Below are 144,179 nucleotides of genomic sequence, written 5' to 3'. Positions count from 1 at the left end.
CATACGAAAAAAATCGCTTTCGACTTGATCGCGCGATAATCTGATCGTTAGTATACAGCTTTTGACAGCCGATCATTACAGTTTATCCAACAAAATCCAAAGGGACAAACACAAAAACTTATGTCGTACGATAGCCTAGCGAACAACAATTGTTAAATCAGTACAGTATGCGTTTGCTAAAAATCGATAGACAAAGACCACGCATAATTAGAAACACAAAAATAACCCGGAAAAAGCCTGGCTTTTTTATTCTTGTTTTGCACTATCTGATACGTAGCTATGCAACCAGGAAGCTTTTCCAGAATCGTATCAAAAAAATCATACGCTAAGTACGCATTGTTGAATTCGATATAAGTATCATGCAACAAAATTCGAACAATAAATCGTACGATTATTTGAACGTGTGTACGAGGCAAAAGTACGCATTATTGAATTCGATATTAGTATCATGCAACAAAATGCGAAGGATAAGTCGTACGATTATTTAAACGTGTGTACAGGCAAAAGTACACATTGTTGAATTCAATATTAGTATCATGCAACAAAATTCGAACGATAAGTCGTATGATTATTTGAACGTGTGTACTAGGCATAAGTACGCATTGTTGAATTCAATATTAGTGTCATGCAGCAAAATTCGAAGGATAAGTCGTACGATTATTTGAACGTGTGTACAGGCATAAGTACGCATTGTTGAATTCAATATTAGTATCATGCAACAAAATGCGAAGGATAAGTTGTACGATTATTTGAACGTATGTACTAGGCATAAGTACGCATTGTTGAATTCAATATTAGTATCATGCAACAAAATGCGAAGGATAAGTCGTACGATTATTTAAACGTGTGTACTAGGCATAAGTACGCATTATTGAATTCAATATTAGTATCATGCAACAAAATGCGAAGGATAAGTCGTATGATTATTTGAACGTGTTGTACGAGGCATAAGTACACATTGTTGAATTCGATATAAGTATCATGCAACAAAATGCAAACAATAAGTCGTACGATTATCTGAAAGTGTGTACGAGGCATAACTTTGTTAAAAAAAAAAAAAACTTGCAGTCAGCTGTAATGCCTTCTCCTGAGAAACATCAAAAAGTTAATAAATAAAAAAAATAAAAAAACTAGGCATGCTGTGTGAATGGGAAGACAAAAACATTTAGCTGGTTTTCTCAAATTTGATTGCAAAAGTTGGAATGCGCTTGCCTATACCTGGGCAAAATTTGTCAAGGAAGGCACCTGTGTCCAGCAGAATTTTCGTGCTTTTGCAACAATAAAAATCGTCGTAATGTAGAGAAAAGTATAAATAAAGGCATGCAACATAAAAAAGGAGTTCATAAAAGTACTATCATTAGTTATCAGAAGACAATAGTTTTAGCAGTAATGGTTTTCTAAGGGGTTTTTCTCTCCCCTGGTAATGACAGTAACGATAGCAGCATGGATGCAATTTAGATAACCAGAGGACAGAAATGTGTGTGAAAATGCTTGTTATCTCTTCACAGATGATATCACTGGCTGCTCACTGCGCACTGGAGATAAGAGACCAGGAGCTGACCACACAGGCATTTACACAGAAATACTTGTACCAGCTGACTGGCACAAAATTCAGATGAGCACAACCTCTTTTGTTGCTTGTCTTCATTTAATGGCAGAGTCTTACAAAACGGTAATTATGCGGCGCTGCATGGGAATCTCTGCAATACAACAATAGGCATTTGTCAATTTTTCCCTGAATTGAGGTCACCTCTGTTAGCCAGGCGTCAATTGGTATTTTCCAAATCTATGCCCATCTCCCAGAATGCACAGCACCAGGACACACGTCCACAAGAGCGGAGAATGCAATGTCACCCTGAAGCTGGGTCAGGGTAGGATTCAAGGTCTCTGGTTTCATTCCCTTGTCTCAGCAGCATTGTAAAGGTTAATACATTCCTGAGTTGGGGGCAGCAACAGACCCATTCATGGCCTGAATAAGGATACTTTAGACCCTACCGCTGTCTGAGCTTGTAGTGTTTTTGTTTTCCCACAGGCCATGAACATTCGGTGACAAGTTAGACAGCGCTTAGAAAGGACAATTCCAACTGATACAAAGTTTTCAAACATTTCAGGCACCACTTTGTAACATACGTGACTATTAAAGATGTAGGTGCGGCTGGAGACATGAGAAGATCATTGCCCATACAGGCCAAGTCAGGAAATGATTGGAGGTCTGTGGGTATATTCTGTGACCTCTGCAAACACTTTAACTTGTTGTCCAAAATGATTTTTTTTCTAAAACAATCTCCATTGTTGCCAAATCATGGTTGTCTGCTGAACCAATAAGCATGCATGTTCCACCAAAACAAGTAAGGGACCTTATTCTGATTTTTATATACTGCCTTTTGCAGATCTAAGGGTCCTCATAGAAATCGAAGGCAGTCAGACATGCAAGCATGGACTCAGAAACTGCTCTCAGCCAACCAGTGCACGATTAGGAAAACATAGATCAGCCATGCATCACTGAAGAGGGAAGAGTTTGAAACGCAGCCCTGGCAGATTTGTCATGCTCAGGGGTCTCCAAACGTTCTAAACAATGGACCAGTTTATTGTCCTTAAGACTATGCCCCATCTTTGGTGTCATTGTAAGGACTTGTAGCCTATCACCATTATTATTATTATTACTGTCCTTGGGAGGAATGTTGCCCCATTATTGGTGTCGGTGGGTGGGAACAGAGGTGTATTTTGGTTTTGTGCTGCCCTAGGCAAGAATAAAATTGTGCCCCCCCCCCCCCCCCCCATATACATTTTTTCCACTCATTTATTAACGGATGTAACCCCCTTCAAAATTGAAGGACTACAAGTCCCAGTATGAACCGCTGAGATCTCACAAGAGGGGGGTAAGAGGGGGTGTGAGAGAGAGGGGGGATGAGAGAGAGAGAGGGGGTGAGGGAGGGAGAGAGAGAGAAGGGGGGTGTGTGAGGGAGGGAGAGAGAGTGGGGGTGAGAGAGAGAGGGGGATGAGAGAGGGGGGGGAATCGAAGAAAGAGAGAGGGGGATGAGAGAGGGGATGAGAGAGAGAGATGGGGGTGAGCGAGAGAGAGGATGAGAGAGAGAGGGGATGAGAGAGAGGGGGGATGAGAGAGAGGGGGGATGAGAGAGAGGGGGGATGAGAGAGAGAGCGAGAGACAGGGGGGATGAGAGAGAGAGTGAGAGAGAGGGGGGGTGAGAGAGGGTAATGAGAGAGGGATGAGAGCAAGAGAGAGAGAGGGGGGATGAGAGAGAGAGGGGGGTGATAGAGAAAGAGAGAGGAGGCGTGAGAGAGAGGGAGGGAGAGAGCGAGGAGGGGAGGGGTGAGAGGGTGAGAGAAGGGGGTGAGAGAGGCGGTTCTAGCAACCAGTGGCCAATAGTGTCTCAGGTGGAGGGGGGTGGCTTTTTTGCTGCCCCCCCCCCCCCCCCTGCAAAGTGCCGCCCTAGGCCTGGGCCTTGTTGGCCTAGGCCAAAATACAGCACTGGGTGGGAATTATGTCCCATTGTTGGTTTCAGTGAATGAAGTAGTGCCCCTAGGACTGGATAAAAGCAAGCAAAGGGTCGCATCTGGCCCCTGGGCCCACTGGTCAAGCTTATCCTTGCTAATCACAGGGGGTTCTATAGCGATTGGGGCCTTTTCCTTTTTTTGCTGATTGATGGTTCTTTCAAAGCATGGCTGTGTTATATCTCAATATAAATTAGGTCATCACTTGATCCAGGTAAAAATGACTGGATGACATGACTAACTTACAGTATGTCAATATGTGCCTTTAGGTTGCATTGGGTGTTCCTGAGTTTACTGGCCTCCCACTGTTGGGGGGGAACAAATGATCACTCATAGCCATTGTTTCCACTTTCATAAGCCTGTGTCAGGTCCCACTCCCTGCACCCTCGGAAAAAGATACTTATAAGCTAACCAGACAAAAGATCTTCCCATGAATGTGTTTCAAAATAAACCCCTGATGCCAGCCTTATCTCAGAAAAACAATTTGATTGGCCCCCATATTTGGTTGGCAGGGTTATGTCTGCATTGTCCATAGACATTTGACTGCTTCCTGATTGTTTTGACTGGACCAAGTAGTATTTGAGAAGATGGACCGTCTGTAGTCATGTTATGGCTGGAACACATTTAGTGGCCCACTCTTGCTGTTTGCTTGTGTGAAACTGCAAAAGTAGATCATTAAAGAGGTTGTAAACTCGTTTACAATTTTTTTTTTTACAACCTGCAAGAGAAACACATAATGAGCTAGTATGCATCGCATACTAGCTCATTATGAAATACTTACCTTAGAACGAGCCCCCGCCATGCCGCTCACTCACCTGTATGACAAGCGACATGTTCAGTCGCCCGTCTTCGGGGATCGCGGCATCCGGCCATCTGATTGGCCGGAGCCGCGGTGACGTCACTCCCGCGCACGTGCGCGGGAGCCGATGGTCACGGCACGGGGCTCTGAAGGAACGGCACGATCAGCCGTTCCTTCAGAGCGCATGCGCCAGTGACGTCACTGGCTGCATTAAAGGTAAATATCTCCTAAACGGTACATGTTTAGGAGATATTTACAGTACCTATAGGTAAGCCTTATCATAGGCTTACCTATAGGTACAACTTCCCGAGGAGGGTTTACTTCCTCTTTAAATGTATACTTCACCAGCATACCTTCTTCATGGTACATAGTTACATAGTAGTTGAGGTTGAATAAAGACAATAGTCCATCCAGTTCAACCTGTGTAGGTGTGTGTGGCCGTAATCATTTCTCATACCCCTTAATGTTTTGATCCTTGAGATGTATGTCCAAGAGTCTTTTTAAAGTAGCCATACTTCCCGCAGAAACCACCTCTTGTGGTAGAAAATTCCACAATCTTGTAGCCCTGAAAGTAAAGAACCCCCTTCGTTGCCTGACGTTAAAACACTTCTCCTCTAATCGCATTGTATGTCCTCGCGCCCTAATGCAATTCTTGTGACTGAATCATTTTTTTTCTATGCTGAGATCACCATTGAGGTGTTTGTTAATTACTATCATGTCCCCTCTCAGGCGTCTCTTCTCCAGGGAGAATAAATCAAGCGATTGTAAACGCTCTTCATAATTAAGGTCCTCCAATTCCCTAGCTAGTTTAGTTGCTCCTTCTCTGGACTCTCTCCAGCTCCAACACATCCCTTCTGAGGACTGGCGACCAGAACTGGACAGAATACTCCAGATGCGGTCGGACCAGAGTTTTATAAAGTGGTAGGATTATAGTTTTATCTCTGGAATACATCCCCTTCTTTATGCATGCTAATATTCTACCGGCTTTGGCAGCTGCAGCTTGACATTGCATGCTATTGCCTAGTCTATCCTTTACTAAGACTCCCAGATCTTTCTCCATTTTTGATTCCCCCAAAGGTTCCCCCCCTAAAGTGTATTGTGCTTTTATGTTTTTAGTCCCTAAGTGCAAAACCTTACACTTCTCCACATTAAACCTCATTTGCCATGTAGTTGCCCACTCTGTTATTTTGTCCAGGTCATTCTGTAAGATATCTGCCTCATGTTGTGAAGGTATTGCCCTGCCCAATTTAGTGTCATCTGCAGGGCAAACAGGGCAGGGCAAACAGGTTCACTCAAAAGAGAAGTGCGGGAATGTAAAACAACAAACTTACATACTCACCTAGATGGCTGCAGCATTGATCTGAGCTGCAGCTGCCCCCCACTGTCTCTACACCCAGAAATAAGTGATCACGTGACTGCTGATTGCTCAGTTCTCGGGTCTGCTCTGAGCAGAGAGTCGTGACTGTCAACCACAGCTCTCTGCTCTGCCCCTCTAGCACTCACTGGAGTGTGGAAGTGGCAGGAGTGACTGGCTCAGCCTCTCAGTAGCAGCTGCATGTCAGGCATCTGTTCGGATCCCGACATTATTGTCAGAATCCCTGCAGAGCCTGAACTGGCTCTGTGACATCAGTCAACAGCGAGATTTAGCCAACTGTCACCTGAATCTAGGTCACAGAACTGCAGAACTAACAGGAGCTTTGGCCATACTATTTTTTATTTTTTTTTGCTTTGGATAGTCTTGGGTAGAGTAAATTTGCTTGTGAAGGTTTTATTGATGTGCAAGCTCCAGGTTGCACCTTGGAGATTACACAGGGCCAAGGATTCTGACTACTCCATGTGAGATGCTAGCTACCTGAACAGCCAATCAACAAGTACCAGTTGTGTCATGTGGGAGAAAAGGGTGTGAGAAACAAATTCCCAAACCTCTTATGAGAAGTATATCATTTCACTGTGACTTTCCCAAATTTCTTGTTTGCATCTAATCAAATATATTTTTTATTTAATCTTTTAAGGCATGAAAAAATAAATTAATGAAATACAATTAATTAGCAAACTGACTTTAAGGTGGTTCTATAGCCTAAATATTTTTTATCTTACTGCATTCCTTGCATTGAGGTAAAAATCGTTTAGGCATCAGTATCCCCCCTCACCTCCCTTTTACTTATTGTACCTGCAACAACAAAGTAACCGAGGCCAGCATTCGATTTGATGGAGCTTTGAACTCACATTTTCTTGCTTTTGACTTCCAACTGGCAGATTACCATATTCATTGATAATTTGTGGTATATTTGGAGTCAAATTAAATTTGTAATTCATCACACACAATAAAAAGGATCAACAGATTTATATATTTTTTTTTATAATATTCATATGAAACAGATCATCTAAATGTAAATAATCTTGTCAGTGTGCACTAAATTGACTTTGCTCCTGCAATGCGAGACTGGAAATACTCATCTCATCAGTAGAGTCTGAACTCTACTGTCTTCAATGCAGTATAGGATCTTAGAAAGGTATAGGATCTTAGAAAGTCTTCAGTATTCAACATTTCCGTTGCTTCTTCAACCAACACCTACTGTGTATTGTAGTGAAGTAGGAGATGGTAGAGAAAGCACAGCGTGCACCGAGGAAACAGGCATTCCAGCGCTCCCCAAACTGTGAAATGCTAAAGACTTTGCTGGATTCTGTACTGCTTGAGGACAGCAGAGTTCCAACTTATTGACCAACAGAGACATAAGTATTTACAGCAGTGCTGTATCTTGGCCTAGGCCAACAAGGCCCGGGCCTAGGACGGCACTTTGCAGGGGGGGGGGGGGGCAGCAAATAAGTGGGCACTGATAAGCTTCACTGATGGGGCTGCACTGATATGCTGCTCTGATGGCCACTGATGAGGCTGCAATGACTGCCACTGATGGAGCTGCTATGATGGCCACTGATGAGGCTGCACTGATGGGCACTGATATGATGCACTGATAGGCTGCACTGGTGGCCACTGATGAGGCTGCACTGGTGGGCAGTAATGAGGCTGCACTGATAAGGCTGCACTGATGAGGCTGAACTTATGGAAACCGATCAGGCTGCACTGATGGGCACTGATAAACTGGTTGTAGTCGGTGGTTTACAGATAACAGGGTGGGTCATAAACATGAAGGGGTGCTGCCTTTACAGGAAGGGGTGGGTCATATTTAAATTCGGGGGTGCCCAAGTTTAGTCAGGCCTAGGGCAGCAAAAAACCTAAATACACCACTGATTTACAGCAGTGGTCCCCAACCATTTTGGTACAGGGGACCGAGTTTGTGGAAAAAGCGGTGTAGTCGGAGATGATGGGGAATTCAATGGCAGATGATTTGTCAGGAGAATGGCTGGTGTTAACACTTTATTCATCCCGAATCCATGCTTTATATGGTGTCAGGGTGATTGAATCACATTATTTCTATTACTACATTGTAATATATAATGAAATTGTTACCATAATGCAGAATCAGTGGGACCCCTGTACTTGTCACCATCTTCTGCCACCAGATGCAGCTTTTCATTGCCATTGTCGCCTGCCACCAGATGCCAGTTGCCACCCGTAGCCTGCCATTAGATGCAGCATGACACTTGCCCTCCACAGCCTGCCACCAGATGCAGCGTGACGCTTGCCACCCATAGCCTGCCAAAAGATGTAGCGGGCCACCTGCTGCTATCTGTAGCCTGCCACCAGATGCAGTGTGCCACATTCCACCCATAGCCTGCTACCAGATGCAGCGTGCCACTTTCCACCCAAAGCCTGCCACCAGATACAACGTGCCACTTTTCACCTATAGTCTGCCACCAGATGCAGCGTGCCACTTTCCACCCAAAGCCTGCCACTAGATACAACGTGCCACTTTTCACCTATAGTCTGCCACCAGATGCAGGGTGTCACTTGCCACCTGTAGCCTGACACCAGATGCTCAAATAGAGACCTGGTTGTGTGCATGCGGCCAGGTGGCTGAGCCTCCTTCCGGCTTCCCCAACAATCCCCACTCAAGGAGACTTCTGTTGTGCCTTTGTTTACAGTAGCACCGGAGCAGGCCAGCCTCGCTCTCCCTTTCCTCAACATGGTCTGACACACCAGAGTCCCGGGAAGGTGAACGCCCATCTGGCTGCTGACTGCCGATGTGGTTACCCCCCAGTGGCAGTGCAGCCCAGCGTCTGACAGGTCACAGCTCGGTACCAGTCTGCAGCCTCGGGGTGGGTGCCTTTTGATTTACAGCCTTCTGTTGTTGGAGCTAAACTTTGCTTTTTTTTCTTGTTTTTTGAAAGGTGCCAATCAGCCAATCACATGGCAGCAACTTGATGCATTTTGGCATCTAGATGTGGTGAAGACGACTTGCTGAAGTTCAAACTGGGCATCAGAATGGGGAAGAAAGGGGATTTAAGTGACTTTGAACATGGCACGGTTTTTGGTACCGGGCGGGCTGGTCTGAGTATTTCAGAAACTGCTGATCTACTGGGATTTTCACACACAACCATCTCTTGGGTTTACAGTGAATGGTCCAAAAAAAAAGAAAATATCCAGTGAGGGGCAGTTGTGTGGACGAAAAATGCCTTGTTGATGTCAAAGCAGAATGGACAGACTGGTTTGAGATGATAGAAAGGCAACAGTAACTCAAATAACTACTCGTTACAACCAAGGTATGCAGAACACCATCTCTGAACGCACAACACATGGAACTTTGTAGCAGATGGGCTACAGCAAAAGAAGACCACACCGTGCGGCACTCCTGTCAGCTAAGAACAGGAAACCGAGGCTACAATTCGCACAGGTTTAGCAAAATTGGACAATAGAAGATTGGAATAATTTTGCCTGGTCTGATGAGTCTCGATTTCAGCTGCAACATTCAGATGGTGGGGTCAGAATGTGGCGTAAACAACATGAAAGCATGGATCCATCCTGCCTTGTATCAACGGTTCAGACTGGTGGTGGTGGTAGTGTAATGATGTGGGGGGGGGGGGGATATTTGCTTGGCACACTTCGGGCCCCTTAGTACCAATTGAGCATTGTTTAAACATCATGGCCTACCTGAGTATTGTTGCTGACCATGTCCATCCCTTTATGACTACAGTGTACCCATCCTCTGATGGCTCCTTCCAGCAGGATAATGCATCATGTCACAAAGCTCAAATCATCTCAAACTGGTTTCTTGAACATGACAGTGAGGTCACTGTACTCCAATGGCCTCCACAATCACTAGAACTTAATTCAATTGAGCACATTTTGGATGTGGTGGAACTGGAGATTTGCATCATGGATGTGCAGCCAACAAATCTGCAGCAACTGTGTGATGCTATCATGTCACTATGGACCACAATCTCTGAGGAATGTTTCCAACACCTTGATAAATCTGTGCCACAAGAAATTAAGGCAGTTCTGAAGGTAAAAGGGGGTCAAACCCGGTACCAATAATGTTTACCTAATAAAGTGGCTGGTGAGTGTATGAAGCTTGCCTCCTTCAGAAAATGCTAAGTTCTGGCTGCCTAGCTTTAGAAATTTGTGAGTCGAGATGAGCCTGGGCATCTCCCGAACTTACCTCTAGCCAAACTTCAGACTCATGATGGTTACCTTCCCCAGTCATTTTTAACAAGATATATGAGCACCAGCATGATAGTCAGGCAAATCAAGTTTTAAAGAATAGAGGTCAGCAGTGACAATCTACCTATTACATATGAGCTCATTCACACTAGCAGTTGGGGCCGGTAAAACCACACGGTTGAGCAGTCCTTTTACTGCCTGTCAACCGCTACCCCCTTTAGCTGCAGAGACAGCAGGCTGGTGGTGTACACATGTCTCAGCCACAATGATGTGCTTCATGGCTCCTGCAAGAATTATATCTCCATCATTTTCGGTGTGCTTAACAGAACTTGACCCATTCAAGTGAATGGAGCCACTCTACAAGCGCCCTGCAACCGCGTGTGATGCATGCAGTTGCGGTGCGCTACTGAGGGGATCAAGGAGCTAAAGTAGGCAGTGAGGAGGTGAGATGCCTCCTCATCACCTGTCAAATGCTCTCTGAAGAGCAATCCAAATACAGACTGCCCTTAGGCCCTCATTCACATTGAACGTTGCTTTAAAATTGTGCAACCTAATCTGAAATCACACTATTTCAAAGCCGCATGTCAGTGCGACTTCAGGTGCGACTTTAAAGACATCTGTGTGGCTTTGTGCACAGATGTCTATGCAAATCGCAACTGAAATTGACAATTCATTTTTCAAATCGATGCAGCACTGCAAAGTCGGCATTGCAACGATTTGAATATGACCATTGCTGACAATAGGGTGCAACTTGTCATGCGATTTAACCTGTCAGAAAAGAAGGTGTTCTCTTCGGATGAGACCAAAATTGAACTTTTTGGCCTAAAAGCAAAACGCTATATGTGGTGGAAAACTAACACTGAACATTACCGTTAACACACGATCCCCACCGTGAAACATGGTGGTGGCAGCATCATGTTGTGGAGATGCTTTTCTTCAGCAGGGACAGGGAAGCCGTTGATGGGAAAATGGATGGAGCCAAATACAGGGCAATCTAAGAAGAAATATTGTTAGCGTTTGCAAAAGACTTGAGACCTGGGCGAAGGTTTACCTTCCAGCAGGACAATGACCCTAAACATACAGCCAGAGCTACAATGGAATGGTTTAGAATTCAGGGGTCTGCAACCTTTAAGACATAAAGAGCCACTTGGACCCGTTTCCAAAGGAAAAAAAAAAAAACTGGGAGCCGCAAAAGCTACAAAAACCTACCGGGGGGTCGAAAACAGGGACGTAATTAGAAATCACAGGGCCCCATAGCAAAATTTGCTATGCCCAATGATCATACCCCAATGCAGAGACCAGCGTACATGCCCCTTTCAATGTAGTGACCAGCATACATGCCCCCTTACAATGTAGTGACCAGCATACATGCCCCCTTACAATGTAGTGACCAGCATACAGGCCCCCTTACAATGTAGTGACCAGCGTACAGGCCCCCTTTCAATGTAGTGACCAGCATACATGCCCTCTTACAATGTAGTGACCAGCATACATGCCCCTTTCAATGCAGTGACCAGCATACGTGCCCTCTTTCAATGCAGAGACCAACATGCGTGCGTGCCCCCTTCAAAGCAGTGTGTGCCCCCCCCCCCCCAAGGCATCACTTCACTTGCCTCACACTGGTGCCTGCCGTGCTGCTGCTGACGTCTTCTTCATCCTGCATGCGCGCCGCTGCTCTCCTCTCCGACAGCGGGCGGGAAGGTGACGTCGGGACGGTGCGTGACTAACGCATGCACCGCCCCCCACGCGACGTCACAGCCAGGACAGCGCCACAGTGGGGAGTGTCGGGGGAGTGTCGGGGCGCACAGTGCGCCTCCTCCCCTCGCTATCAAATACCCCGGAGCCGCGGCAAAGGTTCAAAAGAGCCGCATGCGGCTCCGGAGCCGTGGGTTGCAGACCTATGGTTTAGATCAAAGCATATTCATGTGTTAGAATGGCCTAGTCAAAGTCCAGACCTAAATCTAATCGAGTAATCTGTGGTAAGACTTGATAATTGCTGTTCACAGACACTCTCCATCCAATCTGACAGAGCTTGAGCTATTTTGCAAAGAAAAATAGCAAAAATTTCACTCTCTAGATGTGCAAAGCTGGTAGAGACATCCCCAAAAAGACTTACAGCTGTAATTGCAATGAAAGGTGGTTCTACAAAGTATTGACTCGGGGGGAGGGGCTGAATACAAATGCACGCCACACTTTTCACATATTTATTTGCAAAAAAAAAATTGAAAACCATTTATCATTTTCCTTCCACTTCACAATTATGTGCCACTTTGTGTCGGTCTATCACATAAAATCCCAATAAAATACATTTACTTCTTTTTGGTTGTAACATGAGAAAATGTGGAAAATCTCAAGGGATATGAATACTTTTTTAAGGCGCTGTAGATGGGATTGGATTGTTAGCTCCTTGAGGGTAAGGACTGATATGAATGTGCAGTATGTAAAGTGCTGTGTAAATACCTGTGATGAATAAATACATTTTTCATAAAGCCATTCTCACGACAGACATCACCATACAAAGCAACCCGCAGAACTGGAATATTTTGTCTATTTTCCCCTGTGCTGACTATTCACAGGTCTATTTTTTTCCTATCAAAAGGTAATGGAATAGCTGTACTTAATATGCATGCTTGTATAATAGTGACACTTGTGCCATTGTACGCACACTCACATACTGGACACACACATGGCAGCTGTGCCTTGTAATTGTAGTACAGCCCGTGTAACGAGCCACTTTCACGCATGCTTGGAATAGCTCATGCATGTGCCACCAGTCCTTCACTAATCCTTATTTGTCTCTACATAGAACAAGACCACAAGGCTGCTCTTCCCAGAATCCTCTGCTGCAGACCTGAGGACAAGTGTCAGTAAGTGTGACATATCAGGGGTGATGATAACCTAGTGACCTTTGAAGCCTTCCCTACTGCAGCTTGTCTGACCTGTGTGATTACCAATGACCCTGCTAATTAGATCCGCAGCTAAAGTAAAACCAGTGCAGACCACATAAAAGGCAGTGATTCTTCATATATGTCAGACATTAGGACACACAGGCAGTGTAGATCCTGATTCCGATATCAGCAAACTGGTACAGTTCCCTGTGTGATGTACAACAAGGTTGCTATCATTAGAAAAACATTAAAGCGGTGTTCTGCCCCCCCTCCAAAAATTCAAAGTCATTAGCTACACATACTGTAGCTGCTGACTTTTAATATTAGGACACTTACCTGTCCTGGAGTCCAGCGATGTCGGTACCGCAGCCGATGTTCCCATCGGCTGCCGGGTGCTGCCGCCGCCATTACTGTTAAATGAACCCGGCAGTGAAGCCTTGCGGCTTCACGGGCGGGTCCCTACTGCGCATTCGCGAAGTGCGCTACACATTCCTATTGACTCAGCAGCGGGGGAAGGAGGAGGGTGCCAAACTTCCGAGGGATGGCGCCGCGGCGCCGTATCCCGGAAGTGGGGAAAGGTACCTGTCAAAAACAGGTGCCACATTTGGCACCTTTCAGGGGGGCGGAACGGAAGCAAAAGAGCAGAAGTTCCACTTTTGGGTGGAACTCTGCTTTAAGATCTCCTAACAAAAAGACAAGCAGCCCTTGGTGACCACTTTATAAGGTACACCTACCTAATTCTTAGTAGGACACAATTTTGCTTTAAAACCCCTTTTTGCACATTCTAAGTGCTAGGAATTTTGTTCTATTGTGTTTTGTTCTATTTTTTGTATTTTGTTTTATTTATTTTTTTCATCGGGAACGTGGGGGAACGCAGTTCTGGCACCTCCAGCACTGAATTTATGTAATGGCAGGGAGTGATGGGGGGGGGGGGGTTGAGTCTTATGGGGATCTATTTTTGCATGGAGGTTTACTGTTGCTGGGTAGGTTTATTGTTGGTGGGGGGGGGGGGTCTAATGTTGCTGGGGGTCAGTTGTTGCTGGTCGGGATCTACTGTTGCGGGAGAGGTCTATTGTTGCTGGCTGTTGGAGGGTCTATTGATGTTGGCTGCTGTGAGATCTGTTTCTGCTGCTAGGGGTCTATTGGTGCTGGGGAGGTATTTTGTTCCACGGGGGCCATTGTTGCTGGGGGGAGTCTATTGTGGTATGAGGATCTATTGTTGCTGGGGTGGGGTCTATTTTTGCTCACTCCACTGCAGGGGTTCTATTTTACCATCTATCTTGTTATCATTAACAAATTCCATACAAATTACTTAGTAGCAGAAAATGACACTTGTTTCTGTATTCTCTAAAAGGGGCAGTACTGGGATGTGGGTAGGGGGTGGAACCAGTTGGGATTCTTCAGATCATGCAATGTTTCCAATTTCCAATGCTGCAATTTTCGTGATTCATTGCCCAATACGAGTTAACTATCTTTGCCTATTGCCTATTGTACCAGGATGTGCAATAAATATGAAAGTCAACTACAATTAGCTGGAATTACCACAATGGGCCAGTTGCCATATGTGTATTGACACACACTTTGTATGTTTTTTTTGTCTCTGTCTTTTTTTTTTACCATGTCTGTATATGGTCTTATAATGTATATCCCCCTTTGGGGACTTTTTAGAACATGTAATCTCAATAAAATATAATTTTTTACCAATATTTTTTTTTTTTTTTGCATTAGTAGTAGAACCAGTTGCCCTTCACAATCCCACCAAATAGAGGAATGTTTTTTTGTACTACCTTTGCCTATAGGTACAAGCCTACTATGCCCAATGGTAAACCTAGCCCTGAGTCTCAATTTTCTGTTCTTGGCTGACCAGAGTGGTCTGTTAAATATACCATGGAAAGCATTTTGTTATATCTGTTAAATAATAACTGTTCATCCTGACAAAATGTTTGTGAGCTGGTCAGTTCCTTACATAGTTACATACAGAGCCTGCCTTTGGGGTGTGAGAGCTGTGCGGCCGCACAGGGCGCCATGGGCAACAGGGGCACCGTGCGGCCATCACAGCTTGCAGATGATCAGGCCGCACAGCGGGAGGTAAGCGGCGACCGCGGCCTGGAGAGGGTTAACACAGGCCGTGGCCGCCGCTTACTTCCCGCTGTGCGGCTGTGCCTCAGTCTCCTATAGCTGTAGGGCTGAGCTGTGTATCTCACACAGCTCAGCCTCAGATCCGCTGCCGCTGACAGATCTCTCTGCAGGGACGCCAGAGAAGAGATCGTCAGCTCCTCCTTCACCCACCCCTTCTCCTCCTCCTCCCGCCCCTTCCCCTCTTGGGTCTGCCCCACCCACACTTCCCGGGGATGTGTGGGCGGGAAGTTTAAAGAAATAAAAGAAAAGCTGCAGACAGCGTGAGCCTCCATACTGGGGTAAGTAAGGTCTCTCTCCTGCAACAAATGTAAGGGAGTCTCTGTTTGGGGGGTCTCTAATGTAAGGGGGGCTCTGTGTGGGGGTAGTCTCTGATGTAAGGGGGGGCTCTGTGTGGGGGTCTCTGATGTAAGGGGGGCTCTGTGTGAGGGGTCTCTGATGTAAGGGGGGCTCTGTGTGGGGGTCTCTGATGTAAGGGCTGGCTCTGTGTGGGGGGTCTCTGATGTAAGGGGGACTCTGTGTGGGGGGGTCTCCGATGTAAGGGGGGCTCTGTGGGGGGTCTCTGATGTAAGGGGGGCTCTGTGGGGTGGGGTCTCTGATTTAAGGGGGGCTCTGTGGGGGGGGGGCTCTGATGTAAGTGGGGCTCTGTGGGGGTCTCTGATGTAAGGGGGGGCTCTGTGGGGGTCTCTAATGTAAGGGGGTCTCTGATGTAAGGGGGGCTCTGTGAGGGTCTCTGATGTAAGGGGGGCCTCTGTGAGGGTCTCTGATGTAAGGGGGCTCTTTGGGGGGGTCTCTAATGTAAGTTATTAGTGATCATAAAAAGGAAAAGTCAAATAAAGTGCAAAAAAGGTGCAAGAAAATGTGCGGATGGGGGGGGGGGGGTCACACGCGCGTGGTGGTGGGGGGGGCGGCCATAGGATTAGCTCGCACAGGGCGCCTGAACACCTAAAGCTGGCCCTGGACATAGTTAGACTAGTTGAAAAGAGACACAAGTCCATCCAGTTCAACCAATAAAAGGGAAAAAAAATGATAAAATCCTATATCCACAATTGATCCAGAGGAATGCAAAAAATCTCAATAAAGCATGATCCAATTTGCTCCAGCAGGGGAAAAAATTCCTTCCTGATCCCCCGAGAGGCAATCGGAAGTTCCCTGGATCAACTTTAGTCATAAATTTTAGTATCCAGTTATATTATGTGTATCTAGGAAAGAATGAATGCTTTCAATCTACTGAGCTTTGCTTCCTGTGCTGTTTGCCTCTGTTGCACATTTATCAGTTATAATTCTCCCAACTCTCACTTTTTTAACCGCAAAACACTTCACCCTGTGTTATAGAGCAAGGGTGTCCAGCCTGCAACCCGCATGCAGTCCCAGAGAGTTTAGCATGAGACCTGGGCCCATCTGGAGGGACGCCGGTGATGCCGTGCAAAGCAAAGCAGCTACAGCGGCCAACCCAGACAAGCCTGGCCTATGATCATGTGTAGGGATGCTGTGCAATAAAAGCAGCTGAGGAAGCCTACACTGACAATCCAGGTAAATTCACACCTGGAGGGGTACTATGTTTGCAATAGTACTGGCAGCAGGGAATGCAGGGGCGCCAGGGGCAAGGGGCGTCACGTCTCTCTACAGAGCCAGCAATTACCTGCGACATACCTCAGAATTTTTGAGATAGAAATGAGGAACACCAATCAGCAAAAGTATGTAAGCATAGGACACACCCCCTGAGGGACAAATGAGGAGGAAAGAGGGACAGGGGGACTTTGTTCCAAATCTGGAACAGTCCCTCGAAATCAGGGACAGTTAGGAGCTATGCCTGCGGTGATAACTACTGGATGCACTTTGTCTACGTCCAAAGTGAAACCTCCGCTTATCTGATTCCTCCCCCCTCTTCGGTCACTCATTTGGCACCTTTTCGGGGGGGGGGGGGGTGGAGGAGCCCGTTTTTGACAGGTACCCTGTCCCCACTTCAGTTGGACCTCGCCGCGGCAAGGTACGTCACCAGTTCAGCCCCCTCCTCCTCCTTCCCCTGCCAAGCCAGTAAAAGTATGCATCGCACTTTGCGCATGTGCAGTAGGGGACCGGCTGTGAAGCCGCAAGGCAATGGCGGCGGCACCACCCGACAGCCGATGGAAACATCAGCTGGGGTGCCAATATCGCTGGATTCCAGGACAGGTAAGTGTCCTAATATTAAAAGTCTGCAGCTACAGTATGTGTAGCTGCTGACCTTTAATCTTTCGGGGGGGGGGGGGGGGGGGACTCCGCTTTAAGGATAGAAAACGTGTGATTGGTAGAACCACCAGGTGAAAATAAAGAGAAAAATCTCAGGACTGATAGCCGCAGTCTATTACATATTTGTTCATGTGTTTATAGACCATAGACTATAACTAAACTATCCTGAATACAACCCCCCAAAAACACTTTCTAAAAAAAGTAAAAAAGTAGATCATTTTTAAAAGTAATGTTTCTTTAAGCAGTTCAATGAGTAAAACGAAGTGTCCATTCACACTAGTCTGACTTGTCGGGCGACTTGGTCAGCATGACAAGTCACGCACTGTCGCGGTCCATTGACTGGTACAGGAACGGTTCTAATAGGAGCGACACAAGTCGCTCCGACTTAGAAAAAGGGTCCTGTACTACTTCGGGGCGACCTGGAGCGACTTGCATAGACATTCATTTTATAAAGTCCGTGCAAGTCGTGCCGAAGTGGCGGTGCACGCGACTTCACAGGTCGCCCCCGAAGTCGTGCCGCCTCAGTGTGAACCGGCTCTAAAGGTTTCTGCTTCAACAAATTGTTACCAACTGTGACATTAGTAATTTCACTGCAAAATCATTTTGCCCATCCCTTGTTCAGAGTAAGGTTTACAGTTTGCTGTAAAGGGGGTTGTTTGAGCAGTTTTGGGCTTACTGTTGGCTTGGTCAGGTCTGGCCATTCTTCTCTGGCCTTTTTTTGCACCAATCTTTACAAGTTTTATTATTATTATTAATAATATTATTATTATTATACAGAATTTATATAGTGCCAACAGTTTGTGCAGTGCTTTACAACATGAGGGCAGGCAGTACAGTTACAATACAATTCAATAAAGAGGGCTCTGCTCGTTAGAGCTTACAATCTAGGAGAGATGGTCAAGTGATGCAAAAGGGAATAACAGTGGGGGTGATCTGATGAAGAAAATAAAAGTACAGTTGTGAAGAGGAGGGTTTTCAGGTATCATAGAGATTAAGAGCCGGTTCACACTGCCACGACCATAAGTTGCCCCATGTCGGAGCGACTTTTTACCGCGATTTTACTGCGACTTTACCGCGACTTCAGCGCGACTTGTGAATTATTTTACGCGACTTATATGACAGACGACTTTGTATTTGGCCAATCAGAATATGATGTGTTGTGATCTAATTCCCCTTTTCTGTTTTTTTTTTACTCATGTCCTCATTGCCCACCAGTGCCACGTATCAGTGTCCACCGGTGCCACTGCCCACCAGTGCCACGTATGTGTCCACCAGTGCCACTGCCCACCAGTTCCACGTATCAGTGTCCACCAGTGCCACATATGTGTCCACTAGTGCCACTGCCCACCAGTACCACGAATCAGTGTCCACCAGTGCCACATATCAGTGCCACGAATCAGTGTCCACCAGTACCAGGTATCAGTGCCACGTATCAGTGTCCACCGGTGCCACATATCAGTGCCACGTATCAGTGTCCACCAGTGCCACGTATCAGTGCCATGTATCAGTGCCACAAATCAGTGTCCACCAGTGCCACATATCAGTGCCACGAATCAGTGTCCACCAGTGCCACGTATCAGTGCCACGAATCGGTGTCCACCAGTGCCACGTATCAGTGCCACGTATCAGTGTCCACCAGTGCCACGTATCAGTGCCACAAATCAGTGTCCACCAGTGCCACATATCAGTGCCACGAATCAGTGTCCACCAGTGCCACGTATCAGTGCCACGTATCAGTGCCCACCAGTGCCACGTATCAGTGCCACGAATCAGTGTCCACCAGTGCCACATATCAGTGCCACGAATCAGTGTCCACCAGTGCCACGTATCAGTGCTTTGTAGCAGTGCCACTAATCAGTGTCCACCAGTGCCACGTATCAGTGCCACGTATCATTGTCACGTATCAGTGCCACGAATCAGTGTCCACCAGTGCCACGTATCAGTGCCACAAATCAGTGTCCACCAGTGCCACGTATCAGTGCCACGAATCAGTGTCCACCAGTGCCACTCACACAGACCAAGCAGAGATAATGGAATATATATACCATTACATATATATATATATATATATATATATACACCATATAGGCATGGCTGCAATGTGGGGAATGCCTGGCTAATCTCTGTCTTCTTCCTGGAAAGTCTGATAACAAGTCGCTTCAATTAAGATAAGGAGGCGACTCCCATTGAAGTATATGGGACAAGTCGGATCACAGATCGCCTCACAGTAGTACAGGACCCTTTTCTGAAGTCGGAGCGACTTCAGTAGTGCCAATTAAGACGGCACTCATTCATTAACATTGCTTTTGTTATGTCAAGCGACTTGGGGCGAATTGAGGGCACACAAGTCGCCTCACAAGTCATGCTAGTGTGAATGGGCTCTTAGAGAGATTGTGAAAAATCCAGAATGTCACCAATTTCTAGCATTTGGCAAACACATTATTAGGGTTCTTTCACACAGGCGGCCACTTGAATGCTTATATTAAAAGTGGTGTGGACTTGCAATGTAAAGTTTCCATTCGGTCTGTCGGCCGCTGCTCTTCTGCCCACTGGAAAGTGATCCCCCTTAGATCACGTTTAAGACAACAGTTAGCACTGCCATCTGTTTTTAGGAGACCTTAGGAAGTTAGGTTGTTTCAGCCTTCCAAAGATGCTTTTACATGTTGAATTACAGACTAAATTATACCTAGATAAAAAAAATATAGATTTCCAGTAGTTTTGTAACTGTGGTCTAAGTATATCTTACCCATAAAGTTACCAGGATATACTGTAGGGGTAATTGTTATGATGATATTACTCAATAATGGCGCTTTTCCACTGCATGGAACCGTACCGGTTCGGGAAGCTTTTGTGCTTTTCCACTGCGGTACCGCATGGTATAGGTTCGGAACGGTTCGGTACGGTACGGTATAGGTTTGCTTTTCCACTGCATGGAACCGAACGGTACAGTACGGTACGGCTCTGAAAAACAGTACCTACTCGATTGTGGTTCCAACAGGTACCAAACTGGTACCATATCCCACAATCCTTTGCATGCAATCACTACTAGCCACTGATTGGTCAGAGAATCACACCCACCCCGTTGTTATCCCACCCACTTAACTTTAGTACTACTTTAGTGGAAAAGCAAACCTATACCGAACCGTACTGAACCGTTCCGACACCGTACCATGCGGTACCGCAGTGGAAAAGCAAACCGGGCCAAGCAGGGCCGAGTAGAGCCGAGCCGGTACTAGCCGGTACTTGCAGTGGAAAAGTGCCATAAGTGAAGCACCTGGCTACCCAGTCCTAACAATCATGAATATTATAGCTGGATTGGGCAAAAACCTCATATCAGAGATGGCCATGAATCATCCAGCTGACTGCTGCTGGAGGAAAGTATTGGTCAGGCAAGAACCAATTTACAGTTATTTATATGACATTTGAAGGAAGTGCACCTGTGTGTATACAGTATAAGGAAAAAAACTGTGATTTATTCCTATTGAGAAGTTACGCTGGTATCCTGCTACCCTCGTACCCTCGGTGTTCCCCTCAATTTCAAAGTTATCCATTGCCTAGAAATGAAGACATGCAGCTTCAGTTTTTTTCTTTGGTTCCTTGGGGACACCTAAAACCCAGAGCAACCTATTATGCAAATCTTGCCAAACCTTGTACACAGTGGCGGACGGTGTACTGAGGGCACAGGGGCGCCGCCCCCCCCCCCATCCATGCGTCCGGCCCCCTAATCTGCATGCAGGGGCGCCGGACGCATGGAGTTCAATGGGGATTTTTTTTTTTTGCATCACCTGATTAGAGCCAGAGGCTCTAATAGGGCGATGCAAAGGGTGGACCCGGGGCGCAGAGCAGTGCGTCCCGAGCTCACCCATTGTGTGACAATAGCAAATGAAAATTCGCTATTGTCACACCGATCCTCCTCCTGGCCAATCAGGGAGCGCGTCCGATACGCGCTTCCTGATTGGCCGCAAGGCAAACCCCATGCCATTGGCCGAGGAGGAGGCGGGAGCGGAAGGACTGGAGGAGACGCGCCGCCGGTCACTGGGACTGAGGAGAAGCCGCCCGCCTCTGCTTGTACAATTGAATTCTTGTATTAGCTTCAATCTCTAAAAGCAAGTTTTACTGATCAATAACAAGGTGGAACAAGCAAGGACACTCCAGAACGCAACTCTACAAGATCTGGATTGGGCAATATAATGCAGTGACCAGGTTTCATGAAGCTATCTGGCCTATTTCACAAATTTTAGGAAACCAGAGTGCGATTTATTCCACCAGCGAGAGATCTGTCTTGTCAGACTAAAACATGACATTCTCAACGCTGGGTGACAGATACTGTAGAAAAAGAGAATTCCCAAAGAAAGATGAGATAAGTCAAGGACTGAGTCAGGCTGGGGTGTGTGACTTATGAATGTGGTTAAACTGGATTGCGTGCATCTAAATCCTGTCTGGAGGCACCATGTACTGATAGCACCTGTGGTGCGACAAGATACCCCACTCAGAAATGTCAACTTATGTATCCTGTGACATTTTCTAATATATCATGTGTACAACCTTAACAATATTCTGCTAATGATAAATGCAAATATCCACTTAGCATGAATTGTGCTTGCTAAATAGCCACTTAAAGGGAACACATATTCATTTTTGGTCAGTTTTAATTTAAATGTACACTGCTCAAAAATAATTAAAATAACACTTTTTAATCACAGTATAGCATGAAGTCATTTAAACTCCTGGAATATAGATCTGGTTAGTTAAGTAGCAGAGGGGGTTATTAATCAGTTTCAGTTGCTTTGGTGTTAATGAAATTAGATGGGCAACAATAAGACAACCTTTAAAAACAGGAATGGTTTTACAGGTGGAGGCCACTGACATTTTTTTCCCTACTCATCTATTTTAACTGTTTTTCACTAGTTTTGCATTTGGCTAGGGTCAGTGTCACTACTGGTAGCATGAGGCAATACTTGGACCCTCTAGAGGTTGCACAGGATGGCACATCAATAAGTGGCATTGCCAGAAGGTTTGCTGTATCTCCCACCACAGTCACAAGAGCATGGGGGAGATTCCAGGAGACAGGCAGTTATTCTAGGAGAGCTGGACAGGGAGCCTACTCAAAAAAAATTAAAGGTACACTTTGAAAACACATCAGATCTCAATGGGGAAAAATATAATGCCAGATATCTGTTCTGATATGGACTGGGTAATGTGTTAGGAAGGAAAGGATGATACATCATTTGATGGAAATGAAAATCATCAACCTACAGAGGGCTGAATTCAAAGACACCCCTAAAATCAAAGTGAAAAAATGATGGTGCAGGCTAGTCCATTTTTGCTGAAATTACATTGCAGCAACTCACCATTGTACTCAGTAGTTTGTATGGCCCCCACGTGCTTGTATGTATGCCTGACAACGTTGGGGCGTACTCCTAATGAGACGACAGATGGTGTCCTGGGGTATTTCCTCCCAGATCTGAACCAGGGCATCACTGAGCTCCTGAACAGACTGAGGTGCAACCTGGGGGTGTCAGATGCACCGAAACATAATGTCCCAGAGGTGTTCTATTGGATTTAGGTCAGGCAAGCTTGGGGGCCAATTAATAGTATCAATTCCTTCATCTTCCAGGAACTGGCTGCATATTTTCACCACATGAGGCCAGGAATTGTCATGCACCAGGAGGAACCTAAGACCCATTGCACAAGTGTAGAGTCTTACAATGGGTCCAATGATTTTGTCCCGATACCTAATGGCAGTCAGGGTGCCATTGTCTAGCCTGTAGAGGTCTGTGCGTCCCTCCATGGATATGCCTCCCCAGACCATCACTGACCCACCACCAAACCGGTCATGCTGAATGATGGTACAGGCAGCATAACATTCTCCACGGCTTCTCCAGACCCTTTCACATCTGTCACGTGCTCAGGGTGAACCTGCTCTCATCTGTGAAAAGCACAGGGCACCAGTGGTGGACCTGCCAATTCTGATGTTCAGTGGAAAATACCGGTTGAGCTCCACGGTGCCAGGCAGTGAGCACAGGAAACACTGGAGGACGTCAGCCCCTCAGGCTACCCTCACAAAGTCTGTTTCTGATTGTTTGGTCAGAGTCATTCACACCAGTTGCCGGTCATTTCGTAGGGCTCTGCAGTGCTCATCCTGTTACTCCTTGCACAAAGTAGCAGATACCGGTCCTGCTGATGGGTTAAGGACCTTCTACGGCCCTGTCCAACTCTCTTAGAGTAACTGCCTGTCTCCTGGAATCTCCTCCATGCTCTTGAGACTGTGCCGGGAAACACAGCAAACCTTTCGGCAATGGCACTTATTGATGTGCCATCCTGGAGGAGTTGGTCTGCCTGTATAACCTCTATAGGGTCCAGGTATCGCCTCATGCTACCAGTAGTGACACTGACCCTAGCCAAATGCAAAACTAGTGAAAAACAGTCAGAAAAGATGAGTAGGAAAAAAATTGCATGGTTATGCGACGCTGTACCCAAATAGAATTGATGCCCTGTTTTTCCCACAAATAGAGCTTTCTTTAGTGGTATTTGATCACCATTTGATTTGAGCAACAATTCTGAAAAAAAAAAAAAAAAAAAACAATATTTTTCACTTTCTGCTATATAACATTCCCAAAAAAAAAATTTAAAAATCGAATTTTTTCATCCTATTAGGCCAATTTGTATTCTGCTACATATTTTTGGTAAAAAAAATCGCAATAAGCATATTTTGATTGGTTTGCACAAAAGTTACCGTGTCTACAAACTAGGGGAAAGATTTATGTCATTTTTATTGTTTTTTTTGTTTTTTTACTAGTAATGGCAGCGATCTGCGATTTTTAGCGGGACTGCGACATTGCGACAGACAGATCGGACCCCTAACTGACATTTTTTACACTTTTGGGGGGGACCAGTAACATTACTACAGTAATCAGTGCTAGAAATATGCACTGTTACTGAAATAATGCCATTGGCAGGGAAGGGGTTAACACAGTGGGTGATCAAGGGGTTAAATGTAAGCCTAGGGAAGTGTTTCTAACTGTATGGGGCAGGGCTTTTGAAATGATCACAGAGACCTGTGATCCTATATAGAAGGATCACAGGGGCTCTGTGATCAATCCAGAGAGAAGAACGGTTAGCTGTGTTTACAACAGCTGACCGCTCTTCTCTCTCAGCAGGTAGCAATGGCGGGTGGCCGGGGGCAATCGGAGCCGCCTGCCCGCAGCATCCGAGTCCCCGCTGACGAGTGGCTTCAGGCGCGCGACCGACGTAGGTGTCGGTTCGCGCAGGAGGGGCAGCCTGACGCAGTAAAACTGCGGCAGGCGGTCGGGAAGTAGTTAACAACCTCCCCTGCTACTTACCTGACCAAATCAATATCTCAGGAGTTTAATTGACTTGATGCTATGCCCTGATTAAATAATATTCCTTTAATTTTTTGGAGCAGTGCATCTATATATAACCCGTCGATTCGAACCATTAATGGGCAGGCTGAATGTACCAAGTTGATCAATTGATAGTTTATATATTTATATACTGAACAAAATTATAAACGCAACACTTGTTTTTGCCCCCATTTTTCATGAGCTGAACTCAAAGATCTAAGAAAACCAGGATTCATCCATGAAGAGAACACCTCTCCAAAGTGCCAGGCGCCATCAAATGTGAGCATTTCCCACTCAAGTCCGTTACAACGACGAATTGCAGTCAGGTGGAGATCCCGATGAGGATGACGAGAATGGAGATGAGCTTCCCTGAGAAGGTTTCTGACAGTTTGTGCAGAAATTCTTTGGTTATACAAACAGATTGTTGGAGCAGTTGTCTGGGTGGCTGGTCTCAGACAATCTTGGAGGTGAAGATGCTGGATGTGGAGGTCCTGGGCTGGTGTGGTTACACGTGGTCTGTGGTTGTGAGGCCGGTTGGATGTACTGCCAAGTTCTCTGAAATGCCTTTGAAGATGGCTTATGATAGAGAAATGAACATTCAATTCACGGACAACAGCTCTGGTGGACATTCCTGCAGTCAGCGTGCCAATTACACGCTCCCTCAAAACTTGCGACATCTGTGGCATTGTGATGTGTGATAAAACTGCACATTTTAGAGTGGCTTTTTATTGTGGCCAGCCTAAGGCATACCTATGCAACAATCATGCTGTGTTATCAGCATCTTGATATGTCACACCTGTGAGGTGGATGGATTATCTCGGCAAAGGAGAAGTGCTCACTAACACAGATTGCTCTTGCTCATTAGCCGGGAACACAGGAAGCTGACGGTTTATGTCAAAACTGGATACATAGAAGGACTGCTACTTTCTTGGGTTTCAGCTGTCCCCACCAAGCCTATATATAGGCTGGTCAGCACACAATACTGAAATTTTGAAAGTTTTTGCACCTGAGACTATGCCTAAACTTCAGAACTCTTTCTACAATTTCCAAACGGCATCCCTGTTGTTCGGCTGAAGCACGCTGATTTCTTGTTTTTAACACTTGTGGGCAAGGTAATTGTTTGAAATCACTACAGTGGATTATACCACTTTCCAAGGGCACCCCTGAGGAAGGAGTAATCACTGACACTCCGAAACGCGTCGGGTTATTACCCTGGGGCCATGTGGTCATTATCCAGCTGTTAATGTGATGTATTACACAAGCTTGCCAATCTTTTAATTTTTTTGTAATAATTTTTTCTAATAAACATTATTTGTAAAATTCGATTTGTGTATATGTTATAATCGAGTGCCTATAAAGTCCCACCACTAGGGGAATTTTTCTTCTTACTAACACAGATTTGTGAACAATGTTTGAGAGAAATAAGTTTTTTGTGTACAAAGAAAAAGTCTTAGATCTTTGAGTTCAGCTCATGAAAAATGGGGGCAAAAACAAAAGTTTTGTGTTGATCATTTTCTTCAGTGTATATACTCTGTGTACAGAATTATTGTCCTACAATTATTTTTCTATTGAAATACCTTTGTGTGGAATAGTAAATGGTGATCATGCCCCCTCATGTCTTGCTCTACAATATACATTTGACCCGCGGAATATGCTTACAAGGAAAGTATATCTAGAAAAAGGCTGAAATCTCCTAAGGGAATGAAATGCTTTGCATACTTTGTGTCTTCTGCAGAACGCAGACTATGCCGATCCCACGTGTTGCAAACTATTTTGGACGAAGGGGTAGGTTACAACTTCACATTTTGCAATAAAGGTAGATGAATCATGACAGTAACATTCCTGGAAGAAAAAAGAGAAGTAAGAGTATTCTAGAACAGTCAGTCCTCTAGCCTCAGCAGTTAATAGAGTCTCGTGCATGGTATTCCAGGGGCTCAAGTCAAAAATGACGTACAAAGGTTGCTTAGGTTTCAGGGGCTCCCCAGACCGGGTTAGAAGGACCAGACACAGAGGACATTTGTTTGACAAATGAGGATTGAACCTGCTTAGTAGGACCCCTTACAGTATAATTGCATGGGTAAAGCACATCTACCATGCACTATATATATTCTTTAAACATAGATACAAAAATGTAAAGTATTGCAGTGAGTGTACTAATTCTTTAGGTCACTTTCACAATGATGAAGTTTGGCCACAGCGTGGGTGCAGCAGTGTTTCCCATAGACTTCTATTATGTCCTGCATTTTGGTGCATTTTCTGAAGCGCACCAAAAGTCCTGCATGCTGCATCTCAGTGTACTTTCTTTTTAAGGCGTTTTCCCCTTTATTTTCACCCATTGATCCTTCCAGAAAGTTTATTTTTTTTTCAACTTCCTTTAACCACTAAAATACTGGGCCCTTTCACCCCCTTCCTGCCCAGGTCAATTTTTAGCTTTCAGCGCTGTCACAATTTAACAGAGTTGTATAAAGTACTCGAAATCCATACTTGAGTAAAAGTACAAGTGCTCGATCAAAAAGTGACTTGAGTAGAAGTGGAAGTGCTCAATCAAAAAGGGACTTGAGTAGAAGTACTAAAGTATTCAACATTTTTTGTACTTAAGTATTGCAAGTAGTTTTTTAAAAAATGTTGCTAAAAGTACAAGTACTGTGTTATGTAGTTATTAAAGAAAGAAGTCAAAAGTTTGAACATCATGTTTTTTATTATTTCAAATGCAGCTTTTATTTATACATACAGTAGCATTTATTTTCGTATGTGCTGATAATACGCATGTTTTGAGCCTCATGAAACCTGCCATCTACTGTTCTGGCAGTGGTAATTTTTATAATAGTAACGAGTAACTATGCAGCACAAAAAAAAAAATATCAGAGTAGAAGTATTGAAATCATCGAAAAAATGTAGTGAAGTAAAAGTGGAAGTAGGAGAAAAAAATTCTACTCTAGGAAAGTACAGATACCGCCTTACATAAGTACAGTAGTGAAGTAGTGAAGTAGTTCTACTTAGTTATACATCTCTGCAATTTAAATGACAATTGTGCTGTCCTGCAACACTGTACCCATATGACATTTTTTTGGGACAGATAGAGCTTTCTTTTGGTGGTATTAACCACTTTTAGACTGGAAGATTTTGCTGCTCAATGACCAGGCCACTTTTTTCAACTTGGCGCTGCGTGACTTTAACTGACAATTGTGCGGTCATGCAATGCAGTACCCAAGCAAAATTTACGTCCTTTTTTTCCCACAAAAGAGCTTTCTTTTAGTGGTATTTGATCACCTCTGCACTTTTTATTTTTTGCAATATTAATAAAAAATAGCGAAAATTTTGCGAAAAATTGACATTTTCTATTTTGACTATTAAAAAATATCCAATATATTAAATTTTTGTCATATATTTAGGCCAAAATGTATTTAGCTACATGTCTTTGACAAAAAAATTCTCAATGCACGTATTTTTATCCACTTTAAGACCGGAAGATTTTACCCCTTTCCTGACCAGGCCATATTTTACGATTCAGCACTGCGTTATTTTAGCGGACAATTGCGCGGTCGTGCGACGCTGTACCCAAACAAAATTTATGTCCTTTTTTTTCCCCACAAATAGAGCTTTCTTTTGGTGGTATTTGATCACCTGTGTGATTTTTTATTTATGCGCTATAAACAAAAAAAGAGCGACAATTTTGAAAAAAAAAAAACAATATTTTTCACATTCTGATATATATCATTCCCAAAAAAAAAATGTAAAAATTTTTTTTTAACATTTTAGGCCAATTTGTTTTCTGCTACATATTTTTGATTAAAAAAAATTGCAATAAGTGTATTTTGATTGGTTTGCGCAAAAGTTATCACGTTTACTAACTACGGGAAAGATTTGTCATTTTTATTATTTATTTTTTTTACTAGTAATGGCGGCGATCTGCGATTTTTTGCGGGACTGTGACATTGCGGCGGAAAGATTGGACCCCTAACTGACATTTTTTACACTTTTGGGGGGACCAGTGACATTACTACAGTAATCAGTGCTAAAAATATGCAATGTTACTGTAATAATGACACTGGCAGGGAAGGGGTTAACACGGTTGGTGATCAAGGGGTTAAATGTATGCCTCATGCTTACTGACGTGTTTAGGAGGAGGGGGTTCTGTGACAGAGACAGAGATCGCATGTTCAGCTATGCTGAATCCTGTGGTCTTTCACTGTCTGTCACAGAGAAGATCCGCCTGCTTTGTTTACACAAGCGGGCGGGCCTTCTCAAACTTTCCCCGACGATCAGGGAAGGGAGGTGGCAATCGCTGCCTCTCCTCCTCCGGCCCGACTCCCACTGTGTCTAAACACAGCGGGAGCGAGCCTCCGACTCCTCGCGCGCCGCCAATATCACTAGGAGTCCAGCAATGTAGGTCTATGTTGCTGGACCCAGGGGAGCCGACTTGCTGCATTAATATTACTGTGAAGGTTCGGCAAGTGGTTAAATTATCACTTTTTTTTTTTTTTTTAGTTTTCGCTAAACAAGCTAAAAAAAAAAAAAATTCCCAGCTCCTCCCCCCTCTGTAGTATCCGGTGTGATGTCCATTGGTAATGATGGCCGGTTTGCGCTCTGTGTTTGCGGTGCCTAGCCGCTCTCTGCACTACTAACACCTGAACATGACGACACTGAGCAGAGAGGAGCTGGGGGTGATCACCATGGAGGTACGGTGAGGGCATTGTATGTGTAGCTATCCGCTGGTTGTTAGGGACGCTGGCAGGTGTCGGTTTCTTAGCAGCCATCTATTCCTGGGTTGTTAAGAACATGGGTGGGACAACCAGTGAACAGCCACATAGTAGCATGCAAAAAATTTAGCAAACCATGTATTTCATAGCGTTAAATTTTAACATCACACATTTGAAAACGCTATTGCACCAGTGTGAAAGCGGCCTAATTCTCACCAGTCCATCTTCATCTATCAATACCCTCTTCCAGAATGACAATTCTGCTGTTTAATGGTGTCTCTGTTGCTCTTCCACTAAGTGGTGATACCCTAAGGAGGTGTGTCACTGGCGGGATCACCAGCTGAAAATAAAGGCAAAAAAGCCTTAAAAAAGGAGAACTAACGCAGCCACCATATTTAACCACTTAAGCCCCGGAAGATTTTACCCCCATTCCGACCAGGGGGTATTTTGCGATTCGGCACTGCGTGAATTTAACGCACAATTGCGCGGTCGTGCGACGCTGTACCTAAACGAATTTGACGTCCTTTTTTTCCCACAAACAGAGCTTTCTTTTGGTGGTATTTGATCACCTGTGCGATTTTTTGATCACGCGATATAAACAAAAAAAGAGCGTCAATTTTGCAAAAATAGCAATATTTTTCACATTTTTTTATATGAAATTCCCCCAAAAAAAAATGTAAAAATCAAAATTTTTAAAAATTTTCGGCCAATTTGTTTTATGCTACCTATGTTTGGTAAAAAAAATCGCAAAAAGCGTATTTTGATTGGTTTGCGCAAAAGTTATCGCGTTTACTAACAAAGGGAAAGATTTTTGTCATTTTTGTTGTTTTTTTTTTTAACGCGTAATGGCGGCGATCTGCGATTTTTTTTGCGGTACTGCGACATTGCGGCGGACAGATCGGACCCTTGACTGACATTTTTGACACTTTTGGGGTTACCAGTGACATTTCTACAGTAATCAGTGCTATACATATGCACTGTTACTGTAAAAATACACTGGTAGTGAAGGGGTGGTTAACTTTATTTGGAAGGGAGGGGCTGTGTGTGTCCCTAGGGGCGTGGTTTCTACTGTGATTGGCTGTGGCTCTAGCTGTAAGGACACTGATCAACGGATCTACATACCAGATCCGTTTTATCAGTGTCTTTGCAGCGAGGAGAATGACAGGCAGTTTGTTTACACAAGCTGCCTGACATTCTCCCTCTCCCCCGCCGATCGCCGAGTGGCCGGCGGACATCGGGTCCGCTGGTCACACGTGCGGGGGGGTCCGTGACCACGCGGGAGCGCGCCTCCGGGGGCGCGCGCTCGCTCCCTAGACCCTCACAAGCAAGCAACGTAGCCCTACGTTAGTTTGCCTGTGAGGGGCTGACCGCCGACGTAGATAGTCGTGCGGCGGTCGGCAAGTGGTTAAGGACTGGTAAGCTGCAATATAATATATTTCGGTTTTGGTAAATTCTAAATGCATTACCAGTTAGAAGCTGAAAAATGAATTTAAACATATACATAAAAGCACATGAAAAATGTAAAACAAATGTACTACAATAACAACTTAGCATACCACTTAAAGACCATTCATACCAGTGAGCTGCACTGAACGAAAGGCCATTGGTGTGCACTGAGAGACCCAGTGCTGATGTGCAGACCCTGGCGAATTGCACTGTTTACTTTTATTTTTTCACAGAACTTTATTGAAATGGTACATTTAATGCAGAACATTTCACCATAGCGTGAAAACCAGTGCCGCCAGCCTACCACAACCTGTCTGAATAGGTATAAGGGAATAAGGGACAAGCTTATTGGCCAGAGATAACACACTAACACTGCCCATCCGAAAATCGAATAAATTAGAATATATCCAAAAGAAATATGAATACGAATGCATTCATGAATTATTTCTTTATATTCAGCGATAACGAAAAGTAAGGAAAGAGCGAAAATGCGAAAAACGAAATTATCCGAATGTAATCGATTTGTTAAACTCGTAGGTTGAATAGTTTTTCATTCTTTCAAGTTTTTGTATTTTCAGCTTTTCATTCTTTCGGGATTTCGCTCTTTTGGATTGTTGTTCTATTGGACAATACGTTTTCATACGCATCCGTCAAAAGAGTCTTTCCTTCATTCGGATGCCCTGAAATAAAACAAATATGCCGAATTTTGTTTGAAAACGAATTAGTAAAGAAACTAATTGCACAGGTCTAGTGCATAGGGGCTGCACTGAAAAGCTGACAGAGTATCCCCAATGCATCCATTGTAAACAGGCCCTAATGTATTCAAGCAAAAGCACAACTATAGCCCTAAATTGAAGTTTAGTAAAAAAAATAATACCTACACCTTTAGTTACATCACAAATCTGTAATTAATGTCCCATGTTGTACAAACAGCTGGCTCCTGGAGAAATCTTCACTGCAGGGATGCCCCATCCTCTTCCTGTTTCTGAAATTCTGGCACTGCAATATTTGACAGCTTCAGGTTTTCAGGCAGAACAGCACTTCAAATAATCTGAAGGAGACACGTCCCCTTTCTTCCTTCTCTTCCATTGAGGAAAGTTGTTTCCTTAATTGCACTGACTGTAACACAAACTGAGAATGGGGGAGAGAATCCTGTGACTCAGGGGCGTAACTACAGGGGTTGCAGGGGTTGCGATTGCAACCGGGCCCCATGCTCCAAGGGGGCCTGTGCGGCTCCCCAGTACAGCTGGATAGGAGGGGCGGTGCTGGTGGGGGCAGCATGTAGAGAAATCACTGTCCACCTTTTTACTCATGTAGCTGCGGGAGGAAAATGGAGGAGATTGATTCCTCTGTATGCTTTACCAGCTCCTTCCTTTTCTGAATGGACAGAGTCATAGCCAGTGACATTGTAAAAAATAAAATAAAATGATAAAAAATAATACAATTAAAATACCAAAAAATAAAAACTACTGACACCAGTGGGTGAACTTCCAGGATCGCCAAGGTCACACTTGCGACCGGGCCCTGGGCAATCCACCACCGTAGGAAGGCCCCAAGATGGCAGGAAGGGGGCCCACTGCAGAACTTGTGAAAGGGACCCGCTGCGGGACTGTAATAAAGGGCCCCGCAACTAGAGTAAAGGGCCCCAGGATCAGTGGGAAGAGCCCCAGGCTTGAAGGAAAGGGTCCTGGCCAGGGGTCTGGGGGGCCCTTCATGGTTTCTTGCACCGGGGCCCTGAAGGTTCTAGTTACGCCTCTGCTGTGACTTACCAGACTCTCTCCCATTCACACATTATTCTGCCTGAAAACCTAAAGCTGGTGGTGACCATTGTCGTTCAGAGACAGGAGGAGTACAGGACATCCCTGCAAAGAAGATACAGCTGCAGCCACTGATCAGTGTATTCTGACAGCAATGGGTCAGAATAGAATGATCCAGCAGGTAAGTTTACTTCGATCAACTCAATTGTGTGGATGGAGGAATCAATTTGTTTTTAGTTCAGCCCACTGGCAAATTTATGCCAGTGCAATAACATTGATAAATAATTCCACAAATACATTTGCACAAAATAAATGAATCCACTATTTATAAGCAACAAACTTTATCAAAGTGCAAATAAAACTGCAATTTTCTATAAATTATCAAATAACTCACCAATCCTTCTGAACAATACATTAAATACATAAACTGCCGATATCAATACAAAAAGTGCAAATTCATATAGGTAATTTCATCACATTATAAGTTCATATACTCCGTCAGTAACCATTACACATATCCCACTTTTTATGCAACAGTGTGCAACATCCATCCTTCGATGTAAGAAAGTTCCAGCGCTCAACACAACACAAGCTGCACCATGTGAATCATCCTATTTATCGACAGTCAAACAGCGCTGATGTATTACTCTCTAGTACACAGAGGCTTACTGGTATTTTAGGTACTTTCACATAGTAAACCCAGAAAAAAACACATAGAAAAAAACTCATATTTAAAAAACACATAGAAAAAAAACACACATATAAAACCCCAAAAAATAAAACAATATATGCACAAAGGCAGTGCTTTAGCCTGCACTAGGAGCAAATCAGCATTCACTTTTCTATAGGGCGCCACACCACTTTCTAAACCCTGTGTCATTGTGTGTTTCCACCCTTGTGTGCATTGTGATGTCACAGCAATTTATCCTTGCTAACGCGTTTCATCATAAAGGACGTCATCAGGAGTGGATGTATTGGTATACATAGGTGGCTTTGTGCTGCCCATGACCATGTAAATGATGTAGGGTTATTATGCTTCTGAGATTGTGAGATCTTGTTTGTTAAATCTTGATTTGTAACCCATGTGTTCCCATACACCATGTACCAAACATCGGGTAATGACAGGAGAACATTGAGTCTCGAACCTCTCTTCTTCTTAGTCCTATATAAGAATTACCCACTAGCTTTTACTTTGTGGAGATGAGTGTAGCTTTAGATTGATGGAACTATATAATGCCATAAACCAGTTGTAACCACTGTATTGAGATCAATGGAACTGTATAGATGTCATATAACCCTGTCACTGCTTGCTCTGATAAAGTGGAGCTATCTACGAAACGCGTTGACCACAACCTGCTATCTGTGAAATGGGATACATGTATATACGTGGTCTTTGTTGTTTGCCAAAAAAGAATACTGTATTGAGCATCATGTTTTTAATATTTTAAACTTTCATATGATATAACTGTTAAATCATTTTTATACCTATATGTTGAATTTATATGTTGGAATGCTATCCTAGTTTTTACCTTGCTGTAATATTCATTTGAAGCCTCGAACAGTCTTTCAGCAGAGGTACTGGGTCAGACAACAGTAAGTGAATTTGAACATACCATGCTTGGGACAAACATAATGTAGATCACTGGTCTTTAAACTTTCTAAACAAAGGGCCAGTTTACTGTCCTTCAGACTTTAGGGGGCCAAAATGTCCCAAAATCAGTAGGAGTAAACGATTTCCCTTCATTGGTGTCAGTGGGAGGAAATGTGCCCATCGCTGAAGTCATTGGAAGGATTTGTGCTCCATCATTGGTGTCATTGGGGGGAATTGTGCCCCATTGTTGATGTCATTGGGAGGAATTGTGCCCCATTATTGGTGTCATTGGAAGGAATTGTGCCCCATTGTTGGTGTCATTGGGAGGAATAGTGCCCCATTATTGGTGTCATTGGAAGGAATTGTGCCCCATTGTTGGTGTCATTGGGAGGAATTGTGCTTCATCATTGGTGTCATTGTGTCCCATTCTTGTTCCCATTGGTAGGAATTGGGCCTCATCGTAGGTGTCTTTAAGAGGAACTGTACCCTTCAGTGAATAAAATAGTGCCCCAAGGGCCAGATAAAAGCAAACAAAGGGCCGCATCTGGCCTCCCGGCCCATGATTTGGAGACCACCACTGTAGATCAATACTCAGACAAAAAGGTTGGAAAAAAAAAATCAAAAAGAGGTGGACTTGATGGACCACTTGATCTTTTTCTGCTATCACTCTTTTATTTTCCTATACTTTGTCATTCTGCATCTCCATATTACATCATCACTACTAAACTTTTACCAATGCAGTAAAAGTGCTGTAAATTAAAGTTGTAAAGTCAGAAGGTTTTTTTTTATCTTAATGCATACTATGCAGTAAGATAAAAAGCCTTCTGTGTGTAGCAGCTCCCTTAATACTTACCTTGAGCCCCCTCTCTATCCAGCTAAGTCCACGAGTCCCTCGACCGTCCAGTTGGCTGATACACATCAGTGACGCCATTGGCTCCTGCAGCTGTCAATCAAAGTCAGTTAGCCAATCAGGAGAAAGAGGGGGTGTGTCGAACTGCAGCTCCGTGTGTGAGCTGCAGCTTGGCTCTAGTGCCCCCATATCAAGCTGCTTGCTGTGGGGACACTTGACAGGAGGGAGGGGCCAGAAGCAGCGAAGAGGGACCCAAGAAGAGGAGGAACTGGGCTGCACTGTGCAAAACCAACTGCACAGAGAAGGTAAGTATAACATGTTTGTTAGTAAAAAAAAAAAAAAAAAAAGCACAACTTTAACCACTCCCGAAGATTTTACCCCTTCATGACCAGGGCATTTTTTGCTATTCAGCACTGTGCTCATTTAACTGGTAATTGCTCTGTCATGCAACACTGTACGCACATTAAATGTATGTATGTCATGTTTTCTTACAAATAGAGCTTTCTTTTGGTTTATTATATAAACATTAAAAAAAATGAAAATTTGAAACATTTTTTTTCTTCTACTTTCTGTTATAAAAGATATCCAATAAAAAAAAAATTAACATTTCTTCATTAGGTTAGACCAAAATGTATACAAGCAGTCCCCGAGTTACAAACATTCAAGTTTTAAACGTCTGGTACTTACGAACGGAGAGAGAAACAGGAAGTGAGGAGAAATCTACCCCTAGGAAGGGAAATTCACTCCTGTAAGAGTTATAATCGGAAAAAGGTGTCTCCACTGAAGCTTTATCACCAATCCTTGTTTCCACGACAAAACAAAATTTTCAAAATCCAATTGTCATAGAGACAGAAAGTGAGGTGAAATCTTCTGAACAGGGGCACAGACAGCAAAACAAACATTTCAGGGGTGTTAATCCTTCCCTATGCTATCAAAAAAAAACTTAAAAAATATTTTTTTGGCTGGAGTTACACTAAAAAAACTTACCTGTTACAACTTTACATACAAATTCAACTTAAGAACAAACCTACAGAACCTATCTTTGTAACCCGGGGACTGCCTGTACATGTCTTTGGTAAAAAAAAAAAATCCCAATAAGTGAATAATTGGATACTGTGAAAGTTATAGCATCTTCAAACTACGGTATATATACTGGAATGTGTGCAGCTATAGCCGCAGTAGGTGTCAGCGACTTATAGTGTGACCATGATAGTGTGGCGGGCAATCTGGTGCTATCCGACACTGGCTGGGAGGGTCACTAACTAAAGCTGATGTCGCTAGTGACACTAATACAATGATCAATGATAATACTGTACACTGTACTAATGACACTGTCTGGGAAGGGGTTAACATCAAGGGGCAATCAAGGGGTAAATTGTGTGTCTAACAAATGTAATGTTTGCGATGTGTGCTGCTTTTACTTAACTGATCTGGCTGTTTTTTCTCCCTGCTTTTTAAGAAGAAGAAACAGCCAGATCTCTGTTCACACACAGTGCGTTTGTAAACACACACAAAACTCTGTGTGTGATTGGGCACAGCCGATCAACAGGTTTCAGCCGAAATCCTCATTCAATCACAGCAAAGGTCCGCAGGGGGCGCTAGCATGCACGCCCCAAACCAGGAAGAGAGACGCCAATGTACATGAACGTTGCAGAGTCTGCACCTGCTTCCTGCTTGCCGTATCTTTTAATTTTGTTTAAAAGGGCAGTCATTGCTGGCAGTCCAATGTTTATTATCTATTTTCCAATCTGCTATCTGTACAAAAACAAGTTCTGAATTGGAAGCTCCTTTAGGCAGTGTAGGGGTTAACATACAGGCAAAACCAAAAACGCTCAATCATCGGAAGTGTTGGAAATCTCTGCAACTTATATTAGATATAAGAAACAGGGAACAATCCTTTCACCAAACACATTGCCTCAGTCACGACAGGTCTAATTGGCTCTGTGAAAGGCAGTGGAATCACTCACCATTGTATACTATTTCCAAGTGACCAGCCAATGTATCACACTTCATGTACTGGGCTGCATGGTCTAGATTAGCTTTTCTCAGCCCTTTTAACATGGAGGAAACCTAGAAATACCTTTCTGGGCTTAGGGGACCCCTGCTAATAATTACTATATCTACAGTTTACAGTACATTAGCATTATGGTCAGTGGGAAAAATATTCCTTACATTGTTGGTCAGTTCGAAGAATGTTTCTTACATCGGTGGTCAGTAGGAAGAATATTTCTTACATTGGTGGTCAGTAGGAAGAATACTTCTTACATTGGTGGTCAGTGGGAAGAATACTTCTTACATTGGTGGTCAGTGGAAAGAATATTCCTTACATTGGTGGTCAGTGGAAAGAATATTCCTTACATTGTTGGTCAGTTCGAAGAATGTTTCTTACATCGGTGGTCAGTAGGAAGAATATTTCTTACATTGTTGGTCAGTTCGAAGAATGTTTCTTACATCGGTGGTCAGTAGGAAGAATATTTCTTACATTGGTGGTCAGTAGGAAGAATACTTCTTACATTGGTGGTCAGTGGGAAGAATACTTCTTACATTGGTGGTCAGTGGAAAGAATATTCCTTACATTGTTGGTCAGTTCGAAGAATGTTTCTTACATCGGTGGTCAGTAGGAAGAATACTTCTTACATTGGAGGTCAGTAGGAAGAATACTTCTTACATCGGTGGTCAGTAGGAAGAATACTTCTTACATTGGAGGTCAGTAGGAAGAATACTTCTTACATTGGTGGTCAGTAGGAAGAATACTTCTTACATTGGTGGTCAGTAGGAAGAATACTTCTTACATTGGTGGTCAGTGGGAAGAATACTTCTTACATTGATGATCAGTGGGAAGAATGCTTCTTATATTGGTGGTCATTGGGAAGAATGCTCCTTACATTGGTGGTCAATAGGAAGAATATTTCTTACATTGGTGGTCAGTGGGAAGAAAGCTCCTTACTCTGGGGGTCAGTCCCTAACAGATAGCTAAAAAGATCATTGGTGCCAACGGTTACTTATGTGAGAGGCAGAATTTGCTTATTGCTCAAGGAACCACTACAATCTTCTGGAGGATCCCTAGGCTTACAATGAACCCTGGTTGAGAAAGGCTGCTTTAGATTATTGCATTGGTTAATATGAAATGGTAATTTACTGTAAAGGAAAAGAAGCATTGAAAAAGCCCCAGTTGGATTAAATGATCATTCTTGCGCTTTCATTTATCATGGTCTACATCACTCGTAGTGTGGCAGGGGTTGTGTCCTTTGCCTAGAGGGTTAGAGTTAACTTGCTTCCTGGGTCTTTCTTGACGGGCTTTCTTGGGTCCAACCCACTGGTCATGTGCTGTATAAAGAAAGGGACAGGAGTCTGATTCAGAGAGTGGAAGGTTACAGGAAGGGTAAGTGTTAGGAAAGGTTAGAGGGATGGGTAAGTGTTAGGAAAGGTTAGAGGGATGGGTAAGTGTTAGGGTTGGGGATACAGGGAAGTTTACACTTAGGGTTGGAGAAAGAGAAAGGGTTAATGCAAGGGTCTGGGAAATAAGGAGAGTTAGTTTTGGGGTTGGAGATAAAAGGAGAATTAGGGTTGGGGATACAGAATGGGTTAGTCTTGGGTTACAGGAAGGGCAAGTGTTACAGTTGGTGATACAGTGAAGGTTAGAATCAGGCTCCGTTCACATGTCAGCGTATGATCGCGGGCAGAACCGCCGCGGTTCCGCCCGCGATCCGGAGATTTATTGCAAATCGCGGGACGCCTAGCGTTGCCCGTTGATTTGCAATAGCCCCCCAAACGCCGAGCGATGTTGCCGCGATTTACTCCCGCCGAATCGCGGCAACATCGCACAAACAAAATCGCAGGACGCAATACGCTCCAAAAAAGTACAAGAGCTTCTTGTACTTTGAATGTGAATGCAGCCTTAGGGTTGTGGATACAGAAAAGGGTTAGTGTTAGGGTTTGGGGAACAGAGAGGGTTAGTTTCAGGATTGGAGATACAAGGAGGATTAGGGTAGGGGATACAGAAAAGGTTAGAGTTGGGTTGCAGGAAGGGTAAGTGTTAGGGTTGGGGATTGAGTGCCGGTTAATGTTGGGGTTTTAGGGAGAATAACTAATAGGATTAGCGCGCAAATGCAAAAGAAATTACTACCAAATCTGAAAAGAGTCCATAAATAAAAAATCTCTTTTTCATGGATAGTGTAGGACCCACTGATAATGGGGTACTTTGACGCAGTAGTGGGCTTGAGCACGATATGGCCATATGGTGGGACCAAACCCCCATTTTTATTTATGGACTCTTTTCAGATTTGGTAGTAATTTCTTTTGCATTTGCGCGCTATTCTTTTTTAATATACATGTCTTTTGGTTCATAGCTGCAGCAGCTTTGGAAATACATGGGTATGCTCCCCCAAATTTTTTGCCTGTTTATTATGTATTCGGTCTGACCAGACTATCGAGGTTGAGCAGCCCTCCCCACCCCCCACACACACCTGTACTCAATCAGTGTCCACCATCGAGTGGATATAGGAGGAGTCCCCTGTAGTGCATTTGCACATCTTCCCCAGCAAGGAGTATTATCTCCAAGGGTTAGAAAGGCTGGATTCATCTCTTTTTCATGGATAGTGTAGGACCCACTGATAATGGGGTACTTTGACGCAGTAGTGGGCTTGAGCACTATATGGCCATATGGTGGGACCAAACCCCCATTTTTATTTATGGACTCTTTTCAGATTTGGTAGTAATTTCTTTTGCATTTGCGCGCTATTCTTTTTTAATATACATGTCTTTTGGTTCATAGCTGCAGCAGCTTTGGAAATACATGGGTATGCTCCCCCAAATTTTTTGCCAACTAATAGGATTAGGAATACCGATAGGTAAGTGTGTGTGTAAAAAACTATCAGTTCCCATGGCTGAAAGCCAATGGATCAATGTATATAGATCACTTACAGTGATTCTAAAGCTTTGTTTCTTAGTTTTTTTTTTTTTAAATACCAAACATGTTAAAATTATCTGCTCTGTGAAATAGTTTTGCATAGAGCAGCTCCGGACCTCCTCTTTGGGTGGCTCCTCCTTCCTTCCAAGTGCCCTCATTGCAAGCCGCTTGCTATAGGTACAAGAGTGCGGGCCTGCTCCCTAGCGGGGCCATGTGTTTCTATTGACACACACAGCGTGGCTTGGCCCCACCTGCGATCCCTCTTCACATGATTTGATTGACAGCAACAAGAGCCAATGGCTCCAGCTACTGCCCCCATGTCCAGTGAGGAGAGAAAGAGAGAGCAGTGCTGCTCCTCTCGGGCACAGCGCTGGATCTGGCTAAGGTAAGTATTTAGGGGGGGGCGGGGAACTGGTCTCAGAAGATTTTATACCTTAATGCAGACAATGCATTAAGGTAAACAAGAAAAAAAAAATAAAACTTCTGCCATAGAATGCATTAAGGTAAAAAAAAAAAATTCTGCCTTTACAGCCACTCTAATACAAAGACCTTGTAATAACTGTCTGCCAGCCCTTGATCAGAAGGAGAACTTTCATCATTTTATACTACCACCTTGTGCAGAGATTTACAAAATGTTTGACACACACCAATAACATTTACAATAAATCTGTCACCCCTCCCCCCCTCCAGAATTCCAACTTGAAGATCATAGGAGCGTCCGGATGGAAGCCTCCTATTGGGTGTTCATGCTACACCCTATTTCAAAGGAAAATGGCCATTTTTGCTGATAATTTTCTTGTAACTAGCATGTTCATTTGTTCATCCCCTCGGGGAGCTGAAGCTTCAGCGAGATTATTCTCTTTAAATTCAAAACTGCCTTTTGTTAATGGGGCTTTATGATGTAAAGAGGTTCATTACTGAACTGGGCGTGGGTTTGTTTGAGGCTTAAGTACAGGAATTAAGCCACATTTAACCCATACTTGGCCACAGGGAATAGAGGTGAAGAGATGGAATACAAGAAGCTGGTGGCTGGAACCTAGTATTATTGAGGGACTAATTATAAAGACCCTAGTTATAAAACACTAAAACGTATCTGAGATGGGACGGACGGACAGACAGACGTGGCCCACTATTTAACCACTTTACCACCGGAGGATTTTCCTGCTAAAAGACCAGGGGGTTTCTTTGCGATTTTTTACTGCGTGACTTTAACGGACAATTGCGCAGTCGTGCGACGCTGTACCTAAACGAATTTCACGTCCTTTTTTTCCCACAAACAGAGCTTTCTTTTGGTGGTATTTGATCACCTGTGCGATTTTTTGATCACGCGCTATAAACAAAAAAAGAGCGTAATTTTTGCAAAAACAACAATATTTTTCACTTTTTTTTATATGAAATTCCCCCAAAAAAAAATGTAAAAATCAAAATTTTTTAACATTTTCGGCCAATTTGTTTTACGCTACCTATGTTTGGTAAAAAAAATCGCAAAAAGCGTATTTTGATTGGTTTGCGCAAAAGTTATCGCGTTTACTAACAAAGGGAAAGATTTTTGTCATTTTTGGTGTTTTTTTTTTAACGAGTAATGGCGGCGATCTGCGATTTTTTTGCGGTACTGCAACATTGCGGCGGACAGATCGGACCCTTGACTGACATTTTTGACACTTTTGGGGGTACCAGTGACATTACTACAGTAATCAGTGCTATATATATGCACTGTTACTGCAAAAATGACACTGGCAGGGAAGGGGTTAACAGTATTGGACAGGGAGGGGTTAAGTGTGTCCTAGGGGCGTGATTCTAACTGTGCAGGGACAGGTCTACTAGTGTAAAAACGAAGATCAACAGTTCTACATAGTAGAACTGTCTGATCTTCACTTTTACACAGGGAGAACTGACAGGCGGCTTGTTTACATAAGCCGCTCTGTCTTTCTCCCGCTGTACCGGCGATCGTAGTGTGACCGGCAGACATCGGGTCCGCTAGTCACACTCCCGCACTCCTCCGTGAATGAGCCGAGGCGGGCGCGCGCCTCAGCGGGCGCGCGCCCGCCCGCTATTGGCTCTAGAAGGAGTGACAGGCGAGCGACGTAGACCTACGTCACTCTGCCTGGCCGGGGCCGACTGCCGCAGTAAATATACTGTGCGCAGTCGGCAACCGGTTAAAATAGTTGACCTCAAGTGCTATATTAGGTGAATATAATGCTACAGAAAGGTGTCAGAAATTGTACACATTCATCAGTGGATGATCAGAGGCTGTGGACATTCTACAAGGGATGATCAGAGATTACAAACCTGCTACATGAGATGGTCAGAAACTTATGGTCAGAGACTTGTGACATGCTACAGGAGATGATCAGAGACTGCAGACATACTACAGGGGATGATCAGTGACTGCAGAAATACTACAGGAGGTGGTCAGAGACTGCAGATATACTACAGGAGATGGTCAGAGACTGCTGACATACTACAGGAGATGATCAGAGAGCACAGACACACTACAGGAGAAGGTCAGAGACTGCAGACATACTACAGGGGATGATCAGTGACTGCAGAAATACTACAGGAGGTGGTCAGAGACTTCAGATATACTACAGGAGATGGTCAGAGACTGCTGACATACTACAGGAGATGATCAGAGAGCACAGACACACTACAGGAGAAGGTCAGAGACTGCAGACATACTACAAGAGATGGTCAGAGACTGCAAATATACTACAGGAGATGGTCAGAGACTGCAGATATACTACAAGAGATGGTCAGAGACTGCAGATATACTAGAGCAGCTGGTCAGAGACTGCAGATATACTACAGGAGATGGTCAGAGACTGCATATATACTACAAGAGATGGTCAGAGACTGCAAATATACTACAGCAGATGGTCAGAGACTGCAGATATACTACAGGAGATGGTCAGAGACTGCAGATATACTACAAGAGATGGTGAGAGACTGCAAATATACTACAGGAGATGGTCAGAGACCACAGAAATACTTACAGGAGATGGTAAGAGACTGCAGATGTACTACAGGAGATGGTCAGAGACTGCAGACATACTACAGGAGATGGTCAGAGCCCGGGAACATGCTGCAGGAGATGGTCAGAGCCTGGGAACATGCTGCAAGAGATGGAAGGAAAGAAAGAAAGAAAGAAAGAAAGAAAGAAAGAAAGAAAGAAAGAAAGAAAGAAAGAAAGAAAGAAAGAAAGAAAGAAAGAAAGAAAGAAAGAAAAAAGAAGAAAGTGATTAAAAAAAAGAAAGAAAGTAATTTGCATTTAGTGTTGTATGACCGCTCAAAATACACAGCACTGAATAGCAAAAAATAATTTAGCACACTTCAAGGTAGGTGCTAGGTAAAAGCATAATGGGCCTTAGCTGCCTAACAGCAGGGCCATGATTTTCAGCTGGACTGTCATGCCTCCCAGGTGTGGCTGCTGAGAAGGGAGTCTACCCCACTGGCTCCGTGAGAGGATTCTCATTGGACAGTGGAGGAAACCCAATCAGTGGCTCACTCAGGCCTGTATCTACCCCAGAAGGCAGATTCTGCCGCAGAGGATTCTGGGAGTGGGTATAAGTTTGAAGGGAACACGTGACGCAGCGTCTTTGGCGGGAAGCAGAGTCCCAGGAGGGAGAGTACGGCTGTCGCTCCTCCTGTCAGAAGGATCGGGTGTCTTGGGTGGCTGCCTGAGTATCCAGAAGGGAGAGCTGAGCTGAGTTGCAGAGAGGTACGGTGTGCCGAGGACCAGTGGAGATAGAGGGGTTCAGTTCCAGGAAAGCCTTCCAAGGTCGTGAGTACTGTGATCTCCCCCTAGGGGTCTGCCTAGTGTAGAGGGGACCACTCCTGTGAAGGTCCCAGGGATCCTGGAGCCTGCAAGTGTCAAGGGGGTTGCCTGGTGAGAGGACCCTGAAGTGTCAAGGGGGTTGCCTAGTGAGAGGACCCTGGAAGTGTAGAGAGGGCGCCAGCGGTTGGGCCCTGAAGAGTCAAGTCTGCAGTGTTGGGAGTTGCAGCAGTACAAGCAGTTACAAGAAGCTACCTCAGTCAGTGAAGGGCTGGACGGAGTCATATGCAGGACTTTTGAGCTAGACAAAGTGTCAAGAGTCAAGGAGCGGTACAGTCCTGGATCTTCTGAGCTAACCAAGGAATTAAAGTCAAAGTTTCAGCAGTTTTCAGCAGAACAGTATCTCAAGCGCCAGGAAGCGTTGGTCGGCATTCAGCTGGCGTCAGGACAGTGCTAACCGGCATTTTTTCTACAAAGTGTCTCAGTTAAACCTAGTTGGGCCAGAGGCGTATCCCACTCATTCCCTTCTCCCATCCCCATTATAAAATAAACAAAACAAACCAAAGATGCCGGAATGGTCATTGTCTCCAATCTCACACTTGGGTTTTCAATCTAAATGTGTTGGAAGTGCTCCCGGTAACGATGGCAGACCCACATCAGGCCCAATGCCTGTAAATTCTGCTACAATAGTCTGGGCATGAAGGGGATAATACCTTTCAGAGGTCAAGTCCCTAAAGAGAATGAATCTCCATATCAGGGATTCTGACAGCAATAAAACCTTGCAGTGTTCCAAATCTTTAAAAAAAAAAATATTCTTTTTTTTTTTTTTTTTTTTTTAAGGGTGACATAAGCAAAACTTTCACTAAGGTACACCCATCCTCTTTAAACTGTGTGTCACCATTGTGATCTTGTCCCCAATTCGGACACAAGTCAGCAATGGAAGCATTTATATATTTTCCTTTTATGACAGTTCCCTTTAAATGGTATAATTAACCCCACCCATTAGATCTGTCATGATGAAGGGAGTTTGGTAAGCAGTTTTGAAAACAGAGGAGAAATTGTATCCTGGCCCTTATGAAATTGACGGTTACCACATAATGGTTGTGGTGTAATTCTACCTTTTCTTCACTTCTACAAACTCATATTTTCTGCAAAGTTCAGCGCAATGTAAATGCATTTACAGATTCTAATTTATAGTATCCGCTTATAGTGTCTACATTTCCTCTAAACCCTGGACAGAAAATGCTTGCTGGTAACGTCAGTTCTTCCCCAAATGGAGATTACAGTCTGATGTCACTGCCGCAGTCACTCACCAAATTTCAGGCAGAGGAACATTTAATAAGAACTCCAGCCTAACCCCATATCTACCAAGGTATGTTTATAAATGTCCTGGTAGTCAAGGGGTTAAAACAAACTCACGACTGCTGTTGAATACATGAGCTTGGTGTTGTTCTTTATAAGATCTGTTAGCTGCCCAATCACTTATACAGTACAAAGAAAGTTCTACTTCCCCCCCCCCCCCTCCGGTGCCGGCCACGATAATTCCTGGGCTTTCCCATTCTTCCAGGGAGCCCAGGACTGCAGTAAAATGCCCAAATTAAGGTGTGGTAGGAAATCACAGAACATCGGTTACCTAATCTCCTCTGCAATGAAATACTGTATTACATTACTTCCAGGTTCAGTGCTGTCCTCCAAAGAAGCAGCTAATCAGCCACAATCCATGCTTGATTAGCTGCATTGGAGGGCAGGGGAGACATTAGGGGTCTAATAGACCCATGATATCTCCATAAATATAACCTGTCACCTGCCCATGCTATCACAGATGTAGCTTGTGGGAGCAATAAAATTAAATGAAAAAAAAGAGGTAAAAAATAATATAAATTGTAATAAATAAAATTAAAAAAATAAATAAATAAATAAAAAATGTAAAACCAACCCTCGTCACCCTACACATACACGTGAATTCAAACACACACAGAGCACACACATTTGAGTACACCTATGTGTAATTTTATCTCAGTATAAATACAGCTGTTCTGTTAAAACCTCAAAGGTTTCTTAGAGAACCTTAGTGAACAAATAGCATCATGAAGGCCAAGGAACAGGTCAGGGATAACGTTGTGGAGAAGTTTAAAGGGTAAGTCTGCACTAAGATACAAGTCAGATTTCAGGGATGCAGACCCAGCAGCTTTCCTCATTGGAGCCCTGCATCTGCCACAGCTGATAGATAATTATGAAACCACTCCCATTTGGTCCACTCAGCACAGAGGCACAGAGAAACAAACAATGATTTCTTCTGAATAACAAAAGGTAAGAATCTGCAACAAAGTTTGTTAAAATTCTTGTAATGTACATAGATCACCCAGAGGGGAATGTTTGTTTTTCTCAAAAAAAGTGGAGTTACGGTTTAAAGCAGGATTAGGTTATAAAAAAAAATCTCCCAAGCTTTGAACATCTCATGGACCATTGTTCAATCCATCATCAGAAAATGGAAAGAGTATGGCAAACCTACCAAGACATGGCCGCCCAACTAAACTGACAGGCTGGGCAAGGAGAAGCAGCCAAGAGGCCCATGGTAACTCTGGAGGAGCTGCAGAGATCTACAGCTCAGGTGGGAGAATCTGTCCACAGGACAACTATTAGTCATACACTCCACAAATCTGGCCTTTATGGAAGAGTGGCAAGAAGAAAGCCATTGTTGAAAGAAAGCCATAAGAAGTACCCTTTGCAGTTTGCGAGAAGCCATGTGGGGGATACAGCAAACAGGTGCTGTGGTCAGATGAGACCAAAATTGTTTTTTTTGGCCTAAAAGTAAAACGCTGTGTAGTGGGAAACTAACACTGCACATCACCATGAACACATCATCCCCACCGTGAAACATGGTGGTGGCAGCATCATGTTATGGAGATGCTTTTCTTCAGCAGGGACAAGGAAGCTGGCCAGAGTTGATGGGAAGATGTATGGAGCCAAATACAGAGCAATCTTAGAAGAAAACCTGTTATGGGCCATACACACTATACAAATTTCTTTAGATTTCTTTCCTTCAGACTTACCGAAACCATATAATATGAGGTCAAACCTAAACACTTTCAATTTGTATGCAATCAGGCAGGCCCTTGCACTACATAGTTGAAGGTAAATCTAATGGAAATCTACCAACAAAAGTTGTATAGTATGTATCCAGCTTAGAGTCTGCAAAAGACTTGAGACTGGGGCGGAGGTTCACCTTCCAGCAGGACAACGACCCTAAACATACAGCCAGAGCTACAATGGAATGGTTTAGATCAAAGCATATTCATGTGTTAGAATGGCCCAGTCAAAGTCCAGACCTAAATCCAATTGAGAAATTGTGGCAAGACTTGAAAATTGCTGTTCACAGATGCTCTCCATCCAATCTGACAAAGCTTGAGCTATTCTGCAAAGAAGAATGGGCGAATTTTCTTACTCTCAAGATGTGCAAAGCTGGTAGAGACATCCCCAAAAAGAATTGCAGCTGTAATTGCAGTGAAAGGTGGTTCTACAAAGTATTGACTCGGGGTCTAAAAACAAATGCACGCCACACTTTTCCCATTTATTTGTAAAATATTTGGAAAACCATTTATCATTTTTCTTCCACTTCACAGTTATGTGCCACTTTGTGTTGGTCTATCACATAAAATCCCAATAAAATACATTTCGTTTTTTGGTTGTAACATGACAAAATGTGGAAAATTTCACGAGGTATGAATACTTTGTACAGGCACTGTACTTACCTTGGTCCAAGCTGTAAAAATTGCCATACCTAAACTTCAGTTTAAGATTGATATCACGTGTTTTAGTTAAAATTATATGTTTTGGTTAAAATAAAAAAGTTCTGAATAAAAATTGCCACTTGCTGGTGTCTTGTGTCTATTTAACTTGTTACATCTAATTGCAGGTTTGCAGTGATGGTATACAACATACAGGATCGCAGAGGAGGGGGGTTAGTTTAGGACAGGGAATGGAGGGCAAAAGGATAACTGTTCTGTTTTTTTTTTTATAAAAGTCTAAGCAGGCACATTTTTCAGCTCAGTGCCTTTCTAGAATACTGCTGGGGATGTGTTTTAGAAAACACCAAAAGTGGCCGAGGTTGTATTTTAGCAGTCACCAAGCAGTCAATTCTTGTGCCCCAGACATGGAAACCCCATGTTTTTATTAGTAAGTTTTCAGGGTTTAAAATGATGTCACAATTTCTAAATCTGCTATTGGGGTTTACTATGTTCCACTGTTAGGTGGCCCTTTCTTCTGGTTCTGTAATAATATCCAGAGATGTATAGTAACTAAGCAGAACTACTTCACTACTGTACTTAAGTACTGAAAGGCGGTATCTGTACTTTCCTAGAGTAGAATTTTTTTCTCCTACTTCCACTTTTACTTCACTACATTTTTTCAATGATTTCAATACTTTTACTCCAATATTTTTTTTTGTGCTGCATAGTTACTCGTTACAATTATAAAAATGACCACTGCCAGAACAGTAGATGGCAGGTTTTATGAAGTTCAAAACATGTGTATTATCAGCGCATTGGAAAATAAAAGCTACTGTATGTATAAATAAAAGCTGCATTTGAAATAATAAAAAACAATATGATGTTCAAACTTTTGACTTCTTTCTTTAATAACTACATAACACAGTACTTGTACTTTTACTTTCAGTACTTGAGTAGCAATTTTTTTTTTCAAAACTATTGGTACTTTTACTTTCAGTACTTGAGTAGCAAAATTAAAAAAAAAAACTACTTGCAATACTTAAGTACAAAAAATGTTGAATACTTTAGTACTTCTACTCAAGTCACTTTTTGATCGAGCACTTCCACTTCTACTCAAGTCACTTTTTGATCGAGCACTTCCACTTCTACTCAAGTCACTTTTTGATCGAGCTCTTGTGCTTTTACTCAAGTATGGGTTTCGAGTACTTTATACAACTCTGATAATATCTGGTGGGGTCGTTGATGACAACCAACCTCCAAATATTCCCTGTGTCTGTAGAAGTAGCTCCAGACTTTCTAGTTACAGGGCAGGTCTGGCCCTGGAAATCTATTAATTTTAATGAAACTGGGTTATGTTCTCCTGAAAAAGTCAAAAAAGCTTGAGGCTTTTGAGAGTCCATTAAAATCAATGCAATGCATCAAAACTGCAGGTCAACACACATTGCAATGTGTCAGCATTTGTTATGATGCGTGTCACAATGTGAAATGAAGTACATCGTGAAGTGAACAGCAACATGTGTCGAAATGCAAAGCAATGTCCTTAAATGGCTCTCACTCAATAGTGAAAAAATGACACACTTAAATATGTAACTTGAAATAAATATAACGATATTGGTGAAATCAATTCCAATATAAAATATAAAGTGCTCTAGTGCTGTTATCAAGAAAATGAACTTTGCTTTAAACTAATAAACTGAAGGTGAGTAAAGTGACAAGTGCTCATACAATGCAAATAAGTAAAAGCAGGTAAATATAAAGTGCTTATGAGTGAACAAAAGTGCTTATAGTGTCCAAATCATTTAACCTGCATCAGCGGTATTCCTTCTTTTTTTCTCTTCACTGTAAGGCTCCATGTACACGGGACGTTGTTAAAAGTCCCTTTGAATGCTGGAATTTTTAGGACGTTTGAAACGTCCGTTCGGTCGCGTTTGTACCTGCGTTTAGCAGGCGTTTGCGGGCGTTTGCATTTAGAACCGTTCCTAGAGGTCAAAAAAATTATTCCCCTTTAAAATGGAAAAACGTGAACGCTAAACGTGGGTCATCGCGTTCGGACGCGTTTGGACGCGTTCAGGCGCGTTCGGACGCGTTTGTGCGCTTGAAACACCGGGAAACACACGTTCGAATGCAAATAATTGCGTTCTAAAAAAAGTCCCTGAACGCAACTGCCTGCAAATGACTGTAAACGACCTGGTGTACATGGACAGATAAGATAAAATGTAGATGGGTTCAGGGGCTTCTGAAAAAAAACGCCCAACTGCTCCTAAACGGCCATTTCCAGCGTCCCGTGTACATGGACCCTTAAACCTCCACCTTTCACCAAATATTAATGGGGTTGCTTCTTAATCCTTAGGACCCCTAAGGGTGTGCTAGCCGCTCACCTCAATATATAAAGGTATAATACCATGTGAGCTAGAGAGGGAAACACGAATGCTGCAGAGCTCTGTGTATTAGGGATGCTGGAGATAGGGCAATGATCCGTGGGAAAATCCAGAGAGTATTCACCCCGATCCAAATAAGAGGCTATCGCCATCCCCTGTCTGTGGAGTGGGTAAGAAGAGGAGTGGAAAAGGAGATCCATATAACTATAAGGTGCATTCCTTTATATATTGAGGTGAGCGGCTAGCACACCCTTAGGGGTCCTAAGGATTAAGAAGCAACCCCATTAAAAAAAAGAAGGAATACCGCTGATGCAGGTAAAATGATTTGGACATTATTTGGACACTATAAGCACTTTTGTTCACTCATAAGCACTTTATATTTACCTGCTTTTACTTATTTGCATTAAATGGCAGCGTGACACTACACAGACCTACCTGATTACTACACAGACCTACCTGAACACTACACAGAGCTATCTGAACACTACACAGACCTACCTGATTACTACACAGACCTACCTGAACACTACACAGACCTACCTGAACACTACACAGACCTACCTGAACACTACACAGACCTACCTGATTACTACACAGACCTACCTGAACACTACACAGAACTATCTGAACACTACACAGACCTACCTGATTACTACACAGACCTACCTGAACACTACACAGACCTACCTGTTTACTACACAGACCTACCTGATTACTACACAGACCTACCTGGTTACTACACAGACCTACCTGAACACTACACAGACCTACCTGATTACTACACAGACCTACCTGAACACTACACAGACCTACCTGATTACTACATAGACCTACCTGAACACTACACAGACCTACCTGATTACTACACAGACCTACCTGAACACTACACAGACCTACCTGTTTACTACACAGACCTACCTGATTACTACACAGACCTACCTGGTTACTACACAGACCTACCTGAACACTACACAGACCTACCTGATTACTACACAGACCTACCTGAACACTACACAGACCTACCTGATTACTACACAGACCTACCTGAACACTACACAGACCTACCTGATTACTACACAGACCTACCTGAACACTACACAGACCTACCTGATTACTACATAGACCTACCTGAACACTACACAGACCTACCTGATTACTACACAGACCTACCTGATTACTACACAGACCTACCTGAACACTACACAGACCTACCTGATTACTACACAGACCTACCTGACCACTACAGAGACCTACCTGACCAATCTTATTCCTTCACTAACCAACCTGATCACTACACTGACCTACCTAATTTCTATACTGACAATTACACAAAATGAAATGAATGGGCTGCCTACATGCAGAACACAGGTAGCAATGTTATAAAGCTAGCCTCATATCCTTCCCCACCCCCCCCCCCCACTTCACATTACTGTCCTCAGCAGCCCACCTTCATATCTGTCAATGGTCATAATGTTATGGCTGATCGGTGAATATCTTTGATGCGTTTCCATTGATTTGAAGGAACAAAAATGCAAACATGCAAAGGGGCCCTAAAGCTATGTACAGTGGAAACAACCAATCAGAGGAAGGGATTTTCCCTCACTTCCTGTCTAGTAATAAGTTGTCAGCAAGTCAGGAAGTGGGGGTAACTTTCTAACAGAGGCCTGAAAAGCAGCAAAAAAAAAACCTGTCAGGGATTCTGATCCTTCCCCACTTCGAAACAAAACAAAATAAAGTTTTTGGCTCTACATACATTTTACAGGAGACCTATGTTCACAGCATATATCAGATATGTAACAATAGGTATTTTTGACAAACCAAAATGATCTTATTTGAAAAATCTTCTCAGCCTTTTGGCTAAGATCAAGTGTAGTATCTGTTCTTATCAGTTGGTATGGACCTTGAAGGTTAGTATCGGCAGGGACGTAACTGGGGATCAGGAAGGGTCCATTGCCTCCTGATTTGAATGTGATCCGCCCCTATCAGTTTGAAGGGAGCGAGAAAGCCGCTTTCGCCAATTTCCGGTTAGTACTGCTCCTGGATGTAATTGGTAAGGAATAGCGACGGCGGTGGGAGGGCCTTTCCTCCTGGGTTGAATCTGGCTTTGCAAAAGGCTTGTCCCCAGTTGAAGGCAGGCTCTCCCTAAGCTGTTTGAGTTCCGATGCCTCCTGGTAGGAATGGACTACGCTGGTCTGGCTGAAGACCGGAACTGAAAGGTGGTGTATGTGCCCCTGGGATGCCATAAGTCTCACTGTTGGGGGAGCTCACCTTGAGTTTTTGGCACCTTGGTCACTGAACCAAACACACTTTTTTCGCACCTGCCTCTTGGGATGGGCCCTTTGGCTGGGACCAGAGGAATTTTTTATTCCTGGCCGAAGGGCCTGTCAAGTTAATGCACCTTGACACTATGCACTTTCCCCACTGTGTGTTTATTTTCTTTGTAGTTTGTCACCTTTGCTTTCTCAATTTTCTTCACGAAACTTCACGATGAGTAGGGTGAGGGTCCTCAGGCCTACCTTGAAAGTCTTGGGAGGGGGTGGATATGGCCTTTTGGCTTAGCTCGCCCTCTCTCATGGGGTCCCCCTTCGAGGGAGCCCCACCTAGTACTTGAGGTGGGCTGTTTTGGCAGTTCCCCTGGAGAACGGGGTCTGGCTGGGCAGGCCATAGTGAGTACCCTAGTCCCTGTCAGGAGTCTTGCACCCCGGGGGATCAAGGTAATGGTCTGTCCTCTTCGGGAGGTGGACTTTCCGCACACCCTGTGCACTTTTTTATACACCTGTGTTAGTTTCAGTGTGTTCATACACCATGGCTTAAGAAAAATAAAAATGTGTACAGCTGGGAGTGCCTGCATGTTGCTGTTCAGTGGGCGGTCAGGGGGTGTTAAAACCATGGCTCAACCACCTGGTTTAGTCCCCCTGTGCCACAAATGTAAAAGAAGCCTAAGGCAATGTATTACATGTGATCACAACAACAAAATCATGAAAAAGGTATTTGCACCTGGTATCAGACAGGGAAAGGCATGAGCGGCATGAAGCATGACGTCCCTCATTGAAGGCATAAACAGAAGTCTAAAGAAACCCGGACACTGCAGAGAAAAAAGAGTTGAGCAGCTAAAAGATTTCTCTATACGTGAAGGCATTCTCAACTCTTCATCCTATAAACACTTGGCGGCTGGCATCGGCAGCTCCGATCGTTATGTTTTCTTAGACTTTCCAAACTTTCATTTTCTCGTACAAAAATGTTTTCTCCTCCCTCGCCGAAGTGAGAAGTGAGATTTTCCTTTTCACTCTAAAATGCCTTTTCCTTCCGTGGGGTAAATAAATTGAAGAACCAAAGATGCCTTATAAATTTACGGTAGAATAATTTGCATACAATAAATAATTTGAATGAAATCAGCCTTGTATAAAGATTTTGCATGGGACCATTTGTGTGAGAAACTTTGTTTCTGCTGAGCACTGCGAAATATATTGAGCCTACTTACTGCATACACAGCACATATACACTATATTGTTAAAAGTATTGGGACACCTTCCATTACACGCACATGAACTTTAATGACATCCCAGTCTTAGTCCATAGGGTTCAATATTGAGTTGGCCCACCCTTTGCAGCTATAACAGCTTCAACTCTTCTGGGAAGGCTGTCCACAAGGTTTAGGAGTGTGTCTATGGGAATGTTTGACCATTCTTCCAGAAGCGCATTTGTGTTGCAATGAGTTGTTTGATAGACTTCTGGCAGTGGTGGGTACTGCTGGCAAAGTACAATGTCCTGGTGAGGGATTTCTTCATCTACGTCTCTTGTATGGAGAAAATAATCCCTTTGGTTATTCTTCATCCAGCCCTCTGGCTGACCAAAAAATGGCCATCTTAGGGCAGCTTTATTACCCCAGTGGGAGCACAGATGGCAAAAGCTCTGACCCCTCACCACTCTATCCAAAACAAAATATGTTTTTAGCTTTAACCAGACAAAATAAATGATCATTTTATAACTAAATGATACTATTTTAGAGCATATAATGAGAACACAGGAGATTTCAACAAACACAAAGGGGACACTTTACCAATGACCACCAATGTAAGGGGGCAATTCACTGACCACCAATGTAAGGGAGCAATTCACTGACCACAAACGTAAGGGAGCAATTCACTGACCACCAATGTAAGGGGGCAATTCACTGACCACCAATGTAAGGGAGCAATTCACTGACCACCAACGTAAGGGAGCAATTCCCTGACCACCAACGTAAGGGAGCAATTCACTGACCACCAATGTAAGGGAGCAATTCACTGACCACCAACGTAAGGGAGCAATTCACTGACCACCAACGTAAGGGAGCAATTCACTGACCACCAACGTAAGGGAGCAATTTACTGACCACCAATGTAGGGGGGCAATTCACTGACCACCAACATAAGGGAGCAATTCACTGACCACCAACGTAAGGGAGCAATTTACTGACCACCAATGCAAGGGGGCAATTTACTGACCACCAATGTAGGGGGGCAATTCACTGACCACCAACGTAAAGGAGCAATTAATTGACCACCAATGTAGGGAAGCATTTCACTGACCACCAATGTAGAGAGCATTTCACTGGCCACTAATGAAAAGGAGCATTTCACTGACCACCAATGAAAGGGAGAATTTCACTGACCACCAATGTAGGGAAGCATTTCACTGACCACCAATGTAGAGAGCATTTCACTGGCCACTAATGAAAAGGAGCATTTCACTGACCACCAATGAAAGGGAGAATTTCACTGACCACCAATGTAGGGAAGCATTTCACTGACCACCAGCCTAAAGGAGAAATTAACTGACCAACAATGTAGAGGAGCATTTCACTGACCACCATTATAAGGGAGCGATTCACTGACCACCAATGTGGGGAAGCATTTCACTGACCACCAGTGTAGAGGAGCATTTCACTGACCACTAATGTCGGGAAGCACTAATGTAGGGAGCACCAACTTATAGGAGAATTTCACTGACAATTCGTTTAGGGAAGCATTTCACTGACCACCAATGTGGGGAACGGGAGTATTTAACTTACCACCAATGTAAAGGAACATTTAACTGACCACCAATGTAAAGAAGTATTTCACTGACCACCAAGAGGATCTTCCTCCCACAAATGTAAGAGAGCATTTTACCAATAAAAAAACAATGTAAGGGAGCATTTCACTGACCATCAATATAGGAAAGTGTTTCACAGACCACCAATGTAATGGAACATTTCATTGACTACCAATGTAAGCAGCATTTCACTGACCACAAGTGAATGGAAAATTTTCACTAATCACCAATGTAAGAAGCATTTCACTGACCACCAGTGAAAGGGAGAATTTCTCTGACCACCAATGTAAAGGAGCATTTCACTGACCACCAATGTAAAGAGCATTTCAATGACCACCAGTGTAGGGGAGAATTTCACTGACCACCAATGTGAAGAAATATTTCACTGACCATCAATGTAAAGAGCATTTCAATGACCCCCCCCCCCCCAAGTGTAAGGGAGAATTTCACCGACCACCAATGTAAAGAAGTATGTCACTGACCACCAATGTAAAGATGTATTTCCCTGACCACCAATGTAAAGATGTATTTCACTGACCACCAATGTAGTGAAGCATTTCACTGACCACCAATGTAAGGAGCATTTCACTGACCCCTGGTGTAAGGGAGAATTTCGCTGACCACTAATGTAAAAACGTATTTCAGTGAACACCAATGTAAAAGAACATTTCACTGACCACCAATGTAAGGAGCATTTCACTGACCACCAATGTAAGGGAGAATTTCACTGACCACCAATGTAAGGGAGAATTTCACTGACCACCAATGTAAGGGAGAATTTCACTGACCACCAATGTAAAGAAGTATTTCACTAAATACCAATGTAGTAGAGCATTTCACTGACCACCAACATAGAAGTACCTTTCCATGGATCATTAAAGTAAGTGCGCATTTCTCCACTGACCACCATGTGTGTATAGATTACAATTTTCACTGTCTGCATTTCTTTTCCGGCTATTATTTGTTTTATGTAGTATTATTAAATATTATTATTATTATTATTATTATTATTAATAAAAAGATGTTGTTGTTTATAGCAGCCCCTGGTGTCAAGTACGCCAAGTACCCTTATCTCTTTATTCTTTTATCTCTTCTTTAAAATGTGAACAACTTTCCGCACTATTCCCGTGTATAAACCACCTATTTCTCAACTCTATATACAATAGGAAGGAAGCAGCTAGCACCACTATACATCCAAACCTTTACAAAATGCAATAAATATATACAGTCATACGCCAAGTACCCTTCATTCTTTATTCTTTTATCTCTTCTTTTTTGCAGCTCACTGTCCACACAAATGTACCATGAGCTGTAGATATAGTAATTGTTAGCAGGGGTTCCCTGAGAGCCGCAAAGTATTTAAGGGGTTCCTCTGAGTTAGAAAGGTTGATGTAAAGTAAGAGAAGAGAAGGTTGTGTGTGAGTGAGCAGGGGGAGGACGCTAAGCAGATACAGACTTGTGTTAGACAAGGGTTGAGGAAAGATAGTTTGATATATGAGGACAGGCAAAGCTGGGCAGGCTTTTCATATGTAAGCAGCATAGAGGATGGGGAAGGGCAGAGCTGAGCTGGATCCCTACAGGAGGAGGTCTCAGTCTTATCTGCTGCCTGGAGCAGGCACAGGGCTGGGGTCACCCTCTCTCCTCATCTGAAGTTTGGATTTAGCAGACAAAACTTTGCTGTGCAAGGTAGGTCCCCACTGCTTTATTGCTTGCCTTTGTCCATCTCACCAACAAAACTTTTCATGGAGTTTTCCTCCTGTTCCCCTGACAGCCTGCAGCACATTGCGATGGAATGCAAGTAAAATGTTCACCATTCCCCTTAAACCAGCATCCATCCAGTGCTCCCAGTGTGATATTCAATCCAGATGTGGAATACCTTTCATATAGTTCTAGTATAGTAGAGTGTAAGCTTTGCCTTATTTCTCCTGGACCTGCTGAACCGTCTTTTCCCAGGGTTGTAGCCACTTGTCACCTCTTGTCGGGAAAGGACTAATTGATGGATGAACATTACCTCATCCCGGGATTGGCACAATAGATAGATTAGCGGGAGAAATAGTTGGGTTTTTTTTCTGCAGATCTGTAGGGGCTGATTAATGAAAACTGGAATAAAGGGGAAAAAATTAGGCAAGTTTGGTCTTTTGTCCATGGAAGTCCTTCAGATTCTTTTGAGGAACCGGTGTGATTTTTTGTCCACGGTAGTCCTTCTGATACCTTGGGGCAACCAGTTGGGTTTCCTCTTTCCAATCAATCAAGGAATCTGGTTGCTAGAAACAACTGCTTCCTCGGCTGCAGTTAGGTAGTTAAGCATCTTTGTTCCTGATGAAAGGATAAAGTTGGTTGCTATGGGCAACGGCATCGGTTATCGTCTATTTTCATAAACTCCTTTCTCTTTTATTGGAGCAGATGTTTTTTTTTTTTTTTTTTTTACCATAATAAAGAATTTATTATAAAAAGATATGCTTAGTTACAGTAAAAAAAAAAACAAAAAAAAAAAAAAAACATTTTTTTTTTGTTCCCTTAGCCCTCATTCACACCACAGTTTCAAATAGCATGACAAGTCGTACCTAATTGTTGGCAATGGAACCGTTAAAATTGCCGCAACTTTGAAAAAGGTTCCTGCACTACTTTTTTCATTTATCTCTTGCATAGACTCCTGATAAAAAAAAGTCGCAAGCCGTAATGAAATCGGAGGTGCAAATCTGCAGCTTTGAAATCTTGCTGAAGTAGCGCGATTTCAAAACCGCACCAGTGTGAACCAGGGATTAGGGCTCAATTAGATATGCAAAGACATTTTAGCTCCCATTGATGCAAATAAAGTGATATAATAAGGCTTACATGTAGGTGCTGTACAGTCCTAAACATCTCCTATATCTAATAAACTTTTACTGTTAAGGACATATTCAATGTATGCATGCAGCTGGTGACGTCACCAACACATGCGCTCTTTAGGGATGGCATACCTGTGACGTCCCTTTAGAGCTCTGTGCCATGGCCGTGACCCCTGCGTGCATGCACGGGAGTGACTTCATCATGGCTCGGCCAATTAAACGGCCGGGGCACGAAAATCTGGAAGGAAGACCAGGTGAAGGTGGAAGCTCTGTCAGCGATGACAGCGCGCCGCTGGAAGGCTTTGTTCTAAGGTTAGCATTTCATAATGTGCTAGTATGCAATGTAAATGAGCACATAATGCCATTGTCTTGCAGGTTTTTTTTTTTTTTCTTTAAAAAGCTGCAGTTTACTACCGATTTCATGCATGCTCACACATGCGTTGAAAATAGGCGGTTGGGTCGCATTTTTAACATTTCCCGAACGCCTATCGATGCCACTCAGAATTGTTACAATAGGGAGCGGATGGAAGTGGTCACATTGCAGCGTTAGCATTGCTTTGCTGCAAAAATAACGCTGCCTGCAGAGTTTGGAAGGCATTGACACTTTACAACTGTCTTCATTCACTTCTATTGAAACGCACAACAACCACACTTTACACACACTGTAAACGCGCCTATGGCGTTCAGTGCGGTTGCAAAGCATCAAAAACGCACCTGGCGTTTGAGAAGCGTTGCCTAACACAACATGAATGCCTGTAAATCACATCCTAAATGCTCATTAATGCTATAGGTACGTTAATTTGCTTTTAGGCTGTTTTAAAATGTAACGCCTGTGTGAAAGAGCCCTAAGATGCATTAATGGCGTGTTTTCGATGCGTTTGCATCTGCACATCTGTGTTGGTTTTTGTTTGCATGGATTTTTGTATTATTATTATCTCGGCTTGTAACGCTTTCTAAACGCATCTCAAATGCGCTGTAAACACCACATGGGCATTTGTGATGTGTTTACAGTGCGTTTACATTGACATCACTGAAAGCATTTGGGGAGTGGCAAAGTCTGGCAAACGGCACATGTCGGGTCAATTTTGATGCATACTTTTGACAGGTGTTGGTGGAGCTTCAATAGTGCTCATGAAACGCCTGCTTTTGAAGCAAGCCAGGTCAAGGTTTAGTTAGAAATAGTTATGTTACAGTATCTCACAAAAGTGAGTACACCCCTCACATTTTTGTAAATATTTTATTATATCTTTTCACGTGGCAACACTGAAGAAATGACACTTTGCTGCAATGTAAAGAAGTTAGTGTACAGCTTGTATAACAGTGTAATTTGCTGTCCCCTCAAAATAACTCAACACACAGCCATTAATGTCTAAACCGCTGGCAGCAAAAGTGAGTACACCCCTAAGTGAAAATGTCCAAATTGGGCCCAAAGTGTCCATATTTTGTGTGGCCACCTTTATTTTCCAGTGCTGCCCTAACCCTTTTGGGCATCGAGTTCATCAGAGCTTCACAGGTTGCCACTGGACTCCTCTTCCACTCCTCCATGATGACATCACAGAGCTGGTGGATGTTGAAGACATGGAGCTGGTGGATGTTAGAGACCTTGCGCTCCTCCACTTTCCGTTTGGGGATGCCCCACAGATGCTCAATAGGGTTTAGGTCTGGAGACATGCTTGGCCAGTCCATCACCTTTACCCTCAGCTTCTTCAGCAAGGCAGTGGTCATCTTGGAGGTGTGTTTGGGGGTCATTATCATGTTGGAATACTGTCAAGCGCCCCAGTCTCTGAAGGGAGGGGATCATGCTCTGCTTCAGTATATCACAGTACATGTTGGCATTCATGGTTCCCTCAATGAACTGTAGCTCCCCAGTGCCGCCTCATGCAGCCCCGGACCATGACACTCCCACCACCATGCTTGACTGTAGGCAAGACACACTTGTCTTTGTATTCCTCACCTGGTTGCCGCCACACACGCTTGACACCATCTGAACCAAATAAGGTTATCTTGGTCTCATCAGACCACAGGACATTGTTCCAGTAATCCATATCCTTAGTCTACTTGTCTTCAGCAAACTGTTTGCGGGCTTTCTTGTGCATCATCTTTAGAAGAGGCTTCCTTCTGGGATGACAGCCATGCAGACCAATTTGATGCAGTGTGCAGCGTATGGTCTGAGCACTGACAGGCTGACCCCCCACCCCCCCACCCCTTCAACCTCTGCAGCAATGCTGGCATCACTCATACATCTATTTCCCAAAGACAACCTCTGGATATGACGCTGAGCACCACGTGCACTCAACTTCATTGGTTGACCATCGCGAGGCCTGTCCTGAGTGGAACCTGTCCTGTTAACTGCTTTATGGTCTTGCTGCAGCTAAGTTTCAGGCAATTTTCTTATAGCCTAGGCCATCTTTATGTAGAGCAACAATTCTTTTTTTAAGATCTTCAGAGAGTTCGTGGAATGATGTCAATCTAAAATTTGTCTCCAGTAATAAATGAATCGAACCCTAAATAAATGAAACATTTGTTCTGATACTCAGGTAGTGAACCCAATGTTGTATTCGCCCCGTGATTATGATATGGCAATTTACACTATATTGTCAAAAGTATTTGGACACCAGCCTTTACACACACATGAACTTTAACGGCATCGCAGTCTTAGTCCGTAGGGTTCAGTATTGAGTTTGCCCACCCTTTGCAGCTATAACAGCTTCAACTCTTCTGGGAAGGCTGTCCACAAGGTTTAGGAGGATTTCCGCTATTACCAGTTTTAGTATTGATGGGAAATGAATTGTAGCTGTTGCAGGTCATTGCATTGTACAGATAACGTTGTGTGTGAGTTGAATTCGTTGACTTGTCGTTAGATACGGCGTCACCCCATTCTGGAGATCAATAGACAGACAGATCTTCCATCTGACACAATAAAAAACTATGAAATGGGTGCTTTCCCCCAAATGATGATCTCCATAGTGACGGCGATGCATTCCCTCCATCTCTAGCAATATTTGTCTGTGTGGTTTGGTGACTTTTAGATCATTAGTGGTCGCTCAAACTACATCTGGAACTCCATCTTCTAGATGTGACTCATACTGTATGCTGTCATTAACCACATACAGGAAGAGATTTTTCAGTATGAATTGAGAAATCTCTCATTCTGCTATTGTATTCTGACAGCCATGACACCCGCAGCTGTCTGAATACCTGAACAGTGACTGCATCTGATTGGTGCAGTGATTCTAAAGGTTTGCAGTTTAAAACAAAAAAACAAAAAAACAATCATAGTATACTTACCTGCTCTGTGTAATGGTTTTGCACAGAGCAGCCCCTATCCTCTACTTTTTGGGTCCCCCGCCTGCAGTCCTGGCTCCACCCCCCCCCTGCTGAGTGCCCCAAATAACAAGCCTCTTACTATGGGGGAAACTCAAGCAGGCTCGCACACTTAGCGTGGCTCGCTCCCCCCCCCCCCCCCTTCCCTTACTGCCTCCTTTTTGGCTCACTCGCTGTGATTGACAGCAGCAAGAACCAATGGCTCCTGCTGCTGTGTGAGCCAATGAGGAGAGAGAGACCCGGGAGAGCCGCTGCTCTCAAGCACATCGCTGGATTGAGAAGGGGGTCAGGTAAGTATGGGGGGGGGGCTGCACCCAGAAGGTTTTTTTGATCTTCTGCCTTTAGAACCACCTTAAAGTTGTTCCTCCATGTGGGAAGTTTAATACTGGTTTAGATCGGTGAAGTCACTGTTTTCTCTGAGTCCATCCAAGTTGTATCCTGTGTCCAACCCTGATGAAGGAGGGGTGGTGTTGCCCTGAAACTCGTTGGCTTTTTTTTTTTTTTATCAATTATTAAAATGATCTAGAACTCTTTTATCTGATTTGGGTCTGGTGCCCCTTTCTGTATTTCTATGGTCTGATTGGATGCCGTCAGCATTCAGCTGATAATTTCTTATACTTCGATTTGCCAATCAATATTTTGTCAAGCTGAGGGGTGCTGACAGAGTGACTCATGGCTTGAATTCAAGCTGTGTATGGCAGCCTTTAACAGTGAAAGGTTTCATACACACATGCAGTGCTCTCTGAAGAGCGATCCATGTTTGAATTGTTCTTCAGAGAGCATTTGATGGATGGTAAGGAGGCATTGTATCGCCTCCTCACCTCCTGATTTAACACCTTGATCAGCACATGCGCTTGTGGGCTGTCATGTGTCAACTTGCGTTTCCTTTGTGCACTGATATCTGTTTTAGCATACGTTTTTAACCACTTGATGACCAGTATGTCACTGGACTTTGAGTGGTTATACTGGGATGATGCCTGCAGCTGGCAGTGCTTTGGATCTTTGTTTTTTTTCAGCCAGAGGTCGGCTTTCTTCTTTCTAATTAGATGCTTTGTATTTGGGCGCTGGATTGCTATTACAAGCAACAGGAGGGATGTCCCTCCTCACCTGCTGCCTTCCACGGCTCTCCTGGGCTCTCCAGTCTCACCGGGGAATCCGAGAGTGCAGTCAGCAGTTCGGCCGGCTGACCATAGAGCTGACCGGAGACTGGAATGGTTCCGATCATCTCTATGGTCTAAGAAACCAAAAGCAATGAGTATTTCATCAATTCCGTTTTTGCGTTCGTTAACAAAGCCTTAGTGGTTTGAAAAAAGCATCAGCTCATACAGATCTTGGCATGATCCGAAGCTTTTAAAGGCGGAGGAGAGATCTGGGGTCTAATAGACCTCAGATCACTCAGTAAAGAGTATCCGTCACTGCCTATTGCTATCACAGGGGATATTGATATTGTCTCTGATAACAATAAAAGTGCTAAAAAAAAAAAATGTGAAGGGACAGTGTAAAAATAAAAAAATAAATAAAGTGCCACCGTCCCCTGTGTACAAGATGAACGCACCCATCGGTTCCGCATGCACGTAAACAGCGATTGCACATCACATGTGAGGTATTGCAGCGAAAGTCAAACCGAGGGCAGCAATTCTAGCACCAGACCTCCCGTGTTAAACTAAAGTGGAAACCTGTAAAAGCTTTTAGAGCATCACCTATAAATAATAATAAAATGTGTGTAGTTTGTAGCCATTGCACAGGCATGCGCAATTTTAAAGCGTAACATGGTTTATTTTTTTACCAAACAACTGGGTATTATATTGTATTTTTGTGCATTAAAATTGTTTTTTTTTTAAAAACTGCTTTAAAAAAATATATATACTGTTAATGATTTTCTAGCAAACAATACAGATTTTTACATGTGATCAAAAAGTGTCAGAAAAAGCCAGGTCTTCAAGTGGTTAATGCATTAAATTGAAATGTAATTAAGTTACATTTTAAATTTAGAATTTGGAGTGGATGGAGTTAATAGCCATTAACCAAGGCTTGTTAACGCAGGTTGCCAATGCATCAAAATGCATGTTACAGTATATGCCTTCTGATGTGCTGCCAGCAGTTTCTATAGGCCTCCTAATGCACTAAACTAGAGACACGTCAGCAGGGCCGCTGATAGCGGGGGACCACCGGTCCTCTTGTCGTGGGCCCGTGCACACAGGGGGGCCCACACAGGGAGGGGGATTAGTGATGAACGACATTAACAGAACTCTTCCTCCAGCAGCTGAAAGCTGAGAAAGAGACAGTTGTCCCTCATTAATCCCCCTCCCAGCCCTGGCTCTAATGTTAGCTCTGCTCCTGAGTTTGTTATCTCTATAACTTTGTTTCTCCCCTCCATCCAGGGTTGCCAACCGTCAGTAATTTTACTGACAGTTTGTAAAAATCATCGACTTTTACAAATGTCCGTAAATATCGAGGGCTGTTAATTAGACATGCTGTGTTGACTTTTGTAAGTGTAAACCAGGCAAATTACTTATTATGTGTATTGTTAGTGTCCATTCACACTAGCGTGACTTGTCAGACGACTTGGTCGCCTGACAAGTCGCGGTCGGTCGCTCGCCATTGAATAGTACAGGACCCGTTCTAATAGGAGCGACACAAGTCGCTCCGACTTAGAAAAAGGGTCCTGTACTACTTTGGGGCGACCTGGAGGTGACTTGCATTGACTTCAATTATATGCTGTGCACTGCGACTTCACAGGTCGCCCCAGCAAGTCGCGTCGCGCCAGTCTGAATGGGCGCTTAGTGTTTCCATATCATGTTTATACTGTTTATCGTTTTTAGAGGAGTTCTATCGTTTTTCAGGTTGTCAGTAAATTTCCCATGTTTTGCCAGTAAAAAATGCCACGGGAGGTTGGCAACCCTGCCTCCATCTCTCTGATCCAGAGCTCCAACTTCCCAGCCTGTATATTTTTTTCATCCCATCTTCATTTTTATTAGTTATTAGTCTTATGTGAGTTATGTTGTATTTGTTTCTGCTATTAATGATTGTATTGTATTTTTAGCCAAATGTAGCTTTAAATTTTTCTTGGAGGGGGGGCTGTCAGGTAGTCTGTACGGGGCCCCACAATTTCTATCAGCAGCCCTGCATGTCAGAGTTTGCACAACTGTAGCGTGCGGAGATGGGAGCAGGCGCTATTTTTATAATGGGGAAGTTGGGCACGTGCATTAAACCGCAATCTAGTTTTAGAGTTCTTTAAATATACAATTACTGTTTACCTAAATGATCATAAGTAAGTAAACAATTGAAATGCAATCATTTTATGCCCATTCAGAATGTGACCCAATCGTTAAATTGTGATTTATTTTACCGCAAGTTTGCTAATTATGAAAAGCAAAGCTGCCTACAATGTGATTACACAATCTACAACGTTTTGTAGAAATATAAAAAAAAAAAAAAGAATCCTACAAGCAAAATATAAGGATTGAAATAAAAAATAAATCAGGGGAAAATGTTTAGAAAATCAGAAAAATAAAAAATCTGTTATATCCAATCATTATTTTCCCCAAATGTGACCATTTTTATTAATATACGGATCTGATTTAAGTCTATGGCTAAGTTCACATGTAGGCATTTTTGGGAGTTTTTCTGCTCTAGGATCAGCTCAAAAAACGCCCAACAAGACAAATCCTATTCATTTCAATGGCCCCTGTTCACATCTGAGCGTTTTGACGTTTTAAGCAAAACGCCCAAGGCTCAAAAAAGTACATGAGCTTCTTTTTGGGCAGATTACAGGCGTTTTTATTTTTTTCCATTGGTCACTTGTCAACCTAAAAACGCCTGCACAAAAATGCCTGTAAAACGCCTGGAAAAAACGCCCATAAAAACGCCTGAAAAAACGCCTGTAAATAGCAACGCCAAGATGTGAACATAGCCTATATGTTTAGACTTCAGTACAATTTAATCTAAAAGTAATAGACGTACAATCAGATTGTACTTTAACATGTTTAACAATATGTAACCCCAACTTGTCATATTCCTGATATGTGTCTGTTATATCATGTATATGTATGAGAAAGTATCCTGTTCTCTTCGTATCGCTTCCTTTGAGTGAAATCCCTGGTGTTCCTGCCAATCCCTCTGCTTTCCTAATACAAACTGACCACACTAGGCATGTGAGCACAGCATGGTCAGTTTTCTAGCTGTACTCAAAATGATCAGACTTATGCTGATCCCCCTCCCCACACAGCCATTCACTAGGAAGATTAGTAGATTAGTGCACTGCTGTTCCTCCTCCCCTAGCTCATATGCAGCTGAAAACAGAGGGTATGTGCTCTGTTTTAAAAAGGGAAAAATTATATTTGTATTTATATATGATGATATACTGTATATATTTTTATATACAAATGTTTTGTCTTTTATTTCTATTTTAGGCCCTGTCCCATCTGAGCGTATTTCAGCTCATAAAACGCCTATCTCTGAAGTCTCAAAATGCCCAACAAGCAAAATTTCATTCATTTCAATGTCCCTGTTCATATATGAGCATTTTGTCGCCTGAAGCAAAACGCCTGAAGCTCAAAAAAGTACATGAGCTTCTTTTTTGGCAGATTACAAGCGTTTTTGTTAGATGTCAATGAATGATTGACGCGGTTTTGATGCGATTTTGACTGGGCTTGAAGCAAAGCCTATGTCTTCAGACCTCAAAAACGCATTAAAATCGGGCCAAAGTAATGCAGGGTCTACTTTGAAGTTGGTGCGACTTCAAGTCGCACAGATATGAACGGTACTCATTGGAAATAATGGAGAACGTCTTGTCACACGATTTTGCAGTCCCAAATCGCAGGACAAGTCGCACAAGTGTGAAAGGGGCCTAAAACAAATTCTATAGTGATCACCACTTCTGATGCGACACATTCACCTTAAAGTAAACCTGTGCTGTGCCCAACTACAACTAGAGCGAACTATAGGGAAAATCATAGGAAACTTTCAGGACACAAGGCTCTTTCATCTCACTGATTCAAGGGCAGCCCGACGAAAGGAATTGAAAGAGTCTTGAAAGAGTATTTCTTTATTTAGAACTTTGTTAGAAACAGTCATATAAACATTACAAACAAAAAAATACGGTACGTAAACAAAAAAAGAATGAAATGAGAAATTAGAATTGAATTAAAATGAAACATAAGATTAATATAAAACAAATGAAAATAAAAGTAAAAATAAAATAACAATAATTAAAATAAAACAAATTAATTTAATAACTAAATAAAAAAAACTAAATTAATTTTTACATTAAAACAAAAGTAAAAATAATTAAAATATAATACAAAAATCAATCAACAAAAAGTAAAGTACTGTCATTTGATGCAGAGGAAATTATAAGAACAACTAGACGAATACAAACACAAAAACAACATAAATAACTCCATGCAGAGCCCGTTTATTCACTTGTGGTTGAAAAAGCAAGTATTTACATTTAAAAATAATATTCTAAAGCCCCGTACACACGATCAGATTATCGAACGATCTTTCATCTGATTTTTGTGGCATGCTAAGTCTCATATGGAAAGTGAAGAGGTTACTTTCATATGAAAATTCTCGTACGACAGAATTCAACTTCAGAAGTGATGTCATGTGCTGGATTTCTTTGTATGTGTTCTTTAGTTTCTGAACATGCCTAGTCTTGCTCTTAAGATTTTTTTCGGACGAAAACTGTACTAATGAGACGAAAATCGGACGTTGTGTTGACGTATGAAAAAAATTTTATAGCCTGCACATTCAGATTTTGTCCTACGAAAATTTGTAAGCACTATACTAACGATCTGAAAATCGGCAGATCGTTCTTCAGACGAAATTATACTTGCGATTTTCGTATCGTGTGTACTGAATGCTGAGCTGCGCATGCGCAACCAATAGGGTCTCTTCTGTTATTAAAGCCCTACCTGTTAGCTAATTGTAATTTTTTGGGTTCAATTCCACTTTAACTGGAAAACTGGCCCCTGTAGCAGCTTATAATAAGCTTTCCTTCACTCCTCCACTGCAAAGTTTGTACCTTACTCCTCATCCCAGTGACAGTTTATTAGTTAAGGAATGCATTAATGCCATTTTAATTTTAGGATTTACATACACCTTGAAGTCAGCAGTAGCAACCTTTGTGTCTCCTAAACAACAGGTTTCCTTTGAGGTATGAACTGGTGACCCTCCTTCTCTCAGCCAAAATTGTAATGCTATGTAAAGCTTGAGAGCCGGTTTACACATATACCATGACAGACATTGCATGTGATTCGGAGCGCACTGCTCTGTAAATCACATGCGATGTCTGTGCAATGTGAATTCAGCCATACAGATTGTATGGTTGAATTTGCATTGCATTTGGACACAACTCGCACAGGACCCTTTTTTGGGTCCGCACCAGAATCGGATCGCAAGGATGTTCACACCCTATGTGATCCGAACTGGCAGTTCGCACTGATCTGGGGGTGTCGTTAACTTTGTATGGGCACCCCCAGCAATTTGCATATGGCAGTGTGTGAGTTGAGTGCGATGCGGAAACCCGCAGTGGATTCGCAGGGTTCCCGCATCGCATATGTGTGAACCGGGACTTAGTCCCAGGGCGATTTGACATGCAATTTGAAAAATCAAAGCCTATTGCCTGCAACGGCACTGTCTGAATCGGTGCGATGCCGACTTTGCAGCGCGCACCAATTTCCAAAAGTAGCTCCTGCACTACTTTTGGTGACTTTGGGGGGCAATTTCAATAGACATCTGTGCATGAACCCGCACACATGTCTTTCAAATTGCTCCCGAACTCGCAATGAAATAAGATTTGAAATTGTCAGGTTCAGCTGAACTCGCACGATTTCAAACCTGCCTCCAATGTGAACGAGGGCTAAAACCCGGAAGCTGATTGGTTAACCACTTTACGACTGAGTGCTCACTGTGCTGCTATTGTGGCTCAGTGGCAGCCCTGGGTCCAGCGACGTAGACCTACGTCGCTGGACTCCTAGCTGCCTCGGCGGTGCGCGCGCGAGCCGCCGGAGGCTCGCTACCGCTGTGTTTAGACAGGGAGTCGGGCCGGAGGGGGAGAGGCGGCGATCACCGCCTCTCTTCCCCAATCGTCGGGGAAAGTGTGAGTGTACATAAACTTTGCCAGATTTTTTTTTTCTTTGACAGCTCTGAGCAGAGAACGGCTCTGTGCTGTTACATGAATCGTGCAAATGCCGGATTAGGATTGTGAGGGGGGTTGAATCGAGATGGCGATTTTTTAACGACTAATTGTGCAGCTCTAATGTGTTCATGGCTTCCAGTGGTAGCCAAGTAGATGTGCACACATAACGTCTTGTTAAATTGCATTTTTTTTTAATTCCATTTAACCACTTTACCACCGGAGGATTTTGCTGTCTTACGTCTGGGCCACTTTTTGCGATTCGGCACTGTGCGACTTTAACTGACAATTGCTCGGTCGTGCGACGCTGTACCCAAACTAAATTTACGTCCTTTTTTTCCCACAAACAGAGCTTTCTTTTGGTGGTATTTGATCACCTGTGCGATTTTTACTTTTTGCGCTATAAACAAAAAAAGAGCGTAAATTTTGAAAAAATAACAATATTTTTCACATTTTTTTATATGAAATTCCCCCCCAAAAAATGTAAAAATCAAAATTTTTTAAAATTTTTGGCCAATTTGTTTTCTGCTACCTATGTTTGGTAAAAAAATCGCAATAAGCGTATTTTTATTGGTTTGCGCAAAAGTTACTAACTAAGGGAAAGATTTCTGTCATTTTTGGTGTTTTTTTTTTTAACGAGTAATGGCGGCGATCTGCAATTTTTTTTGCGGGACTGCGACATTGCGGCGGACAGATCGGACCCTTGACTGACATTTTTGACACTTTTGGGGGTACCAGTGACATTACTACAGTAATCAGTGCTATAAATATGCACTGTTACTGTAAAAATGACACTGGCAGGGAAGGGGTTAATTTTTATTGGTGATCAAGGGGTTAATGTATGCCTGGTGCTTACTGACGTGTGTGGGGGGAGGGGACTATGTGACACAAGGACAGATCGCAGGTTCAGCTATGCTGAACCCAGCAATCTGACCCTGCCTGTCACTTAGGAGATCCACCCGCTTTGTTTACATAAGCGGGCGGATCTCCAGACTCGATTCCCCGACGATTGGGGAAGAGCGGCGGCGATCGCCGCCGCTCCTCCCCTGGCCCGACTCCCGCTGTGACTGAATACAGCGGGAGCGAGCCTCCGGCGGCGTGCACGCGCCGCCGAGAGAAGGGAATGTCTGGTGACGTAGGTCTACGTCGTCAGATGTTATCGAGCCACTTTGCCGCAGTAGAGCTCTAGTGAGCAGCGGCAAAGTGGTTAATTTTACGCAACATGTCCCTTTTCTAACACATTTGTGTGAATTGAAGCAATAGAACATAAGGGAAATTGCTTTGTCCATGCGTTAAGACCTTATTGTGTGAATGAGCCTTAGAAAGCAATGTTAGTTTTTTCTATTGCTGCCGGCACTCTTATTTAGATTTCCATTCATTTCCAAAGTGGGTTTCAGTTTTTATAACGGTCTGCGTTTATATTCCTTTCTGAAATGAGGAGAAATCTCCCCAGGAGGGGAACCAGAGAGCAATAAAAGTACATTAAAGGTTAAAATCCTTTCTATGTTAAAAAAAAAAAAAAAAAGATTTGGCTGGTGTTCCACTTTAAAATTCCACTTAATTAAAGTTTTCTTTAAAATGAGAGGACCTATCCTGACTTTTGGCACCAACACACCTATGGCTGTAGCTAACTTAGGCATTCACGAAAAATACGTTTAAGGGTCAAAAAAACAAAAATAAGAAGACTTTGAATTTCTAAATATAGTGAAAATCATCGGAAGCTTTTAGGGCACAAGGCCCTTTCATCTCGCTGATTAGACGGGTAGCTTGATGAAGGGGCAGCATGTCTTGAAAGCGTATTTCTTTATTTAGGGCTTTAGAAGCAGTCAAAAAAACATTACAAACAAAAAAAAAGTAAAAAAAAAAAATCAAAATAGAAATTAGAATCGAATTAACTTTAAAAATAAGATTAAAATTGCAATATATAAAATACAACAGATTATAAAAAAGTAAAAATTAGGAATAAAAATAACAATGATTAAAATAAAACAAATTTAAATAAAATTCAAATAATAATGAATAAAATAAAACATTAAAATTAAAGTAAAAATGAAAATAATTAAAATATAATGAATTAACAAAAAGAAAAGTACTGCTATTCAATGTAGAGGAAATTACAAGAACAGCGAGGCGAATACAAACACGAGACAACATAAATATCTACACGTAGAGCCCGTTTATTCACATGTGGTTGAAATAGCAAGTATTTCACCACACTTGCAAAGCATTTGCAAATACAAAAGAAAGTTTCTGTTAACAGGTCCTTGTGGTACAGCAATGCTTTTCTTTTTGAGCTGGCACAATTAATTGTGAGGGTTTCAGTTTCTTAATTATTGCATAGAGTCCATTGTTTAATAGGTTTGCTGTGAGAGAAGGGGATCAGTAAGGCATAAAGGTGCAACTTCCTCTAGCAGGAAGCAGAGCCTGCATATGTAACGTGCAAAAATGGTTGCCCCCATATACATTGATAAATACAAGCTAGACCTTGACAGAAGGCATATGGTATCTTAATACACAATGACAGTATTATGTACATTAAGCTGATCTTTTCTGTGCATTGAAGAATACAATTATAACACTGCAGTTCCTCGTTAAATGAATAAAATGGATCTGGTGACCATGGTTGGGATTATGAATACTGATCGACGGATATCCTTTTTTTATTGCCGATACCGATATGTTGGTCATCGCATATCGGTATCGGCCGATATTTTTGGACATTAACATTTTTTTTTTTTTTTTTACAGGTACTTTTGCGGAGGGATCTGGGATCCCCTCCTCTGCAATTAAAGACATTCAAGTTTGGCTGTTTTGAATACTGTAATTTTTTTGAATTTGGCGCCGAGTACCTGGAATTGATGTCATGACATCACTTCCGGGTTTTTACACGGAGACCCAATCAGAGCCGCTTTGATCGGGTCTTCTCTTCTGTGGCCGTGCAGGATGGTTGCCCGGGTCTCCCAGTGGGATGGGAGACCCGGGCGAGCCACGGAAGGCAGTAGGAGTGGTGGTACGTCCCCTCCCGCGCCATGTAATGACAGCTGAGCGGCTTCTCAGGACGCCGGTACGGGGGTGATGCCTCTAGCTGCAGGTATCACTCCGGTACAAGCACTTTTCCGAAATATCGGCAATATCGGTAACCTCAGGGGCCGAATACGATATATCGGGGAAAGTGCAGATCGGCCCTCAATATATCGGCTTTGCCGATAATCAGTCGCTCTCTAATTATGAATACCAGTAGAATGCACTGTACACTGAATGATCTCAAAGGGAATAGAGGTCTGCTGTGTTGGATATTGAATAGTTGGAATTACTTCCCCTAAGAAATAATTGCTGGTTGGACACCTCTAAAGTCAGCCATAGATGGAGCAATTTTCTTTCATGCAATCACGGGTTCCCTCTGAGCCATTGGGGTTGATTTACTAAAACTGTAGAGTGCAAAATCTGGTGCAACTCTGCATAGAAACCAATCAGATTCTGTTTTTTTTTTTTGTCAAGCCTAAAGGGTAACTGCACTTTTGTGGGGGGAAAAAATAGCAAGTAAAGAAAAAACAATATAGCGCATACAATTGCGACACAAATCATATTAAAAATGAACTTTCCTTTTCAATCTGCAGCTGTTGTAATTTTCTAAAAATGCAATACAATATGGCTACCTGGAGGTGTTCTATATACAGAATGTATACTGACCACACCCCAGAAACATCATTTCCTGCTTGTGTGATTGGCTCACCAATTTTCCCAGAAGTCTGCACTAAGATAGGTTTCTGGTATCCCCTGCAACAAAAAATGTCATTTTTGGTGAGATACTCCCAATAGGAACACGTCTAAAGGGATGCAGGCCCAGCAGCTTTCCTCATTAGAGCCCTTCAGCTGCCACAGCTGATAGATCATTATGAAACCACTCCCATTTGACCCACTCAGCACAGAGGCACAGAGGAACAAACAGGGATTCCTTCAGAATAACAAAAAGTTAGGAATCTGCAGTTACGCTTTAAGGGCCCTTTCACACAGGCTTTCCGATCAGGTTTGCCTGTCAGCTTTTCATGAAGACCTGTTAGGATGCTCCATGCACCCCTATGTATCGGTGGATGTCAGCAGTGACATCTCCTCTGACACCCGCTGCTATCCGATCCGATCCTGTCCATGAAATCAAGACAGATAGAAATCCTATTTTCCATCCGTCTGGAGGATCGGATCAGATAGGATCGGATGAAAATGGACAGGCGGTCCATTTTCATCCAATATCCCATAGAGGAGAGCAGGGATCTGACAGGTCTGTCTCTGCAAAATAAGCGGTGAGGGACCTGTCATCTGCCTGCTCAGCGGGGATCGGAGGATCAATTCCCGCTGAGCAAAACAGAGTCCGCCAGGCGTAAAGCCCTTGTGAAAGGACCCTAACTGAATAAGCTGAATTTGGAAGCTGATTGGCTATCATTAACAGCTGCATCAGATATTGCACTCAATTTTAGTAAATCAACCCCACAGTGTTCTCCCGGTGGAGGGTCGAGGGAGCTGTCCTTGCCAGGAGAACAATGATTACTGCTAGCAGCTATAATAGCAGCTAGCAATAATAGCATATAAAATCCTAAAGGGTGGTTGTACCCAAGTTGATCGATCATTATGGGTACATTTATCCTGCCCATACATGGTTCGAATCTTGACCGGTCCCTACTGAACCGGCCTAGATTCATACCAACTATGGCCAGCTTTAGGCTCTCCTGTGCTCGTTGTTGCTTTATAGTTACATGGCCCAACTGTCCCTAGAATTGCTCTGGCCTATTGGATCATTAGTAAATATTGGACTCTAGATTGTAACTGGCAGCAGACATCAGAGAATGGTTGGATGGACAGGCTCAGTTTGATGCCAACGTAGACAGCTTCCTTTAAAAACACGACCACTTGGCCAAGCATTCATGTATTTGCCTGCGAGAAGAAAGACCAACAGCTCTGGAACCTTGGTGGTGAAAACAGCATTTGGATAAAATTTTCTAATGTGTCTACAGGCACCCATAAACACCCAGATGAAAATGACCAGCTATCATCTCAGGTCTGGGGATACCATAAGGCTGCTGATATCCTCAGGTCAGCATCCTGACGCATAGTTAGTAGTTTGGTAACATTTACATTACTGAATATGGGGTGTGGAGCTCAGTAATTAGAATTTCTCCATTTCCTTGCTATAGAACCCTCAGTACAATCAGCACTATTGAAATGTAAACCAACGTACCGTATTCAATGGTAATGCATTTCTATACCCTCCAGCTACGGACATGGCCAGTGGGCTTGTGAGATTAGTGTAAACAAGAGAGGCAATGCTTTCTCTTCCAACTTGGAATGGATCAGTTATTCCAGCCATGGAACAATGAACTACAATGAAAGACAAAGTACTAGGTCATTCTCAGAAGTCACAGAAAGCCAAATCCTGCTATCTCAGATGCAGCTTTCTAGTTGGACATTTCAGGTCTCCGAAAAGCACCAGGAGCAGAGTTGTATAAAGTACTCCAAACCCATACTTGAGTAAAAGTACAAGTGCTCGATCAAAAAAGTGACTTGAGTAGAAGTGGAAGTGCTCGATCAAAAAGTGACTTGAGTAGAAGTACTAAAGTATTCAACATTTTTTGTACTTAAGTATTGCAAGTAGTTTTTTTTTTAAATTTTGCTACTCAAGTACTGAAAGTAAAAGTACAAGTACTGTGTTATGTAGTTATTAAAGAAATAAGTCAAAAGTTTGAACATCATATTGTTTTTTATTATTTCAAATGCAGCTTTTATTTATACATACAGTAGCTTTTATTTTCGTATGCGCTGATAATACACATGTTTTGAGCTTCATGAAACCTGCCATCTACTGTTCTGGCAGTGGTAACTTTTATAATTGTAACGAGTAACTATGCAGCACAAAAAAAATATCGGAGTAGAAGTATTGAAATCATTGAAAAAATGTAGTGAAGTAAAAGTGGAAGTAGGAGAAAAAAATTATACTCTAGGAAAGTACAGATACCGCCTTTCGGTACTTAAGTACAGTAGTGAAGTAGTTCTACTTAGTTACTATACATCTCTGACCCGGAGATGGGACATTTGGCCTCACTGGAGTGGAATCACTGGAGTGTTTTGACCTGCTGAATCCTTCTACCCAAACTGGAATCCTTCTACCCAAACTGGCTAACAAATTAAAGCAACAGGTGGGCACAAAAACTTTAGTTTTCATTTCTACAGGGAACAGGGAAGGATCAACAGTTTTATAGAAACTTTTGGTGTGCTTGAGAACATGTGGGTGCTAGAACAAGTTTAATGTTGGAAGGGCTAATTGTGGAATTTAGGTAGCACTGAGGTAGTACAGAAGGAGCCAACCCCCCCCCCCCCCCTTTATAGTACTGTGAAATACAGTATTGCCTTCCTATATCAGAAGGTATTTTTGTGTCCTCCACTCAACCACAAAACCCAAAGATATGGAGATTAGTCCTAACTTTAACTTTCAAGCCATAACTTTACAGAGCCAGCATTTCCAACTTGCATATAGCTGTTTAAGGCTTCTTAGCCCCAGTTTACACTGCTGCAACTTGTGGCTCAGAAAGTCACATGACAAGTCAAAAAACATTCATTTCAATGGGTGCTGCCTTATTGTTGTGACTCAAGTCGCAGTGACTAAAAAAAAAGTTCCTGCACTACTTTAGTGCCATAAACTGTCTTTGGTGCAATATGAGTGCCATAAACTGCAATGTTAAAATCACAAAAGTCGCAAAGAAGTTGTATCTTTGTCTTATTAATGCAACTTTAGGCGCAACCTGATCTTACATCAGAGTGCTTTTTCTAAGCCTATACAGGCATACCCCGTTTTAAGTACACTCCTTTTATATACACTCGTGAGTACAGACACAGCCTGGTTAGCTTGGCATGGCACTGCTCCCGAGTCCCAAATCATAAGTGATAGAGATACCAAACTTAGGGAGCACTCAGAGGGGACCCAGGACTACAACATATCCTATTTGTGGCCGGCCAGCTTGCCTAGGTAATCTACCATGTCATAGTCCTCAATCCCCTTAACATGCTCCCCAAGCTTGGTGTCCTTGTTACTTATGGTTTGGGAGCAGTGCCATGTCAAGCTGACCAAGATTTCCCATGGAGCTAGTGTATTTACATGCATTGAGAAATGAAAAAAGGTATTGCTTCACTTTAAGTACATTTTCATTTACATACATGCTCTGGTCCCATTGTGTACTTAAAAGTGGGGTATGCCTGTACTCGACTCCCAGTCCATTGTCTGCTGTGTACTTGTGGTACAAACAATCTCTGCAGCTCAAAATCTCCCAAGCATTGTCACCTCTCAAAGCATGTTGTCTACCTAGCCAGCGCACTGTACACCTAGCCAGCTGTGCTCTCTGTGCAGGAAAGATGGCTTCCAGGAGACCTAGGGATGTTCTTGACAAGCAATCTGGCTTGTAGGTGAGCGTCCTTCTATTTATGATACAAGGGACCCTACTTAAGGCCCATACACACGATAAGAAAATCTGTAGGGAAAATTCGTCCGACTACCGATCTGACGATTTTCGGATTGTTAGTATGGTACTTTCGACAGCCAACTCCGACTTTTCGGCTGACAAAATCCTGATGTGCAGGCTATAAAATTTTTGTTGTCCGTAATACAACATCCGATTTTCGTCTCATTAGTACAGAAAAAAATCTTAAGAGCAAGACTTGGCATGCTCAGAGACGAAAGAACACATACAAAGCAATCCAACACATGACATCACTTCTGAAGTAGAATTCTGTCGTACGGGAAAATTCGTATGAAAATAACCTCTTCACTTTCCACATCAGACTAGCATGCCACAAAAAATGGACGACAGATCGTTCGATAATCTGATCGTGTGTACGGGGCTTTATAAAGACCAAGCCAAAGCCAAAGATACAAAACATCAAAGTCAGATAAAAGTTGCATTGAAGTCACATTAAGTCGCAATGCTTTGGGGTCACAGAAGTGAGGACCAAGCCTTATGAGTGCAAGATATGGCTTTTCTTGCTCTGTGATGCAAAGTTTGTGGGTACAAGCATTAAGGACATGATGAGGCAATATAGAGGAACCAAAAAGCCCACCCTTGAAGTACTCAAAGATACAGTATCGCCTTCTTATAACAGGAGGTATTTATATGTCCTCATTTAATAGCTAAATGAAAGCCTTATGAGCTACTTCACACCCCAATAGTCACCAGAGGTGGGGGACTTGAGTCACATGACTTGACTTAAGTCAGACTTAAGTCACCAGTTTGAGGACTTGCATGACTAAAATTAATAAAAGACTCGACTTGACTTTGACTTGGTATTCATGACTTGAGACTTGACTTTGACTTGAGACATATGACTCGAAATGACTTTACTTTTTTAAGTTATTAAATATTTGCATTTTCTCAAGATGTGTTAAAGGAAAATTAATGTGCCTGTTATGTTTCTGACACCACAGTCACTTAAAACACCTCAGTGTGTTCTGATTTTTAGGACACTGGCTGTTTAACAATGGAAATACTTAACATGTTTTTAGTGACTGTGGTGTTGAAACGTGACCAGATGAAGGATTTTGAGCAGTTTGGGCATTCAAAGTGTTTCTTTATAATGCCAAGAAAAAAGCACTAAGCAGTTTTGTTAATGTTGAAAATAAAACAAAACCTTTCCTGACCATTGACTTTTAACTGATTTAAAGGTGAAAATTGGGGTAGATCAGTATTTTGACTTGATTTGTGACTTGACCAAAATAAATGACTTGACTTGCTTGACTTCTAGCAGGGACTCGACTTGACTTGCTTGCTTTTCGCCACAGTAACTTGGGACTTGCTTGAGACTTGAAGGTTAAGACTTGAAACTTGCTTGTGACTTGCACATGTGTGACTAATGGCCCGTACACACGATCCGAAAATCGGACGAAAATTAACGCTTGTGAAAGGATCGGACGATAATCGGATCGTTAGTACACAGCTTATGAGAGGCGATCACGACAGTTCACCCGATATTATCCGGTCGTGCAAGCATAAACATTTTGATCGTATTATAACACATGGTACGATAATCGTATTATCAGTATGTTGTTCGTCCGAAAAAAATGGTGAGCAGTAGACATCATTTTCCCCTCACACACTACAGCGTGGTTACGCATACCGGAAGCTAAGAATTATCGTCCGGGAAAATTCGTATCGTGAGTAACCTCTCCCTTTAAGCGAATATTATTAAGAGCTGCTAGAATACGAAAAATAACGGATGGAACGTCGCCCGATTTTCGGATCGTGTGTACGGGGCATTACTCCCATGTCTGATAGTCACCCAGGAGTTGCAGGTAAAGCTTTGCTTGCCACATTTATGATATGTGTTGGATCCCTTACCTGAGCTATGACTAGACTTTGTAATGTAAAAGGCTCAGTGTCATGTGTATATCTGTCGAAGGTATCATATAAAACTAATTTTTAAGCATGATGGATGTTCTTTGCATCAGGAAATATCAATTGTTATAGGATAGGTTTGATGTCACCATTATATGAATTATCAGGTAAGAATTAGGAGAAGAGCACAACCAATATAACAAGGTTGTGTGACTCACTAGAGCACATAATTTTTTTTATACTTTTGAGATGATTCAAATAAAACATGTTAGTAATTATCGGTTAGGTGCGATATATTAGCAGGCTGAGCGTTGTTTCATGCTAAAGTGACATTTAGCCTTTTCTTTCTCTTAAAAATTATAAAAAAAAAAAAACGCATCCTTCTTTTTCGCTCCCACACCAGCTTTCTCAGCTTCTGCTGGTATACAGGGTGGACTTCATATTCTTCAGTCTTCTCTGCCAGCAGTTAACATTAGGGTGATCCAGTCAGAGTAAATTAAATCCTAAAAGTGGGTACAGTAAGTATAAGATCTCTTCTCTTGCAAGGTGCCTTCTTGTAAAAAGTTTCGTTACCATGACAGGGTTCCTTAACAGATAAAAGATAACCACCCAAATGGCAGTTTCTATCGGTTTCTTTCCCCATAACAATGGTCACCAGGATGAATAGAGAGAGTGAATCCTCCCAGAGCAATTACAGATAGAAATAAAACCAGAGGGTTCAACACTGTCCTACTCTATCAGGCCATACACAGTTCGAATCTTGGCCATTTCTGCAGGAACCGGCTGAGATCTGAGCCTTGTATGGGCAGGCTAAATGTACCAAGTTGATCAATCGATCAACTTGGGTACAACCAGCATTCTGGGTTTTACCTGCGATTATCGCTAGCAGCTGCTATAGCCTCTAGCAATAATCACTGTCTTTTCCCGGTGGGGACAACTTACCCCCTGCTCTCCCCCCCTGCTGGGAGAAAGACAATGGTCCGGCAGGAGGGATTCCCATATCAGCACTGTCTGTGTTGATTTGGGGAATCAAGTGAATTTCTTTCCTGCATTCACACTGTGTATGGCTGGCTTAAGACATGCCAAAGATGGCTCAAGTTTTGGCTGATTCCTGCTGAATCGAGCAGTGTGGTGGCCCGAATGGAAAATGATCACCCAAATAGTGACTACCTGAACAAATAATTCAGGCATTTAGGCACTAAATACAAATGCCAGCAGTGAATATTCATTCATCCATGCTGCTGGGCTGGACATACTAATGTAATAGATTCCTCCATCTCTAAACATTGTGGATGAAGGAATGTTTTTGCCAGGTATTGTATTCTGACAGCTGGCACCCTTGGCTGTCAGAATACCCAAACGGTGAGTGCATCTGATTGGATGTTGTTCTTGTTTAGCCAACAAAGAGTGGACAGAATTGCAAATACCTTCACAAGCCAAAAAGCTCATTTATATGTGTTTCAAATCTGTATTTATCTGTTTGCCTGGAGTTGTAAATGCATGTGTTAACCACTTGCCGACTGCCTAACGCCGATCTACGTCGGCAGTCAGCCCCTCACAGGCAAAGTGACGCAGGGCTACGTCACTAGCCTGTGAGGGTCTAGGGAGCGAGCGCGCGCCCCCGGAGGCGCGCTCCCGCTCCCGCGTGGTCACGGACCCCCCCGCGCGTGTGACCGGCGGACCCGATGTCCGCCGGTCACTCGGCGATCGGCGGGGGAGAGGGAGAATGTCAGGCAGCTTGTGTAAACAAGCCACCTGTCATTCTCCTTGCTGTTAGGATACTGATCACTCGGATCTAGTATGTAGATCCGTTGATCAGTGTCCATACAGCTCAAGCCCCAGCCAATCACAGTAGAAAGCACGCCCCTAGGGATACACACAGCCCCTCCCTCCCAAATAAAGTTAACCCCTTCACTACCAGTGTATTTTTACAGTAACAGTGCATATATATAGCACTGATTACTGTAGAAATGTCACTGGTAACCCCAAAAGTGTCAAAAATGTCAGTCAAGGGTCCGATCTGTCCACCCCAATGTCGCAGTACCGCAAAAAAAATCGCAGATCGCCGCCATTACACGTTAAAAAAAAAAACAACAAAAATGACAGAAATCTTTCCCTTTGTTAGTAAACGCGATAACTTTTGCGCAAACCAATCAAAATACGCTTTTTGCGATTTTTTTTACCAAACATAGGTAGCATAAAACAAATTGGCCGAAAAAGTAAAAAAATTTTGATTTTTAAATTTTTTTTTGGGGAATTTCACATAAAAAAATGTGAAAAATATTGCTATTTTTGCAAAATTGACGCTCTTTTTTTGTTTATAGCGCGTGATCAAAAAATCGCACAGGTGATCAAATACCACCAAAAGAAAGCTCTGTTTGTGGGAAAAAAAGGACGCCAAATTCGTTTAGGTACAGCGTCGCACGACCGCGCAATTGTCCGTTAAAGTCACGCAGTGCCGAATCGCAAAATACCCCCTGGTCGGAATGGGGGTAAAATCTTCCGGGGCTTAAGTGGTTAAGATTGCCGCATTTCATAGTGAAGCAAAAATCACACTGACCTCAGAGTTCGGCAGGCATTGAAGCTTTGCAATTGCCTCCATTGAATATTACTGTTGTGCACCATAAAGTGGAACATTAGTCAGAAAATTTAGTCCTGCTAGATCACTGTAGGGTGGCTCCTTTTGCAGTTATTGCTATGTCCCTTACAGCCAAGGAAGCTGCTTCTGTATGATCTGCAACTGCCATGGTGCTGCACATGTGATCAGTTATGACACCAGCCATTTGATGGTTTGACAGTTTGGTTGGGGACACAAGCAAATGTGACAGTTAGCAATCCCAGCATTCCAGGAATGTAACTGTTGTTTGTAATCGTTAAATTATAGGGTTTAGTATGATTTACTGCTGTTCAGGGGCTCGGGCTGCAGGAAAATGGCAGCCTCCAGCATGAAAAAACAGGAGCAATGCTGGCTGCAATTTAAAGCACACACTAATGTTGATAGCATAATTATTATTGTGGAAAGTATGTTCCCTTCTAAAGAACATTATTTTTCTTAGCAAGTTGTTATAGATAAAGTTCCGCTTTACATGTGCCATCCATAACCGTACCTATAGCATTTTACTGCATGTTTAAGATGTGGTTGTAAAGCATTGAGAGTGCTCAGGATTAGCAAAAAAAAAAATAAAAAATTAGGATAGAATTTGTTCAACTTTTGTTGTGTACAATCCATAAGAAATGCGGATTAATCCTAACGTGCATTTAGTCCCCGTTCACACTGTTGCAAAGTCTATGTGGATTCGATCGGATCCAATCCAAAAGCCATAGATTTGCATATTATCTGAAAAACCATTGTTTTAAATGAAGGCGTTCACATCTACGCGGTGCGATTCTGATCTGATTCTGATAAAAAAAGGACCTGTGCAAGTTTAGTGCGGATTGGTTGCGAATTTTATCTCCAGCTATGCCCAATCCCCTTCTAAATTGCATTTAATTGCATTAGAATTGCACCTGTCACAACAGAAATCGCACTGTGAAATCGAATTAGATTCGCGCTGCATCAGTGTGAACCGAGACTAAAGGCAAAGGTAAAGTTTAGTAAAGTTCAAAACCTGGGTGGATTTAGCTTTACTGTTTTTATGTGAGACTTTGGGATAGATAGATAGACAGACAGACAGACAGACAGACAGACAGACAGACAGACAGACAGACAGACAGACAGACAGACAGACAGACAGACAGACAGACAGACAGACAGACAGACAGACAGACTTGGTTTTGTGCTGCCCTAGGCAAGACTAAAATTGGGTGCCCCCCTTCCGACTCCTATGTAAATTTCCCCGTCTCCTTCCTTTTTAAGGGATGTGACTCCAAAATTGAAGGACTCCAAGTCCCAGCATGAACCCCTGAGATCTCACGAGTGGGGGGGGTTTAAGAGAGGGTGGGAGAGATAGAGAGGGGGGTGGGTGAGGGAGGGAGAGAGAGGGGGGGATGAGAGAGAGAGAGGGGGGGTGAGGGAGGGAGAGAGAAATTTCCCTAAATATATTGGAAATATATTTTTCTTCCATATAGATAGATAATAGATAGATAGATAGATAGATAGATAGATAGATAGATAGATAGATAGATAGATAGATAGATAGATAGATAGATATTATGTTATGCATAAAATAACCTTTAGTAAAATCACTAATGTCAAAGCTAATAAATCATCAATTACTTTAATGGCATGCACCAAATATTGAACATGTACCGAAAATTAGAACTAAGCCTGCCAAACAGAAATGACAACAGTGACATCTGCAGGTCGGGTAGTAAAACAGATATAAAATAAAACCTGTGAACCCAATGTTGCAGCGCTGCTAAAAATAAGTAAAAATAGTGAAATAAATATGTAAACTTGTGCCAATGTGCAAACATGTGCAAAGTATACCGTGCAAATTTGCAAGATCATATAATAAATACTTCAAATTCATGCAAAAAATATCAAATTTATATTAAATCATATAGTCCATATAAAGTCCATCATAGTGCAGATAAAGTGCTCCTGTGCTTCCTATGTGCATGGATGGGGATGATCCCTCTGTGGTTTTCTACTTACCACAATATGCTCGGTTTAAAGCATGTAATCATGTCTTGCAGTATAATCACAGTATTCTCTGACATCCTGGAATCCGTAATAAAGTTGGTGAGATCCTTAATGGTGGTCCTTGAAGCTTCCCCGAGTTCCCTCACAGAAAAGAAAAGCCATCCATAAGTGAAGAACGTTTGAACAATTTATATTGAAAACAAGAAAAAACTACTCACAAACATAATAGAAGTAAAGGCATGTAGGTCTCGGCACGGTGGTTCGCTGCTCCCTACATGCCTTTACTTCTATTATGTTTGTGAGACATCATTACATGCTTTAAACCGAGCGTATTGTGGTAGAAAGAAAGTAAGAAAACCACAGGGGGATCATCCCCATCCATGCACATAGGAAGCACAGGAGCACTTTATCTGCACTTTGATGGACTTTATATGGACTATATGATTTAATATAAATTTGATATTTTTTGCATGTATTTGAAGTATTTATTATATGATCTTGCAAATTTGCACGGTATACTTTGCACATGTTTGCACATTGGCACAAGTTTACATATTTATTTCACTATTTGTACTTATTTTTAGCAGCGCTGCAACATTGGGTTCACATTATTTTTAAGAGCACTAGCACTTTAACCACTTTACCACCGGAGGATTTTGCTGTCTTCCGTCCAGGCCACTTTTTGCGATTCGGCGCTGTGCGACTTCAACTGACAATTACGCGGTCGTGCGACGCCGTACCCAAACAAAATTTACGTCCTTTTTTTCCCACAAACAGAGCTTTCTTTTGGTGGTATTTGATCACCTGTGCGATTTTTACTTTTTGCGCTATAAACAAAAAAAGAGCATTTATTTTGAAAAAATAACAATATTTTTAACATTTTTTTATATGAAATTCCCCCCAAAAAAGATGTAAAAACCAATTTTTTAAAAAATTTTTGGCCAATTTGTTTTCTGCTACCTATGTTTGGTAAAAAAAAATCGCAATAAGCGTATTTTGATTGGTTTGCGCAAAAGTTATTGCGTTTACTAACAAAGGGAAAGATTTCTGTCATTTTCGGTGTTTTTTTTTTAACGCGCAATGGCGGCGATCTGCGATTTTTTTTGCGGGACTGCGACATTGCGGCGGACAGATCGGACCCTTGACTGACATTTTTGACACTTTTGGGGGTACCAGTGACATTACTGCAGTAATCAGTGCTATATATATGCACTGTTACTGTAAAAATGACACTAGCAGGGAAGGGGTTAATTTTATTGGAGAGGGAGGGGTTAATGTATGCCTGGTGCTTACTGACGTGTAGGGGGGGAGGTGACTGAGTGAGTCATGGACAGATCGGATGTCCAGCTATGCTGAACAGTCCGATCTGTCACTCCCTGTCACTATGGAGATCCGCCCGCTGTGTTTACACACAGCGGGCGGATCTCCAGACTCGATCCCCGACGATCGGGTAAGAGCAGCGGCGATCGCCGCTGCTCCTCCCCTGGCCCGACTCCCGCTGTGAATGAAAACAGCGGGAGCGAGCCTCCGGCGGCGCGCAAGCGCCGCCCAGAAGGGGGAGTGTCTGACGACGTAGTACTACGTCGTCAGACGATAACGAGCCACTCTGCCGCAGTAATATTACTGTGAGCAGAGGTAAAGTGGTTAATTTGCAGCAAGCAGCTTGTGATTGCACAGACACTTTTCCAATTATTTATTTATTTATTTCGCACAAGACCATAAGCGCGAGGTTATACCGACATACATAAAATAAAACCTGACTCCTATGACTGATGCTATTTTTTCAAACCTGAAATCAATTCTCTCTACACAAAGCAAGTGATGAATACCTACCTGTCCCGTTGACTACACCATTGAATTGCACTGGGTGGGAAAAAAGCTTGCTGAAAGATCTTCTGCAATTGAGACTCAGGAGAGTGTTGGATGCCAGCATCCCTTGCGGTGCTCTACGTTTTTCTCCTCCAGCCCCTATGTCACTACAGATGACTGGCACTTCTTCGACCAAGCGGAGTTCAGTGGCATGGGCAGTGGGACAAGAAAATATTAGGGCACGTTCACACATGTCACATAGGGTTGCCACTTTTTCTTCAAGCCAAACCCGAAGACTTTAGTGGCGCACAGTACATTTTTTTTTGTTTTGGTATACACTATAGGATTGTAACAGACCTGGGGCACCTTTGGGCACTCCAAAGAGAATAGTAATGAGGCACACATAGTGCCACCTCACCCTCCTGTCAAGCCCTGTTCCGAGCCACATTCCTGTCTGAACAATGTGGCCGGGTTTCTGGTGGACTGAAACCTGGACACATGATTCAAAATCTGGACTGTCCAGGTGAATCCCGGACAGGTGGCAACCCTAGAGTCACACGTAGCCACTCCTCTGAAAAGTGATGTGCGTTGGATGTTTCCTCCTCACGGCCTCTTCCAACCCTCAAAATGCTGCATCGCTGAATGCATTACAACCGGTTGCAGGGAGGTTGTGGCATGGCCCTATTGAGTTAAATGGGTTGCATTCAGCCGTGGTGCCACATGTCAAAAGCGATACGCTGTTTTCTTATTTTTTTGCCGTGGCTGTGAAGGAAAATTTAGTTGCCACAGCATGTGTACAGCCCTGAGTGGTTGCATGTCCTCGTTCAGTTAGTGGGCATTGTTCACACATGCCTGCACACTAAGGACTCTTGTACATGTAACTGATGTTTGAGCTTCTGCTTTTTGGACATAATTTTAGGTGTTTGTTTTGCGCGAATATGCGTGTATTTTCACGTATATGCGCGCTCATGCATTTGTGCTAGCAATACCTTCCTAGGGTATATTCATTTGTATTTATGCTCATATGCTCATATTTGCAGGCAACAGCGCAAAATACTAACCAGGAACGCCTATTTTCCATTTTTTTTTAGTATAGAATACTCGGCGCTTGTTTTTTTTTTTTTAATCAGATAATTTTTATTGAAAAAAACTTTTTCACATACAATACAAAACCAAACTTACAAGACAAAAACAGACGAGGAAGTCTCCAAGTCCCAAAAGGCCTAGTTAGAGTGGCATAGACTATAGTCATACGGCAACGGGGGACCCGCCGCCACGGGCATCACAGTACGGTAATACATTATCAAGCAAGAAATTGCAGTGAAGTATCGACAATCTTATACTTTAAGCGTCTCATATAAAGCACAGACTTCTAGGAGAAGACGCCCCCCGTCACTGACAGAACGCAAAACAATACACTAACATTCCGGTGAGTTACTCCACGCACGTATGTTACGGGGAGCCCCCAAGTACCAGCCGCAAGGAAAATGTGGTAGACAGTTCGAGGAGCCCCCCGGTGTAGACCCAGAGAGAAACCCTCAGGGTCGCAGCCACCTTATGTCGGAGGTCGTCGAACCCCACCCATAATCCTATTGGACACCAGGTGAAGTGGGGCTAGACCCGGGACATCCAACCATGGGCCCCATATGCGCTCAAATTTCATGACATTCCCTCTGTGTTTATAAGTGAGATGTTCCCTGTTCAAGAGCACCTTAACCTCCTCAACCCAGGCTTCATGTGTAGGAGCCTGAGCAGAGATCCATCTGCGGGCTATCAGCTTTCTAGCAGTAAAAAGTACTCTGAGGATTGCAACGTGTATCTCGGGGGGGTAGAGTTCCTCATCCAACCATCCCAGGATACACAATTTGGGTTCCACAGACAACGTCAATTTCCAAACATCGTTAATAGAGCGTATTATCCCATGCCAATAGCGATGCAACTTCGGACAGCGCCACAGCATGTGCAACAGATCGCCCGTGTGAACTTTGCACCGAGGGCAGAGGGGAGTATCCCTCCTCCGCCAACTGTGCAAGCGCTGCGGGGTCCGGTAGGTGCGATGTAGTATAAACAATTGGGTGAGTCTCTGTGAGGAAGATAGCGAGACCCTGGGTACATTATCCAGGATGCCGGTCCATTCCTCGGCGGATATGGAACCCACGTCCTCAGCCCAGGATTCCCTGCACTTAAATGTCATAGCCCTCGACATCTGTCCCATAAATGCCGTATATAGTGAGGAAATCTGCCCTTTCTTGCTTGTGGAGTTAACCAGACTCAGGAGGACAGCGGGCCGGCACAAACCCCAGGGGGAGACCTTAGACTGAGCGTCAATGGCATGACGCAGCTGCAAATATTGAAAGAAGAGGGAGTTAGGTAATCCAAATTCGGTGCGGAGAGACTGGAAATCCCTAAGCACATCCCCCCTGTACAATTGGTAAATGAAGCAGATGCCATAGTCTCCCCATCTCAGAGAGGTCCGCAATTTATCCAACTGGGGGTAGTTAGCGTTATTCAGGATACGGGAGTACTCGGAGAATCCAGCATAGGAAAAATGTGTTTTAGCCCTCTGCCATACCCTGTCAAGAAGCGCGAGAGTGGGACAGCCAGGCGAACCTCGCAGGGTGCCCGACTCCAGCGCCTCGACAAGCGTCCCACCAGCCAGACGAGTCGCAAGGATCCGTCTGACAGGATCACTCGCATCATCCAGCAGCCATCCCGTCACATGTTGTAGTTGGGATGACAAAAAGTAATAGAAGGGATTCGGAACGGCCAAACCACCACTATCCTTGGCCTCCTGCAAAGTTTCCAGACGAATCCTGGCGGACTGTTTCCGCCAAATGAGTGCTCGGTAAACCGTGTTAAACATCTTGAAAATATGCAGGGGGACCCATATCGGTGCATTATGCAAAACATATAAAAGCTGTGGATTCCAAATCATCTTGACCAGATTACATCTGCCAACCACTGACAGAGGCAACCTGATCCAGCAAGTCAACTTATCACGAAACCTATGCAACAAGGGGAGAATATTGAGCTTAATATACTGCCCCAGGTCAGGGTGGATCACCACTCCCAAATAGCGGAACTGGGTCACCACCCCAATCTGCGACGCAACCGGAGGCAATGCCACCTCCAGGGGGTCAAGCGGCAGCAAGACAGATTTATCCCAATTTATCTGGAAACCCGAGAAGGATCCGAATCTATGAATCAGGCGCATTAAAGCGAGCAGCGAGCCCGAAGCGTCGCCCAAAAATAAAAGCGCGTCGTCAGCGTACAATGCAATTTTGTCTTCCTGGTCTCCCCGTCGGAAGCCCACAACATCCGGGGCAGCCCTCACCGCCGCTGCCAGGAGTTCCACCGCCAGGGCAAACAGCAAGGGGGACAATGGACACCCCTGCCTAGTGCCCCTGCGTAGCGGAAACGATCGAGAAAGCGAATTATTGACGCGGAGACACGCCGTAGGTGCAGCATAGAGGATTTTTATCCATTTGATAAAGGAGGGTCCCAGGCCAAAGCCCTCCAGGGCCGCCCACAGGTACTGCCACTCCACGCTATCAAATGCTTTAGCAGCGTCGAGTGATAGTATAGCTCTCTGGCCACAGTTATCCGGGGGAATCTGCATATTCAGATATAATCTACGTATATTGGTAGCTGTGGACCGACCCGGTATAAAGCCGGATTGGTCACCATGCACCAATTTGGCAATAACTTTCGACAAGCGAGTGGCTAGCACTTTAGCCAGCAATTTCAAATCAGTGGGTAATAGAGAGATTGGTCTATACGATTCCGGTCGAGTCGGATCCTTCCCGGGCTTCAGGAGAACAACTACCACTGCCTCATACATGGAGCGCGGGAGCTCCCCCGTCTCATAAGAGGCCTGTAGGACAGTAAGCAACTCGGGCAAGAGGACCCCTCCAAAAGTTTTATACATCTCCAAAGGTATCCCATCCGTCCCCGGGGCCTTAGAATTAGGGGAAGAAGCCAAAGCCTCCTGCAGTTCCTCCAACCGGATAGGAGAACCCAGCATTGCCCTATCTCGGGCAGATACCTTTGGTAGCTGAAGGTCCCCAAGGAAGGCCTGTAGGTCCTCCGGGTCATAGGACACCTTGGAGGAGTACAGATCCTCAAAAAATGACCTGAATCCCTGCAAGACTTCCGCAGTGTCCGTGACCTCCCGATTTGCAGAGAGAACCAACCTGTGTATTATGGATGGAGGGCGTTGTGCTCTAGAAATCAGGGCAAGCATGTGACCCGTCTTCTCCCCCTCCTCGAAGTAAGCCTGGGAGGTGAAGAAGCGCTTGTGGTCCGCCTGTTGCTGTTGCACAGAGCGATAGAATCGTTGAGCCTCCAACCAACGGCCCTCCGAGGCCGCCGTGGGGGAAGCCAAATAGTCACGCTCGGCTTGAAGCACCGCCTCACCCGCCTCTTTCTCCCAGCGCCTACTATTAGATTTAATAGACGATACCTCTTTGATGCACAGCCCACGTAAATATGCTTTCATAGTGTCCCATACAATCCCCGGAGCTGCAGAGTGCCTGTTCTCAGTAAAAAAGTGCGTCAGTTGGGTAGTAAAAGCTGCATGGTCTGGGAACAATGAAAGCCAGAATGGATTCAACTTCCAGTGCGTGGGCAATCTACTCCCCGGAAACCTGAGCCGGAGCTGAAGCGGGGAGTGATCTGACAATCCCCTGGCTAAATAGGTAACTACCGGGGAAAGGGCATGGGTAAGATCCGAGCCAAAGGCAAGATCAATACGGGATAGGGATGAGTGTGACAGTGAGTGACAGGAGAAACCAGCATCGAGCGGGTGCAAACTCCGCCAGAGATCCGCCAGGCCCAGCTCCCCCATAAATCGGGCAAACGGAGTGGGCCTCCTGGAACCCCCGGGGCAGTACTTCTTATAAACATCCAAAGTCGGGTCCAGCACGTTATTAAAATCACCCAACACTAGCACCGGCACCTGGGAGTGTTTCCCAACAAACCGAGGCAGGCACTCTAGCACCTCAAAGGAGAAGGGAGGCGGTATATATACATTAGCTACAATACACTCAAAAGCATTCCATACTCCAACCAAAAAAATAAATCTGCCCTGAGAGTCCACCAATGAGTCCCGCAATTCAAATTTGATAGATGCGGAGAGTAAAATTGAGACACCCCTAGAGTATTGGCTGTGATAGGAATGAAACTGGGTCGGAAACCGCCTAGAGCGGAGTCCGCTAGAGGATTCTGGAGTAAGGTGGGTTTCCTGCAGACACACCAGCGCAGGACCCTGGTGCGACAACAGGGTCATCACAGCAGTGCGTTTACTCGCATCCCCCAGTCCCCGTACATTCCAGGATAGCAGAGAGTCATCAATGGTCGCCATGGTAGTTAGGCAATGCAGTAAGATGGTAGGACAAGCCTACAAGCAAACAGTGAGGAGGAGTCCATAGGAGAAATCCGATACTCAGGAATCGCAGGGAAGGCCAAGGGGCACAAATGACGGTATAGGTAGCACTGGAAACAGAGCGCGTAGGTAAAGTTCCATGGAGCACATCACCGGTAAAAAAAAACAGACAAAAAAACAAAAACCAAAAAACATAGAACGAAGAACAGGTACAAAAAAAACGCGGTGAACAGTAGCCGGGGAGGCCACAGTCACCCAAGCCCTGCAGGGAACAGTTATCCAGCCCAACATGGGCGAGGGGGTAGTAGAAGAGGGCCCGAACTTGCATAAACATAGAGACCCGGTTCTTCCCTTCCACGGGCTCAGGAAAGTGGGACAGCAGTTGAACCATAATCTCTGACCAGTGCACGGCTCCGTGGCTCTCAACAGGAGAATAAGTGGACCCGTACACCATAGAAAGACCCTTGCTCCTCCTGAGGATGATCACTCCGCCGCAGCTCTGAGCTGCCGCTCCTGGCGGTCCAGCCAATTTGTGGCAGATATGGGGCTCTCGAAGAAGTGCACAGTCCCGTTCGCCACCACACGTAGCTTGGCCGGATACATCATGGAATATACCAAGGGGATGGCGCGCAGACGTTTTTTAACTTCGGTAAAGCGCGCCCTCTGCTTCTGCAGAGCTGCAGAAAAATCAGGATAAATGGAGATTTTAGCACCTTGAATCTCCATGCGAGGCTGTTGCCGGGCAAGTCTCAGAATGATATCTCTATCTCTATAATGAAACAGCTTCAGTAGGAATGGTCTGTCAGGGCCACCTGGTGGAGGGGCCCTGAAAGGCACCCTATGTGCCCGTTCCACAGAGAAAAACGGGGAGAGATTGTCTTTCCCAAAAGTAGTTATTAACCAGTGCTCTATAAATTCCACCGGAGTTTTACCCTCCGCTTTCTCAGGGATGCCCACCAGGCGCAGATTACTGCGACGCAGCCGGTTTTCCATGTCCTCCAGCCTATTCATCGCTTCAGAGACCCCAGAAGAGTTCATGCGCACATCTTGGATCAGGGGGGGTAAATCATCCTCAACAGCGCTCACTCGACCCTCCAAGGCTGTGGTCCACTCTCTCATCTTTTGCATATCTTGCCTGATATGCAGCAGGCCCTCCTTCATGCTCTTAACTTCCACAGACAACTCAGATAGTGAGGCCCCATAAGTGTGTATAGCCGTCAGGACATCCTGTATAGTGGGGATGGCCTGGGGGATATTGTCCAGCGGAGCTGCTCCCTCTGCACCCTCCAGCCGAGTACTCACTGTGTGCCCAGAAGGAGATCCGGCCTGGACAGCCTCGTGTGGGGACATCGCAGCCACAGGCGGAGATGGAGGATTCCTGGAGGACGGGGCGGGAGCCGGAGGAGGAGATGCTGGCTTGTGCTTAGCAGGGTCCCTGGCAAACTTTCCCAGCTTAGCGATGGCAGTCGGCGGAGGCTTCTCACGAGCTGCACGCTGCGGGAGCGGGCCGGCGCCATCTTGGATTTGCCTGGCTGCGGCTGTGCTGTCCTCTTTCCTCCTCGTCATGGCGGAGTGCGGCAGTGAGGATCACCAAACAGCCACCGGGATGTAAGGAGCAGCGGTGCGGGTCGACTAGGTACTGTCAGCGGGCTCTAGGGTCCGATCAACAGGATTATTTCAGGCAGGATATCGGAGCCGACTCGAGACACGTCTGCTCACATCGGCAGTTCAGCCACGCCCCCCACTCGGCGCTTGTTTACGTGCCTGTGTGTACAGACAAGTTGTAAATAATGGGCTACATTTTAGCTTAATTAAAAAAACGCTGTACTGAGCTGTTTCAAGCTGCAGTGTGCAAGAGGCCTAAAACGATCCATGCAGCCTGGCGTCCATTCTCCACTGGCAGTGAGGGGTGGTGCCTTATGTACAAGGGACGTTCAAGTCAAACCAGGACTTTTGCGTTTATATAAAAAAATAATTTCAAGGAGTGGAAACTGCATTTATTTTTGGACGTACTCCCCTGCTACATTTATACGCTTATCCCAGTGTTTGACTAATGCCTGGAAAGCTTCAGCATAGATAGATTTGTCAGTACGCCTGAACCACCCGAGGACAGTCTGCTTCACTTCGTCATCAGTACTGAAATGCTGACCTCTGAGGAACACTTTTAGGGGTCCAAACAGGTGGGAATCACACAAAGAAAGGTCGGGGCTGTAAGGGAGATGCGGTAATACCTCCCAGCCAGTGGCGTACCTAGAGCATTTGGCACCCGGGGCGGATCCTATATCTGGCACCCCCCCCCCCCCAACTTTAAAATGTAAAAACACCCACAGAAATTTGTAATTTTTCAAGAATATTTATTGCACAAATTTCACAGCCCCCCATCACAGTGCCCCTTGCCGTCTGCCCCCTCCCCCGTCTCTCTAATCGCAGTTCCTCCTTTTGCACTCTCTGCCTCCCCTGCACAGTCCTACCATCAGCATAAATAGATAGAGACTGCAGACGTGGTACAGGAGATGGTCAGAGACTACAGACTTGATACAGGAGATGGTCAGAGACTGCAGACATGATACAGGAGATGGTCAGAGACTGCAGACATGATACAGGAGATGGTCAGAGACTGCAGACATGATACAGGAGATGCTCAGAGACTACAGACATAATACAGGAGATGGTCAGAGACTGCAGACATGATACAGGAGATGGTCAGAGACTTAGGACATGATACAGGAGATGATCAGAGACTACAGACATGATACAAGAGATGGTCAGAGATTGCAGACATGATACAGGAGATGATCAGAGACTGCGGACATGATACAAGAGATGGTCAGAGACTGCAGACATGATACAGGAGATGCTCAGTCAGAGACTGCAGACATGATACAGTATATGGTCAGAGACTGCAGACATGATACAGGAGATGGTCAGAGACTGCAGACATGATACAAGAGATGGTCAGAGACTGCAGACATGATACAGGAGATGGTCAGAGACTGAGGACATGATACAGGAGATGGTCAGAGATTGCAGACATGATACAAGAGATGGTCAGAGACTGCAGACATGATACAGGAGATGCTCAGAGACTGCAGACATGATACAGGAGATGGTCAGAGACTGAGAACATGATACAGGAGATGGTCAGAGACTGAGGACATGATACAGGAGATGGTCAGAAACTGAGGACATGATACAGGAGATGGTCAGAGACTGAGGACATGATACAGAAGATGGTCAGAGACTGCAGACATGATACAAGAGATGGTCAGAGACTGCAGACATGATACAGGAGATGGTCAGAGACTGAGGACATGATACAGGAGATGGTCAGAGACTGCAGACATGATACAGGAGATGGTCAGAGACTGCAGACATGATACAGGAGATGCTCAGAGACTGCAGTCATGATACAGGAGATGGTCAGAGACTGAGGACATGATACAGGAGATGGTCAGAGACTGCAGACATGATACAGGAGATGCTCAGAGACTGCAGTCATGATACAGGAGATGGTCAGAGACTGAGGACATGATACAGGAGATGGTAAGAGACTGAGGACATGATACAGGAGATGGTCAGAGACTGAGGACATGATACAGGAGATGGTCAGAGACTACAGACATGATACAAGAGATGGTCAGAGATTGCAGACATGATACAGGAGATGGTCAGAGACTGCAGAAGTGATACAAGAGATGCTCAGAGACTGCGGACATGATACAAGAGATGGTCAGAGACTGCAGACATGATACAAGAGATGGTCAGAGACTGCAGACATGATACAGGAGATGGTCAGAGACTGAGGACATGATACAAGAGATGCTCAGAGACTGCGGACATGATACAAGAGATGGTCAGAGACTGCAGACATGATACAAGAGATGGTCAGAGACTGCAGACATGATACAAGAGATGGTCAGAGACTGCAGACATGATACAGGAGATGGTCAGAGACTGAGGACATGATACAAGAGATGCTCAGAGACTGCGGACATGATACAAGAGATGGTCAGAGACTGCAGACATGATACAAGAGATGGTCAGAGACTGCAGACATGATACAAGAGATGGTCAGAGACTGCAGACATGATACAGGAGTTGGTCAGAGACTGAGGACATGATAGAAGATAGAAGAGCACTAGGGGGGCCGGAGAGCACAGACGAAGCAGAGAGCAATGGAGGAGCTGAAGGGCACGGTGGGTGGGGGGGGCTGGAGAGAATTAAGAGGGGGTTTGGAAAGCATTGCAGGGTTGGTTGGAAGGCGCAGGGGGTGGAGAGCACGGGGGGGGGGGACAGGGAGCACTTGGGGGTGGGCAGGGAAAACCAGGGAGGTGGAGAGCACTGGGGGGACAGGGAGCACTTGGGGGGTGGGCAGGGAAGACCAGGGGGGTGGAGAGCACTGGGGGGGGGACAAGTAGCACTTGGGGGGTGGGCAGAGAAAACCAGGGGGGTGGAGAGCACTGAAGGGGACAGAGAGCTAGGGAAAGATGAATTCCTCATATGCAGCTGCCCCATCCCCCTCCTATCCAGCACACACACTAAGGAACTCACCTTCTTCCTGCCGAGGCTGAGGCTCCGCCCCTTCTTCCCGCCGAGGCCCCGCCCCCTTCTCCCGACGCGGCTCCGCCCCTTATTCCCGCCGCCGTTCCGCCCCCCCCCGCAGCGCTGACTGAAGGAGCTGCCTTCACAGCGATACGGAACACGCCGGGCAGGGCACAACACCGGCTGACACCCCCCAGTGCGTGGCACCCGGGGCGGGCCGCCCCCCCTCTTGGTACGCCACTGCTCCCAGCCGAGTTGCTGTAATGTACACGTAGTGCTGTGAGCAGTATGAGCTCATGTATTGCCCTGGAGAAACAGGATGCCTTTAATGAAGGTTTTTCCGCAGATGCGTATGCACATCACTCAGAACCAATGGTGTATTTTGGTTTTGTGCTGCCCTAGGCAAGACTAAAATTGGGTGCCCCCCTTCCGACTCCTATGTAAATTTCCCCGTCTCCTTCCTTTTTAAGGGATGTGACTCCAAAATTGAAGGACTCCAAGTCCCAGCATGAACCCCTGAGATCTCACGAGTGGGGGGGGTTTAAGAGAGGGTGGGAGAGATAGAGAGGGGGGTGGGTGAGGGAGGGAGAGAGAGGGGGGGATGAGAGAGAGAGAGGGGGTGGGTGAGGGAGGGAGAGAGAGGGGGGGATGAGAGAGAGAGAGGGGGGGTGAGGGAGGGAGAGAGGAATTTCCCTAAATATATTGGAAATATATTTTTCTTCTAGATAGATAGATAGATAGATAGATAGATAGATAGATAGATAGATAGATAGATAGATAGATAGATAGATAGATAGATAGATAGATAGATAGATAGATAGATAGATAGATAGATAGATAGATAGATAGATATGTTATGCATAAAATAACCTTTAGTAAAATCACTAATGTCAAAGCTAATAAATCATCAATTACTTTAATGGCATGCAATATTGAACATGTACCGAAAATTAGAACTAGGCCTGCCAAACAGAAATGACAACAGTGACACCTGCAGGTCGGGTAGTAAAACAGATATAAAATAAAACCTGACTCCTATGACTGATGCTATTTTTTCAAACCTGAAATCAATTCTCTCTACACTGTTATCGATGAGAGAGAGAGAGGGGGTGGGTGAGGGAGGGAGTGAGAGAGAGGGGGGAGAGAGAAAGAGAGGGGGGTAAGAGAGGAGGGGTTGAGAGAGGGGGGTGTGAGAGAGAGAGGGGGGTGTAAGAGAGAGGGGGATGTGAGAGAGAGAGAGGGGTGTGAGAGAAAGGAGGTAGGAGAGGTGGCTCTAGCAACCAGTGGCCAAAAGAGTCTCAGGTGGAGGGGGGTGGCTTTTTTGCTGCCCCTCTACATAGTGCCGCCCTAGGCCTGGGCCTTGTTGGCCTAGGCCAAAATATAGCACTGCTAAGAACACAGCAGTAATATTCACTGTTGATAGCGGCACCACGGGGGTAGAAAATTCACATTAATAACGCTACGTTTGTCCCAGAAAACACTTGCCATCACTTTACCTACAGACGTATTTGTTCAAAAATTTTCCTTCACAAGAAACTTCCTCACCACACGCTGGGCTCAATTCACTAAAGAATATCTCATGAGATCACTGAATGACGTGACACGTTTTCTCCAATTATCTCATGAGATGCTGAAAATGTCAATTCACCATCACCTCATGAGTTATTCACCTCACAAACAAAAAACATGACGGAAATAACTCTGTATAATACAATAAAGTCAATTCGCTAAGGAAATAAATAAATAAATGCGTGAGGTAATTAAGTAGTGGTCCGGGCATGATGTACTTAAAGTGGAGTTCCACCCAAAGGCAAAGGCTGCCAAGTGGTTGAAATCTCCAATTATTCCTGGTCTACACTCACCGGAAGTAACGTTGTTGGAGAATTCGGCTAGTTGGAGTTTTCGGCAGGACAGATGTTCTGTTTACTTTTTTCAAACTTTATTGAAATTTCAAAGTGGCATTTCAGTCACATCTGTTTACTGCAGCAGAGGGGGGATGGGGTGCTGACATCAGATGAGCTCCGATGCATGCGTTGCGGAAACATGCAGCATGTCTGCATTTTTCTGCACTACACTTTAAACTGGTGTTGTGGTATGAACGGGACACATAGAAAACAATTGCTTTCTATGTGCAGTTGTGGTGATTGGCGTTCATCCATTGCGGAAAAATGCCAGTCCTAGCGTGAACAGCCCCTAATTAACCTGTTGCTTACCGCCCGCCGCAGTTAAACGGCGGCGGCAGCCGCTCCCAGGCGAATCGCTGTAGCTGTACATCGCTCACTTTTGGCAGTCTAGGGGGCAAACGCCAGCGGCGCGCTCCCACCCCCACTCGTCAGCGGGAAAGCCGATGCATGGGGCAGGTGGCTCCGATTGCCGCCTGACACCCACGATTGTTCCCTGCTGAGAGAGAAGGGCGGTTACCTGTTGTAAACACAGCTGACTGTTCTTCTCCCTGGAATGATTATAGAGCCCATGTGATCCTTCTATATAGGATCACATGTCCTATGGTAATTTCAGAAGCCACGCCCCCCTCACAGTTAGAATCACTCCCCTAGGCTCATATTTAACCCCTTGATCACCCATGATGTTAACCCCTTCCCTGCCAGCGTCAAATTTTTACAGTAACAGTGCATATTTTTAGCACTGATTACTGTAGTAATGTCACTTGTCCCCCCAAAAGTGTAAAAAATGTCAGTCAGGGGTCCGATCTGTCCACCGCAATTTCGCAGTCCCGCAAAAAATCGCAGATTCCCGCTATTACTAGTAAAAAAAAAAAAAAACAATAAAAATGACATAAATCTTTCCTGTAGTTAGTAGACGCGATAACTTTTACGCAAACCAATCAAAATACGCTTATTGCGATTTTTTTTTTACTAAAAATATGTAGCAGAAAACAAATTTTGATTTTTACATTTTTTTTTTTTTGAGAATGTCATATAGCAGAATGTAAAAAATATTGTTTTTTTTTTCAAAATTGTCGCTCTTTTTTTGTTTATAGCGCAAAAAAAAAAAAAAAAGCACCTGTGATCAAATACCACCAAAAGAAAGCTCTATTTGTGGGGAAAAAAGGACATCAATTTTATTTGGGTACCACGTTGCTTGACCGCGCAATTGTCCGTTAAAATAACGCAGTGCCGAATCGCAAAATATGGCCTGGTCAGGAAGGGGGCAAATCCTTCCGGTCTTAAAGTGGTTAAAAGCACTGACAATGTATGTATTCTGAACTCAAAAAGTCCCTTCTATTGCTCTCATCCTCCTCCAAATCTCCAAATTCCTGCTGTGATGTGACTTCCTGTTAGAGGGTGGCTACGTTCATTCTCCATGGTCGCACTGTATGTAGGATAGAGTGACCAGACGTCCCCGGTTTCCCGGGGACAGTCCCTGGATTGAGGACACTGTCCCCAGACCAAGTCTGTCCCTGGTTTTGTCCCCGGATTCAGGGCTAGAATAATGTAGACAAGGCATCCCATGCTGGCTCAGAAGCAGACGCCCCCTGCTGGACAATAAAAGCTTCCTGTATATTATGTAGTCCTGTGCCCAGCGCTCTGTGTATTATGTAGTCCTGTGCCCAGCGCTCTATGTATTATGCAGTCCTGTGCCCAACCCTCTGTGTATTATGCAGTCCTGTGCCCAGCGCTCTGTGTATTATGTGTCCTGTGCCCAGCGCTCTGTGTATTATGCAGTCCTGTGCCCAGCATTCTGTGTATTATGCAGTCCTGTGCCCAGCGCTCTGTGTATTATGCAGTCCTGTGCCCAGCATTCTGTGTATTATGCAGTCCTGTGCCCAGCGCTCTGTGTATTATGCAGTCCTGTGCCCAGCGCTCTGTGTATTATGCAGCCCTGTGCCCAGCGCTCTGTGTATTATACAGTCCTGTGCCCAGCGCTCTGTGTATTATGTAGTCCTGTGCCCAGCGCTCTGTGTATTATACAGTCCTGTGCCCAGCGCTCTGTGTATTATGTAGTCCTGTGCCCAGCGCTCTGTGTATTATGCAGTCCTGTGCCCAGCATTCTGTGTATTATGCAGTCCTGTGCCCAGCGCTCTGTGTATTATGCAGTCTTGTGCCCAGCGCTCTGTGTATTATGCAGTCCTGTGCCCAGGCTCTGTGTATTATGTAGTCCTGTGCCCAGTGCTCTGTGTATTATACAGCCCTGTGCCCAGCGCTCTGTGTATTATGCAGTCCTGTGCCCAGCGCTCTGTGTATTATGCAGTCTTGTGCCCAGCGCTCTGTGTATTATGCAGTCCTGTGTCATTTGCCAATAAAAAAAAAAAAAAAATGTCCCCAGATTTCATTTTAAAAATCTGGTCACCTTAATGTAGGAACGTAGTCACTCTCTCTTGCTCACTCCTGAGATGGGCTATGAGATTTGTAATGTGCATAGAGAAGTGTACATGACTGCAACTAATGTACACGGAAGACATTGCAAGGAGGCAGGAAAATACAGTAAGCAACAATTTCATGAAAAATAGATTACAGAGCCATTCAGTAGTGGGGAGTGTACAGATTATTTTTGGATTATAAGGGCGTCACATTAAAGGGGAACTAAAATGTTTTTAAATAAATATATGAAATGTGCCAACTGGCAAAACAATTGCTTAAAAATCTTATCAATGTGTGTTTATCTTGAAATGTCCGGTCAGCTATTCTCACCCCCACCCACTGTAGACTTCTTGCTGTAAGAGAGAAGTCTGCAATCCTTTCCATGTACAGTATATGAGATTGGGCTGCGATGGATTGTATGATAACTAGTAATTAGATTTCTTTTTCTAATTTAGCACAGCTGCAATATTTGCTGGAATAGGAGTTTACTGCCTGATTTTCCTGGATGTAAGGAGTTGCAGTGTAAAGAGCACACTGGATATAAGTATAGAATAACAGAGATACGATGCACTGCTATTCCTTCCTGTGTCTGATTTAGCAGATTTGTGCTTTCATTCTATAATGTAGAATATCCTAATCCTTCCCATGTAATTGTCCTGGTGTCTGGGATTTTACTAGCTGATTGGGACTCTGGGATTGTCTCTTTCCCATGTATCTTATTGTCCCCGCCGAGAGGACAAATATGTTGTTTTTTTTAGATGGGATGTGAAGAATTGGCCCTTATATAAATAGAATCAGATAATCTTTCCTGTGTCGGGGTGAATAACAAAATTTGGTCACGTTTCAGGAAATGGTAAATCTTCTGTTTGTAGGAAACGAGCGGCTGTGTGACATCACTGACAGTACAATGGTGCAGAGTATCTGTGTATACATAATGGGCACTGTGTGCTGTGTGATCGTACCAACTAAAGACATGCACCCCGTCTAATGATACAGAGCATATATACACCAAAAATGATCACATCGCACTGTATAATGATGCCGAGTATATATACACCGATAATGATTACACCGTATAATGATACCGAGTATATATACACCGATAATGATCACACCGTATAATGATACCGAGTATATATACACTGATAATGATCACACCGTATAATGATACCGAGTATATATATATACCGATAATGATCACACCGTATAATGATACCGAGTATATATACACCGATAATGATCACACCGTATAATGATACAGAGTATATATACACCGATAATGATCACACCGTATAAGGACACCGAATATATATACACCGATAATGATCACACTGTATAATGATACAGAGTATATATACACCAATAATGATCACACTGTATAATGACACCAAGTATATATACACCGATAATGATCACACTGCACCGTATAATGATACAGAGAATATATACACCGATAATGATCACACCGTATAATGATACCAATTATATATACATCGATAATGATCACACTGTATAATGATACCAAGTAGATATACACTGATAATAATCACACCGTATAATGATACAGAGTATATATACACCGATAATGATCACACCGTATAATGATACCAATTATATATACATCGATAATGATCACACTGTATAATGATACCGAGTATATATACACTGATAATAATCACACCGTATAATGATACTGAGTATATATACGCCGATAATGATCACACCGCACCGTATAATGATACCGAGTTTATATACACCGATAATGATCAAACCGTATAATGATACCGAGTATATATACACAAATAATGATCACACCACACCGTATAATGATATCGAGTATATATACACCGATAATGATCACACCGTATAATGATACCGAGTATATATACACCGATAATGATCACACCGTATAATGATACCGAGTATATATACACCGATAATGATCACACCGCACCGTATAATAATACGAGTATACAGTATCTCACATAAGTGAGTACACCCCTCACATTTTTGTAAATATTTTATTCTATCTTTTCATGTGACAACACTGAAGAAATGACACTTTGCTACAATGTAAAGTAGTGAGTGTACAGCTTGTATAACAGTGTAAATTTGTTGTCCCCTCAAAATAACTCAACACACAGCCAATAATGTCTAAACTGCTGGCAACAAAAGTGAGTACATCCCTAAGTGAAAATGTCCAAATTGGGCCCAATTAGACATTTTCCCTCCCTGGTGTCATGTGGCTCATTAGTGTGACAAGGTCTCAGGTGTGAATGTGGAGCAGGTGTGTTAAATTTGGTGTTATCGCTCTCACTCTCTCATACTGGTCACTGGAAGTTCAACATGGCACCTCATGGCAAAGAACTCTCTGAGGATCTCAAAAAAAGAATTGTTGCTCTACATAAAGATGGGCTAGGCTTCAAAAAAAATTGCCAAGACCCTGAAACTGAGCTGCAGCACGGTGGCCAAGACCATACAGCAGTTTAACAGGACAGGTTCCCTTAGAACAGGCCTCGCCATAGTCGACCAAAGAAGTTGAGTGCATGTGCTCAGCATCAAATACAGAGGTTGTCTTTGGGAAATAGATATATGAGTGCTGCAGCGGTTGAAGGGGTGGGGGGGTCAGCCTGTCAGTGCTCAGACCATACGCCGCACACTGCATCAAATTGGTCTGCATGCTGTCGTCCCAGAAGGAAGCCTCTTCTAAAGCTGATGCACAAGAAAGCCTGCAAACAGTTTGCTGAAGACAAGCAGACTAAGGACATGGATTACTGGAACCATGTCCTGTGGTCCGATGAGACCAAGATAAACTTATTTGGTTCAGATGGTGTCAAGTGTGTGTGGCAGCAACCAGGTGAGGAGTACAAAGACAAGTGTGTCTTGCCTACAGTCAAGCATGGTGGTGGGAGTGTCATGGTCTGGGGCTGCATGAGTGCTGCCGTCACTGGGGAGCTACAGCTCATTCAGGGAACCATAAACATGTACTGTGACATACTGAAGCAGAGCATGATACCCTCCCTTCGGAGACTGTGCCACAGGGCAAAATTCCAACATGATAACGACCCCAAACACACTCCAAGATGACCACTGCCTTGCTAAAGAAGCTGAGGGTAAAGGTGATGGACTGGCCAAGCATGTCTCCAGACCTAAACCCTATTGAGCATCCACCAGCTTTGTGATGTCATCATAAAAGAGTGGAAGAGGAATCCAGTGGCAACCTGTGAAATTCTGGTGAACGCCATGCTCAAGAGGGTTAAGGCAGTGCTGGAAAATAATGGTGGCCACACAAAATATTGACACTTTGGGCCCAATTTGGACTTTTTCACTTTTTCACAGAGGTGTACCCAATTTGGTTGCCAGTGGTTTAGACATTAATAGCTGTGTTTGAGTTATTTGAGGGGACAGCAAACTTACACTGTTATACAAGCTGTACACTCACTACTTTACATTGTAGCAAAGTGTCATTTCTTCAGTGTTGTCACATGAAAAGATATGATAATATTTACAAAAATGTGAGGGGTGTACTCACTTTTGTGAGATACTGTATATACACGACAATGATCATACTGCACTGTATAATGATACAGATTACATATATATATATATATTTATAGATATATATATATATATATACCAATAATGATCACACCGCACCGTATCATGATAGGAAGTATACAGTATATACACCGATAATGATCACACTGCACTGTATAACAGTACTGAGTATATATACACCGATAATAAGCACAACACACTGTTTAATGATATACATGATACTTCAGAAAGTTAGTGCTGGATGTAACTCGGCCTCACACTGAAGCCCAATTCATGGGCACTCCTATCAGGGAGTTATAGCCGGCACAGAAGCCAACTTAAACCTTTTCCCCCCTTCATTTTGCAGCCCTCAATCTAAATCATCAGCCATGGGTCTCTTCTACTCTCATCTTTTATCTTCCTTGTATTGACAAGACTTCCTTGTAGAGGAAGGAAAGACTGAGCACCGACCCAGCCTCCAGCTATTCAGGGAAGAGAGAATAATGTAGTAGCTGTAAGCTTGTGTTGTTGTGAATGACTGCATTGGAGCGGAGTGCATCCATTCACAAAAACACAAACCCAACAATAAACACAAGCAACTACTACACTTGTCTTGTCTTCTTTTTGTATACTGTAAATTTGTATACCAATTTTATAGACTTTTTACAGAAAATATAATAAAAGTAAATTGTTGTATTAAAAGTTTGGTTTTTGTATAAATAGCTCAGTAAGCATAAGAAACAGGTGTGCAGTTACAGTATATTGGGCTCTTTTCTGCGGGGCCACATATATGCGTGTCTGTCTTTGTGCTGGGAGTGTGGGAGTGAGCCAAAGGGGTCGCTTCTCGGCCTTTTGGCTAAGATCAAGTGTAGTATCTGTTCTTATCAGTTGGTATGGACCCTGAGGGTTAGTATCGGCAGGGGCTGAAATGAACCGGGGCGCTCCAGACGTCACTGGGGGACCGGGAAGTAGGCACTGTCAGAGAAAGCCGGATGGGTCCGTTGCCTTCTGATTTGAATGGGTCCGCCCCTACCAGTTTGAAGGGAGCAAGAGGGCTGGTTCGTCGTGGAGGCCGGTCTGTATTGCTCCTGGATGTAATTGGTGAGGAATTAGGATGGCGGTGGGAGGGCCTTTCCTCCTGGGTTGAATCTGGCCTTGCAAAAGGCTTGTCCCCAGTTGAAGGCAGGCTCACCCTAAGCTGTCCACGTTCCAAACCTCCTGGTAGGTAAGGGCTACACTGGGTCTGGCTATTGGGCCGGGGTAGAAAAAAGCCCGTAGTGTATGTGCCCCTGGGGTGGCAGCCCAGGGGTGCCTTAATTCTCACTGGTGAGGGGCAGCTCGCCTTGAGTTTTTCGGCACCATGGTCACTGCACCTACACACTTTTTTTAAGCACCTGCCTCTTGGGCAAGGCCTTTTGGCTTCGACCAGAGGAATTTTTATTCCGGCCGGAAGGCCTGCCTTTGTTTTTCACTTAGGCACTAATTCACTCCTCCACCTCCCCTTCCCCACCTTTTTGTTTGTGTGTATTTTTCTTTGTGGTGTGTCACTTCACTATCACTCTTCTCTTCCTGCACGACGAGTACGGTGTGGGTCTCTGGGCCTACCTTGAAAGTCTTGGGAGGGGGTGGACATGGCCTTTTGGCTTAGTTCGCCCTCTCTCATGGGGGTCTCCCTTCGGGGGAGCCCCACCCAGTACTTGGGGTGGGCTGTTTCGGCAGTCCCCCTGGAGAACGGGGTTTGCCAGGTCTCGGCCAGGCAAACCATAGGAAGTACCTCAGTCCCTGTCAGGAGTCTTGCGCCCCGGGGGATCAAGGTATAGGTCCAACCTCTTCGGAGGCCAGACCATTTTCGCACACCCTGTGCAGTTTTTGTGTGTTCACGTTTGCGTGTGTGCACTTTTTTATGCACCGGGTGCTAAGTCTTTTTTGAGTGTGATTTCACACGCTTCGGGCTTAAAAAAAAAAAAAAAAAAAAACTTGTCTTGTCTTCTTCTTGTTGTTCTTATCAGTTGGTATGGACCCTGAGGGTTAGTATCGGCAGGGGCTGAAATGAACCGGGGCGCTCCAGACGTCACTGGGGGACCGGGAAGTAGGCACTGTCAGAGAAAGCCGGATGGGTCCGTTGCCTTCTGATTTGAATGGGTCCGCCCCTACCAGTTTGAAGGGAGCAAGAGGGCTGGTTCGTCGTGGAGGCCGGTCTGTATTGCTCCTGGATGTAATTGGTGAGGAATTAGGATGGCGGTGGGAGGGCCTTTCCTCCTGGGTTGAATCTGGCCTTGCAAAAGGCTTGTCCCCAGTTGAAGGCAGGCTCACCCTAAGCTGTCCACGTTCCAAACCTCCTGGTAGGTAAGGGCTACACTGGGTCTGGCTATTGGGCCGGGGTAGAAAAAAGCCCGTAGTGTATGTGCCCCTGGGGTGGCAGCCCAGGGGTGCCTTAATTCTCACTGGTGAGGGGCAGCTCGCCTTGAGTTTTTCGGCACCATGGTCACTGCACCTACACACTTTTTTTAAGCACCTGCCTCTTGGGCAAGGCCTTTTGGCTTCGACCAGAGGAATTTTTATTCCGGCCGGAAGGCCTGCCTTTGTTTTTCACTTAGGCACTAATTCACTCCTCCACCTCCCCTTCCCCACCTTTTTGTTTGTGTGTATTTTTCTTTGTGGTGTGTCACTTCACTATCACTCTTCTCTTCCTGCACGACGAGTACGGTGTGGGTCTCTGGGCCTACCTTGAAAGTCTTGGGAGGGGGTGGACATGGCCTTTTGGCTTAGTTCACCCTCTCTCATGGGGGTCTCCCTTCGGGGGAGCCCCACCCAGTACTTGGGGTGGGCTGTTTCGGCAGTCCCCCTGGAGAACGGGGTTTGCCAGGTCTCGGCCAGGCAAACCATAGGAAGTACCTCAGTCCCTGTCAGGAGTCTTGCGCCCCGGGGGATCAAGGTATAGGTCCAACCTCTTCGGAGGCCAGACCATTTTCGCACACCCTGTGCAGTTTTTGTGTTTTCACGTTTGCGTGTGTGCACTTTTTTATGCACCGGGTGCTAAGTCTTTTTTGAGTGTGATTTCACACGCTTCGGGCTTAAAAAAAAAAAAAAACTTGTCTTGTCTTCTCGGCCTTTTGGCTAAGATCAAGTGTAGTATCTGTTCTTATCAGTTGGTATGGACCCTGAGGGTTAGTATCGGCAGGGGCTGAAATGAACCGGGGCGCTCCAGACGTCACTGGGGGACCGGGAAGTAGGCACTGTCAGAGAAAGCCGGATGGGTCCGTCGCCTTCTGATTTGAATGGGTCCGCCCCTACCAGTTTGAAGGGAGCAAGAGGGCTGGTTCGTCGTGGAGGCCGGTCTGTATTGCTCCTGGATGTAATTGGTGAGGAATTAGGATGGCGGTGGGAGGGCCTTTCCTCCTGGGTTGAATCTGGCCTTGCAAAAGGCTTGTCCCCAGTTGAAGGCAGGCTCACCCTAAGCTGTCCACGTTCCAAACCTCCTGGTAGGTAAGGGCTACACTGGGTCTGGCTATTGGGCCGGGGTAGAAAAAAGCCCGTAGTGTATGTGCCCCTGGGGTGGCAGCCCAGGGGTGCCTTAATTCTCACTGGTGAGGGGCAGCTCGCCTTGAGTTTTTCGGCACCATGGTCACTGCACCTACACACTTTTTTTAAGCACCTGCCTCTTGGGCAAGGCCTTTTGGCTTCGACCAGAGGAATTTTTATTCCGGCCGGAAGGCCTGCCTTTGTTTTTCACTTAGGCACTAATTCACTCCTCCACCTCCCCTTCCCCACCTTTTTGTTTGTGTGTATTTTTCTTTGTGGTGTGTCACTTCACTATCACTCTTCTCTTCCTGCACGACGAGTACGGTGTGGGTCTCTGGGCCTACCTTGAAAGTCTTGGGAGGGGGTGGACATGGCCTTTTGGCTTAGTTCGCCCTCTCTCATGGGGGTCTCCCTTCGGGGGAGCCCCACCCAGTACTTGGGGTGGGCTGTTTCGGCAGTCCCCCTGGAGAACGGGGTTTGCCAGGTCTCGGCCAGGCAAACCATAGGAAGTACCTCAGTCCCTGTCAGGAGTCTTGCGCCCCGGGGGATCAAGGTATAGGTCCAACCTCTTCGGAGGCCAGACCATTTTCGCACACCCTGTGCAGTTTTTGTGTGTTCACGTTTGCGTGTGTGCACTTTTTTATGCACCGGGTGCTAAGTCTTTTTTGAGTGTGATTTCACACGCTTCGGGCTAAAAAAAAAAAAAAAAACTTGTCTTAGAGACTTCTCGGCCTTTTGGCTAAGATCAAGTGTAGTATCTGTTCTTATCAGTTGGTATGGGCCTTAGCTAGTACCAGTATGACCGAAACCCGGAGCGCTCTTAGTTGAGGCACGGGGAGTAGGTCATCTGGGAAAGCATGTGGGGCCCGCCGCCTTCTGATTCGAATGGGTTGAACTGTCCTAACCAGTTTGAAGGGAGCAGGAAAGCCGGTCTGGAGGGTGAGCCTGGTGGAACTGCTCCTGGATGTAATGGGCTGAGGAACAGGATGGCGAGGGGAGGGCTTTCTCTCCTGGGTTTTGATCTGGCTTGCTGACGGGCGTGTCCCCAGTTGTAGGCAAGCTCTCTCTAAGCTGTCCAGGTTCTGATGTCTGCTGGTGGGGATAGGCTACACTCGGTCTGGCTGGGGGCTGAGATTGAAAAAGCCCGTAGTGTAAGTGCCCCTGGGGTGGCAGCCCAGGGGTGCCTTAATTTCTCACTGGTGAGGGGCAGCTCGCTGTGAGTTTTTTGCACACCTTTTTCACACCTGCCTCTTGGGACAGGCCTTTTGGCTTGCACCAGAGGAATTTTTTATTCCGGCTGGAAGGCCTGCCTTGGTTCTTCACATGGCACCAAAGCACTTTCCCCACTACCCCTTCCCCACTTCTTTGTTTTGTTTGTCTTTTTCTTTGGAGTCCGTCACTGCACTGTCACCTTTGTTTTCTTTATTTGCACAGACTGGAGTGTGTGGGTCCTCGGGCCCAGCCTTAAGTCTTGGGAGGGGGTGGATATGGCCTTTTGGCTTAGTTCGCCCTCTCCCATGGGGTCTCCCTTCGGGGGAGCCCTACTTAGTACTCGGTGGGGGCTGTTCCGGCAGTCCCCCTGAAGAACGGGGTCGGTCTGGTTTCGGCCAGACAGACCATGAGTACCTTATGTCCCTGTCAGGAGTCTTGCGCCCCGGGGGATTGAGGTTTCGGGTCCTACCTCTTCGGAGGGAAGACCATACGTTGTCGCACACCCTGTGCTTTTTTGTGTCCTCACTTTGTGTGTGTGCACTTTTTTATGCACCGGGTGGAGTCTTTTGAGTGTGTTGCACACGCTACGGGCTTTAAAAAAAAAAAAAAACTTGTCTTAGAGACTTCTCGGCCTTTTGGCTAAGATCAAGTGTAGTATCTGTTCTTATCAGTTGGTATGGGCCTTAGCTAGTACCAGTATGACCGAAACCCGGAGCGCTCTGAGTATTGAGGTATGGGGAGTAGGTCATCTGGGAAAGCATGTGGGGCCCGCCGCCTTCTGATTTGAATGGGTTGAACTGTCCTAACCAGTTTGAAGGGGGCAGGAAAGCCGGTTCAGGGGGCCGGTGGAACTGCTCCTGGATGTAATGGGCTGAGGAACAGGATGGCGATGGGAGGGCTTTCTCTCCTGGGTTTTGATCTGGCCTTGCAAAAGGCCTGTCCCCAGTGGTAGGTAAGCTCTCTCTAAGCTATCCAGGTTCTGATGTCTGCTGGTGGGGATAGGCTACACCCGGTCTGGCCGGGGGGCTGAGATTGAAAAAGCCCGTAGTGTAAGTGCCCCTGGGGTGGCAGCCCAGGGGTGCCTTAATTTCTCACTGGTGAGGGGCAGCTTGCTGTGAGTTTTTTTGGCACCTTGTTCACTGCACTATGCACACCTTTTTCACACCTGCCTCTTGGGACAGGCCTTTTGGCTTGCACCAGAGGAATTTTTTATTCTGGCTGGAAGGCCTGCCTTGGTTCCTCACGTGGCACCATCGCGCTTTCCCCACTTCCCTTCCCCCACCTTTGTGTTTGTTTGTCCTTTTCTTTGGAGTTTGTCACTGCACTGTCACCTTTTTTCTTTATTTGCACAGACTGGAGTGTGTGGGTCCTCGGGCCCAGCCTTAAGTCTTGGGAGGGGGTGGATATGGCCTTTTGGCTTAGTTCGCCCTCTTCCATGGGGTCTCCCTTCGGGGGAGCCCTACTTAGCACTCGGTGGGGGCTGTTTCGGCAGTCCCCCTGAAGAACGGGGTCGGTCTGGTTTCGGCCAGACAGACCATGAGTACCTTATGTCCCTGTCAGGAGTCTTGCGCCCCGGGGATTGAGGTTTTGGGTCCTACCTCTTCGGAGGGAAGACCATACGTTGTCGCACACCCTGTGCTTTTTTGTGTTCTCACTTTGTGTGTGTGCACTTTTTTATGCACCGGGTGGAGTCTTTTGAGTGTGTTGCACACGCTACGGGCCAAAAAAAAAAAAAAAACTTGTCTTAGAGAGACTAGTGTAGTAGCTGCTGGTGTGTTCTTCTAGGATTGCGTTTTGGTGTGCCCCTCTCCAGCACAGTTATTCACAACAAAACAAGCTGACAGTTACTACTGTAATCTATCTCTTGTGGGCAGCTCTGATTGTTCTTTTCAGGTTCAAGGAAAAAAAAATTTTCATGGCATGTAAAGAATCTCAAACGTGGCAAATACACTGATAAAACTGCAATGGCGCCTCTCACCACCTCCAACTCCCCAATCCTTTGTATTGCTGTACTCCTCCTCTGATTCGCCTCCATCCATCTTGTACTTCCCCTTTTATCCGTCTCCTCTGCCCCCTGTGTAGCGCTTACCCCCAAAGGAGTCCTCCCCAATGATCAGGCAGAAGCAGCAGTCAGTGACAGTGGTGTTCTCCTGAATGATCAGGCAGAAGCAGCAGTCAGTGACAGTGGTGTTCCCCCCAATGATCAGGCAGCAGCAGCAGTCAGTGACAGTGGTGTTCCCCCGAATGATCAGGCAGCAGCAGCAGTCAGTGACAGTGGTGTTCCCCCGAATGATCAGGCAGCAGCAGCAGTCAGTGACAGTGGTGTTCCCCCCAATGATCAGGCAGCAGCAGCAGTCAGTGACAGTGGTGTTCCCCCCAATGATCAGGCAGCAGCAGCAGTCAGTGACAGTGGTGTTCCCCCCAATGATCAGGCAGCAGCAGTCAGTGACAGTGGTGTTCCCCCCAATGATCAGGCAGCAGCACCAGTCAGTGACAGTGGTGTTCCCCCCAATGATCAGGCAGCACCAGTCAGTGACAGTGGTGTTCCCCCCAATGATCAGGCAGCACCAGTCAGTGACAGTGGTGTTCCCCCGAATGATCAGGCAGAAGCACCAGTCAGCAACAGTGGCAGTCTCATATACATGGAGATGTCCACTACTCCACCTCTTTGTGTCCCTGATGCGGTGGCAAAGCATTCTGCTAATAGCCTGCTACATTGTCTGTCTCCAACAGTGTCCTTACCACACCTGCCTCAAACCAGGGAACAGACCTCCTTTTTCCTCTCCCCAGAGCCCTGGACATTCTGAGATGTGTAGTTCCATTGCCATTCTGAAAGACAGGCTCATTCTGTTTGGGGACTACATCCCCTACAAGTCTCCATTCCTCCCAGCAAGCTCTTGTTGTTCAGGATGCACAGCTGTTGATATCTTTTTCCTCTGTTTTCCCCTTTAGCTAATCACAGTCAACCCAGCATATATATAAGCTTTTCCAAAATGGCTGCCCCTAGGTTTGAAGACACTCCACAGCTGAGCATTGTTCATGGTCTTCCCCAAAATGGTCACTGCAGCTCAGCATGCCAGGCGATTCTTTTAACCCTCCTTGTGTCACAGGGGAGCAAAGGTTCCATGCCTGGAAAAGGTTTGTAACCACTAACAGCCATGGCTACACTTTTATTGCTCCACTAGTAAACCACAGGTACCCCTTTCTTTGTACCTCTCCTCTGGTCACCTTCACCATTTTCTGCAGGGCTGCTCTCAAGTTTCTTCTTAGTACAAAGAAGGAAGCAAAGGAGGCACATGGCTACACAATGATACTGAGGGTTGCAGATGTTCTACATGGTAGCTTTCAGAGGAGGTGGGGTGGGAGTTGTGCCCCCTCTTCTTTATATGTGCTATTTGTCAGTCCTATATTCGTCTTCATGCTAGCAGGGTAGTCGGAAAGTGGTGGGAGAAGGTGGTAAAACTATGAGAGCACACTGCTCAGCGACCACAGATTTGAGCAGGTTATGTGCACAGGGTCCCCTGGGGGATTTAACAAGCATTTTCAACTTTTGGCAATACTTCTGCTTTAAAGCTACTTACCCTCAGGCCAAATGGAGAGAGGACAAGTCACTACTTTGATTCATCTTGAGCTATTGAGTTCTGTAAACAGCCTATTTCAAAAGTGGAGCTAAGCAAAACTCCTACTGGCTGCTGGATATGAAAATACAAAACATTCGCATGCAATGTTTGAAAAATTTACCTGACAGAAAAAAAAAGGATATTTTTATAATCTATGGTGGTCCTTACCACTATAATAAATAAAAAAAGAAATAAGAATAAGAAAACCACTATACATTTCCGCGAGTTGGTTCTATGCTGGGCTGTGCGGGGTCAGGAAGGCTGTGAATTTCCTTTTCCTGCATTGTATTGTTTACAGAGAAGGTGAAAGGGGAAGTGAAGAGAGATTTGCTCCCGTAGACTGGGGTCATTGTAGGCACTGTAAGAAAACAAACATACTATTAATACTGAGTGTGAGGAACGGAGTCCACCGCTCAGTGCTCCTCAGACATCTCTCTCCAGATTGTCACACTCTCTGATCTACGACAAACATTAAAGGAAAGTTTACATTTATCAGTGCAGTATAACACAGTTGCCTGATTTTTTTTATTTTATTTCAACAGATAAGTGAAAATGCCTTTTTAAGTAGAAATCCCAATTGTTCCTTCTTGGCTAATACACATCTGTCTGTGTGTTGTAGCTTGGCTTGCTTTCAGATAATAGGAATGTTACCATTTTTTCCCTTATACAAGTTAAGCAGACCTATTGAATGAATGGGGAATGCAGAAAAATGCATATTTTGTGGGGGGCAGGGTTATCTACTGCCATCGTCCAATGATTTGAGTGAAGGAGATAATTTACTGCCAATGACTACCAATTATTCAGGGTGGGTATTTACTGCCACTGGGCACTAAGGATTTGGAGGGGCGGAGGAGTTATTTGCTTACACTGACTGCTATGTTGTATGTTACATACTCCTAACCACCGTACTGTGTACACTATGTTGTACGTTGTACACTCTTGACTTCTGGAATCTATACACTATGTTGTACATTACATTCTCCTGACTGCTGCGCCCTTTAAGCTTTGTTGTACATTACATGCTCCTGACTGCTGCACCCTATAAGTTTTGTTGTACATTACATTCCCCTGACTGCTGCGACCTATAAACTTTGTTGTGCATTACATTCTCCTGACTGCTGCGCCCTATAAGCTTTGTTGTACATTACATTCTCTTGAATGCTGTCCCCTATAAGCTTTGTTGTACATTACATTCTCTTGAATGCTGCCCCCTATAAGCTTTGTTGTACATTACATTCTCCTGACTGCTGTGCCCTAAAAGCTTTGTTGTAAAATACATTCTTCTGACTTTTGCACCCTATAAGTTTTCTTGTACTTTACATTCTCCTGACTGCTGTGCCCTATAAGTTTTGTTGTACTTTACATTTTCCTGACTGCTGCACCCTATAAGCTGTGTTGTACATTATATTCTCCTGACTGCTGCAGTATTTATGCTATGTTGTACATTACATTCTCCTGGCTGTTGCATTATGTACAGTAAGCTTTGTGGTGCCTAACATTCTTCTGACTGCGGTACACTATATGCCATGTTGCCCATTACATTCTTCTGACTGCTGCACTCTATACGCTCTATTGTACATTACATTCTCCTGGCTACTGCATTCTACATTCTACATCCTGGTTACTGCATTCTACGATACTTCATTCTTGTGGCTGCTGCACTTTATATGCCATGTTGCACATTACATTCTTCTGACTGCTGCACTCTATTCGCTTTGTTGTACATTACATTCTCCTGGCTACTGCATTCTACATCCTGGTTACTGCATTCTACGATACTTCATTCTTGTGGCTGCTGCACTTTATATGCCATGTTGCACATTACATTCTTCTGGCTGCTGCACTCTATATGCCATGTTGCACATTACATTCTTCTGACTACTGCACTTTATACTCTATTCTATATTGAACATTTTTTCCCCTTTTGGCTGCTGCACCGTATACATTATCGTTGTACGTTACATTCACCTGCGTACTGCACGTTATACTCTATATTGTACATTACATTCTCCTGGCTACTGCGCTGTATAAGCTTTGTTGCACATTACATTCTTCTGACTGCTGCACTCTATAGACTATATTGTATATTTTGTTCTCTTGGCTGATGCACTCTATACATTATATTGTACGGTACATTCGCCTGACTACTGCTGCGCTATATGCTATATTGTGCATTACTTTCTCCTTGCTGCTGCACTCTATATGCTATGTTGCACATTACATTCTTCTGACTGCTGCACTCTATACACTATATTGTACATTATGTTCTCTTGGCTGCTGCACCCTATACATTATGTTGTAAGTTACATTCACCTGAATGCTGAATTCCCAATTTTTTTACATTACTTATTCCTGACCCCTGCACACTAAACGCTATATTGTGCATTGCATGGTCCTGATCACTGCACTCTATGCACAATGTTGTATGCTACAAAGTCTTGATCATTGAACAGCATATTGCTAGATTATACTGTATGTTACATACTCTGCACGTTATACACTATTCATTATTAATAGCACCCCAATGTACTTCTATAGTACGTGTGTTGCAGCTCAAGGCGCAGCAGCTTAATCTCATGCACCATTTTCTGGCAACACCGTAACACTGATCAGTGCGGTGCCATGTGATGTCCTCCAGATTGAATGACCAGAGAAATATGGCGTGAACAAGATCTTCTTGAAGCCCATACTTGATGGTAATACAGAATGTGGTCCACACAGCTGTTATCCTAACACTTATTACAAAAAAAAAACAACAAAGCAGAAAAAAGCAGTAGACCCAATATAAAAAGATCAAACGCAAAGGGTGGGAAATTGCTGGTGTAATGGGTTTTCAAATATGTATTCATACAAGTTGGTTTCAGGTCTTTATGATGTGGCAAAGCTTACATTGTAACAGCTTTAGGTTATGTTGTACAGTGTTTGTGGTTTACACATCTGACACACACATTGCGTTGGTTGGTAAGCTATTGCTGAAAATCTATGGTGGGAGGAAAACATTCAAAGTAAATTTGAATCTAACAAATACACAGTTTTATCCCCAGCTCACATTAATGCAAAGTGGTAAAAAAAAAATTAAAGAAATTAAAAACATTAAAGTGCACCTTTATGATGAAAAAAGTTAAAGTAGTTGTAAACCCTTACATACTGTATACCTATTGAAGTGACCAGCATCAGGTGATACACAGAGATAAAACAACCCCTCCTATATATAAGTTATACCTGTTCATCTGCAGTTTTCTCTTCTCTACAGCCATTCAAAATCCAGTATTTATAAAGCTTGTCTGAGCGGTCAGAAAAAAGGGGGCAGAGAGCTCAAATTACACACTGCAGAGCTCAGTGAACCCACCCACCCCCTTTCACACGCCCTCTTTCTGATTAGAGGGAAGGAACGTACCCCCTTTCACACACCCTCTTTCTGATTAGAGGGAAGGGACCCACGGACCCACCCCCTTTCACACACCCTCTTTCACACAGCAACAGAGCTGTGTGCTGGAGCTCCCTCCCCTGTCACCTTTTTTCTCTTGGTGTCAGGAAAACTTGTAAGTAGTGACGCATGCAGAGAACAGAGAAGTGAAGCAGCAGACAGAAATGACACTTAGTGCTCTGGGTTGAGACAAGTTCACACAATAGAAGGATATGCTTTGTTCATTATTCATGTTGGAGGTTTACAACCACTTTCAATGTTCTGCTCTTTATAAGTGTTTGGTCCAGTGCCAGAAGCCTGTGTCAATCCCAGTCCAGAAAATCCATTTTTTCCCCTATATAGACAAGGAATACATGGGCGTGGGGTAAAATAACTATCTGCAGGTCATGATTAGGGGATTATATGAAAGGTGTTATCCCTAAAATGCATCCCTGTTAATATATACAATAGCTGCCAATTTCCAAGGACATTCTCACGTGTAAAAGGACTGTTACTGAAAGTTTACCTTCAAACGAATACACTTTGGCTTTTTCAATATAACATTCAGTTCCTAATATGTATTTGGCATATGCTTCTAAACTTATTATTTATAAAAGGGGGCAGAGTGCTGAAATTACACACTGCAGAGCTCAGTGAGAGCTGATTGGAGGGAAGGGACACACCCTCCTTCACACAGCAACAGAGCTGAGGCTGTCAGTCACAGGCTGTGTGCTGGAGCTCCCTCCCCTATAACCGATAATCACAGACAGATGTAAAACTCACGGATTTTACAAGCCCAGAATGCAAATCACTCATTGAAGTGGATCTCAAACTTTTTTTCTCAGGTCACAAATAGCACCTTTGTGTATTTTATAGTGACCTTAAGAGCACACACACTGTCAATTAGGGCCATACACCACCCAGATCATCGTATTTTTGAAACGGGTACACCCAGTTGCTTCCTGCTAACCTCCTGGGAGCCAAGTGTCATCGCTCCCAGGAGTCAATGCGCCTGCCCCGGCCCTGCTCGTCACTTCCGGGGCAGGCACGTCATTCCCTGTTAAACAGCTTCTGGGCATGCCCAGAAGCTGTGCAGGGATGATGTGCCTGCCCCGGAAGTGACGAGCAGGGCCGGTGCAGGGTGTTCTGGGACTCCAACGTCACAGAAGAGGACACCGAAGAGGACGCTCTGGCTTCAGCTGCCCACACCTGAGATGGCAGCGCTGGACAAGACATTTTCAAGGTAAGTATTTCTTCTAAAAAGTAAGTGAACCCAGGGACAGTTCAGAGGCTATCACTGCTGAAATGCACTAGCCCTGACTGTCCCGGGGGTATTTTTATTGGAAAAATTTTTTTGAGGCTGGAATTCCGCTTTAAAGCAGAAGTTCCATTTTTGGGTGGAATTCCGCTTTAAGTGGATGAAAAGAATCTGGTATCACCACAGATTCTGGTACCCTAGGTTCCTTTTAAAAAAAAAAATGCATTTAAATCCCTACTCTTTTTTGAAGGATGCCCCTGTCTTTAAAATAAAATAAACAAGCAGGGCTGCATAATTTACCCACTCCATAGTTCAGCGCTGGTCTTTTTCTGGTCTGAATGACATCAAGCACCATTCAGTCCACTTTCTTTGAATCCAGGGCGTCATAGACCTGCACCCAGGAACACCCTACATTTACAGTAAGAAAAGTTGAAATTATTGCATTTGTGTTGCTATCTTTATCACTGAAGATGTACCAATGCTGGAGAAAATGATGCAGAGGACCTACAGATCACGTGACCATTAGTGCCGGTTCACACTGAAGCGGCACGACTTCGGGGGGCGATCTGTGAAGTCGCGTGCACCGCGACTTCGGCGCGACTTGCAGAGACTTCACATAATGGAAGTCTATGCAAGTCGCTCCGAGGTCGCCCCAAAGTAGTACAGGACCCTTTTTCTAAGTTGGAGCGACTTGTGTCGCTCCTATTAGAACGGGTCCTGTACTACTCAATGGACCGCGAACGACCGCGACTTGTCAGGCTGACAAGTCGCGGCAGTGTGAATGGGCTCTTAAAAAAGAATTGTTATTAAAAAAGCAAAACAAATAAAAAATCTGGGGGAGATCGGATGGAAAATCATTTTTTAATAATTATATAAGCCCTTTAAATTCATGTTTTTGGTATCTTCAGCTATAAAAATAAACAAATTAGGACAATCCTTACAATTCAACAATGCTTTACAAACCTTTAATCATTGCCTGTAAATGGGTTAAAAGAAGTAAATTTAATTTCTGTAATGAGGCAGGTTTGGGAGAACGCTGACATGACAGGACTAGTCTCTGAAACCAGTATACTGTAGATGACTTATATGGTAATTATTATTGAAGCATGCTTCGTCTTTCCTATCTCTGTCCTTCTCCTCTTTTCATGCCTGTCATCTCCTCACCACTTACTTTTCCCTTTCCCTACCCTCCTGGCTGCCAATGGACACTTACAGGTAAATGGGGCAATGGGACTGACATGATTGGGTGGGCTCATGGGCTGCAGCAGTCACAAGAACCTCTGCAGCTCGGATATCTACCTCTTCGTTCTTTAACTTGCATATCGTGCACCTGCAAACTCCGGAAGTTGTTTTTACTTCACTGACGGATGACAAAGAATGGAGGTTTTTGAAATTCTGTGATTGGTAAATAGCCAGCGGTTTCTCAAGGAGCTGTTTCTTGAGAAGTTTTTCTACATATAATGAAAGATCGGAACTAGAGACAGTGGGCGCATTTTGTAAATTTTTATTATTCCTTTTTAAGGTAATCATATGACATTAGTATTGACAAAAAAACAGTGGAACTGCTCAGAATTATTTTAGTGCAAGACACAAAAAGCAGGAGAGCCAGACCTAGTCCTATCCTTTGGGCCTAAAGCAGACCTCTTAATCCACTTTTCATAATAATAATTGAGGTACGTTTTTTTCATTATGTAAGGGCCCTTCACTTCCAGGGAAGGATGTACCCACACAGTTGCCAAGATAGTCCTGGGAAACCACATCACAGATCCTAGGATATGTAAGGGAAATCTACTGAAAATCACAGTGCATCATGCCTATTCCTGATTTTTGCAGCCATCCCCCTGATGACATGCAGAGGCACATTGACATCATCAGGGGGCTGACTACAAGAACCAAGAAGAGGCAGCTGGCTTCCGATGACAACTGGATTTCTTGGTTTGTGAATATATTTATTGAGGATAATCCAGCAAACAAGGAAAAAGAGGATTGAGAAAAAAAAGGATGGGGGTTAAGGTCTCTTTTAATTAACGTGCTAATTAACAATGCAAAAGTATTAGTTACCTTCAGTGGAAACTGTTACATACACTTTTCCTGTAAGAAGGCCTACTACTCCCTCTCCACATCTCCTAAACTCATGTATTGGTCAATAAGGTCACCTATCTCTAGCGAAGCTCAGGATGTTAGAGGGGAATGACTGGGCTTGACTTTTGGAGGCAACATTTGCATAAACCTTTAAAAAGATCTAAACAAAACTTTCATTTTGGATAAAGTAAGGAAGGGCATAACCCCTGTCCAGTATTTTTTGTCATCTGTGTCCCATTAGGAAGATTTCCCTGCCTGTCCCATAGCCAAAACAGGAAGTGGGAGTAAATCTCTCCAAAGTGAAAAAATCCCAATTAAAAGATTTCCCATCTATGCCTGTTCTGGTGACAACCAAAACATTTAGAAGAGGGTGAATCTCTCTAACAGGGACGGCAATAACAACCTGATAGTTGTATATCCCCTTTCCACTCTATCCAAATATAAAAAAAGTACCTTTAATTATAATAAAGTGTTACTAAACCCAGGACCCTGCATTCACTATATCTGGTCTCCCACAGTACACAGAACATTGAAATTTAATTATTTTAGTAAAATATATAAACTGCTTAATACCTTTTCTCATCAGCAGTATAAAGCAGTCTTGTGGCTTCTATCAGTGTCCGGCTGAGCGCTGGTTAAAGCTTGTAGGAGGAGTTTTCATTCTACTCTTACTGTCCTATGAGGCTGCATGGCCCCTGACCCTCTGTCTGGACAGTGCTGATTGGCCCTGTGCTGATCATATGCACACCAAACTGAGCATGTGCAGAGTGGCCCCAAGGCTCTGTACTATCAGGATATGGATTGGGGACTGCAGAAGAAGGGGAGGATCAGAGAAAACAGGATTAAACAGCCTTTTTACACAAAGCAGAGGATTAACGCTTTTACGCTCCACAGCGGGCATAACAAGCATGCTTTACTGCATATATATATATATATATATATATATATATACAGTAAATTAGACATACTGCGTGGAAACAAGGAGCGACTGAGAGTTGACCTCATCATTCTGCTGCTGCTCGCTGCTCCTCCACTGTCCAATCAGTGGGCTATGGGTGAGGAGGTGACACCACTGCATTATTTTTGCGGTTTATAACTGTATCAGGAAAAGTGGTGTCATCAACCTAGATGTGACAAGGCTTTGCAAATCTCAGACCTAGATGGGCTGAAATACAAATACTTTGGCAGGTAAAATGGCTCCCTTATATGCATGTCATATGTTAAGCTTCTTGTTTTCCTGGAGTTCACATCAAATGTCTTTTTTTTTTTTTTTTTAAAGCAAAATTCCATTTAAGTGTTACAAAAAAGAAAACCACATACAAACTCACACTTTACTTCAGAGGTGAAAAGTTGACAAAGTTGCTCAAAAAACGATCCTTGTTTATGATATTATTTGCATAACTATACCCTTTCTTTATATATTTTCAAAGGAAGCAGGTTGTGCAACTCAGTTTAAAACTTTGCTCTTGTTTGCAATATTTCACAAAGAAAATGTGGAAATAAAATGTGCATGTTTCCTTTGATAAGGATGTTAATATTGTGGTAATACTAAAAAAAAAAAAAAAAAAAAAAAAAAAAAGAAACTGAGAAAAATGTAATACCTTTTTTTTTTTTTTATATATATACAGGTTACAGAATTTACTTTGAAGACCTATTGGATAGATGGGGCAACACTGACACCTTTAGGGAAAAGATGTAATTGGAGATTCAAGACTCTCAAGCGCCAGTGCTTTGATTTACTGCATGGTCCTAAAGGAAAAAGCCACCAAACGTGTAACACCCTAAATATAAATGTGGCCCCTTATGTGTCCAGGCGTCTTGCTATTTCTGGATATGATCATTTCCACAGTTGATGCTTAACTTCCGTTATACATTTTCCAAAAGCTTGGAAAAATCTGTGCAAAATGGATGAAGTAACACATCAATATCACTTGAGTCGACTGTACAGAGAATACCAAAGCAACAGTGTTATAGCGCTACATTACAACTATACCGGGAAGCTGAGCACTAGCAGATACAAAGGCGGACTGAAAGCTGAATCTGTGTTTTTTCTGGTGGTATGTGTGCTTATTGTCTTGGAGAACCTTATTGTACTTTTGGCCATATGGCGCAACAAGAAATTTCATGCTCCTATGTTCTTCCTCCTTGGCAATCTGACTTTGTCAGACCTTCTAGCTGGCATTGCCTACATGGTCAACATTGTGTTATCAGGGGCAAACACACTCCGCCTTACCCCTGCTATGTGGTTTATTAGGGAAGGTGGTGTCTTTGTCACATTGACTGCCTCTATATTTAGCCTACTGGCCATCGCTATTGAGCGTCATATCACCATGGTCCGTATGAAACTCTATAGTGGAGACAAGAAAGGACGAATGGCCATGCTGATTGGGGTGAGTTGGCTGCTCTCTATACTTTTGGGTATATTGCCGATATTAGGATGGAACTGCATCCACAACCTCCCAGCCTGCTCCACCATCTTGCCCTTGTATTCTAAGGATTATATACTAGTGTGCATTAGTGTCTTTCTGGCCATTCTTATCTCCATTGTGGTTCTCTATCTCCGCATATACAGGATTGTCAAACACAACAGTCAAAGACTGGGCACACTTCGCAAGGGAGCACTGAGGAAGTCCCAAAAGTACATGGCCCTGTTAAAGACGGTTACAATTGTGGTGGGAACATTTATTGGATGCTGGCTTCCCCTCTTCATACTGCTACTGTTTGATGTCTCATGTGAGGTCAACTCTTGTCCAATCCTCTTGAAGGCTGATTACTTCCTTGGTCTGGCTATGATAAACTCTCTCCTAAACCCGATCATCTACACATTAACCAGCAGAGACATTAGAAGAGCCATTCTGAGGCTGGTCTGCTTCTTCTGTTATGTTAACGAGGATGGTGAAACTAGGGGGAGATTTGGCTTTTTCCCTGTCTTAGAAAGAAGTACCAGCAAATCAGAGAAGTCATCCCATAAGCAGGAGGGTTTGGAGACCACTGTGTCATCAGGGAATGGGACTCCAACACCGGTAAAGTCACTTATGCCCCCCAGAAAGTACTGAACATTGTTATTTTGGACGATTAAAGTCACCTGATCATAATCGAAAAATAATTTAAAAATCTGGTCACATGGCGTTACACCTTATCTGCTCTCGTGATCCAGTTTACTGGGTTTGAATCTGCTGATCTGCCTTTTTTTTTTTTTATAAGAACTTTTAAAAACCCTGCTCTAGAAGGATACCAGCCTTGCTCCTCAGGCTTATAGTATATCTATTGCTAGAGGTCCATAAACATGTAGACCACCTGTTGTGGTAATACAAACATCATGCACTTCAGCTCAGCTTCAGCTTCAAATTCCAAAATTGTTGGAATTCCAAAAAATTGTTGGCCCACAAATTCCAAAAATTGTTCCAGGGGCAGGAGGTTCTTGCACAGGCACCCCTTCTACGGGTATTGCAAAACCTGGCGCGCCAGGATTTTACCTTGTTGAAAAATCAAAATATTAATTGCAGATTGACTTGTGAATCATATGAAATTTGCAGATCTCGATCCCTAAGTATTGGCCTATTTATTTCGAGTCAAGAGTCATCGGTCATCTTTCAAGTAAAGTTTGTTACCACCAACATTGGCTTTTTATTAGAGCGTAGAAAATTTAGAACCTGTCAAGTTTTTATTGTTATGTTGGGGAGATTTCCCTTCCTTCTCTGTACCCTGTGACAATTGTCACTAGGAAAGCTGACAAAGGTGCTAACTCTTTCCAACTGCCCTCCACCACTGGAATTGAGTAAAGTACCTGAAACGCCTGAATAGACTTTTTAACCCTTCATTTAAAAGGAGAATAAAGCAGGTGGAGTGATATTCAGATAAACTGAACTTTAGGGAGAAAAAAGGGCAGAAACAAAACCTTAAAATGCAAGTTCCATTTACACTGCTTTGGCCTCCTGCCATTTCACAAATCACCTACTAGTATTGGGTGAAAATGTACCTGTAAAGTAAAAAGTAAGGGGTAATACCTACCTCACCCCCATCTTTCACCCATGGCACCTAGACGAGGATGATGTCACACCTAGACTCTGGTGACCACAGAACAGGTGAAAGACACTCATGCAATGGCTTGAAGGGTCTTCTTGCATTCCCTAGGAATCTTCCCAGAAGGAGGGTGAAATAACGCCCAGCAATGCAGAAGTTGGGGGTAAGGTAAAGCGCAAATCTAACTTTATTGACAACAAGTACATTTTAGTAGGTAGGTGATTTAAAAGGGGAAGGTGGCCTGGGCAGTTTGGGTGGACATTGTATTTTACTGCAAGGTCTGTGTTATGCAAAAGTGGACTCAGTAGCTAATCAAACGTCCTCTTCCAAATGAAACAAGGTATTATATTTATTGCAATAGGTCATTTTCCCACTTTTGCCCCAGTTTTTGTAGGCATTCTTTGGAACTGATTTTTTTTTTTTTTTAACTAGAGTAGGGAAGGGTAAAAACCTTTATTGGGTTTTATTTTCTGTTTTTGTCCATGTTGGGGAAATCCACCTTCTGTAATTTTTGATGTCAAATCAAAGCAATAGACTCCCGCCATGCCAAATCCAGAACTATATAGCAAAACAAACAGAACAATTGTTCCAAACAAGCGGACTTTATTGGCACAACATGAGGCAGAGGTGATATATATAGAAAAACATCCAGTTTATTACAACCAATAAAAACATGCCATATTATAAAAACACTTCATGAATGGGGACACACATTGCAAGAATACAGTAAACCCCCGCTCCATCGCGGTTCAGTTTTTGCGGTCCCGGTATATTGCGTTTTTTTTTTTGTAATGTTATTTTACTATATAATTCATTAAAAATGAAATATTTTTGTGTTTTCCATAGCTCTTGCTATGTCTCTCAGTATATTTTATGTGTTTAAATGAGTTTCTATTGTTTTAAAAGTGTGTTTAAAGACCTTAAAATGCTTTTACACGTACAGTGACAGTAAAAAAAACATGCCTACAATGCATTTTAATAGGGTTTTTCTATTTCGCGGATTTTCACTTTTCGCGGCTGGGTCCGGAACGTAACCCCCGCAATGGAGGGGGGTTTACTGTATACCCAACAATGGAATGGAAGTAGGGCACCCCTTCTATTTATAAACATAATAGATTACATATATTTATGCTTAGTATGGTGCCAAATTACTTCTCCAAGTCCAAACGTCAACGCGTTTCATGAGAAAGTTCACTTCCTCAGAACAGTTGTGTTTGTATATGGTAATTTCAAAATAGGCCTCCACTTCCAAAGGTGCCTCCAAAATAGAGGGACAGCGGAGTTAATATGGGATTTTTGGTGGCACCCTGTGGAAGTGGAAGCCTAGGGAATATAATACACCTTAGTAATCCACTTTTTAACCTGTTTGTGGATATTGGCACACTTATTAAAGGCCTTTGTGGTGAAGACCTAAAACCCCTTTTTCCTTTTTGTCTACTTCTTTTGTCAGCTTTCGCACCCATTTTTCCTTCTGGGAACAAGAGTTTTAATATTTCTCCATTAGGTGGTTGTTACCAAACATTTTCTACTTCCCTGCCGATTTGGACATGGGATTCCTTTGGTGTGCTGGTTCCTTTCTGCCCATATGCCTGCCCCCCAAGACCTATGTGTATGCGCAGTCTATTACTGTATTTTCTGGCGTATAAGACTACTTTTGAACCCCAAAAATGGGGGGTCTTCTTATACGCCGAGTATAATATCTCCAAGGTAACCTAAGTATAAGTATTACCAGTAGATGTAATTTCTCAAGACGCTGGCTGTGTGGGAATCCTGTACCGGTATACCGTATGTACCGTAGCTTCGGCTACATACAGTGTACTGCACTGAGCCAATCAGGGAGAGCGATATATTTCATTATTGAATGCAAAGCCTGCTCGGATTGGCGGAGTAACATCAGCCCGCCTCTCTGACTCTGCTAATCCGAACAGGCTTTGCATTCAATAATAGAATACATCGCTCACTGTGATTGGCTCAGCACGGTATACTGTATGTAGCCGAAGCACGGAGAATTCATCTACTGGTAATACTTAGGGTACCTTGGAGATATTATGAGAGATTACATGTATTACAGTACTAGGGTATCTTGGAGATCTATGAGAAATCTGATGTTTTTCAATGGTGTTGCCTTGCTTCGGAAGGGGGGTAGTCTTATACGGCGAGTATAGCCCAAAACCTATGTTTTAACTTGAAAATTAGGGGGGTCGTCTTATACGCCCAGTCGTCTTATACACCGGGAAATATGGTATATCATTTTTGAAATTGTATTATACATACCCAACTGTCCTGAAGAAGCAAAATTCCTCGCAAAACACGCTGAAGTTTGGACTTGGAGAAGTAACTTGGCACCATACTAAGCATAAATATTTTTGATCTATCATGTGTATGATTAGATGAAGTGCCTTACTCCCTTTCTATTTTTGGGTATAATCTCACAATGTGTCCCCCATTCATGAGGCGTTTTTATAATATGGCATGTTTTTATCGGTTGTAATAAACTTGATGCTTTTATATATATTACCTTTGCCTCGTGTTGTGCAGATAAAGTCTGCTACTTGTTTGGAACATTTGTTCTGTTTTTATTTTTCCTGATGACAAATGTCACCAGTACTCACTAGAACCAGAAAAGGGAAAACTTTTACAGGCAGTCCCCGGGTTACAAACAAGTTTCTTTGGTTCTGTAGGTTTTTTCTTAAAGCAAAGTTCCACCCAAAAGTGAGGCCTCCTGACCTCCTGGCATGCCACATTTGGCATGTCATTTTTTTTGGGGGGGGGGGGGGGTGGTTAACTGTCCCCTACTGTACTCTTTACAAAACTAAAAAAGAAAAAAAGTCCTTAGATAGAATTTAAGATTCGGAGTGATGTGAGAGAAGCAACTGATAGATAATATTTCAAACTGGGGTTGTGGCTGAGCATTATGTATAATTTGTAAATTGGTGTACATAAGGAATGTATAAATAAATATTGTATCAAAGTAGAATTAACATGTATAGTGCCATTCAAAAATAAGAACTTTAATAAAATGTAAACTGCCATGTGTCTACTGACTTTAGTCACTCTGAATGGCTGAAAAGTATGCTATTAGTTGATTGGATTGGAAGTAGCGGCTGAATGAGTCAGCGCTATCTCAGTCTATCCAGGGATGTTTTCTGTTGAGGTTTCAACAAGCCGTTTTGTCCTGGCCACCTACCGGACTTTTCCTTTTGTAACCGGTTTGTTATTGTCTTTTTTGGTAGAATTAAAGTGTTACTAAACCCAGGACTCTGCATTCACTATATCTGGTCTCCCACAGCACACAGAACATAGAAATGCAATTATTTTAGTAAATATAAACTGCTAAATACCTTTTCTCATCAGCAGTAAATAGCAGTCTTGTGACTTCTATCAGTGTTTGGTTAAAGCTAGTAGGAGTCCTTTTCATTCTACTCTGACTGTCTTATGAGGCTGCAGATTGGCCCAGTGCCAATCACATGTACTTTCTCAAGAAAAAAAAAAAACTCTAGCAATACACACCAAACTGAGCATGTGCAAAGTGACTCCGAAGGCTCTGTCTTATCAGGAGATGGATTGGGGACAGTGGAAGAAGGGGAGGTTCAGAGAAGACAGGATCGAACAGCCTTTTTACACAATGCGCAGGATTAACTCCTTAAGTTTCACAGTGAGTATAACAAGCATGCCTTACTGCATATACACACTGATTTTACTGTTGTGGGTTACGTAACGCTTTAACTACCAAAACAGCCGGTGAAATACAAAACATACTTGGATTCATTGTACATACCCTCTTCCTTCATCTGCAGAAAGAATCGGATAGGCATGAATTGCATTGTACTATCTATGTCTTTATTTGAGTTGTCAAGAGAAATGGCCGCACACCAAGCGATGGCTCATGATGAAAGGCTTTATTGAACAAGGATGCAAGGTACAGCAAAATGGATGGTAGACATGTTTCACACGACTCACAGCGTGCTTCTTCACTTTGGTAGTGAACAAGTACGCTGTGAGTTGTGTGAAACATGTCTACCATCCATTTTGCTGTACCTTGCATCCTTGTTCAATAAAGCCATTCATCATGAGCCATCGCTTGGTGTGCGGCCATTTCTCTTGTATCCTGTTTGTGGTGGCGATTCGAGGTCCTGCACCCATAGCTGGCTGTGAATTTCCAACTGCCTGAGCGGTGTACATCTCTTTCTCTGTGTTTTGGCTTTATTTGAGTTGTCCCTGTCCAACAAATCAGTACATTTTGTATGCACAGACAGCTACAGGGCATAAAATAAACATTTTATATGCAACGGGTCAGTCCACCTTAGATATTTATTTTTTGGTACACGCAAGAGCATCCTTTCTCAGCCTTTTTAACATGGAGGAACACTTAAAATAACTTTTATGTCCGAAGGAACCCCTGCTAATAAGTACTATCTGCGCATCTCACAGGACAATAATGTGGTGGTGTCAGTGAGAACAGTGCTTCTTACATTGGTGGTTACTGGGGTGAGGTCTCCACTTACAGATAGCTAAAAAGATAATTGGTGTCCGTCTTTACTTATCCGAGAGGCAGAATTTGCTCTTGGTTCAAGGGACCCCTAGTTACCTCTGGAGGAACTCTAGTTGAGAAAGGCTGCACTAGAGAGTTAAGGCCCGTACACACGATCAGATTATCGAACGATCTTTAGTCCGTTTTTTGTGGCATGCTAGTCTGATGTGGAAAGTGAAGAGGTTATTTTCATACGAATTTTCCCGTACGACAGAATTCTAATGTCATGTGTTGGATTGCTTTGTATGTGTTCTTTAGTCTCTAAGCATGTCTAGTCTTGTTCTTAAGATTTTTTTCCGTCGAAATCTGTACTAATGAGACGAAAATCGGACGTTGTTTTGACGGACGACAAAAATTATATAGCCTGCACATCAGGATTTTGTCGGCCGAAAAGTTGGAGTCGGCTGTCCAAAGAACCATACTAACAATCCAAAAATCGACAGATCGGTCGTGAGCTGATCCCCTGCTGAATCATTGCTGAACTGGATGGATGTCAGTTTTGACATCTATGCCCATTTAATTTGTGTCTGGCAGACCCATGATAGCACTATGGAGCAGGCGGATTTAAAACAGACTCAGCTGTTTGTTTATATCAGGCTACCTCCAATTCATCACATTTAGGTCCAGCAAAAAGGAGCAGTCCTTTTCCATTTTTTTCCCGGATCTGCATGGACCTGGAGGTAGGTGGGTGTAAATAGACAGAAGTCCGTTTAAATCTGCCTGTCCACAGGGTGGTGCAGCCTTTTTCAACCAGGGTGCCTTGAGGTTTCTTCAGGGGTGCTTTGGCAAAATGCCTAAAAATTGCCCCAACACTGTATACAAGCCATTGGGTGAATGAAAACTGCCATTTAGTTACACAAACCACAGGTTTTCATTGTACACCATTACAACCTTCTAGCTGCCAACCTCCTAACAACCAATGACATTATCAGTTGATAAGGAGGATGTCAGTCGCCTGCATATCATCCGTGTTTGATCTTCCCTTGCCTCTCTCCATCAGCTTTGGGGTCTCATTAGCTAAGTGATGGAGAAAAACTGAGGGAGAAGAGTAACATTGGAATACTAGTCAGTACCAGTTTGCAAAAGTATATTTGCTTTGGACAAATAAATCACCTTAAGTGTCCATTCACACTGGTACGACTTGTCAGGTGACTTGGTCAGCCTGACAAGTCGTGCACCGTCGCTCCCACTGTGTAGTACAGGAGCCCTTCTAATAGGAGCGACACAAGTCGCGCCGACTTAGAAAAAGGGTCCTGTACTACTTGGGGGCGACCTGGAGGCGACTTGCATTGACTTCCATTATGTGAAGTCCGTGCAAGTCGCGCCGTAGTCGTGCTGCACGCGATTTCACAGGTCGCCCCCTAATTCGGAACAGCCTAATGTGAACGGTGTCTTAACATTGGGTGTCCTACGTGCATTATGTAAAACTCCTATATATCAGAAGAGTTTTTACATTTTAGAATGGGGCACCTCAAAATTGTCAAATTTATTGAAATGGTCCATGTTTTTAAAGGATGCCTTGTCTGAAAAAAGCTTGAGAAACACTGGCATGGTGCTCCCGATCAGGTCCACCTAAAAAACGGACAGGCAAACCTGATCGGAAAGCCTGTGTAAAAGGGACCTTTAAAGAAACCACTCATAGGAGAAACATGGAACGTTTTTATTGTTAGATTTTTCTGAACATGCTAGTTGCCTGACTCTCGTTCTAATAATTTTTCTTCAGTACCTAAAATCATGAATCCGGAACATTTGACTTCTAACCTTTCCCTTCTTTTTATGTACTATGAAGAGAAGCCATCTGAGAAAGTCAACACATGTAAAGTACATTGTAGTTTCAGAGCATGACTAACCACTATCATAATTTGCTGAATGTAAAAAAGTAAAATGATTAAAAAGGAAGCGTGTTTTCGTTTCCATTATCCACCAGCTTCCTTGATTTGCTTTTAAATCATCACCATGAAAAATGACAGAATATGGTTGGTACATGAACTAAGAACCAAGTTTTCATACATAAAGCCCAACGTGACCTAACAGCTCCCTCTAGTGTTACTGCATGAGAACATTTTGCTGAATGAATTTATTATGGGTGTTTTTTTGTTTGCTGTACATAAATGTATATGTTATTATGTTGTAAATATATAAATATATGTAAGAATCTCGCCTAACCGTTCTTTGCCCAAGGCATTAAATAAAATGATGCAAACTATAATAAAAAAACAATTTTTCCATGTCTGACAATTACATTGATTTGTGTTTTATACAAACAGAATTTTGACCTTTTTGGACAGCATTCACACCTAGGCGTCACATTTTCTTTGTGTTGTGTGCACATGTTGTTGCCTGATTTGTAACAGCGTTTGGGCTTCAGACTTTTTTGTGTTAGCCAATAGAGAAAATTATCATCTGTGACATTGCTTCTTCCTGTGTGAACATATCAGCTTTAAAACATGGGTTTTGGGTGTTTCCACACACACCAATGCAATTCTGTGTGACTCAAAACACTGCAATCTGCCGAATTTGAGTTACAAAAGAAGCTCCAGAACAGGTTTGAACTACAGATCTTGAGCTACAGGCGTTTGCATGTTCAGATGTGAACAAATAATATAGAGAATGGATTTTTTTTTTTTTTATGTTTGAGTATTTTGTAGCTTCAAGCTACAAATTGCTCAGGTATGAATACAGCCTATGAGGAAATAACTAGCCCATCAGAAGCTTTCGCTGGGGTTCAGATTTGGTTCACGCTACCACGAGGGAAGCAGCATATCCAGAGTAGATCAGCAGACTCACAAATTTAGTGTATAAATCCATTAAAAGCACAGCAAAGTTAATACACACTCCATAAAGCCAGGATCCTGTGTAGTGCTGCTCATTGTTCTCCTTGTAGGAGAGGAAACTGTACCTGAGAAGCTGCAGTGGAGGGAATCTCCCTTTTTTTTGCATCATTCATTTCATGGATCTGTTCATTCTGCACCTCTCCTGCTGCTTTTTGAATTTTCATCCCACCAATCATCAGCCATATGGAAATGTGGGAAGGAAGCGCTGATTAATTGGTGTATACAAGCTGCAACCAAAGATCCAAATGTTGGAAATGTAAAGTGAAAATGCGCTATATGATGAGATTTCACTCTCAAATAAATGGATTTTTGTAAGATCTTACCGTAAAATCCTTTTCTCTTAAGCTCATTGACAGACGTAGTCTTCTTGATTCTCAAGAGCTGGGTTATGTTGTCTCCGCAGGAGTAGGACTAGGCAGAAAGACAAAACGTTCTGGCTCCACCTTAGGGGCAGTCCCTGAGGGTATATCCTCCCTCTCTCTGCTACAGGGATTCAGTTCTGTTTTAAAGCAGTACAGAGAATTTAACCCAACCCAACTCAATGATAGAGGGGCGGGTACTACGTCTGTCAATGAGCTTAAGAGAAAAGGATTTTACGGTAAGATCTTACAAAAATCCATTTTTCTCTATCGCTCATTGACAGACGTAGTCTTCTTGATTCTCAAGAGCTGGGACATCCAGAAGCAGTGCCACAAATGAGGGGTGGGATTGACAAATCAAATCCAATCTAGAAGGCCCAACCGGTGCCAAACTAGAAGTTTTAAAGGCTCATTATAAACAAAGAATGAGACTAAAGAAAAAATTTTCCAACGGAAAAACCCTCGAGGTAGACCACTGGTCTCCTCAAATTGCGGCCTGCAAAACCTTGCGGCCAAACGAGGCATCAGACGATGCCATTACATCAACTTTATAATGTTTAGTAAAGGTATGCACCGACGACCAGGTAGCCGCCTTGCACACCTGGACCACTGACGCCTGATGGCGAAAGGCCCATGACGCACTAAGTGCCCGAGTGGAGTGCGCCTTAACAGGGAACGGGGGCTCCCAACCCTTAATAGAATAAGCCTGTACTACCGTCTGTCTGATCCATCTGGAAATGGTCGCGGCAGATGCAGGCAACCCCTTTTTGGGTCCATCTGGGATCACAAAAAGTGAATCCGTCTTGCGAAACGAGTCTGTCGTTTTCAAGTATACCCTGATCGCCCGGACCACATCCAAGGAGTGTAAAGCAAACTCCCGAGGATGACTGGGCTTAGGACACAGGGAAGGTAATACAATTTCTTCATTTAGATGAAATTCTGAAACCACTTTTGGTAGGAAGGATGGATTCGGACGAAGAACCACCTTATCTTTATGAACCACCAGATATGGGGAACGACAAGATAATGCGGCCAGTTCTGACACCCTGCGTGCAGAAGTAATAGCCACCAAGAAGGCCACCTTCTGGGACAACGTAGGTAGAGGAATCTCCCTAATATCTTCAAAGGGAGGCTTCTGAAGAACCGACAACACTAAATTAAGATCCCAGGGGGGTAACGGCGCGTGCACTGGCGGAGCCAGATGTCGCACCCCCTGGATGAAATTCCGCACCAAGGAATGAGTAGCCAAAGGCTTCTGAAAGAAGATGGCTAATGCTGAGACCTGACCCTTGATAGTACTCAAGGCCAGTTTCTGCTCAACCCCTTGTTGCAGAAAAGCCAATATTCGACTAATCGAATAAGACCGAGGACGGAACCCCAAAGGTTCACACCATGCAATGTAGGACTTCCATGTGCGATGATAAATCTTTCTGGAAGTCGCTTTCCTTGCTTCAACTAGAGTAGGAATAACTGAAGCTGACAAACCTTTGTCCTTCAGCACCTGGGTCTCAATAGCCAGGCCGTTAAAGCCAGCGATCGTAAAGCAGGATGGAAGATCGGTCCCTGAGACAGTAGATCCTCCCTGAGAGGAAGTCTCCACGGGACGTCTGCCACCAGTCTGACCATGTCGGCGTACCAAGCTCGACGAGGCCAGTCCGGAGCTACCAGGATTACTGGAATTCCTTCCTCCTCTATCCTGCGATGAAGTCTTGGCAGTAACGCGAGAGGAGGGAAGGCATATATTAGCTGGTATTGCCCCCACGGGGCGATCAGTGCGTCTGCGGTTTCTGCTAGAGGATCGCGGGAGCGAGCCACGAATCTCTGAACTTTCCTGTTGAATCGTGATGCCAACAGATCCACATCCGGGGTGCCACACCGTAGGCACAACTGGTGGAAAACGTCTGGATGGAGGGACCATTCCCCCTGATCCAGGGTCTGACGGCTGAGATAATCTGCCTGCCAATTCTCCACCCCCGGAATGAACACCGCAGAGATTGCTGGAACAAATCGTTCCGCCCAGCGAAGAATGCAAGCCACTTCTTTGGCCGCTCGGACACTCTTGGTGCCCCCCTGGTGATTGACATAAGCCACGGCCGTGGCATTGTCCGACTGGATCCAAACCGGGCTGCCCTGGAGCTGCTCGGTCCAGTGAATGAGACAAAGTCTGATCGCTCTCAGTTCCAATACATTTATCGGTAACCTGGATTCTTCCGGGAACCAAAGTCCCTGGACAGATAACTGACCGAGAATTCCTCCCCATCCGGATAGACTGGCATCCGTGGTCACTATCGTCCAATATATTGGCAGAAATGACTTTCCCTGGCTGAGCATCGGAGACCGAAGCCACCAGACCAGAGACTCTCTGGTCTGTTTGCTCAATCGGATCTGATTGTCCAGGGATTCCGGATTCCGATTCCATCTGAGAAGAATCTCTTGCTGAAGAATTCGTGTATGGGACTGGGCAAATGGGACTGCTTCGAACGAAGCCACCATCAACCCCAGAACCCTCATGCAAGTCCGAAGGGAAGACCAGCTGTTGGACAGTAACAACTGGACTGCTGATTGAATCTTTCGGAGTTTCCCTACCGGAAGAAAAACTCTTGTCCTGACTGTGTCTAGAATTAGACCCAGATATTCGAGCCTCTGGGTGGGAACCAGAAATGACTTTTGCTGGTTCACCAGCCACCCGAATTCCTGTAAAGAAATCATAGTAATTTCTATGTTTTGTAGCAAGGTCTGAGGAGACTCTGCATGAAGCAGAAGATCGTCTAGGTAACCAAGGATCGATATGCCTCTTTGGCGCAGAAGTGCCAACATTGGGGCCAACACCTTTGTGAAGACCCGCGGAGCCGTGGCGAGACCGAAAGGTAACGCCACAAACTGATAGTGGTTCTCTTCTACGGAAAAGCGTAGAAACCGCTGATGTCCTGCGAAAATGGGAATGTGAAGATAGGCGTCCTTGATGTCTATGGACGCTAGGACATCCCCTGGATGCAGGAAGGCTGCTACCGTGCGAATGGACTCCATTCTGAATCTTCTTACGTTGACAAAAGAATTGAGTGCTCTTAAGTCCAGAATTGGACGCACTTTGCCCTCTTTCCTGGGTATTGTAAATAGGTTTGAATAAAACCCTTGAAACCGTTCTGTCCAAGGAACGTGGACTACCACTCCTTGTTGTAGTAAATCTGTGACTGCTCTCCGCAGATCGTCTAAACGATCTGAGGATAGTCGGATATTGGAAGGGAAGAATCGCGCCGGTGGGAGAGATCGAAACTCGATCTTGTACCCTGACCTTATGACTTCGCAAACCCATTTGTCCGGGATTCTGGAAAGCCATGGATCCGGGAACCGGCGAAGACGTCCCCCCACCCCAGTTATGGGTGGGGGCGCACCTTCAGGCTTTGGATGGTTTATCTTCAGGTCTGGGGGGGGCGGGCTTTTGCTTGCCCGACCAACGACCCCCGACGCCTCCTGCAGGAGCTTTGGAGGACTTAGTTTTTTCACCCGCGGGACGAAAAAACCTCTTGTGAGCAGAAAAAGAAGGCCCTCGTCTTTGACGAGTTCCTCTACCTTTAAAATTTTGCGGTAAAAAGGTGCTCTTTCCACCCGTGAGATCTTTAATGATCTCATCTAAGTTGGCTCCAAATAGACGCTCTCCTGAAAAGGGGATATTAGCCAATGCTTTTTTGGAACCTTGGTCAGCTAACCAACCTTTTAGCCACAGTGTACGCCTGAGAACCACTGCTGAGACTGATGCTCGCGCCAATAATGGAGTGGCGTCTAACGCCGCATCACACACAAACTGTAACCCCTGTATCATTTGTTCCAACAAATCTGATACCGCCTGAGGGACCTCTTCTAAGTCCCGGCGTAACCACTTGGTCCATTCAGTTACAGCCTGCGAAACCAGACCAATAGCAATTATTGGTCTGAAAGCTGATCCAATCAAGGAAAACATGGTGCGAGACATAGCTTCTATCTTGCGATCCACTGGATCTTTAAAAGACGGAGCGTCTTCTAAAGGAATAACCGTGGCTTTATTCAATCTAGCAATTGGTGAATCCACCACAGGTGGTTCTGTCCATTTCTTAATAAGGGTTTCCTCAAACGGATAACGCCTGTCAATGCGTTTAGAAATAGTAAAAGTGCGTTTTGGCAGACGCCATTCTTCTTCGATTGGATTGCCAAAACATTTGGGCAATGGAAAAACCTTCGCCACTTTGATGCGTTTTTTAGTCCCAAAAGGGATTTCAGTTTCAGCTATTTCCGATGGAGTACCCTGTAACCTTAAGGTTTCTTGAACAGATACAATGAGTGCGTTTACCAACGCTTCCTCTCGGGCTATGGTGGATGCCGAAACATCCTCCTCACTGTCTGAAGAGACAGGACCCGAGACACCAATCCCAGATGAAGTACCTGCAACTGCAGAAATGGGCTCAGAGTCTGAATCCGAGGTTTCAGATAATATGGGGTTAGGCGGGGGTCGCTTTCTTGCGCCCTGTCCCTGACAAGCCACTTCCACCCGGGACACAAAAGTTTCCATAATAGCTGACAATGATTCAATTGTCAATGGGGTGCTGGAGGATCCCGCAGACCCCTCGAGGGGATCCGGAGGAGATACATGAGTGGCAGGGTCCATGTTAATTCAGGACACCTTTGCCAGCAAAACAAAAAAACTTTTTTTTTTTTTTTTTTTGTGTGTCTCCCCCTAGCGCAATAGCGCCCCTCAGAGTACCTGCTTCTTGATCCCACAGAGAGAGAGAGGGACCCCCAAGGCTCACCAACCGATGCAGTGCAGTTTCCAACCAACTGCAGTCAGCGTCTGTCTTACACAGACTGGAAGGAGCTGTTTGCTTTTTCCCGGGTAGAAGGACGTGGCTCCGCCCCCTGTGTACGCCTTCCGGCGTTCCCAGCTCTCCACGAGGTAGCTGGGCTCACAAAACATGGCCGCCCCCATAGAAGAGACATAAGACTCCAAAAACATGGCGGCCGGCGTGACCTGAGGACATACATGCATTAGGTCTACGGCAAAATGGCGGCGGACCGCCAAAATCGTTTTCCCAGCACATCCACCTGCATCTCTGCTAAGAGGCGCTATATGGATCTACAGAAGATATACTACACATAAGGTAGGATTATACCTCCTATGTCAGCTGTAATGTTACAGTCTGCTGGGTAGAGTGTTAGCTCTTAAACCAAGTCCACTTCCCACAAACACATGCTGTATTACAAGGGGGACTTGTAAGTATCAGATATATACTGACCATATATGGAGGGGCCCATAATACATACTGCCTCATAACGAGGAAAAAAAGGGAACGTTTACTCACCATACCGAACCGACAGGCACCCTCTCTTCACAATACCCTCTCCACCGGGGTGGGGGTTTGTGGACCACTCCGGACGCCTCGACTCTCTGGTTCTTGGCGTCCAAGCGAGACTTTTAACTCGCAAGGTCAGTCCCTCCACTGGGACTCCGTCGCGGCCGACCCAGCGCGGAGCTCTGGTCTGCACGCGCTCGTAGGCAGAAACCGGGGTGACCACTGGATCTCAACATCCAGCCCGTCGCCCGGCCCCGCATACTTACTTGAATGTGTCGCGGCCGACCAAGCGCAATGCCATGGTCTGCGCGCGCTCGTAGGCCGGCTGGGGTGACCACAAGTGTCGCCCAGTCCGGCATCTTTGCTTGAAGATCTCACAGGAAAAAACACTGGAGAAAACTACCTAAAAAATGTCTTTTTCTTAAAGAAAAAAGTCTTGCCAGGACCAAAAGATCCCAGCAAGGAACTTAGGTCCTTACTCCTGACTAGACAGAAAAAAAACTGATTCCCTGTAGCAGAGAGAGGGAGGATATACCCTCAGGGACTGCCCCTAAGGTGGAGCCAGAACGTTTTGTCTTTCTGCCTAGTCCTACTCCTGCGGAGACAACATAACCCAGCTCTTGAGAATCAAGAAGACTACGTCTGTCAATGAGCGATAGAGAAATGAAATATACAGTAGTGAGCTGAAACAAAAAGCAAAATACCGTATTTTCCGGCGTATAAGACGGCTCCCCTAATTTTCAAGTTAAAACATAGGTTTTGGGCTATACTCGCCGTATAAGACTACCCCCCTTCCGAAGCAAGGCAACACCATTGAAAAACATCAGATTTCTCAGATCTCCAAGATACCCCAAGTACTGTAATACATGTAATCTCTCATATCATCTCCAAGGTACCCCAAGTATTACCAGTAGATGTAATCTCAAGAAGCTGGCTGTGTGGGAATCCTGTACCGCAGGGCTTGACAAATTTTCCTGAAATCTAGGAGCCAGCTAAAAAAGTTAGGAGCCAGTTTTTTTTTTTTTTAAACTAACAACCAAGCTTTATTTAATAAAACGGATACTAAATTTACACATAAATACGACTAGAACCCCACTCTCCTCTAGCACAATTGGATGAAAACAGACTGTCTGTCTCTTTCCATCCGATGCCATCTGATCCGATCCATCCGTCTGCTTTTGGTGGACAGGATCAGATGGCGGCAGATTACTGCTCCATAGAGGAGAATCAAGGGTCCGATCAGGTCTGCCTGAAAAACTGACAGGCGGACCTGATCAGACAGCCCGTGTGAAAGGGGCCTTCGGCTGTGGCATGGCAACGAGAAAAAAAAAATAAAAAAAAAAAAAAAAGGATATATATATATATATATATATATATATATATATATATATATATATATATAGAGAGAGAGAGATATATAGATATATATTTATATATATATATATATATATATATATATATATATAGAGAGAGAGATATATAGATATATATTTATATAGATAGATAGATAGAGATATATATATTTTTTTTTTTTATATAGATATATATTTATATATATAATATATTTTTTTTAATAATTGGAAAAAAATAATTTTTTTTATTTTAATAATTAAAAAAAAAGAAAAAAATATATATTTTTTTTTTACATTTAAAAAATAAATTAAATAATAATAACCACACTCCCTGTCAAAGGTAACTAACTGGACAGGGAGATGGTAATGAATGAATTGAGAACAAAAAGGCAGTGGAAACAGTCATTACTCCCGGCCTCCACAAGAGGGCGCCAGTTCCCCATTGGAAGCCTGTCATCTCAAGTAGGCCGAAAAGCCGGGGCCTCGATTTTCGGACGGCCCGGAAGTCCGTGCACTCCGTGCGCGGAAGTCCGGGCAAAAATGACAGGACACCTTCTGCAGGGCACCCCCAGGCGCCAGGTCGCTAATTCTAGTCGCAAATGCGACCTGGCGCCCGGGGATTGTCGAGCCCTGCTGTACCGTTATACCATATGTACCGTAGCTTCGGCTACATACAGTGTACCGCGCTGAGCCAATCAGGGAGAGCGATGTATTCTATTATTGAATGCAAAGCCTGCTCAGATTGGCAGAGTCAGAGAGGCGGGCTGATGTTACTCCACCAATCCGAGCAGGCTTTGCATTCAATAATAGAATACATCGCTCTCCCTGATTGGCTCAGCGTGGTACACTGTATGTAGCCGAAGCTACGGTACATACGGTATACCGGTACAAGATTCCCACATAGCCAGCGTCTTGAGAGATTACATCTACCGGTAATACTTATACTTGGTTACCTTGGAGATATTATACCCAGCGTATAAGACGACCCCCATTTTTGGGGGATTTTTTTGAGGTTCAAAAGTAGTCTTATACGTCAGAAAATACAGTACTTGGAATCAGCATATAACAGACATAGAAGTGAGTAAGCCAAGTGTCTAGAAAATCACTAAAACAAAGTATATATATATACACACACATACATACATACATATATACACACACACACACACACAATTGTGCAGAGGTTCCAAGTGAAGCTATTTAAAGTCCAAAAGAAACTAGGTAACAAATGTCTGTGAAATTCCAAATACTACACGTGAGTTAAATCAGGAAAAGTGCTTCAGGTGACAGCCGGAAAACAGATCTAATTGCCTGATGTCCCACCACCTGTGCAGGTTTGCTTCTTACCAGCAGGAAAAAATAAAGGGCGTAAAGACAGCCATATCAGAGTAGAATCCTTGTGTTAGGGAGGGAGATATAAATACCTTCCCACTCCTCCAATAGGGAGGTGGGTGAGCCTCTTACCAGATGGCCAAGGTTCCTGGGCCTGGGTGTATTCCCTAAAGGGGATTCTCTCCTTCCTCTATTCCAGGTTCCCTCTGGAGTGAATGGGCTGGTGCTCTCTTGTGGTCTTGCACTCTTCTGCTGGCAATTTCAGCGATGTCTCCTCACTAACGCTGTTACAAACATGACTCCCATAGGCAGAGGCATGATGGGACTTGTAGTCCTGCAACAGCTGGGCCGCCAGTTTGAGACTCCTGGCATAGAGAGATGATGTCACTGGGTCTAAAATAAGGTATGCAATGGTTGATTTCACAGACAATGAAAAACAAGCAGGTAAGAACCATTTACTTTTTATTTACAACACGTTAAAAACTGCTGGCAGCAGCAAAACACAACAGCAACAATGTACACAATAAATAAATCTGGTCACAAAACTGGGGATTCCTCTTTTACCATCTATATTCAATCTTTAAACAGATGCGTTAAAAGCCAATTTTAGTTTTTATGAGATACATTGAGGGTACAATAAAAGATTTTTTACAAAAGGTTTTACTTTTTAGTATGGAAATCAATTCCAGTTAAAAAAAAAAAAAAATCTCTGCTGGATTTCCATGCAAAAAAAAAAAATATATGGAATTTAAACCAGTATTTTGCACCTCCATTCCCTAAGTGCCCTAAGCCCCTGTTCACACCGGTGCGACTTGTCATGCTATTTGCATGGTCCAAATCGCATGAAACATCGCACCCTATTGCCAGCAATGGAACAGTTCATGTTGCAGCGATTAGGAAAGGTTCCTTAACTACTTTTTAAGAATTTCATTGCGACTTGCATAGACTTATGTTAAATTAAGTTGTAAACCGCAATGAAATCAGCAGTGCAAATCGAACTAATGTGTGACTTGAAATCCCGCTGAAGTAGTGCGATTTCAAAGATGCACAGGTGTGAACCAGGGCTCAACAGTTTTAGGTTTGCATTATTTCCTTAAAACGAACCTCTACAGAGAAAATGGAAGCTACCAAATGTGTCCTCTCCTGGAAATGGCAGTTATCTGGCTGTCCTGCTGTTCCAAAAGCTTTTATCCTTAGATTGCAAGCTCCTTGAGGAAGGGACTGATGTTAATGTGCAATGTATATGTAAAGCGCTGCGTAAATTGACAGCGCTATACAAGTACCTGAAATAAATAAAATAAATAATATTTCTAAGGGACGGACAAGTTTAGAAGTCTGAGTTTACGGTTACCTTTTAATCTGAATACTTCTTCCAGGACAGTGGCTTAAAAATAATTCCAGCAACAAACATCCAGGCAACCAGCATTTTCAGATAAAAGTCAGCAAAGTTAGAAGGGAACAAGGGCAGAGCCAAGCCCCATTTGATGTGTCTTATGAACACACAGACCAGGGCTCGGGAGCGAGCACACACTAGTGCCTCAATAGCAAGCGGCTTGGGACCAAGTTACTCAGTCTGCGTCTATAGACGCAGACTTGGCGGCTTGGGAGCAAGGATGCATGGGTACCCCCATGGAAAGTGGCTTTCAACAGCGGCACTCAGCGAAGAGGAGGGGCTTGGAGCGCTGACGGGGGACCCGAGAAAAGGAGGATCGGAGCTGCTCTGTGCAAAACCACTGCACAGCAGGTAATAACATTATTGTTATACTTTTTTTTTTTTTAAATGAAGGTTTAATGTCGCTTTAAGTCTCATTTGACATCCATACTCCTGAAACATTTGTCAAAAGTACTTCACTTCTCGGTGGATGCAGCCAGCAATAAAATTATACGGCATAGAGAAATTCTGCCTGCTGCTGAAAAGATAGCTGTCAAGGGACTGTTTGCCCTATAACATCTTTAACTAAGTGGGTAAGCTAAACTACAATATATACACCACACAAGAATAGTCACAAATACAGTATATACACAGGTATACAAACTTGAGGCGATTAAAAAAAAAATTAATATAGATTTTATCATACAGAAGCATGTAAATACCTAAAATCACATTCCGACAGCTACATTAATTATGCTGGAATTTGATTGTATTGTGGAATGCTATATAAAAAACTCCCTCCCCCCACACAGGCTCGATCACCATTCAGTTGACAGAAGGCTCCATAGGTAATCGCAGATGAAAATCTTTGAGCGCTGGGTGCTGTCAATGCAGATGGGTTGAGCAATCTCTCCTCCATAGTGGACTTAAGGTTGCAGTTAAAGAAAGAGTATGGAATATATTTCACAGTAAAGTGCCAGGAAAACATTAGCCTGCACATGGACATCACAATAAGTTTAATTGTGCCTAAGTATTGCCCTGCAAAAAAAAAAAAAAAAAACCCCAAAAAAATGGATTTTTGTCTTACCGTAAAATCCTTTTCGCTGAGGTTCACTGACAGACACCGCTTCAATTCTACAGACCACTGGATATTATACTGTCACTCTTCATGAGTAGGACTAGGCAGAAACCTTTTTGGTTACACCCCTGGGGTAGTCCCAGAGGGTATACCATCATTTCCTGCTGTAGGACCTCCAGTTTGTAACAAGCAGTGTCAGAGAACAAATAACTCATCCCCAAAAGAGGGACGGGTGCTGTGTCTGTCAGTGAACCTCAGAGTAAACGATTTCACGGTATGGGGTTGGAAAAAAAGAACACAGCGAACACAGAATTCCCAACAGGGCTAAACATAGTCAACCAGGTAACAGGAGCTCAACTAGGAACTGGAGCTCCCCACCAGAAAAAATTTTTCACCCTCAAGAAGCGGCACTTCCGAAGATGCAAGTACATCCACCTTCTAAAGGTTTGTGAATGTGTGTACAGACGACCAAAGTAGCCTCCTTGCACACCTGAACCACTGACGCCTGATGACGGAAGGCCCAGGAGGCACTAAAGCGACCTTGCAGAATGTGCTTTAACAGGGAAAGGAGGAACCTGCACTATCGTCTGCCTGATCCAGTTAGAAATGGTCGCAGCAAATGCAGCCTTCCCCTTACAAGGTCCATACATAAACAAAGAATTGGAGGATTTCCTAATCGGTTCAGTCACCCCCAGGTAAACCGAAATCGCCCGTACCACATCTAAGGAATGTAAGGCAATTTCCCTGGGATGTTTAGGCTTAGGACATAGGGACAGTAGCACAATGTCTTCATTCAAATAAAACCCTAAGACAACCTTAGGAAGGAACGCCTAACAGGGTAATAACACCACTTTATCCCTATGAATCACCAAGTAAGGTGACCGACAGGACAACGCAGCCAACTCAGACACGCAGCGTGCGGAATAGCCACTAAGAAAGCCACCTTCTGCGACAGAGTGAGCAGAGGAATTTCCAAGATATTTTCAAAGGGAGGCCTTTGAAGCACCGACAAAACCAAATTGAGATCCCACAAAGGTATCAGAGATTGCACCAGAGGAGCCCGATGGCGAACTCCCTGCAGAAAAGTGTGAACCAAAGACTTCACCGACAACTGCCTTTGGAAAAAGATAGCCAAGGCGGAAATCTGGCCCTTGATGGTGCCCAGAGCTAAACGTTGATCTACACCCAATTGAAGAAACTCCAACAGACGAGACACAGAAAAGGAACGGTGAGAACCCCCCCCCCCCCCCCCTAGACTCACACCAAGTAATATATGCTTTCCAAACTCTAGAAAACCTTCCTGGAAGTAGTTTTCCTAGCCTTCAACAGCATAGGAATCACCACCTCCCGACAGCCCTCTGTCCTTCAGCACATGGCTTTCAATAGCCATGCCGTTAAAGCAGGATGGAAGATTGGTCCCCGAGACAGAAGATCTTCCCTGAGAGGAAGTTTCCAAGGGACATCTGCTACCAGCCTTAGCAGGCCTGCATACAAAGACCGGTGAGGCCAGTCTGGTGCCACCAGAATGACTGGAATTCCTTCTAGCTCGATTGTGCATCGCAGTCTCGATAGAAGTTGTATTAGAGGAAAGGCGTAAATCAGATGATACTGACCCCAAGGGGCCACCAGAGCGTCTGCGGCATTGGCCAGAGGATCCCGAGACCTTGACAGTAACCTCTGTACCTTCCTATTGAGATCATTCTCCCGGATCCAACGTCTGCCGACTGAAATATTCCGTTTGCCAATTCTCTACCCCCGGAATGTGCACAGCAGACAGAGCCAGAACATATCGTTCTGCCCATCTCAAGATGCCAGCCACCTCCTGAGCCGCAAGGGCACTCTTTGTGCCCCCTTGATGATTGACATATGCCACCACCGTAGCATTGTCCGATTGTACCCACACAGGGCGTGCCTGCAGACAATCCGTCCACTGAGATAGGCAGTCTGATCGCCCGAATTTCCAGGATGTTGATCGGCAACCTGGACTCCTCCAAAGTCCAGACACCTTGGGCCGAACACACTCCCAAGACACCTCCCCATCCAGACAGACTGGCATCCATGGTGATTACCGCCCAATACATTTTCCCAGACTAAGGGCCGGGGAGCGAAGCTACCACAGGAGAGGCTCCCTTGAACCCCGACTCAACAGAATCAGATTGTCCAGCAACAGTGGATCCCTGTTCCATTTGATCAAAATCTCCCTTTGCAAAAGGTCTGGTGTGGAACCGCCTCCAAGGTGGAGACCATCAGACCCAGCACTTGCATGCAAGTCCTGAGTGATGATGGGATGGTTGGACAACAAGAGCCGAACAGCCTCCTATAGCTTCAGTTTTGTTTGAGGATGAAACAACTGGGCTGACGCTGAGTCCAGCATCAGACCCAAGTAGTCCAGCTTTGTGGACGGAGACAAAGCCAATATCTAAAAATTCAGTGTCCACCCAAACTCCTGCAGAGTTTGCACTGTAACCTCTAAGTCAGCTTCTAGAGCCGAGGAAGACTGCACGCAGAAGCAGATCGTCCAGGTAACCCAGTACCGTGATCCCCTTCTGCCGTAACAAGGCCAGAACTCGGGCCAAAACCTTTGTGAACATTAGAGAAGCTGATACGAGACCAAAAGGTAATGCCACAAATTGAAAGTGCTCCTCGCCTACAGCAAAAACAAAGTAAATGCTGATGCCCGACATATATTGGAATATGAAGGTAAGCGTCATTGAGATCCCGTAAGGCCCTTAATGATCTTTTCCATAGAGGCACCGAACAAACGGTCACCTACAAAGGGAAGATCAGTCAGTACCTATTTAGAAGCCTGGTCCGCTGACCAGTACTTCCACCAGATCATGCGGCGAAGGATCACCGCCGTCACAGAAACCCTGCCGGCCAGGGGGGCCGCATCGAGGGATGCATCACAAATATACTGTAACCCTTGGATCAACTGATCCGCCAGTTTAGAAGAATGTTGACTCCCCTCCAGATCCTGGCACAACACCTTAGCCTGGGATACCAAGGTGATAGCAAACACCGGTCTTAAAATTGAACCAGCCACAGTGAAAAAGATACCAGAGCCCCAGTTGTTTTGTCCAGTGTCCTTAATCTTCCACCGGCAAAAGTGTGGTCTTATTCAGCCTGGAAACCTGGGAGTCCACCGACAGTGGAACCGTCAAGTTTCTTCAGAAGAGACTCCTCAAAGGGATGTCTTCTAGCAAAATCCTACCGTAATCCAACCATGCATTTCGGGGAACCCCACTGACTAGTGACAATCTCGTCAAAATAGGCAGGAAAGGGAAAAACCTTATTCACCTTTGCAGGTGCCAAATTGCACCGGCGTTGCTGACTCAGCAGCAGCTGAGTCCTCCAACTTTAAAGTTTCCCACACTGAAACAATCTGGGCCTCCACCAGTGCTTTTTGATGCACGGTTGCAGAGGAGGACTCATCCTTACTTTTAGAGCCCTCAGCGAACCCCTTTGGTTCCTGCTGTACTTACCTCTGTGGATGCTGAACTATCAGTGCCCAAGCAGCTGGTGGCATAGTCTAGGGATCTGAAATACCCTCTGTTCTATGTGCAATGCTTCTGGGACAGGTCAGGGTCATGCTCAGTACTGAAGCTGACCAATTAGAATAACTCTGATCGATCTCGGAAGCAATACATAGAGAAGAAGAAGGAGAAGAACAAGGATTTTAAAACCCTGGACCGCTGTACCAGCTGCATGGGCACTGAGAGTTCTACATCCACGGAGGTAAGTACAGCAGGGACCAGGAGGGTGTACGGTGTTAGTTTACTTTTTCATTCTTTCTGAAACAGTGAACAAACACTTTAATGATGTATTGATGAATTAATGTCTTTTATAGCTGAGTGGAGTCCAGCATTTACTACTAGTTCTAAAAAGTGAATACCGAATGTGTTCACCAGCCAGCTTCACCCTAAGGGGGAGATTTACTAAATCTGGTGCAGCTGTGCATGGTAGCCAATCAGCTTCTAACTTCAGCTTGTTCCATTAAGCTTTGTCAATAAAACCTGGAAGCGAATTGGTTTCTATGCAGAGATGCACCACATTTTTCACTTTTGCTTTAGTAAATAACCCCCTAAATGTCTTCATTTTTGATAAACTCCAGAAAATGTGACATTTTTGTGTTTCACATAAACCTACATGCAATTTAAGTTCAATGGCCCATAAGGGAAAAAAAAAAAAAGACAGCGTAAGTCACATTGCATTAGAAGGATACTGCCTTTGATGAGTGTTGAGTCACAGCTGTAATCCCAATCAATCTTGGTTACAGAATGGAACAGTTTTGCCATGTACCTGAAAAGAACACAAAAGAATTGTATTATACTTTGCCCTTCTTTTCTGCTATTAGAACCAGCAATAACATCTTATAGATTTGAGAGTCTACAATCTCTAGGGTCCTAGTGCAACCCTCAGGTCCCAGCAGTCAGTGGGAGTGTTGATGTGTGAAGGGCCCCTTATATGATTCAACATTTCCCTAGTCTCCTACGGCATGACTTCTGTCCAATCCTGTAGAACTCTGATCATTTTCTTTATCAAGTCTTCAGTCTACGGCAGACTTCTGTAGCATTACAAATAATAAATACATTTAGCTATTTGGAGACATCAGGGACCACATTTGATGCCCTCTGTGGGATTGATTTACTAAAACTATTGTTGGTTAAAAAAAAAAATCCCAATAAGCATATATTGATTGGTTTGTGCAAAAGTTATAATGTCTACAAAGGGACGTATTTATGGACTTTTGCATTTATTTTTTTACTAGTATTGGCAGTGATTAGCAACTTATAACACACTTTTTGGGGGACTGGTGACACCAACACAGTGATCAGTGCTAAAACTTATGCACTGTCACTGAACTAACGGCACTGGCTGGGAAGCGGTTAACATCAGGGGAGATCAAAGGGTTAACTGTGTGCCTAGTCTGTGTTTTTAATATAGTGTGGGAGGTGCTTTTACTGGGGGAAAACATGGATTCATGTCCCTGCTTTGCAGAGACACAGAATCCATGCCTTCCCTCTATTGTTTACATAGGCAGAATGCTTTTCTGCCTCTCTGCAGCATGATCGGCAGGTGTCGGTGGACATAAGAGTCTGCGGTACTTGCTGATCGGCTCCCGCAGTATATAATCACAGCAGGAGTGAGCCCCCTACCCGGAAGTACAGGATCACGTATAATATGTTATCCTGCGCACAGCAGCTCCCCTTTAGCAGTAAAACTGCTATAGGGCAGTCGGCAAGTGGTTAAGCTTTGCCAAAAAAAATAAATAAAATAAAACTGGAAGCGGATTGGTTTTCTATGCATGTATAAATCAACCCCCCATACTTCACGCTATGGTGGGT

At 44.1% G+C, this 144,179-nt stretch overlaps 2 protein-coding genes across 2 annotated transcripts in view; one reads left to right on the top strand and one right to left on the bottom strand.

The window, feature by feature from the left end:
• Window positions 1–56,195: 56,195 nt before the first annotated feature.
• Window positions 56,196–119,974, top strand: LOC309555289 (sphingosine 1-phosphate receptor 1-like). Its single transcript, XM_082257192.1, has 2 exons — window positions 56,196–56,382; window positions 118,261–119,974. The coding sequence occupies exon 2, from the start codon at window positions 118,537–118,539 to the stop codon at window positions 119,686–119,688; it is 1,152 nt and encodes a 383-aa protein (XP_082113318.1). The 5' UTR covers window positions 56,196–56,382; window positions 118,261–118,536; the 3' UTR covers window positions 119,689–119,974.
• An 18,456-nt stretch (window positions 119,975–138,430) lies between these two features.
• SPC24 (SPC24 component of NDC80 kinetochore complex) overlaps window positions 138,431–144,179 on the bottom strand; it is a 14,484-nt gene continuing 8,735 nt past the window's right edge. The window contains exons 4-5 of the mRNA XM_082256932.1: window positions 143,057–143,133; window positions 138,431–138,681 (exon numbers count right to left, since the gene is read on the bottom strand). Coding sequence (XP_082113058.1) covers window positions 138,575–138,681; window positions 143,057–143,133 — 184 coding nt within the window. The 3' untranslated portion in view covers window positions 138,431–138,574. The remainder of the gene's footprint in view (window positions 138,682–143,056; window positions 143,134–144,179) is intronic.

Source organism: Pelophylax lessonae, assembly GCF_965119305.1.
Source record: "Pelophylax lessonae genome assembly, chromosome: 4".
Taxonomy (NCBI): domain Eukaryota; kingdom Metazoa; phylum Chordata; class Amphibia; order Anura; family Ranidae; genus Pelophylax; species Pelophylax lessonae.
Note: the sequence above shows the minus strand (reverse complement) of the source record. Positions and strands in the feature narration are given on the sequence as shown.

Bases quoted from the DNA above. Each gene is read 5' to 3' on its own strand.
- LOC309555289 (XM_082257192.1), top strand. From the start codon at position 118,537: ATGGATGAAGTAACACATCAATATCACTTGAGTCGACTGTACAGAGAA.